General features: G+C 54.9%; 4 protein-coding genes and 1 long non-coding RNA gene across 9 annotated transcripts; 2 read left to right on the top strand and 3 right to left on the bottom strand.

Moving 5' to 3' along the window:
- Positions 1-2,016: 2,016 nt before the first annotated feature.
- Positions 2,017-17,686, bottom strand: PGLYRP2 (peptidoglycan recognition protein 2). Its single transcript, XM_067544594.1, has 6 exons — positions 17,638-17,686; positions 13,332-13,457; positions 8,445-9,359; positions 6,506-6,716; positions 2,815-3,109; positions 2,017-2,251 (listed from the first exon to the last, which is right to left on the bottom strand). Exons 2-6 carry the CDS (start codon positions 13,399-13,401, stop codon positions 2,249-2,251), a joined length of 1,494 nt encoding a protein of 497 aa, XP_067400695.1. The 5' UTR covers positions 13,402-13,457; positions 17,638-17,686; the 3' UTR covers positions 2,017-2,248.
- Positions 17,687-43,974: 26,288 nt separating this feature from the next.
- LOC137150637 (cytochrome P450 4F4-like) lies at positions 43,975-46,532 on the top strand. The gene is made up of 5 exons (XM_067544600.1): positions 43,975-44,042; positions 44,601-44,734; positions 44,860-44,924; positions 45,692-45,774; positions 46,160-46,532. Exons 1-5 carry the CDS (start codon positions 44,011-44,013, stop codon positions 46,335-46,337), a joined length of 492 nt encoding a protein of 163 aa, XP_067400701.1. The 5' UTR covers positions 43,975-44,010; the 3' UTR covers positions 46,338-46,532.
- A 1,551-nt stretch (positions 46,533-48,083) lies between these two features.
- LOC137150638 (uncharacterized) lies at positions 48,084-51,789 on the bottom strand. The gene is made up of 3 exons (XR_010919042.1): positions 51,558-51,789; positions 50,312-50,820; positions 48,084-48,146 (listed from the first exon to the last, which is right to left on the bottom strand). It is a non-coding gene; the product is annotated as an uncharacterized lncRNA (long non-coding RNA).
- A 103-nt stretch (positions 51,790-51,892) lies between these two features.
- On the top strand, positions 51,893-68,145 carry LOC137150635 (zinc finger protein 135-like). Of its 5 annotated transcripts, none has more exons than XM_067544598.1 (3): positions 51,893-52,031; positions 64,808-64,909; positions 65,335-68,145. In XM_067544598.1, the coding sequence occupies exons 2-3, from the start codon at positions 64,831-64,833 to the stop codon at positions 66,693-66,695; spliced, it is 1,440 nt and encodes a 479-aa protein (XP_067400699.1). In that variant the 5' UTR covers positions 51,893-52,031; positions 64,808-64,830; the 3' UTR covers positions 66,696-68,145. The 5 variants fall into 5 exon arrangements, with proteins under 5 accessions (XP_067400699.1, XP_067400698.1, XP_067400697.1 ...); XM_067544597.1 differs by having other exon boundaries at positions 64,685-64,909; XM_067544596.1 differs by lacking the exon at positions 51,893-52,031 and adding an exon at positions 55,887-55,978 and having other exon boundaries at positions 64,685-64,909.
- Positions 68,146-69,655: 1,510 nt separating this feature from the next.
- On the bottom strand, positions 69,656-136,361 carry PNPLA6 (patatin like phospholipase domain containing 6). The gene is made up of 37 exons (XM_067544586.1): positions 136,280-136,361; positions 108,955-109,042; positions 108,171-108,239; positions 105,310-105,397; positions 104,755-104,837; positions 102,844-102,941; positions 102,303-102,443; positions 100,829-100,988; positions 100,382-100,462; positions 99,632-99,760; positions 99,459-99,539; positions 98,346-98,496; positions 97,887-97,970; positions 97,401-97,507; positions 96,742-96,933; positions 96,052-96,129; positions 94,218-94,423; positions 93,720-93,851; positions 92,965-93,088; positions 92,217-92,330; positions 87,856-87,931; positions 87,289-87,429; positions 87,141-87,204; positions 85,690-85,858; positions 84,293-84,475; positions 83,816-83,934; positions 83,296-83,452; positions 82,422-82,538; positions 82,178-82,247; positions 78,302-78,421; positions 77,637-77,753; positions 73,967-74,115; positions 73,243-73,395; positions 72,865-72,981; positions 72,189-72,285; positions 71,886-71,986; positions 69,656-71,068 (listed from the first exon to the last, which is right to left on the bottom strand). The coding sequence occupies exons 2-37, from the start codon at positions 108,991-108,993 to the stop codon at positions 70,994-70,996; spliced, it is 4,182 nt and encodes a 1,393-aa protein (XP_067400687.1). The 5' UTR covers positions 108,994-109,042; positions 136,280-136,361; the 3' UTR covers positions 69,656-70,993.
- Between the last annotated feature and the right edge of the window lie 2,864 nt (positions 136,362-139,225).

Here is a 139,225-nt window from a genome sequence, read left to right as displayed (position 1 = left end):
TTTGTTCTATAAAGGAGGGTTAGGTGATGCCAAGGGCAGCCCTCTGCACCACAGCCAGCCTATCCTGTGGCTCGTAAATTGCAGCAAGAGTTTTACTGCTGGAGACTCAAGTCAGAGCTTAGGCAGGGAGAGTACAAGTACATTGCCCCAACTCACCGTTCTCCTAACCTGCATCTGAAAGGTGGCGTGTAAGGTAACATCCACAAAGTGGTGACACGCTGGCCATTAACGTCATTGCGTGAAGTGTGTACGGGCGGTGTACAAAGAACTACAGATGGGTGCTGCAAATACATTCTGAAAATGTGTTTGGCAGGCAGTGCGTTAGCCCAGCCCATCCTAGCCAGAGGAACCTCCTTGGCTTGGTCTCCAATGTAAATTGAGCAAGGTGAGGCCAGAAACAATGGAATAAAGTTCTACGTAAGGTAAAAAAGCCATCAAGCTCACCAGTCGGGGAGATGAGCATGTAATGATCACGAGGGGGAAGGAGGCTGCCACCCTGGGAAGGCTTCCTGGCTCTTGGAACTGACACAACAGACTTTGGGAAACAGAAGTAGGAACAGAAAGTCATTTGGGCATCCATCAGGTGGGGGAGACAAGAGGCCAGAGCTCTTAGAATCTGAGAGGAGGATCTGGGAACTGACTCAAGATGAGAACCTGCTAGACCAGTGGTTCTTAACCTTTCCAAACTACTGTACCCCTGAAGCCTGAGTCCCACCCCCACGGGGCTGAGGCATGTAACTTAGTTTCATGGCGCCCCTGTGGCTCCAGGCAATTGCCTTTCTTGCCACCCCCAATACCAGCTCTGCACTTGCGACCCCTCTAAACCCCCAGGTTGAGAAACACTGTGCTAGACAAAGTTTAACTTGCTGAAGTTGTTTTAGTCACTAGACAACGTGGTTTGTGAGCTTTCCTGTCTCTTTCACTCGGACTTGAAATCACTGAAACCTCTGGGCTTTGTTAATAAACGTGTCCTGGTTTTATTACAAACCATCTCAGTGCTGTGCATGAAAGCGAAGTGTGAGTCCAGCAAACCTAACGGGCTCTCTACGGGCAGCAAACATAATAATGTCTGTGAGCGTCCCAGTGAGAGGCACTGGGCAGCGCACGGAGACGTCTCTGGGGAATGCAGGAGCTGAGTCACTCATTGCTACCTGCAAGGCCAGGCTTGGACTGGCAGAGTCCTGAAGAGTTTGCTGGCAAGGCAGACAGGATGGGAGACAGGGAGCTGAACACAATTTAGCAGCAGCCAAGCTCACTCTTGCAGAGGCAAAGCGGCAACACAGTTCTTCTGGGTGACCTGAGCAAGATGTCACACAAGCCACCCCCCACCATACTGAAAACGTGCACATGCACGCACGCACACACATGCACACGCACACACATGCACACGCGCACGCACACAACACTGAAAACATGCACGCACACACATGCACACGCGCATGCACACAACACTGAAAACATGCACGCGCACACACACACACACACACAACACTGAAAACATGCACACACAGAGGACTCTGAAAACTTATATGCACACACACTCACTGCATGCCCACTGCTCTGTGCCAGTGCTCCACCTCATCTAGGAGGGTCCCCTCTTGTTCTCTTTAAGACGTGTCCCCCCCCTCCCCAGCCTGGCTGTCCCATGGACCTCAGCTCCAGACCCTCACACGTCAGCCCAGACTGTCACGGTTCCTGGAGCCTGCTGGGCAGCCAGTGACCCACAGGCCATCAGCCCCGTTTGAGGGATTACAGTCCTGAGGGGTAGGGACACAAGTCTGAGCCAGGATTCCTGACTTCTGTTCTTTATTTAATCCACCCCTGCCCTGCTGGGTGACCATGGGCAAGGCACATCCCTGCTCAGTGCCTCAGTTTCCCTACCTCAGGTTCAATGGAGATGTGAGGGTTAATGAGGGGGCCCTTGGGAGGCACTTTGCTCTGCTCAGCAGGTGATGGTGCTGTCAAAGGGGAGCCAGGCTGCAGTGATACCGGACCGCGTTTCCATGACCAGCTTTATTGGAGTGGGCTTGTCAGTACAGGAGCAGAGCATCACGTTGTAACTACCAGGACTCAGCCCAAGTGAACAGCTCACGAGGCCCCAGACAGGACGGTCTCCGGTGAGCCGCCCTCCTGGGCACAGGTTGCTGCAGCCTGCTCCCTGGGCTGGTCTGAACGTCTGGTCTCGAGTGCTGCTGGGACGGGTCCTGAGCAGGTCATTACCTGGCTCATGTCCCATGGCCGGGAGCGTTCACTGCAAAAGCAAAGAGAGAAAACAGGGGTTTGATCCCAGAGTGTCCAGGAAACACCTGATTCCTTCTAGCCTCCCCCACCCCCAACACGCTGAGCTCCCGACAACCTGCCCAGAAGAGCCAGCTCCCCGGAAACCCCGCCCAGCGCAGCCAGATCGTGCCATTTCACCATCCCCGGCCGACGGCAGATGGAGACGGCCAATCTCAGCTGCCGGTTAGAAAGAAAAAGCAGCATCTGGCCTGGTGGTTGGAGAGTAAAGCAGGAAACTGCGACCCCAGACAAGCGGCTCAGGTACCAGATGGTGAAGAGCTGGAACCCGGCATCGATCAGCTTGAGACATCTCATGTTGTCTGAGCCAGTCTTGTGACTTTGGGGGCTGGACTCAAGAGCACCCAGGGCGGGCGACACCTGCTGGGAGGCCCTGTTGCTGGGGTGGAGGGAGCAAAAGATTGGCCCTGGCTCTGAACCCTTCCAAGCGTCTTCACACACCCACAGCCCCATGAGCAGAGTGCCCCAGTGGAAAGGGAGTGCTGGTGAGCGTTCAGCGAGCGGGAAAGCTCTCACCTTGAAGCCATGCCAGGACTGGATCTCCTGGAAGAGTGCGTTCCCTGGGCACTCAGTATGCACCATCTGCCGGTGCCCGTGCACGGTGTAGTTGGCCCGGATCTTGGCACCCCTCACCGCGCACTGCAGGAAGTTGTCGCGCACCAGTGTGAGGGCAAAGGTGTCCGGCAGCGTGTGCATGTAGTCCCCGATGAAACTCAAGCCGTAGCCTTTACTGTTGTAGCCTCTGGTGTGGGCGCCTACCCAGTGCCAACCCCGGCCCTGGTACATGTACCCGTCTGACCCGACCACGAAGCTGCAGCAGGGGAAGAGCAGGCAGGAAGCTGTTTCCCTGGAGTTTGGATCTGGGTTTTCAGTTCAGCACATCACAGAGACATGGGCTGCCTGCCAAACAGGGGGGGCCAGTCCAACCCAGGGAGGACGGAGGGGGTTCCCCATGTCCTCCTTGGTGCCCATGGGGCTGAGGGGAGGCAGCTTTAATTTGCAGCCAGGCCTTTATAGGGGTTGCACTGATTCAGTTTACCAAGCTGTGCCCCCTCCTGGCCATTTTCTGGGTGATCCTGGCCTGCACAGGTCACCGACATCACTCCCTTCAGCAGGGCTCCCCCAGGACTTCAGCCTGAACCACTCTCTGGGGTGATGCCCTGTGGGGCCAGAGCAGGTCTGGCTGTTTGCATGAGCATGGCAGTCCCTGGGGCAGAGCCATGTCCTGGGCATTTTCCTGTCCTTGGGGCCTCACAATAGAGCTGAAGACCACAGGGGACCATTTCATTCCTCCGTATAAGCCAGACCAGAGAGGTTCAGCCCTTACCCCTGCCTGGAGCCCAGTAACTTGTGTTTGGCTAATGCCTCCAGGCTGGTTGGGAGCCATCGGGAGATGGAGACTCCACCACTGCTCCGGGAGTGTGTACCAGTGGTTACTCCCCCTCCCTGGGACCTGATTTCTAGTTCCAATTTGTCTGGCTTTAGCTTCCAGCCGCTGGGTCTGATTCTGCCGTTCTTGGCTAGAGCCCGATAGTGCCCAATGTTCTCTGCCAGGGAGGTCGTATACATGGAAGCAAGTCGCCTTCTGGCTTTTGCAACAAGTTAAACTGATCGAGCTCGTCAAGTCTCTGACTGTCAGGCCCGTTCTCCAGCCACAAACAGCAGTTTTGTGGCTTTTTTCTGCACTCTCTCTCATCCTTTTTAAACTGTAGACACCAGAAGGGGGCACTGTGAGCCTGTATTGGTCTCCCCAGTGCCATATACAGAGGGAAAATCACCCCCTCCCCTCCCGCCTGCTTACTCCTCCTGTTACAAGGGTTGCATTCGACCCCTTTTTTGTGCCACAGCGTTGCACTGGAGAGCTCATGTTGAGCTGATTGTCCCCTGTGACTGCAAAATGCTTTTTGGCCCCTGCTTCCCAGGCTACAGGCCCCCATGGTGTGGTGTGACCTTGGCACTAGACCGGATACCTTTGCACGCGCCTGTATTAAAATGCATTTTGTTTGCGTGGCCCAGGTAACCAGGCAAATCAGATGGCTGCTCTGTCCTCATTATTATTTCCTGCCCTGCTAATCTTTTATCAGCAGCCATTTTATATTTACTTCCAGGTCATTGATGAAAATGTTGAATAGCTTCGGGCCCAGAACTAATCCCTATGAAACCCCACTGGAAACACTAACATTTAATAATGATTCCCCATTAACACCTAGGTTTGAGCTGTCAGTCAGCTGGTTCCTGATTCATTTAACATTTGCGCTATTAACACTGTCTAGTGCTCATTTGTAATCCGAATGCCATGTAGTACTGAGATAAATGCCTGTCAAAAGTCTGTTACATCTGCATAGTTACCTTTGTCAACTGAACTTATAATGTTCTCAAAGGATGAAATCAGGTTTGTTTGACAAGACCTATTTTCGATGTAACCATGTTGACTGGCATTAGTTATATTCTTATTGTTTAATTCTTTATCAAGTGAATCTTGTATCAGGTTTTTTTCCTTATTATGCCTAGGGTTGATGTCAGGATAACTGGCCTGTAGTTACCCAGATCACCTTGCTTACCCTTTTTTAATATTGGCACATTAGCACTCTTCCAGCCTTCTGGAATTTCCCCAGTGTTCCATGATTTATAAAAAATGGATACCAGTGGGCTGGAGATCTCCTCAGCCAACTCTTTTAGAATTCTTGGATGCAAATGAGCATGGTTTGCCTATTTAAAATATTTTTTACCCTAGTGGCTGTTGCCTAAAATCCTTCTTCATCATCCTCATATGATACAAGATCATCCTGCTTGTTTCCAAATACAGAACAGAAATCATAGAATATTAGAGTTGGAAGGGACCCCAGGAGGTCATCTAGTCCAACCCCCTGCTCAGAGCAGGACTAACTTCAGCTAAATCATCCCAGCCAGGGCTTTGTCAAGCCGCAGCTTAAACACCTCTAAAGATGGAGATTCCACCACCTCCCTAGGTAACCCATTCCAGTGCTTCACCACCCTCCTAGTGAAAAACTTTTTCCTAATATCCAACCTAAACCTCCCCCACCGCAACTTGAGACCATTGCTCCTTGTTCTGTCATCTACTACCATTGAGAACAGCCTAGCTCCATCCTCACTTCAGGTAGTTGAAGGCTGCTTTCAAATCCCCCCTCATTCTTCTCTTCTGCAGATTAATATAAATATGAATTTAATACTTATGCCTTATCTGCATCGTTGTGAACAACTTTATCTACGTCTAATAATGAACCTATATTATTGCTGGGATTTCTTTCATTCCTAATATACTTTTAAAACTTATTATTGTTCTTAGCCGTGCCAGCCATGGATTTTTCTCTGGAGTCTTTAGCTTCCCCTATCAATTTCATAATCCTTTCATAATTTCTAATTTATACCGATTGCCATCTAGTTCTCTTTTTTCCATTTGTTACATGCTGCTTTTTTATTTCTAATTGTTGCTAGGATGGGCTTTTAGCCAAAGTTGCCCTCTTTTCTGATTGTGAATTCATCCCAATTTTCAATCACATTTTTTTCTGTCCAAATGTTTCCTCCCCCCGTTTCACTGATCCTCTCCCTCAGCTTGGGGAAACTAGTCCTGTCGAAGCACCAAGACTGTATGTTGCAGTGTGGGCAGCCCCTGGGGTTAGAGTCCTACCTCAGGGCGTCCCCTGTACTCTCATGTGGGGGGCTGTGTTTGTGCCATAGGAGGCTAGTGGAGCAGAGGGTGGTTCTAGGATAGGGACGGGCATCCAGAGGAGGGGGAAGGATGCTAAGAACCAGGGAGGGGATGGAAAGGGAGAAGTGAGGCAGGGAGGTATGGCACCCAATGCCCTTGCCAGGGTGGAATGAAAGTGGCTCACCTATGTGTCATAGCCCCTATTCCTCTAGCAGGCAAAGGAGAGTTGCCTTTAGGTCAAGGAGTCAAAGCCTGCACTGCCTGGGGCCAAGGTCCCCAGTGATCACAGTTTGCATTGTGGCCAGGACTGAGGTCGCTAGCCGGCCCAGGATCTGCTGCAGGGCTGGGTGGGAGGCCTGGAGCAGAGCCAGGACACAGCAGATGCTGCACATCATCAGCACTGCATTTCAGAGGCCCCCAGGCTCCAACCGGCAAAGCCCCTCGCCCTAGGCTTTGCCATGCGATGTCCAGTCCCAAACCACCCGCTGGGCACTAGCTGAGCTCAGTGCATTGTGGGAAGGCCAGGCTCCTGCTCACCTGTAACCGATGTCATCCCAGCCACGGTCGTCCTGGTGGAACTGCTGCATGGCCCTCATGGCAGCGGCACACTCAGGGAAGGATCGGCAGGGCTCGCTGGGCGAGCTGGTGTGGTGGATGTACACGAAGCTCAGGGGCAGTCTGAGCTGGGTGGGAGTCCCCTTGTAGGGCCTGGCCTCCCACATGCAGCGGGGGATGATAGCTGGGCATTCTGGAGGCAAACACACGCAGCAGGGTGAGACATGGGCCCCCGAACCCAAGCGCTTCAGGCACCTGCGTGAGGGGAACGGCTGAGTGCACTGGGAGCCCACAATTCCCTCTGTATCTCATAAGCCCCCCACTCCCGCATGCCTCAGTTTCCCCCATGACACAGTTATGTGATACTGCCCCCTGCCATCCCCGGGACACTGTGGGGCAGAGGAAGGGAACACGCTGCCGGGAGGGGAAGGCGTCCTCGCAGGGCTGCCTGGAAAACGTGTTCCACCAGCAATGTCAAACTAAATGAAAAGAATTAATTCCTGTCCACCAGTTTGGGGGCTTTTTTCTCCACAAGTTTTCAACAAAATGGTTTGAAACAAACATTTATTGCCAGGTTCCCCTCCACCCTCCGTCAAGAAAAGGGAACAAGGGGGAATCCAGCCCCAAATGTTTACGTTTCTAACCATTGTGCTGGAAAATTTCAAAAGATCAGAATTTCCCCCTGAAGATTTACAGAGTTTAAAAAAATAAAACCAAACCATGAAAAACAGCTGGTCTGAAATTCCTGGCCCCGGAACGGTGGCTGTGGGGTGGCAGTGAAGGGCAGTGCTGCCCAGCCACACAAAGCTGCCAGGCACAAGCACCCCACATGGCGATGGCAGCTGTGTGACACTCAGCCGGCCCCAGCAGAGAGCTGCAGAAGTGCATCGAAGGCTGGCTGAGTGTCTGGGAACCGGCGCCCCCAGTGGATGACCCAAGCCAAGAATAGGGCTTGATGGAACTGTTCCACTAGCTGCATGGGCTGGTGCAGAGGGTCACAGGTTCAATGCCCCCCAAGTGTGCGTGTGTGTGGTGGTTGGGGGGCTCTGTGTGTACAGGTGGCCCCAGCCGGAAGGGTATCAGGTTCTATCCTTGAGTTCCCCAGTCTTTCACTTCTCCCTACCCCAGTCCCACTCGCCCCCTGCTGCAGGGCCCCCCACCCACTTGTGTCCCCAGTCTTTGTGTCTTGTTCACCTGCAACCCCAGCTCTGGCACAGCTGAGCTATAACATTAGCACCCAGCATTCGTGCCGCACCGCCCCTTCACTCATCGAGGGAGCATTATCCCTGTGCCCCTGGTAGGGAAACTGAGGCATGGGCCTTGCCTGAGGCTACCCAGCAGACCATGGGGAAAGCTATGACTAGCGCCCAGGAATCCTGGCTCCTAACCCTGTGTGGCACTCCTAGAAGAGTGAGTGCAATAAACAACTCTGCTGGCTGATTCTGATCCTGATCCTGCCCTCCCCGGCACCAGATGCTGCTGCACAAGGTCCCTGAGCCACAGGGCCCAGTCCATCAGGGCTTTTCCTTTGCAAAGTTCCTCCCCAGACAGAGAGAGCTCGGCCTGGGTAAGGATTGCAGGATTTGGCCCTTCACCAGCACCATGTGGTGCTTTAAATCACTTTCCAAAATAACAGGCCATGAGCCACAGGATTCAAATGGGAGAGGCGCCCAGATGCAGAACGGGACCCAAGCCCCAGAGCTGCACCATCTCCTGCACTGGGCAGAACCCAAAGCCCAGATCTGGGGTTCCAGAATCCAGATCTGATTCAGAACTTCCCCCAATCCGGGGAGCTGGGATTCAGCAGGTTGGCCCTATGAGCCACACGTAGGCCGGTGTCTGCGCCGGGCTCCTCTCAAGAATCCTGTAGCGCTGTTAGCATAGCCTGCCCCTGAGTGAGTGGAGAAAAATAAGCACCTACCCAGGTAGGCCTCTGTAAACTCCTGAACCGCCTGGCTCGCAATGGCCAGCAGCTCCTCATTTCCAACCCCACTGAACAGGGGAGCCGTCTGGGGCAGCGCCCGCAGCAGCAGGAGGGAGCGCGCCACCTGCTCCTCCAGCTCCCCGGCCTTGGTGAGCTGCACAAAGTTCTTCCGCCTGAAGTTGCTCCTGGCCTGATCATCCCCGGCCAGGCCGCCCCCAGAGTAGTACTGTCTCAACAGAGTGCCCAGCGGGGCTGCGGGTGCAGCTTGCCCTGCCAGGTGAGCCCCCAGGATCACCCCATCCAGTGCCCCATTGACAAAGGCATCAGTGAGGTGTGAGGGGCGACCCAAGAGGGTGAAGTTTTGTGGCTCATACACGCTGTCCCAGCAGCCATTCGGCCCCATGGGCACCTGACTCTCATTGGCCTGGGCCAGGAGAAAGGCCATACCCAGGTCCTTGGCGATGGTCACTGCGTAGAGGACATCTATAGTCAGGGGCGGCTCCGGATATGTCTGGTTTGGGGGCTCAGTCCTAGCTAACAAAGGCTCCAAAGCCACAGGGGGCAGCGGCATCTCCCGCAGCCCCTTCAGCCCGGCTTCGATCCCAGCCATCAACGGGCTCACAGCCACTGTGGTGCCGTCCGGGAGCAGCACCACCCCCTGCTCAGCCGAGGAGGCCTGGACTTGGTGCTTCATGAGGCGCGTGAAGAAGGATCTCTGCTCCTGGCTCAGGAAGGGCAGATCTGGGGGCACGGCGGGCGCCTCCCCCAACAGGAGCTGGTCGAACTCGCTGTCACAGCAGCCCAGGCCCCTGGCCAGCTCCGTCACGGTCAGGTTGAGGTTTCCATCCAGGTAGTGGGATTCCAGCATTTCCACAACTTGGATCATGGAGTTCATGTGCAACGGGAGGGAGCCTGGGAGGAGAAGAGCAGGAGAGATGGTCAGATCCCTGCCTGGCCACTGCGCAGCTCATGGGGTTAAGGGATAAAGGGATACAACATGCAGCCCAAGTTGGGCAGTTCGGCCCCCCACAGGGGAAAACGGGCAAGTTTGCCTGGTACCCGGCACTCAGAGCCTGGATCTGCACAGAAATAGCTGGTGCTGCTGGTAAGAAGGAAATGGCAGCTTTATTGAGGGCTTGTCCACACGGCGCTGCAGTCCAGACGGGGGTGGGTGAATGCTCTGACGTCTTATGCTCCAACTGCCCCATGTACTAAACGGTACCTACTTCCCAACAATCTAGACCCGTTTAAAGAGGGCTACGTTAACGCACGTTCAGTATCTTTTAGTTCATACCAGCAGCGTCTACATGGGGCAGTTAGAGCCCTGCATGTTGGAGTGCTCTGCAAAACACGCGCCCGTAGGGTGGACTGCAGCACATGTGAAGAAGCCCTGGGTGTAATGTGGGTTCAAACCCATAACATGCTGAACAGCCCCTATTAAACTAAGAGACACCCCACTGCAGAGACTGGAAACCCTATAAAACCATCTCGCCCCAGGGTGTCTCCGCTTTTAGAGATGGAATCAAAAAGAAAATGAAACTGTGAGGCTGGATTAAAGACATTAACAGAGCGCTGTCAGTTTGGAGAGGGTTGACATGAGGCAATAATGGTTTGATCAGTGGGGGGGGCTACAAATGAAGTAACCCAAACCTGAATATTGGCAGGCTGATTTGGCAGTACCATGGGCACAATAAATTGCTGTGTCAATGGAGGTGGCCACCAGAGATGCCCAGAGTTTCAACAGCCTCATGTGATTGGTGCCACAAATATACCAGACAGCACAACTTGGAGACCACCGGAGAGCTCTTTGCTTTTGCTGTAGCAAACTGTCTTGCAAATACAAAACTGTCTTGCAAATACAAACGATTGGCTCAAGGATAAGCTCTGTTGAAATTGCAAGAAAATTGGGGCACACACAGGAGATGGGCTGGTCAGTGCAAAACATGCTACCCTAGCTAGTGTAAGGGGTTTATTAGCCCCTTACTGAAACTTAGGGGGTCTTTTTGGTTGGCATCTCTCCAGGAAGCAGAACCCTGAAACAGACACAGCCCCCAGGGCCAGAGGACAGAGGCCAACTCAGGTCAGCCTGATTGACAGGGCGGGCAGGCCAATGAGGGAACCAGGAGGGTGGGGGCCGTCCCATCCTCCCTGTGAGCTGGAGCTGCCTGCCTGGACAGAGAGCAGCAGGGCAGAGTTAAGGACAAAGCAGCTGGCGGCTGGGAGGCCAGAGAAGAAGCACAGGGAGTTGAGCTGAGCTGAGCTGACCCACAGCAGCAGAGCCAGAGGGGCACCCAGAGAGCCGAGCCAAGCAGAGCAGAGTGCAGCTGCACCGAGGCAGAGCAGGGGCTGGGGCTGGGGCTGGGGCTGGGGCTGGAGCTGTCCGGAGCTGGGTGCGGTGAGCAGCTGGGGAGAGCGAGGAGGACCCTGGGCAGGGCCTGGCGCAGGGAGACGCTATCAGCCCAGAGGCCTTGCAGGCCAGACTCAGGGGGATTGTGACCCCGACAGGGGGCGGATGCTGGGGAGAGGGGCCCTGCCCTCTAGAGCCTGCCAGAGCAAGTGTCTGACTCTGCATCCCTGCAGTGCGGCCAGGCCTGGGCAGGAGCCTGCGACGTGTGACACAGACTGTGAACCTCCCTGACACCCCAGAGGCGCTGTGTGTGGTGCCCCCGTGCCAGGGGCAGTGTTAGGTTAAAGGAAAACACCCTTCTCCTCTTTTCTTAGTTCTTTATTTGACTTTTGATTGCTGTTTGTGTAATAAATTGTGTTGCTTTGTATTGTATGCACTGATCAGTGGGGCAGGGAAGCGCCCAGTGCAGAGTTAGTACCCTGGAGTGGGGACACCCTAGCCCCTGCCCTAAGGGACCATGGCAAGATTGGTGGTTGAGCCCCAGGAATCCTGGGCCCAGCCTTGTTGGGGTTACAGGGACCCCACCACACGGGAGAGTGGAAGGGGAGCCCTCGAGGTCAGGTGGGCCTCTGGGTAAAGAGAGTGGGAGTGAGGACTCAGATCCTTTTGCTAGCCAGCTCTACCAGGGTAGTGTCTGAGCCAGGAAAGTTCCCTACAATAGCGGGTCCCTTCCCCCGCTTACACTAGCAAGGGCAGTACCAGACGATTTCCAACTCAGCTTCCGCTGGCAATGTAGCATGCACAGAACCTCCACGAGTGATTCATTTGGAGGACAATACCGAAAGTGTTAGTTGGATTCCCTTACAATGGGATGGCGTTTGTCGCATGACGTGTATTATGGGCAGGAATAGCTGGGTCATTCTTTCTGCCATGCCCTTCCACGCTAACGGGGGAGGAGTATATAGTGCACAGGAATTGGGTAATGTCCCTTTAAGGGTTTGGGCGCTCTCTACTGGCATCCCTGTGCTGTTGCAGAAGCCGTGGAGAGTCCTGCCCTGCAGACCTGGCCTGGCCGGGCTGCCTGTGTTTGTACCTCATTGACAGAGACACGCGGCTCTGTGGGATCCAGCTAGGCCGGCCCAGGCTGCTGGCTGGGCAGAGAGCAAAGACAAGCCGCTGCCTAAAGATATAGGCTGTTCTGTAAAATAGTCTGACACACATAACCCTCAGTCAGAGCCCCCCCTCTACTGCTGCCCAGCTGGCATCCCCTCACCTGAGATCCCACTCACCGAAAGAGACTGGGGAGGATACCCCCCCGCCCCTCCGCCAGGCCCCCCCACGTCCTCTTTTTCCCATTTAGCTCCTTTTGAGCATTAGACAGCAGGCTGCTGCTTGTCACTTTCACTCTGTGCCCCTCTGGTCACTCTCCCCTTGCTGGGGCCCCTGGTTGGTTGGGAATTTTGGGGGGAAACAGGAGAGGAGCAAGTGAGAAAAAGATGATTGACTCTGTGTTGCTTTCGGCAAGTCCCTCAGGGTCCATCTGCACTGGCGCTAGGGGTGCAGCTCCCAGCTGGGGGACATGTCCCCACGCTAACGCTGACCCAGCTAGTGTGCTGGACACAGGACAGCTGCAGCAGGGCTTAGCTGCCCCCAGGTCAATCCCATCGGTCACCCTAGGTATGAACTGGGGGCAGCTAGTCCACTTGCTGCCTGTGCCACTGCAGCTACCCGGCTCTTTGTAGCACACTAGCTTGCTCAGCGCTCGCACCAGGACGTCTGCTCCTCCAGCTCCAGCGTAGATGTGCGCTTAGCCTCCTGAGAGCTGAAGTTTTACTTGAAGGTCCAGCTTCTGCAGCCATGAGAATCTCAGCTGTCAGTGTACAAAGGGAAGTTTCTCGCTCTCCTGGCAAGAGAGAAAAGCCTGGAAAAGTGACCCCAGAGGCTCCAGACCAGAACACAAAGAACCAACACCCAGAATTTATTGTTTTCTTCTAAATCTCGTGATTTTGGGAGGTCGGACTCAAGATTTCTGAACATGTGGGTGGCTGTGCGGATCCACCTGCAGCTTTCCCAGGCCAGACATTGCAACTGGGGGTACATGAGAGCCTAGGGGAGAAACTGACTAGAAATGGACTAGAAGCAAAGTGAAATGGACAGAATCCTGGCCCAGGCCCCATGTGTCCCCAAGGCCCCTTGCTCGCCCTTCGCCCCGAGGGAAGATCAGGGAAGGATTTCACTCACCAGTCACATAAACGCTCCCAGGGTCGGTGGCATTCTCAGGGCTGCTCTAAGCTACAGTGAAACTGACCTATTTGGTTCTAGTGCGGGAACTGAATGAAATGCAGGAGGCACATGAGATTCCCTGGCCCTTCCCTGGTGACCTGGGCTGGTATCAGAGAGGAAAGCTGTGGTTTTATCTCCTCCTGGGTCCCTTTCAGCCTCTGACCTTACCTGAGCCGCTCTGCTAGCTCATGGTAGGCCCCATGGTGCGGCCCCACAAGTCTCCCCACCTCAGAGCACCTCGGCTTTGCTCCTACCTTTGCCGGGCTCCAGCCAGGTGCAGAGGCCCAGCAGCACAGCGAGGAACGGTCGCTTTGTCGGGCACATCTTCTCCCAGGCAGCGCTAGTCTCCCGGTCGCAGACGGAGCGAGCGGCACGGCTCCCTGCAGGGACGCAGCAAAAATCAATGGCCGGGTGTCAAAGTCTCCATCCTGGGCTGCTGGGCCCCGGGGGCGGGCAGAGGGCAGCACTGTGCACTCCAAGACTTTGCCTCTTCACCTTGGAGCTGGACTTTGCCCTCTTCACCTTCAAGGGCAGGGCGGCTCAGCCTCGCCACTGACTCTGCCACATCCCCGCCCCCTACAAACACAGGCAAGCCCTGGGCAGCGATCCCCCACTCCCAGAACCCCCCCGAGGGACGGCCCTGGGCACCAGCACCCAGCTGGCCTGCAGCTCCAGCGCTGCAGCACCCCCTCCTGGCTGCCCCCAGCCTTGCCCATCCTGTGCAGGGTGCACGGCCCTCAAGCACCCTCGCAACCGCCCAGCCCGTCCCTTCCCCCCTCGCTCCTGGCCCCCTCCTGTCCCTCCACCCCCCCGGCTCCTGGTCCCCTCCTGTCCCTCCACTCCTTCTCTTCCTGCTCCTCTGGAGGCCCCAAGCCAGCTGGCTGCACACCCGGAATAACTTGGGAGGCAGGAAGGCACCAGGGCCTGCAGTGAGCCCCACTTGGGATCCAGGGGCAGAAAGCTGTGTGTGAGTATGTAAAGGTGAGTGTGTGCGCGTGCGTAGGGTGTGTGTGAGCGACAGCCCCATGCCAGGCTGCCTTGGAGAGAGCAGCCAGCAGCCAGAGGCTGCCAGCCCCGGGGCTGACGGGCGGCTAGAGGCAATGGGGGGTGAGAGCTCACGACTGGATCTGACTGGAAACGCACAGAGGTGGGCCCGTGAGGGAACCGGGACTCCTAGAATGACGGCACCAAGAGGCGGGGGTGCGCCCTGGGTGGCACCTGTGAGCGGGTCCCAGATATGCTGCTCACCCAGGTGAGCAGGGCAGGGCAGGGCTGCCGCTGGGCGCTGCCGTTCACCAGGTCTCTTGCCCTGGCCACCTGCCCTCTGCACGCGGCTGCTGCCAGGCTAGGGGTGGCTGACCTGGGTGCGCAGCAGCGGCAGTTGGGTTTGCTTTGCCCTTGGAGGCAGTCAGCTCAGCCCTAGTGTAGACGTGTCCCCGTGAGGGGGCCTGGCCTGGGTGAGGAAGGGCTGAGCCCACACTCACTGCAGGGGGAATGGCCTGGGGGCTGGGTGACTGTCTGGGGAGGGTAACACTGGATGCCCCCTCGTCTCTGTGCTGGGCATGAGGGAGGCGAGGAGCTGCTGAGGGGAGCTCTGATCTCGCCATGGCCTGGTGTGAAGGGGTTGGCGTTGGCTGCCCAGGGGCTGGCAGGGCCTTCCCCGCCAGTGCTGACCCTGCCATGGGATGGTGCTGAAAGCCTGCCCACGGGTTGGGGAGGGCAGGAGACGTGACAGTGACGAAGTTCTAGGGAACAAGGCCCTCACGAAGGCTGAGGCAGGTGTTGCGGATTTCCCCCCAAACTGCACCGTGCAGCCTGGGGGCTCACAGTAGAGTTCAAGGCCAGGAGGGCCTCGGGGATCATCTGGACTGAGCCCGGCCCAGCACAGGCCACAGACCTGCCCCAACAGCCCGGTTTGAATAGCTCTTACAGCAACAGCCAGTTTTGATTTAACAGTCCCCAGCGATGGGGAACCCCGTGGCCACGGGTCAGTTATGCCAGGTTAATTACAGCACAGGCTGTGCCAGGCTGTGCTAGTGTTAATTGTAGCATAAGCTGTGCCAGGGTTAATTACAGCACCGGCTGTGCCAGGCTATGCCAGGATTAATTGCAGCACAGGCTGTGCCAGGTTATGCCAGGATTAATTACAGCACCGGCTGTGCCAGGGTTAACTAAAGCATAGGGGCCCTCTGTCTAGATTGGGTTTAATGGCACCTTCAGCTTCTCACATGTTCCCTGCTCATGGTGTCACAGGGGCAGAGCTGTGGACACGGATGGAACATTTCCAGCCTGTCCTGTTGCCCTGCTTGTATCTTTAACTGCAGCTGAATCTCCCAGGTCTAGAACAGCTGGCTGGGGATAATCAGGTAGTTCTTGTCCTGGGCTTCACCCTGAAATCCTGCTACGAGTGCTGAGCCCTCACTGAGTTCTGGGGATGGGGCGTGGGCCAGGGCCCCATTTGCCCCAGAGAGCCTCAACTGGGGGCAGCAGGCCACACCCAGGGTGAACCCCACCCTGGGCTATTCCGCTCCCGCCTCACACTGGTGACTAGAGGCTGGGCTGGAAGGACATGCTGAGTTACATGGCTCTGGGCGGGCGCTGGCCGATTCTCAGGGAGGCGGGAGGGACCGAGGGGCATGGCAGCTCCTGGAGAGAAATGGGCAGGGCCAGCCAGGGCAGCCCAGTGCACAGCTCCTGCCCGGGCAGCCAGTCCAGCAGCCTGGCTCTCACCCTGCCTGACAGCTGGGGCTCACACCGGGCCCCCTGCTCAGGGGCACTGGACCCACCGGCCAGGCCGAGGCTGGCACATGAGAAAGCAAACAGAGACTCGGTCCCTGTGGAGTCGGGAGTTGGGTGGGGTGAAGTCTCTGAGGATGGGGGGCTTGGACCCTGGGCACAGATGGGGGCCCTGAAACCTCAATGCAGGGGGGAGGGGTGTTGCCTCAATGCAGAGGAAAGGGTGGCCTGGAGCCTTAGCTCAGCAGAGACAGAGGTGGCAGGACAGACACCGGGATTGAGGGGCCCGGCAGAGCACCCAGAGCAGTGATGGGGGAGCCCCGGGCTGGGCTAGCAGGGGCTGTGGGTCGAGGCAGGTGTGCTCAGAGTGTTCAGAGCTGCCCTTTACTTCCCCTTCTCTGTGCTCTGCCTGCTCCCAGGATGCAGCGGGCCCTGCACTGAACTTTTGCCCGGCAGCGCAGGCTGAGCTGGTTCTCTTTGCTGTAAGGCTGTTGGCTGGGCAGAGGGGAAGTGCTGGCCCAGCCCCAGCGCACCACCCACCTCTGTCACCCAGCACCCTTAGCCCCGGATCAACCCTGCCTGGTCAGACGGGTTTGGCCTCCCTGCTGGGCGGGAACAGGGAATGCAGAAGGAGCTGCAGATAGGGCGGGGGAGGGTGGAGCAGCACCGGTTGCTGCCCCCATTGCTCAGCCAGGGAAGGACGCCCACCGTGCACTCGGCCTGTTTACACTGCAGCTGGGAGGTGCTTCGGCAGAGGGCTGGCCCAGCGACCCGGGTGCATGCACAGGGGGCTGGTGGGTTTGTGCTTGGGGGGCCGGCTAGGCCAAGCCACCGAGTGAGCCACCACGGCCAGGCTGCTGTTGCTAGTGCGCGAGCGTGGGCAGAACTACTGCGTGTCCGCTGCCCCCCAGCTGCTGTGTCGCTAGACCTGGAGGGTGGAGCGGGCACCAGGGGAAACCCCCAGCCTGGAGGCCCCCGCTCTGCATTCCCTGCAGAGGAAGCGGCCCAGCCCCTCGGCTCGTGCCTCTGCCCCCGGGCTCAGCAATGGCTCTCGAGGGCACCGGGGGACGAGGCGTCTCTGGGAGCTGGCGGCCGGGGGTCAGACGTAGTCTTCACTCTATGGCACTCGCAGGCCTGGGTCAGCAGCGGCAACCCCAGTTGCGGGTTGTGGGGAGGGTGGGGAGCTGAGTCCAGAGAGGGGAAATGACTCCGTCCAGGCTGCCCAAGGACAGGGGTGCCATTTGGGGAAGGCGGGGGGGAGGGGCACCCTGCCCCCCGGAGTTTCGTACTATGAGCCAGGAGCAATCCCGCCCCCCACACCTCACTGGCCGGGAGTTGCTCCCCCCTCCCAGGGGCTGGTGGCCAAGCCAGGAATGGAGCCCAGGTCTTCTGGCCAGGGACGATTCTCAGCCTTCATGTAGCTCCTGACGTGGCCAAGGCACCCGGAGATTAGCCAAGGAACCTGCATGGCCCCGGGCAGAGGATCCTCCTCCCCTGTCTGACCTGCACAGCACAGCAGAGCTGAGCTAGACGCGGGGGCGGTTCACCCCACAAAGCCGAAAGCTCAGAACTGCAGCCGGCCGGCCCCCGTCCCACCAGACCACGCTGTGAGGAGAGCGTCCAGCAGCGGGCGAGGCTGTTGGGGTGGGGGACGGTCCTGGCACTGTACCAAGCCATGGGGACCCCTGTGTGTGGCTCTGTGCTCAGACCTGGGCTCCAGCACCAGGAGGCTTCACTGCCCCAGCTTCGCTCAGTGCCCAGAAGAGTCTGAGATGGGCAGGAGAAGAGGAGACTCGATCCAGCCTTGTAATGAGCAGCACTTACCTGCGGCTCAGCTCTCATGGGCCCCGTCTCCCTGGAGCTGGGCACTGTCCGCTCAGCTGCCCCCTGCGTTCATGGGCAGTCGGAGGCTCTTATATAGCCTGTGATTAGCTGGGATTGCATGCAAACTCTGCAATGACTTCACTGCAGTGACATGGTGCCTGTTCACTGCCCAGCTGTGTCATCTTAGTCCTGGGGGAACTAGCTGCTCCCTGCCCCAGCTGGGACTTCCCCAGGGATTCCTGAACCGCTGCCCTCCCTGATCTGCCAAAGGAGGAGCTCTGCTGCGCCCTCAGCCCCGCTCCTTCCCCAGGAATTCCCCTGGGCTCTCTGTTGTAGAAATGCCCTTGGCATAGCTGCCTCTTGGCCCTGCCCCCATGGACCGAGGATCACATCCGCCCTGGGCGCGAGGCTGTCACTTCTCCCTGTGGCTGTGAAAGGCACGGGGCCAGCAGGCAGCGGGGCCCTGGAGAGATCTGGCTTTGCTTGGTTTCTTTGTTCCAGCAGAGTGAGTCAAAGTGAGAGCAGCGTGTGCACCCGGGTGTGTGTGCAGATACACCAGACAGGCAGCTGTGAGTGAGGGCCTAAGTGTATGTGCATAAATGTGTGCTCACATGCAAGTGTGTGCTAGTCCAGGGCTGGCACCTTCCTGCCCCTGTATTTCCATGGCACTTTCCTGCTCCTGGATTTCCCACTCTGTGGTTCACCAAGGGCACCTGCTCTGGGATTCCCCAGCTCTCACCTTTCCTGGACAGAAACCCCCTTCTCTCTGCCTCCTGATGGGGAGTTTTCCTGCTCCCACCTCCCTGCCTGCACAGTGAGCTCCCCAGCAAATCAGACTGCGTCAGCAGGCCTGCTTAGCCTCTCCTCACAAACGACAAACAGCTCACTGGCCACAGGTCCAAGATGTCACCCAGCCCTTCCTAAGCAAACACACAGATTCTGAAGGTGAAAGCATTACAGAGAAAACATATTAAAAGCAATCGAAGAACCTACACACATGCTAATGAGCTTACCAGCAATCACCCCCTCCCCCATCTCCAGGAAGAGCTGTGGTCCGTAGCGGTTGGTGACAAGGGGGAATTTTTTGTAATATTTTTATGAGTCCTCTGTGTACCTCAGTTTCCCTTATATTTTGCACTGATATCCAATGGGCTGAGGGACGGGGGAAAAGGCTACATTTGCTCTCAAGGCAGATGAAGCGACATGGGGTGTGTATTGCCTCCTGGCTGGATGGAAGGAAGCGTTGTTAAAGAGCTGGGTGAAACTGACCCAGATCAACAAGGAGGCCAGAGAGACAATGCCGGCTCCAATGACTCAGGTGTTTCCTTGCCTCTCGGCAGGGAAACTGAGCAAGGACCCCAGCCAGGTGGACAGAGCTGATACTGGGGACTATGAAGAGTTAAAAAGGCTGTGCTGCTTAAATTGGAATTGACACCTGAGGTTTAAGGAAAAGGTTTTGAGGTATGCAAAAGACCCACGGTGTGACCTATTTGGAAGCCAACACCCTGATGGGAGAATATCACCGCAAATAGGGTAAGGGTGTGGGTGTCACTACCCTGGAGGATCTGTGTAACCTGGTTGGGGTGGAACAACTCTCTGAGACCTGCCCTCACAAGCTGAAAAGGTGGTTGGTGGCCAGGAAGCCCCAGGATCTGCGTAGTGCAGGCCGGTTGATGGATGAGTTAGTGGGCAGCCGGTCCAGGTATGAAAAAAGACCCAAAGGGACTGGCTTAAGCATGGGTCCTGGGAAAGGAAACCATGGAGGCTCCTCAGAAGTGGCATTCAGGGAAACCCAAAGTGGGAGGAGTGGCCGATGTGGGTAGATCTCATCCAAGGGATTTCAGAGCCCTGAGGTGTGATGTTTGCAGGAAAACAGGGCAGAATGCCCGGGGATGATGAAAGCAGGTTTGCCCAGGACAGAGGGGCCAGTGTTCTCCGTCCAACCAGGAAGGCAGCCTGAGTTCAGGCTCCGGGAGCGAAATGTGACTGAACGTTCAGAGGAAAGCAGTCACACAGCCAGCTCCTCGGGAACCCTGGGTGGTGACAGACTTAAGGCAACTCACCTAGTCTCATTTGCATCAAAGATGGGACAGGGAGGCACCTCCATTGGCCTTTAGAGCGGAGAACAGAGGTTCCAAGGCAGGGACCGCACTGAACTCTGGGACCAGAGAAGCAGGGAGCACTGCATGATGGGAGATCTCTGCTCCAGATGCTAATTGACCCATGCCTGAACACACCCAGCTCAGCAGTTATCAGACCAGTTCTAGTCAGGAATCCTTTATTAGTATCCAAAATACTGAATCTGCCTGACTGCCCTGTGAGCTCCCTTGGAGTAACATTGCCCATAGCCAGGAACAATCAGTTCCTATTGTGCAGCCTAAACAAAACAACCCTGGTATACTCCCTTGAGCCATCGTTTACCCATAAACAAATCTAGTGTGCTCCCTTGAACCAGTGTTGTTTTCCTACAAAAACCCCTCCCATGCTCAAGTTTCTGTTCTGGTGCTTGGCTCCAAACGCTGCACCAGTTCCACTGGGACTTCACCTTTTTCTGACTGAAATACCTTCACTGATCATGTTGGGGGCTCTGCCTGTCTCAAGCACTCCGGACACTAAGCTGAACAGCCTGTCTCCTGGGAACCTTTGGCCGATTCAAGCTGCACTGAGTGGTGAGACCCCAACTCTCCCTCTCTCTCACTCTTTGGTTAGGCCCACATTTTCCCTTTCAACCCAATTTGATGAGATCTCTCTCTCTCTCTGTCTCTCTCTTACTCCAGGTGCAACTTTCTAACCCTGACTTTTGTAATCAACCTTGGGCTAGATTTCCCCAACACCTCAACTGAAACCATGTAATTTTGTAACTGTTTGACTCTCCTTGTATGGCTATTACTACTAGTATCATACGTTTTATATGCCTGGCAATAAAACAACTTTTATGGTCAAGCTGGTTGCCAGACTCTCTCTGAACTTTGTTTACTCTCTCATGTTCTCGGTGTCCCTATTTGCTCTGCAGCAACACTCCTCTTACTGAAGCCAAAGATCCCTGTAACGCCCACAAATCCTGTGGGGTCTGCTCATCAAAGGAGTTACCAAGCGTGACATAAGATTGGGGGGGGGGGATGCTGAGTCCGTGGCGTATGAGGGTGTCAGCATGAAGGCACCGGCTGACCCTGCCGGCTCAGACGTGCTTTGTTAATGTGTGTGTGCGTATGTGTGTTCGACTGATTCTGGGGCTGGAGGAACCCAGCCATGTTGAACTAAGCCCTGCAGGGTAGCTCCATTGGGAGGCAGGGACTTGCAGAAGGAAGAACTAGAACTCCATATAGGAACACAAGTGACACAAGCAGCATGTTGATACAATTACAGTGACCCCAGAACGTAACCCTAATAAATGAGCCCACCCCAAGGTGATGAGCATATCTGGCAAGAACTCCAGGCACCAGTACACATGTCCTGCTGTACTCTCCTGGGCTCAGACACATCTGACCCCCAATGGGAATGGAAGGTGGTGGCTAATGGAAAGACATTCATAGGGATCTCTTTTCAAACCATGTGTGGTGCAACCCTCTCATATGTTGAAGAGCTGTGAGACCTGGGTGAAGGTCCCAGCTGTGATGCCATTTGCGCTGCCTGTGGCTCAATTCCCTGTGCAGACACAGGAAGGCTCGGGGTGGCTGGTAGTTGGGGTATCCCAGAATATCAGAGTTACCAACCTTCTTTGTCACTCTAAGGCCTTGTCTATGCTACACTACAGAGTTTTGTCACAGCAATGATCAAAAAGCGCTATAATTAGAATCATAGAATATTAGAGTTGGAAGGACCTCAGAGGTCATCTAGTCCAACCCCCTGCTCAAAGCAGGACTAACCTCAGCTATATCATCCCAGCCAGGGCTTTCTCAAGCCTCAGCTTAAAAACCTCTAAACATGGAGATTCCACCACCTCCCTAGGTAACCTATTCCAGTGCTTCACCACTCTCCTAGTGAAAAACTTTTTCCTAATGTCCAACCTAGACCTCCCCAACTGCAACTTGAGACCATTGCTCCTTGTTCTGTCATCTGCCACCACCAAGAACAGCCTAGCCCCATACTCCCTGAAACCCCTTTTCAGGTAGTTAAAAGCCGCTATCAAATCCCCCCTCATTCTTCTCTTTTGCAAACTAAACAAGCCCAGTTTCCTTAGCCTCTCCTCATAAGTCCTGTGCTCCAGCCCCCTAATCATTTTGTTGCCCTCCACTGTACTCTCTCCAACTTGTCTACATCCTTTTTGTAGTGGGGGGCCCAAAACTGTACACAATACTCTAAATGCGGCCTCACCAATGCCGAATAGAGGGGAATAATCACTTCCTGTGACCTGCTGGCAATGCTCCTCCTAATGCAGCCCAATATGCTATTAGCCTTCTTGACAGCCAGGGCACACTGCTGACTCATATCCAGCTTTTTATCCACTGTTACCCCCAGGTCCTTTTCTGCAGAGCTGCTGCCTAGCTCGTCGGTCCCCAGTCTGTAGCTGTGCATGGGGACCTTCCTAAGTGGAGGACTCTGCACTTTTCTTTGTTGAACCTCATTAGATTTCTTTTAGCCGAATCCTCCAGTTTGTTTAGGTCACTCTGTATCCTATCCCTACCTTCCAGGGTATCTACCACTCCCCCCAACTTAGTGTCATCCACAAACTTGCTGAGGGTGAAATGTACCCCATCCTCCAGATCATTAATGAAGATGTTGAACAAAACCGGCCCCAGGACGGACCCCTGGGGCACTCCGCTTGTGACTGGTTGCCAGCTAGACATGGAGCCATTGATCACTACTCGTTGAGCCCTATGCTCTAGCCAGTTCTCTATCCATTTTATAGTCCATTCATCCAACCCATACTTCTTTAACTTGCTGATAAGAATACTGTGAGAGACAGTATCAAAAGCTTTGCTAAAGTCAAGGTATATCACATCTACCACCTTCCCCACATCCACAGAGCCAGCCACCGCTTCATAGAAAGCAATCAGGTTGGTCAGGCATGACTTTCTCTTGGTGAATCCATGTTGACTGTTCCTGATCACCTTCCTCTCTTCCAAGTGCCTTAAAATGGATTCCTTAAGGACCTGCGCCATGATTTTTCCAGGGATTGAAGTGAGGGTGACCAGTCTGTAGTTCCCTGGATTCTCTTTCCTCCCTTTTTTGAAGATGGGCACTATATTTGCTTTTTTCCAGTCCTCAGGGACCTCCCCCTGTTGCCATGAGTTTTCAAAGATAATAGCCAATGGCTCTGAAATCACCTCAGCCAACTCCCTCAGCACCCTCGGGTGCATTGCATCCGGCCCCATGGACTTGTGTATGTCCAATCCTTCTAAATAGTCTTGGACCTGTTCCTTCAGCACTGCGGGATGTTCGCCTCCTTCCCATTCTGTGCTGCCCAGTACAGTAGTCTGGGAGCTGATCTTGTCTGTGAAGACAGAGGCAAAAAAGGCATTGAGTACCTCAGCTTTCTCCACATCCTCTGTTCACACAGCACTCATTCTGTCGCCAAAGCACATCCACAGTTGGTGCTCTGGCATCAACAGTGAGAGCAATGCACTGTGTGCACGTACCCCATTGTGCAACTCGCCACCTTCTGCAACTGGGAGTTGGGGAAGGCGAAGAGGATTGCAGTGCATTATACATGTGGGCTCAACGTCCCATGATGCAATGTTTTCTGGTGCATCATTCCATGAGTTTCTGACTTCATTTCATGGCATTTTTCAACCACCCCTGTTTACTGTATGCCCGCCATCTCTGTTTGAAAAGATGGATCCTTGCACTTCTCTCCACTGTTGTGGTCAGTGTTCTGAACACATTGTGGATGGTCATGCAGTATATCATGAGCTCCCAATCTGAACAGGAATCCAAGGCATCTAACCTGCTGTGTGCCATGGAAAGAAACAATGACGGATTACTTTTGGCATACATCGCTTTGGGTATGTGAAACAAGCACTGAGTGGTGGAATTGCATTGTTATGCAGGTCTGGGAAGAAGATCAGTGTCTGTACAAAGCCACCTTCATGAAACTGTGTGTGGAGCTCACCTGCAGTGCAAGGACACCAAAATGAGAGCTGCCATCTTGATGGAGAAGTGCATGGCAATTCCAGACTGCTACCAGTCAGTCGCGAGTCAGTTTGGATTCAGGAAGTCCATTGTTGGGGCTGCGTTATTGCAAGTGTGTAGGACCATTCATCGCATTCTGCTACGGAGGACTGTGACTCTTGGAAATGTGCATAAAATAGTGGATGGCTTTGTGGCAATAGGATTCTGTAACTATGGTGGGGCGATAGATGGCTGCATATCCCAATTTTGACCCCAGACCATCTTGTGATGGAGTACATCAATAGAAAGGGGTAGGTCTATATGGTACTGCAGGTGCTTGTGGATCACAGTGGGCGTTTCACTGACATCAACGCTGGGTGATCAGGGAAGGTGCATGACATATGCAGCTTCAGGAACACTGGCCTTTACAGAAAGTTGTAAGGAGGAACTTTCTTTCCAGACCAGAAGTTTCCAGTGGAGGATGTTGAAATGCCCATAGTGATCCCAGGAGATCCAGCCTACCCCTTACTGCCATGGTTCATGAAGCCTTATATGGGCAACCTGAATAGCAGCAAGGAGCACTTCAATAACAGGTTAAGCATGTGCTGAATGACATTTGGCAGATTAAAAGCTCACTGGTGATGCCTTTATGGCAGATTCGATCTAAATGAGGGAACTGTTCCCACGGTTATTGCTGCCTGCTGTGTGCTCCATAGTATTTGTGAAGCTAATGGTGAAAACTTTCTCCTTGGGTGGAACACAGAGGCGTATCGCCTAGCGGTTGACTTTGAGCAACCAGATGTCAGGGCTATTAGAGGGGCACAATGGGGGAAGGTGATCGGGGGGGGGAGGGGGGTCATTCAAATCAGGGAAGCCTTGAGGAACCATTTTGACAATGAGCACCAGTGAGGTGTCTTTGTAAACAGCGCAGTGCCATCCTCTGACTGCTAGTCAGCTTGCACAAACATTTGGATGATTCCTAATCGTGATTTGTACTCTGCAAGTCATCCAATTGCTACTGTATATTAATTTCAGCAGTAACTGCCGTGTGTAGCAGTCAAATAAAGATTGATTATATTTCAGAGAGAATGTCTTAATTAAATAACAATTAACAACACACAAAATGCTGGACTGGAATGGAGAAATCAGGGAGGGACAGTGTGGGCTCTCACAACTGTGTGGAACTCCATCTATCATTTTGGAAGCTGTCTGAAGGGGTGGAGTGAATGGGTACCGAGATGGGTTGAGAGGTTGGAAGGAATGTGTATGTGGAGTTTGGTGAGGACATGGAAAGCAGTTCTGTATTGGCTGCAGGAGGGCATAGGGGGGCAAGCATGTATGAATTCAGTCTGCAGCATTATTAGGGACTTTAACAGATCCATTTGCGCCTCCATGGCTTCTATCATCTGCTTTTGACCTGCTAACACTTGCTCCTGGTTCTCCCTCTCCTCCTGCCTATCTGTTTTGTGATTTTCATTTAGACTTGGTCTCCATGCCCTGTGTTCTTTTTTTTTTTCTGTCTCTGAGGATTGGAACAGTTCTTGCAACATGTTCTCTTTGCTCCTCTGTGGTCACTTTCTTATCAAGCAGAGACATTCCACTGATGTGTTGGGGTTACTCCTCAAGGCCACATCTATAGAAGCATAAGAAACAATGAACAGAAGCGATTGTTAGTGCCCTAACAGCATTGATTTATTACAGTAAAATACACACCTTTTTCACTGGCCCTGGCAGGCACACAGCTTGGTGAATGCCCTGAACATGGTGAGTTCTGCCCTTAAGGGGTGGGATCTCAAGATGTGGTAAAGGGTCTCGCTGGTTATTAAGGAGATCACTGCAGGTAGGCTGGGACAAAATTGTAAATTCTGACCCCATTTTCCACAGGTGGGGGGTCATAGAAGCCGATATCTCATTACTTAGAGTAGCAGGGATGCTAGGGTGCATCTCCTCCAGGAGAGCATGTTCAGAGCGGGTTCCTTTGCTGCTTGCCTGGGTGTTGCTTTGGTCCCTGTACAAGTGATTGCTGATTGGTGTGGGAAAGTTTCCTACAAGAGGAGAAGAAACAAAGCAGATCTGCCAAGGAATCTCAGGCAGAGGCTTGATGAGTATCTCCAGGAAAGTTACCTAGAAATCTCTCTGGAGGATTCCCATGAAACCTTGGTGTGCATTAACACGCTTTTCCACTGCACTGCTTAGCTGTACAGGGGAATGGGAAGCACATGCAAACACAGCTACTCTTGTACATTTCTATCCCTTCAATCAGCTGTAGAATATAACAAAGCAAAGGATAGCTGTACCTCATGTAGCCAAGCAGCATCAACTCAAAAAGATCACTCACTAGATCTCCCCTCTCCTGCATCCTGCATGCCAGAGCTGAAGTGCTGAGACTAGCTCAAACCCTCCAGGACTGAGAAGAGGTGCTGGCTCCCCATGGCACTAAACAACCTTGTACCCTGCTCTGCATCATCCTCCAACTCGACTTCCTCATTCATGACCTCCTCCTCAGTGTTGAATCTGGTGTCTGCTGTCTCCGCCCAGTAGAGGTATCGATGGGTCTCTTGGTGGTGGATGGAGGTGGGCTCACCGCCAAGGATGGCTTCCAACTCCTTATAGAAGCGGCAGGTCTTTGGCTCTGCACCAGAGCGGCCATTTGACTCCCTGGCCTTCTGGTACCCCTGCTGCAGCTCCTTGATTTTTGCACAGCACTGTAGTGTGACCCATTCTTAGACCTTCTCTGCCATGCCACAAGCAACCTGACCATAGGTATCCAAGTTCTTATGTCTGCAGCGGTGCTGGGACTGCACAGCCTCCTCTCCCCATGTGCTCAGCAGATCCAACAGCTCCGGTGTGCTCCAAAGCAGGAGAGCATTTGGTACGTGGAGCCGTCATGGTCAGTTGGGAAGATGTGATGTGAGCTCTCCACTCCAACCAAGCAGGAGGTGGAATTTCAAAAATTCCTGGAACTTTAAAGGGGGAAGGGCAGATGGCTGCAGGGTAGAAGAATTCGAACTGCTGACCAGAGTGGTCAGGATGGGCATTGTGGGACACCTCCTGGAGGCCATTTACCATGACAGAACCAAACACGTGTTTACATTGCCGCTAAAAGTTTGGCACAAAAAACTTTACGCCTCTCATCGAGGTGGTTTCATTTAGTCGCCAAATCACTGGTGTTGGGTAGGTAGAGGGACGTGGTGGGGGGGCATTGCAGTGTCTACACCACCGCTGTTTTGGTGCAAAAAGCTGACTTTGGTTGACAAAACTCCAATATAGACCAGGCCTAAGACAAAATTCAGTCCCCATTTCTGTACCAGCCAAAGAGTTGAACCAAGTGAATAGGAAGGCTCAGGTGTGAGTGAAAATGCAAATAACTTTGCTAGCAGGGAGGAGGTTTTTTTCCTCCTTGTTTGCAACACTAGGGAAAAACTGGTAAACTCAGGACACCAAGTTCCTGTCGAAACCAGACACCTGGGTCCAGTGGTGCAGAGGAAGTGCCCCACACCGTGGAGCTGTGAGTCACGCTGGCTCAGGAGTAACTTCCCTGAAACCTGATGCTGTGAAGTGACCCAGGGAGCTAGCTCTTGGTCTGCCCTCACTGGGGCAGCAGAAGCTGGGCTCAGCCCTGTGGTATGTGACCTGTACTGGTGGAAGAAGTGGCTGGGTCCTGTGTGGGAAAGAGCTTTCCATGTAGGGTTTCAAAAACTATACATAAAATATCAGGTGAATCTTCACAGAGCGGGATAGTTGAAGTTCAAAAATGACTGGATTAACCTGCCACAGGGTCTTAAAAGGGTCAAGGAACTGAAAGTCCAGCTTGCAGGCAGCTCTGTCTGTGTGGAGCTGTGCCACGGAGAGCCAATTGGCCTTGCTGTTGATGCTGGTCAACATACTGTTTATGGTCTTCTCTTCCTTTTTCTAGGTGATCCTTTACTTCTAATTGGGCCCAATTACTCTGCTGTATAGGGTTGAGGTGGCTGGGTTGGGAGAGGCATGAGTAATTGTGGGTGGAATTGGGGTGGTGCCCATAATTGGTAAAAGAGGTGCTTTGACCTGTTAACGTGTGGTCTGTTCTGTTGTATGCAAACTCTGTGTAAGGGGGATGTGAAGACCAGTCAATCTGGTGACGATACAGCTCAAGAATTTGTTTGGCCATTGGTAAGTGGAGGAAAGACATATGCAGACCCTGGGCAGGCACAGGGCCTCATGTCAGAATGAGGCCGTGAGCTGAGACCCCCGATGGGAGGTGATGTGCTCCAGAAGGCCGAGGAGGCAGACGACATGGCTAATCCATCCCTTCACTAGAGAGAGGCCTGGGCAAGGGCTGAAGGGGTCATTTTAGTAAAGTCACTGGTCCACTACTGTCAAACCTGTGGTCAATTTGTTAAACTCCGACAATTCAGTTTATGGCGACGGCCACCCAGGACTGAGAAAGTGTGTCCCGGGCTGGAGGGGACCACAGGGCTTGTGGCCTGTCACAGACCTTGCAGGGCACTGAATGACTGGAGCGTCGGGCACATCCAGGGCCACCCCAAGGAATGAGATGTTAGTCAGTGCTCTTGCAGCAGTCCAATGTCCTAACGCTGGCAGAGTGGTAGGGCTGCAACTCTTACAGGTCCAGGGGGATCATGGACACGGTCCCTCCCGTATGTGACCCTTCCTCTGGTTGCTTGTTGATCAGATCTAGTTCACTGGGCGCAATTCCTGCGTCTGCCCTGATGAGGGGCTGCACTGAGAGAGTAGCTGGGTTTGAGCCTAGGCTTGGTTCTGGGTGGTACAGGAGCTTGGGGACAAGGCGGCAGCCTGGCCAGTTTCGGGGACAACTTGTGACAATGAAGCAGATTGGGAGGAACTGAAAGGCCTGCCACAGCTGCCATTGCTGTATGGCTCTAGCCCTACATAGCGATTGCACATTGTTATCAGCACCTGGAGCGAGTGGCAAGCACCCTCCGAGTCCTGCCGCCATTCTGCAAGGGCGCCTTTTATCCCCTGTTCCCCCCCCCCCCCGACCTCCCCACCACTCCCTGCCCCCACCTGTCCCCACAGTGCTCCCTGCCCCCATCTGTCCCTCCCCCCACCTGTCTCTGCCCCTCCTCCCCAGTGCTCCCACCTCCCACCTGTCTCTTTCCCCGCCACTCTCTGCCCCCTCCTTTTCCTCCCCTGCTGCTCCCTGCGCCACCTGTCCCTCCTCCCAGTGCTCTCTGCCCCCTCCAGTCCCTCCCCACCACTCCCTGCCCCCACCTGTCCCTCTTCCCAGTGCTAGCTGCACCCACCTGTCCCTCCTCCCACTGCTCCCTGTCCCCTCCTGTCCCTCTGCCCCCTCTCTTCCTGCTGCTCTGAACTGGAGGTCTCAGGCCAGCTGGCTGCACACCCGGAATAACTTGGGAGGCAGGAAGGCGCCAGGGCCTGCAGTGAGCCCTACTTGGAATCCAGGGGGCAGAAAGAGGTGTGTGTGTAAAGTGTGTGTGTGTGAGTGTGTGCACATGTAGGGGTGTGTGTGTGTGTGTGTGTGTGTGTGTGTGTGTGTGTGTGCCTGAGCGACAGCCCTATGCCAGGCTGCCTTGGAGAGAGCATCCAGCAGCCAGAGGCTGCCAGCCCTGGGGCTGACGGGCGGCTAGAGGCAATGGGGGGTGAGAGCTCACGACTGGATCTGACTGGAAACACACAGAGGTGGCCCGTGGGGGAGCCGGGACTCCTAGAATGACGGCACCAAGAGGCGGGGGTGTGCCCTGGGTGGCACCTGTGAGCGGGTCCCAAATGTGCTGCTCACCCAGGTGGGCAGGGCAGGGCTGGGTGCTGCCGTTCACCAGCTCTGGAAGGACATGCTGAGTTACATGGCTCTGGGCGGGCGCTGGCCGATTCTCAGGGAGGCGGGAGGGACCGAGGGGCATGGCAGCTCCTGGAGAGAAATGGGCAGGGCCAGCCAGGGCAGCCCAGTGCACAGCTCCTGCCCGCCGGCAGCCAGTCCAGCAGCCTGGCTTTCACCCTGCCTGACAGCTGGGGCTCACACCGGGCCCCCTGCTCAGGGGCACTGGACCCACCGGCCAGGCCAAGGCTGGCACATGAAAAAGCAAACAGAGACTCGGTCCCTGTGGAGTTGGGAGGTGGGTGGGGTGAAGTCTCTGAGGATGGGGGGCTTGGACCCTGGGCACAGATGGGGGCCCTGAAACCTCAGTGCAGGGGGGAGGGGTGTTGCCTCAATGCAGAGGAAAGGGTGGCCTGGAGCCTTAGCACAGCAGGGGCAGAGGTGGCAGGACAGACACTGGGATTGAGGGGCCCGGCAGAGCACCCAGAGCAGTGATGGGGGAGCCCTGGGCTGGGCTAGCAGGGGCTGTGGGTCGAGGCAGGTGTGCTCAGAGTGTTCAGAGCTGCCCTTTACTTCCCCTTCTCTGTGCTCTGCCTGCTCCCAGGATGCAGCGGGCCCTGCACTGAACTTTTGCCCGGCAGCGCAGGCTGAGCTGGTTCTCTTTGCTGTAAGGCTGTTGGCTGGGCAGAGGGGAAGTGCTGGCCCAGCCCCAGCGCACCACCCACTTCTGTCACCCAGCACCCTTAGCCCCGGATCAACCCTGCCTGGTCAGACGGGTTCGGCCTCCCTGCTGGGCGGGAACAGGGAATGCAGAAGGAGCTGCAGATAGAGCGGGTGGAGGGTGGAGTAGCACTGGTTGCTGCCCCCAATGCTTAGCCACGCAGTTCAGCCAGGGAAGGACGCCCACCGTGCACTCGGCCTGTTTACACTGCAGCTGGGAGGTGCTTCGGCAGAGGGCTGGCCCAGCGACCCGGGTGCATGCACAGGGGGCTGGTCGGTTTGTGCTTGGGGGGCCGGCTAGGCCAAGCCACCGAGCGAGCCACCATGGCCAGGCTGCTGTTGCTAGTGCGCGAGCGTGGGCAGAACTACTGCGTGTCCGCTGCCCCCCAGCTGCTGTGTCGCTAGACCTGGAGGGTGGAGCGGGCACCAGGGGAAACCCCCAGCCTGGAGGCCCCCGCTCTGCATTCCCTGCAGAGGAAGCGGCCCAGCCCCTCGGCTCGTGCCTCTGCCCCCGGGCTCAGCAATGGCTCTCGAGGGCACCGGGGGACGAGGCGTCTCTGGGAGCTGGCAGCCGGGGGTCAGACGTAGTCTTCACTCTATGGCACTCACAGGCCTGGGTCAGCAGCGGCAACCCCAGTTGCGGGTTGTGGGGAGGGTGGGGAGCTGAGTCCAGAGAGGGGAAATGACTCCGTCCAGGCTGCCCAAGGACAGGGGTGCCATTTGGGGAAGCGCCTGCCCCTGGAGTTTCGTACCACCAGCCAGGAGCAATCCCGCCACCCACACCTCACTGGCTGCCATAGAATTCCCCCGGCCTCTAGGGCCCAGTTTCCCTCCATCGCCTTCCATTCCTCAAGCCAGTGACCCTGCAAGAGCTCAACAGGCCTCCCCCGCTCTGGCAATTCCTCCCTGTCCCTGTAACGATGCTGAGGGTTCGTTAATGAGCACACTATTGACGGAGCAGGGAATAGAGCTTTAACAACACAGACAGGGCTGAGTCCTAGGTGTGCAGCTGGGCGCAGCCTGTTAGATCTGATGTAGGGCACATCTCCCAATTCACACAACACTGTCCCATGCTAGGGAGTGTCTTTAAATCACAATCTGCTACAAGCGTGTCTCGACAGTCCCCAAAGAAGGCCAGCAGCTTCCCCTGGCAGCTGAGCAGAGCTCTCCCTCTTCAGCCCCTCCCTGGAAGCCTGCCCGCTGTTACCAGATTTGCCCTTCTCCTTGGAGTATGCTCATTTATTAGGGTTACCTTCCTGGAAGGGGGGTGTGATTCTAGGGGTGTGATTCTACTAATGTACTGCTTGTGTTACTTGTGTGTTCATAGGGCTACAAGCCCCCTCCCAATGGAGGTATCCTGCAGGACCTAAGGTTTTCAGGGCTGGGTTCCTCCAGCACAACCCCCCACAGATACGCACACACACACATACACAGTTCAGCTCAACTTAGTGCGTCTGAGCAGACCGGGCTATCAGCACTCTCAGCTGACCCCTTATATGTCCCTGAACTCAGCAGGCTGGGTGACACCACACTCTCAGTGGCTACCCTTATATGCCCCTGTGCAACACACCAGAATAGAGCAGAATAGAACAGCACCTTTTTGGCTACTCCCCTTAATTGCCCCTTGGAATCAATCAGGCTGGGTCAAACAGCACTTGAGCTGCACCCTCATTTGCCCCTGGATCCCATAGGCTAGGCAGAGTAGCACTTCCTGGCTGTCCCCTTCATATACCCTTTTACACCACAATTGTTCTAGCAATAACCCCCTTGATGAGCAAACCCCATAGGATTTTTGGGCACTCCAGGGATCTTTGGCTTAGGTAAGAGAAGCGTTGCTACAGAGCAAAATAGGGACCAAGGACACAAAGGAAGAACATAAAGTTTGGAGAGAGAGAGAGAGAAAGTGGCAACCAGCTTGATTATAACAGTTATTTTATTGCTAGGTATATAAAACTTATGATAATACCATACAAGGAGAGAAAAACAATCAAACACTTACAATACTACACAATTACAATTGGGGTATTGGAGAAAGCTATCCCAGGTTTGATTACAAAAGTAGAAAGTTATACCTGACTAAGAGAGAGAGAGAGAGAGAGAGAGATCAGTTGTGTTGGGGGAAGGAGGAGGGGGTTGATCTCACCACTCCATGCAGTTCAGAGGTTCCCAGGAACAGGCTTGTCAGTTCAGGGTCTGGAGTGCTTTTAGTCTGGCAGAGCCCCCAACACGATCAGTCAGGAAGAGAAGACAGGTTACAGTGGAACTGATGCAAAGTTTGGATCCAAGCATCAGAACAGAGGTTTGAGCTTTGATAGGGGATTTGTAGATGCCAGGTTTGTTTATGGATAAACAATGTCTGGACAAAAAGAGCTGATCATTCCTGGAAGGGTGTCCTTTCTAGAGAGAGAGACCACAATGCAACCAGGTTTCAGTGTTTTGCATACCAATAACTAGAATGGTCTGATAACTGCGGAGCTGGGTGTGCACAGGTGTGAGTTCAGTTACATCGAGAGCAGAGATTTCCCAAAATGCAGTGCTTCCCTGCTTCAGCAATCCCAGAGTTCAGTGCGTGTTCCATCTTCGATGTAGATGAGGCTTCTGTTCTTCATTCATGTGCTAACTGAGATGCTTATGAGGCATGGGGAGTTGTCTCACCCTTGATGGGAGGGTTCCAAGTGTCTCTTGTATGAAGCATGGGGAGTTGTCTCACCCTTGATGGGAGGGTTTCAGTTGTGTCCCCTGCCTTTTCATATTGAAATGCCTTTGGTTTCTGGTTCAAGCAGTCTTTGGTTTCTGGTTCAAACATGGGCTGGTGGGGGGGTAATTCAGGTGAGTCAGAGAGAGAGAGAGTTGGGGTTTTGCGCCCTGGTTCCCCAAGAACACAGAGCTGCTAGGTAACACCGCCCCTGCTCCAGGTGTCTGGGTTTCGGGTGAGGGCCCCATTCCTCCTTCCTGGCTCCCCAGCCCCCTCTCCTGAGCTCAGATGTTACGCCCCCACCCCCCAGCAGGCCTAGCCAGGGTGCACCTGTCCAATCAGGGCAGAACTGAGGAGATCCTCTTCTTTACAGGGCTCAGTCACCCTGTGACATGGCCTTTCCTTAGCTGCCTAAATATGGGCTTAGGAGCCTGCATGATGCCCCCAGCAGCCAGGCATGGGAAGAGGCCCCCCTTACACCCTCGCTGCATCCCAGACATGAGGGGTGGGAGGAGGAGATGGGGCTGCGAGGCGCGGCCAGGAGCTAGTGGGGCTGTGCACAGCTGCAGGATGCGTGCAGAGCCCTGCCATGGTGTGAGGACAGGCCCAGAGACATGGAAAGCAGCTGGGAGGCGCCAGCTTGGAACAAAGAGGCTTTTTCAGAGCGTGGCCATGGATATGTGGCTTCTGTTAATCAAGAGACCCTGAGTCACAGCCCACCTGGAGGTCAGGGCAGTGGATTACCCCAAGAGGGGCAATACGTGCAGCCCGGGGTGGAGACAAATTCCTGGAGAGGCCGTGAGTCCCTGCCTCCCCTGACCTTGGAAACCAGAGTCACCACTGGGTTAAGTCCAGCTCTGCAGGGCGACAGGCCCATCCTGATTCTCCCAGCTGTTCCAGGGCTCCTTTCCTACCCGTCCCTAGGCTGCAGCCAAGAAGTCTGGCAGCTGTGGGGAATGTGGGTTCACCTCCCAGCAGTCGCATGAGAGGAGGTAGTGGCAGGATGGGATCCCTGTTTCAAACCCAAAAGTTTTGGGGTCGCAGAGGAGCAAGGAGGCACATGAAAACTTCCTCTGTGTCACCCGTGGTAACAGATTTTCTTCCTACATGAAAACTTCCTCTGTGCCCCTGCTGGTGTGAACTAATGGAGAGGACGGATGGGGCGGGGTTCACGCTGCTCTGCACTGGTTTATGAAAACTCTGTGGTTTGGCTAGAGGGGTGTGTTCTGTATCAATCTTGACCTTATCTGGCAGAATCCCTAGCAGGGGCTGCAGGAATGGGCCGGGCATGTATCAATGACATTTGTGTTTTTAGCCAAACCTGGCAGGAACCTAGGTGAGGAGTGGGCTCAATCTTCCCTACAGCTCTGAAAACAGGAGGCCTGGAGCCCAAGGGCTCCATCTCTGAATAGCTGAGCCATAGGGCTCTCCCCTTGCAAACAGTGGAGGCCTCAGGCCCAGCACAATAAAAAGGGGGGGCCTTCCAGTGTGACTGCAAACCGGCTGGGGGGCACAGAGCACCCTGGAAATCCAGGACACTGACATTTTTAAACTTGTAACTTGCATTCATTGCCAGTTACTTCCCATTTTTCCATCCTTTATATTCTGATTTTTGTATGTATGTTTTATTGCTGCTGCCTCATCTCCCTTGACCCCAGATGGGTTTTTGCCCAGTGTAACTTTGTCTGTGTCTGTGGAATCATAACCTTTTGGCCATCAAGAAGATTCTCCCCAAACAATTCCCAGTTTTCATTAACATTTCCCACTGTACATTTCTGATCCTAGTCACTTATGCCAGCAGTTGCTTTAAGCTTTGGGAAGTTGGCCCTTTCTTGTTCCAAGTAAACATGGCACTGGTTGGTGCCATATTCTGTTTGCACAAAATAAATGCAGCCAGATCATGATCACTGGTGCCCTGGCAACTGCTAATGACTAGCTCAGCGACGAACTGTTCTTTGTCCATCAGAATGAGATCTGATATTGAGTTACTTCATGTTGGGTGCAGGACGTCCGTGTTAGGAAATTATCTATTAGTTTTAGATAAAACACCCAAGAAAGTTTTGTTACTAGCCAAAGGAAATGTGCAGCAAATGTTTCCCAGGTTGAAGTCACCCATGGTAACATGGTTTTTCTTCCGACATACGATGGACAGACGCTTAAAGAAGCAACACATCGAGTTCCCCTATGTTGGGTGCAGGACTCTTTATCAGGAAATTATTGCCTATTACTTTTAGAAACGCCAGGAAAGTTTTGTTCCTGGCTGCAGGAAATGTCCAGCAGAGAGCCCCCCAGGTTAAAGTCACCCATCGTAATACGGTTTTAGGAGCAGTTTGTATTGTTAGTGAGATCGGGTGGTCTGTAGCAGATGCTCACCAGCACCCTCTGTGGCATTCTGCTCAGGACACCCAGAACTTTGAGTCCCTCTGCCTCAAAGTGAGAGCTTTGCTGGAGATTTAGACTGACATACCAGCCCCCCTGACATACCAGCCCCCCTGACATACCAGTCTGTCCACCTCCCCAGCAAACTCCTCAAGACCCTGCTTGTTTTTACCTTACCATGCAGGTAACAATCAATGAGCCCCAGCTCCCAAGTTCCCCAGAGATGTCTCCCTGTGGTGTCCGGTCCCTCTCACTGTGACACTCTCAGAAATTCAATTTGCTGCCTCGAAAGATACAGTGTGAATACCAGCCTGGTTGGTTAGCTGCAGCTCACACATCACTTTCATACACAGCACTGAGAAGGTTTTGTAGTAAAACAAGAATAAGTTTATTAACAAAGACAGAGATTTAAGTGATACTAAGCAAGAGAAAAAGGGACAGGCCAGGTTACAAACACAGCAAAATAAAACAAACTTTCTAGTGACTAAAACTTAATCTTAGCAAGTTACAGTCTTTGCTTAAGCAGTATCTTCCATCTAGTTAGCAGCAATTCTGATCTCCTGTGTTTAAGAAAGATGGATTCAAACTGGAACAGGTGCAGAAAAGGGCTACTAGGCTGATCCAAGGACTCATGTGAGGAGACTCATAGAGCTTGGCATGCTTAGCCTAACCAAATGAAGGCTGAGGGGAGATATGATGGCTCTCTATAAATACATCAGAGAGATAAATACCAGGGAGGGAGAAGAGTTATTTAAGTTAAAAGCCAATGTGGACACCAGAACAAATGGATATAAACTGGCCATCAACAAGTTTAGGCTTGAAATTAGGTGAAGATTTCTAACCATCAGAGGACTGAAGTCCTGGAACAGCCTTCCAAGGGGAGCCGTGGGAGCAAAAAACCCAACTGACTTCCAGACTGAGCTGGATAAGTTTATGGAGAGAATGGGATGATGGGACAGCCTACAATAGGATGTGGCCCATTGGCGACTGCCAGTAGCAAAACTCCCCAATGGCTGGAGACGGGACACTAGGTGGGGGCGGTGGGTTCTGAGTTACTCCAGAGAATTTTTTCCCAGGTATCTGGCTGGTGAGTCTTGCCCACATGCTTAGGGTATAACTGATCACCATATTTGGGGTTGGGAAGGAATTTTTCCCCCATATCAGATTGGCAGAGACCTTGGGGGGTTTTCACCTTCCTTGGCAGCATGGGGTTGGATCACTTTCAGGTTTAAACTAGAGTAAATTGTGGAGTCTCTGTCACTTGACGTCTTTAAACCATGATTTGAAGACTTCATTACCTTAGCCAGGGGTTAGGCGTCTATTACCAGAGTGGGTGGGCGAGGTTCTGTGACCTGCAACGTGCAGGAGGTCAGACTAGATGATCATGATGGTCCCTTCTGACCTTAAAGTCTATGAGCATCTACAGACCTCCGGGCTAGGAGACCCAACAGTCACAGAGTCAAAGGGTGCTGAACCCTAAGTGATGGGTAACTAAAATACCTTTTTGCTTCCCTTATATTACCCAAAGGCCAGTGTCTCTGCCTCAAGAGCCAGGAAATCTTCCTGGGGTGCAGACTCTGTCCCCTTGGTGTGATCACTAACTTGTCTCCTCCACGCGTTAGCTTAATGGCTGTGTTTACCTTATATGTAAATGTACTTTCATTGTCCTCTGCCTGCAATCAAGCAGGTCAGATGAGCAAATCCAACTCCCTTGTCTAGGGCAGGCTGGGTTTATTCACTGAGCAGCCGGTCAAGAGAAGCACGGCCCCTAGTTGGTTGCTCCAGCACTTGCACCAGGAAATTGTCTGCGACACTATCCAAAAACTTCCTGGATTGTTTGTGCTCTGCTGTATTGCTCTTCCAGCAGATGTCAGGGTGATTGAAGTCCGCCATGAGAATCAGGTCCTGTGAACTGGAACTTTCCCTAGTTGAGTAAAGAAAGCCTCATCTACTTCATCCTCGTGGTCTATAACAGACACCCACCACGACATCAGGCTTATTGTTCTTGCTTCTAAGCTTAACCCAGAGACACTCAACTGACTTATCTCCAGTTTCATACTGGAGCTCAGAGCAATCATAGTGCTCTCTTACCTACAGTGCAACTCCTCCACCCTTTCTCTCTTGCCTGTCCTTCCTGAACAGTTTATACCCATCCATGACAGTGCTCCAGTCGTGTGAGTTACCCCATCAAGTCTCAGTTATTCCAATCATGTCGTAGTTTCTTGACTGTGCTTCTGTGTTCAAAGCAAGTGATTTATTCTGTGCCGTAATTGGTGCCATTTTGCTAATGGAGGTAAGTTGGTGAAAGGATAACGGTACATGATCTGTGTGGCACTGTTAACATCCTGCCTGTTTAGCTTTAAAATAGGTTTGAGAGAAATCTGGATTACTGTTTGTTTACATAGTGAACTTCACTTTCAGATCCACACATCAGGGCTCGCCTTCCTCTTGGCACATTGACAGTGGGGGTAACACAGGCTGCATGTGTCAGATGTGTAGGCTGCAGAAAGGCTGTTCATAAAGTGTTGGTGTATGTCAGGTGATCCTAAGTGTCTTATCCCTGTTCAGTGACTCTCCCCGGAGGTAATGTGGGCAAGTGGATCAAGCACTCATGTGGTACTTAGGAGACTTGGATTCTGTTCCTGTCTCTGCCATTAACCTGCTGTGTGACTCTGGGTAAGTCCTAGCTCCCTGTGCCTCGGTTTCCCTATCTGTAAAAGGAGAAATGACCTAGTGTATGAAAAGTTCCAGAGGGGTAGCCGTGTTAGTCTGTATACAGCAAAAACAACGAGAGTCCTGTAGCACTTTAAAGACTAACAAATTTCTGCGGGCATAAGCATCTGATGCATCTGACGAAGTGGGTTGCAGCCCACGAAAGCTTATGCCCGCAGGAATTTGTTAGTCTTTAAGGTGCTACAGGACTCTCGTTGTTTCTAGTGTATGAAGTGATTTGAGACCTGCTGATGAAAGGCACTAGGATAAGAGCTATTTATTATTATATAGCTCAACCATTAAAACACGAAATAAGTTTTAAAAGTCCCTCCAGCTTTGTGGGGTACTTCCTCTGTCTTCTTAAAATCATGAATAAATAAATATTCCTTAGCTACCCTATACTGTTTTCAGTTATTCTCTATAAAAGCCCTGGAAACAAATCCAGACTCTCACATAGTTTGCTGGAAGTTCAGGTTGCTTTCAGACATCACACAACCCAATGAGATCAGGACTATGTGAACCAGGATGTGAATTGTGACACGTATGTGCTACATCTTCACTGCTAAAAGCAGGGATGTTTTTACACGACGATAGCGCTGTAAAGTGGATTAACCATTGGAACCGACTCCCGGGGGCAGTGGTGGATTCTCCGTCTCTTGATATTTCCAAGCCAGGCGGGAGGCCTTTCTGGAAGATGCTTTAGTCAAAGACATATTACTGGGCTCAGTGCAGGGGTAAGTGGTGACATGTAAAGGCTCTGCTAGACAACAGGTCAGACTGGCTGATCTAACGGTCCCTTCTGGCTTTCTACGCTATGAATCTATTCACTGACAAAACGTAGTACACAGAGTTAAGGCTGCCCGGAGGGCTCTCATCCTCTTCCAGAATTTCGAGTTCAGCAAAACTCAAACCTATGAAAACCAGGAAATGCAAAGTTTAAGGTACATGCCCGACAACCTTAACTCTGCCCCGCTGGAGCTGGAAGCCCCATGGGTGTTGTTGGGGACCCCTCAAGCCTGGTTGCATTGCCCTGCTGGGGGGGCTATTGGCTGGGTGGGGGGCTACTGGCTGGGGAGAGGGGGAAGCAAGGAGGGGTATTGGCATCTCACCAAGTATTTGCAGTGACACTCACACGATGTTGTCAAAACAGTCAGGTTTATTAATCAACTGAAACACCGCATTGGAAGTCCTTAGGTTAGCACAGAGAAATGAAGGTTAAAGCAGAGTCCATTCTGGTCGCCCAGTGCCCTGCCAAGCTGTAGTGAAGCCCTTGGTTCAAGTTCTGTGTGGCTGGAACCTGACAAAAGGGATCAGAAAGAGGTGAGAGCCCCAACTCCTTCTAGCAGACAACTCCTATGCCCACATGTAATCTCCTTGGAGTTTGGTAGGGAAGTGTTGCCTAGTGGTCAAGGCCTCAAGTGGCTGCTGCCCTGCGCTGCTGGAGCTGTGGGCTGCAGGTCTGCTCTCTTCCAGCTCTCTCTGCCTCCCAAATGAGCTGTTTCCCTCTCTTTTAAATTCTCCACCAGATGGAGCATATGCTGCAGGGGGCGGGCTGGCTGGGCCCCAACTAATCCCTTATTACCCAGTGTGGGGTTTGTACTCCCCATCACGCACCCTCCCCCTCAAGATGGAGCCGAGGGAGGTGGGGCCATCAGATTACTCCCCCCTTCCGTGGAGTAGAAGTCAGCATTCTGGCAGGCCTTGCCGGCTCGATGCTGGATTTGGAACGCATAGGGCTGGAGGGACAGATACGAGCACATCAGGTGGGATTTGTCTCCTTCAAGGTGTTTAGCCATCTTAATGGGGCATGGCCAGTGACAAGTTTGAATGGGTTTCCTAGAAAATAATATCGGAGCAAATCTACAGCCAATTTTACCGCCAGGCCCTCCTTCTCTAGGACAGAGTAGGCCTGTTCTCATAAGAACAGTTAGCAGATCAAATAGAGCACGGGGTGTTCCTCCCCCTTTATTTCCTGAGCTAAACAGTGTCCAGTGCCACTTCTGAAGCATCCATCTGCAAAATTAATTCCTTGGAGAAGTCTGGACTAAATAGGACCTGCTCCGTACAAAGGAGTTCTTTCAATTTTTGAAAGGCCTTTTCACAGGCCTTGGCCCAGTGTACTTTCTTGGGGCTGTCTTTCATGACCAGATCTGTGGGGGGGGGCTGCGACCATCGAAAACCCCAGTACAAACCAGCAGTAGTAGCCATCGAGTCCCAGAAAACTCCTGACCTGTTTTCTGTTGGCAGGGCATGGGGTTTCCTTGAGGGCCTGGACTTTATCTATAAGGGGCCAAACCTTGCCTTTCCCCAAAATGTATCCCAGGTATGTGGTTTCTTCTTTACCTTTTTTACATTTGGGAGGGTTTGCTGTTAGTCCAGCCTGCCATAGAGACCAGAGCACAGTCACAACTTGTGCCAGGTGTTCTTCCCAGGTTTGGCTGCAGATCACTACATCATCTAAATAGGCTGCGGCATACAAGGTATAGGATTGCAAAACCTGGTCCATAAGGCGCTGGAACGTTGCGGGTGCCCTGTGGAGTCCAAAGGGCATAGTTTGAAACTGGTAGAGGCCGAATGCAGTGGCAAAGGCAGTTTTTTCTTGCGAGTCCGGTGTGAGTGGGATCTGCCAACACCTCTTCGTTAAATCCAACGTAGTGATATATATACTGCACCTCACCCAATTGGTCTAGTAGTTCATCCACACAACATGGTCTGGACTTCCTGCTTTACAGCCTCATGTACCTTCTGGGGAAGTGGCTGGGGGTTCTCCTGGATGAGCTGTCCAGGTTCGGTCTGGATGTGGTGGTGCGTAAGGTGGATCCTTGGGAGGAAAACACCTTGGAGAAGGCTTTCGCGAGGCTCTGCACCTGGGTCCTTTGTTCAGAGCAAAGTTGTTCCCCTACCTGTACAGTATCTGGGGACCGGGCATAAGGCACTTGGGGCCCCAGTTCTGGTTCAGGGGGGTACAGGGTGATGAATAGGTTTTCTTGTTCTTTCGATGCCTTCAGCAGGTTAATGTGATAGATCTGGTGGGCTTCCATTTTTAGGGTTGTCTAGCCCCATAATTGACTTGCCAACTTGGCGCATAATTTCGGAGGGCCCCTCCCTTTGTTTAGACTCCATACTTGGGAGTAGAAGGAGAACCCAATCGCCTGGCCTGACGGTGTGTACCTGTGCTCTTTGTTATCGGAGCATTCCTGCATCTGTTGGGCAGCAAGGAGGTTTTCTTTAGCCAAAGTTCCAACAGTCTCAAGTCTCCTTCTGAGTCTCAACACGTATTGTAGGACATTCTCAGCTCTTGGCATTTGTCCTTCCCACATCTCCTGGACCAGGCTGAGGATTCCCCGGGATCATCTCCCATACAAGAGCTCAAAGGGGAGAACCCAGTATAGGACTGCGGCACTTCCTGAATGGCACACAGCAGGCAGGAGTGGGGGGATCAGCTGATCCCAATGACGCAGATCTTCTGGCACAAACATTTTCAGCATCTGCTTCAGGATTTGGTTGCAGCATTCAGCCAGGCTGTCCATCTGTGGGTGATAAACTGAGGTGTGGAGGGTCTTTATTTTCAGGAGATCACAGACTTATTTCGTCAAGCGGGGTATGAAGTTTGTGCCTTGATCCAGGAGAATCTCCTTGGGAACCCCTACTTGAGCAAGACTGTCAGTAGTTCATGGCACTGATGCTCCATAGGGGAATTGCCTCAGGTTAGCGAGTAGCATAATCAACAACCACCAATTGGTGTTTGTATCCGGCAGCATTTTTTTCAAGGGGACTAACAAAGATCTACCCCAATTAATTTGAAGGAGACATCAACAACTGGGAGAGGGACGAGGGAGGCTTTCACTCCACTTTTGGCTCGACTAGGTAGCATTCAGGGCAGGAGTTGCAAAAGTTTTTAACTACTTGATGTATGCCAGTCCAGAAGAAGTGGTCTAGGATCCGGGCCAGAGTTTTCTCTTGTCCCAGGTGGCCTGCGGAGGGGATGGCGTGGGCCAGTTGCGTGACTTCTTGTTGCTGCAGCTGAGGGACGAGGAGTTGTGATTGCATTTCCTTCATCCAATGTTTTTTTTTTCAGCTGATACAGGCGTTTCTCCTGGAGCTCAAAGTGGGGGTACAGTGCAGTCTGGTGGGGATCTACTATTTCGCCATTAACTACGGGAAGTTGTTCATATGCATGACTCAAGGTTTCATCTTCCCATAGCTGCAATTCAGATAAGGGCATTCCTGATAATGATGGCCCTGACGCCCACATGCAAAACAGGCCCCCATGGTTAGCCCTGGGGCTGCTGGTTGGGAGCCAGGCCTCTGGGGATGTCTTCCTGCAAGTGATTGGCCCTCTCACCCTTCCTGGCCTTTAGATGGGGAAGTCCCTTGGGTCCCCAGACTTTCTTTTCAGGTCAAGGTGGGAAGGCCTGGGGCTTCTCTTGGGCTCCCAGGGCCAGCTGGGCCCCTGATAGGCAGGGGCCTTCAGGAACACCCTGTCTACTTTCTGTCCCCTCTGGTTGGCTTCTCCCTTATGTCAAGGGGTCCCTCTAGTGTCAGGCAATGGCTCAGGTGAGGGAGCTCTAGAGGGGACAGATGAGCAGTGTCACCCCCATGCATCAGGGGCCTGGAGTTCCCAGCTGGTGCTGCCCGAGGGTCACAGGGAGCAAGGTACCGGGTGGGGGTCCCTCTCTGCCCCCAGGCGGCTCTCATGCTGCGCTGGCCTCTCTCTGCAGGCCACGACACCACTGCCAGCAGCCTTTCCTGGGTGCTCTATAACCTGGCGCATCACTCCGAGTACCAGGAGCGCTGCTGGGAGGAGATCAAGGACTTAATGCGGGACAAGGAGTCAGAGGAGATTGAATGGTGAGTGTGACCCGTCCCGGGCCCAGGGTAGCCAACTGATAATGCCAAGGTCAGGGCAGGCTGTAAAAAGGGAGCAGATTCTCCCAGCACTGGTGGGTGATACTGAAGCCAGACTTCCCAACCAGCCACAAACTGCACTTCTGAATCCCCACAGAAGCCAGTATACAAATACCACAGCCCCCTTTACTACATTTCAGCCTCTGCCTCCCAGTCAGCCACTAGGTCCAGTGAAGAGACCAATTATTTAAACTCTATACTCGTTACTAAAAAGGTTCCCTCTGACCCCAAAGGGTCAGCCACAGTACAAGTTCAATATAAGTTTGGATCTTACCTAAAATACCACACTGCCAGCCAATCCTTTGGTAACTAAAACTAAAGGTTTATTGTAAAAAGAAAGAAATAAACCATAAGAGAAATGGTAAAGGGTCAAAGCAAATCAGTTACATACAAATGATTGAAAGTCCATATACTTCAGGTTTCTAGACGAATTGTGGAGTTGCAGGCTTGTATAGTTCCTCTGGTGTGCTCCCAATCTCTGTGTGGGTCTCAGTCCTTTGTTTCACAGCTTCAGTTCAGTTGTAGATGAGCTGATCCAGAAGTAAGTTGGTACCTGAAGCTGAGTCCTGGCTGAAGACTGGTGACTGAAGACAAAATGGATTCCCAAGGCCTTTGCCTTATATACCTCTGGCCCCGGCCATGCGGTCTGTAGAGTTTTACAGGAACTAAAATGGAGTCCAGAGTCACATGGGCAAGTCCTGTGACTCATTAGGTGATGCTGGCTTCTTTCTGTGGGCCCCTTGCACCTGGGAATGTCTTCATGGGTCATTAAGCAGGCTATTGTTCTGCAGCCATCCTGTTTGAGTCGTTACTCAGACAGCACCATTTGAAACACAGATATATCAAATCTATCTATAACTTCCATTTCACACATTACACATGAACATAAGTATTATCATCTGACTTAGCATATTATAACTGTCCTAATGGTACCTGACATGGCATATCTCACATGAATTAATATGATTTTGACATATTGATGTCAAACAATATAACAAATGCTCTCCCCAGGCCACGACACCACAGCCAGTGGCCTCTCCTGGGTGCTCTATAACCTGGCGCATCACCAGAGTACCAGGAGCGCTGCCGGGAGGAGATCAAGGACTTAATGCGGGACAAGGAGTCAGAGGAGATTGAATGGTGGGACGGCTGCTCCAGCTGCAGTGCTGGCACCGTCTCCTCTCGGGCACTGACCCCCCCCTCCTCTCCCGCCACCTCCAGGGCCTGTCGGGCTTCCCCCGCATCCTTTAGTCTCAGCACAGCCCCCAGCCCACCTGTGTGTGTCAGTGCTGGGGTCCCTTCACCTCTGCCAGGCCCATGGAGCTGGAGGTTCCCCTGTAAGCTGGGCTCAGGCTGCTCCCCAGTGGCCCGGACCGAGGGCCCCATGGATCAGGGTGTCACGCACACACCTCTGACCCCCCTTGGTACTCGAGGGCCCGGCCACACACAGTGTGCATGCCCCTCTGCTGCTCCAGGTGTCACGCGTCCCCTCAGGCCCCCCCCTGCTTGGGTGTTGGGCATCCCCTCAGTGCCCTCCACTGTGTGAGGGCCCCACAGTTCTCGATGTCACGCGTCCCCCTCAGTGCCAGCTCCATGCAGGGTGTGCGTCTGTCCCAGCCCCAGTGCCTGGCTCATGGGCTCTCACTGGGCCCCTCATGCATCCAGCTGTGGGGCCATCGCTGAGCTCTGCTCTCACAGGGAGGACCTGTCCCAGATGCCCTTCTCCACCATGTGCATCAAGGAGAGTCTGCGCCTGCACCCGCCCGTCACTGCCGTGTCCCGGCGCTGCACCGAGGACGTCAGCATGCCTGACGGACGCGTCCTCCCAAAAGGTACCAGCTTCCTTCCCTGCCCCCCAGCCAGGGGCATGGCACCAGAGCTGGGCCCATATCCCCTGAGGCGCTCAACCCCTCTCCTTCTCCCCCTCCTCTCTAATGAGGCAGTTTCCTCTCTGCAGGGAACACCTGTCTGATCAGTATCTACGGGACGCATCACAACCCTGCTGTCTGGCCGGAGCCCGAGGTATCATTGCTCACCCTGTTCTGTCCTTTGGCTCTTGTTCCACCCCCTGGACACTTGCAGCGTGGCACTAGGGGGCGCTGTGCTGCAGGGAGATGGGTGGGGGCTGAGCAGGGGGCGCTCTCCCCTTGCAGTCACTGCTGACCAATGCCCCAGCATGGCACTAGGGGGCGCTGTGCTGCAGGGAGCGGGGTGGGGGCTCAGCAGGGGGCACTCTCCCCTTGCAGTCACTGCTGACCAATGCCCCAGCGTGGCACTAGGGGGCGCTGTGCTGCAGGGAGCAGGTTAGGGGCTCAGCAGGGGGCGCTCTCCCCTGGCAGTCACTGCTGACCAATGCCCCAGCGTGGCACTAGGGGGCGCTGTGCTGCAGGGAGCAGGTTAGGGGCTCAGCAGGGGGTGCTCTCCCCTGGCAGTCACTGCTGACCAATGCCCCAGTGTGGCACTAGGGGGCACTGATGCGCCACCAATGTAGCAGCTGCCCAGGGCCCCCCCCAGAACGGAAGCTTCCCCCCCCCCCCCCCGGTCGCCTAGAGGGCAGAGAGGGTCGCACCCCCATCCACACTGGGGCAGGGCTGGGCTCTGAGCACTGGGTGGAGGCAGGACCATCCCCACTGCTGGTGCACGGCCCCGTGGGCAGCTCGCTCTGGGGAGCCTCGTGCCCAGGCTGCACAGCGGGGAGGAGCCGCCTTTGCTCCCCCTTGGCTCAGGGACCCCGGCCCTGTGTCGTTCCCTCCCTGCTCCCCTCACACGCCCTGTGCTTGCTGCTCCAGATCTATGACCCGCACCGCTTCGACCCAGAGAGCTCCAAGAACCAGCACCCGCTGGCCTTCATGCCCTTCTCCACTGGACCCAGGTAACCTGCCGGCTGGGCTCCGAGACCCTCGCTGCACGAACTGCCCCCGCTGTCCCCCCGCCCCCAGGCTGCCCACCAGCTGGCGACCCCGTTGGTGCCCTCGCTGCAGTGAAGCATTGTGGGATACACAAGAGGCGCCTCTGTCTGGTCAGCCTGGGGTCAGCTGTTATTGCTGAGGATCTGTCCCTTGTCCCAGAGCGGAGCTGGGCTGCCCCCAGCATCTGTCTGTCCCCGCTCCCTGCAGGCAGTGGGTTCTGGGGTGTCTGTCCCTGCTCCCCTATCCCTGCCCTCATGTATGTGGTTTCCAGCCTCGTCCCGCAGGTGCCCTGATGCCTGCATGGCCCTGGCCGGGCGAAGGGCCTGACACACCTCGCTCTGCCCCCAGGAACTGCATCGGGCAGAACTTCGCCATGGCAGAGATGAAGGTGGTGCTGGCACTGACGCTGCTGCGCTTTGCCGTGTGGCTGGATGAGAACAGACCCGTGCGGCGCAAGCCCGAGCTGATCCTGCGCAGTGAGAACGGGCTGTGGCTGCAGCTGGAGCCCTTGGGGCCCCGCCGTTAGAGCCAGACCCCTGCACTGCGCTCCTAGGGCCCTTTCACTCCCACCCGCTGGGGGATCCAGCCTGCTCCACACAGCTCAGGGGCCTGGAGCTCAGGGGCCTGTCTAGATGAGCTGATGGAGAGCGTGGGGACGTCTACTCTGCAGCCCAGCCTGCTGCCCCCACTTATCCCAGGTAATCGGGGCAGGGGATGTCTAAGTGCCTTTGTTTCCGTGTAGTCAGCTGTTTGCAGCACAGGAATACCCAGCAATAAAAGCTCTCAATTGTATAGTGGTGCATCTGCAAAGTGTTCCCACACACCCCCTAGCAGTGACCAATATCTGGCCTTCAGCAGAAGACAAGAAACACCAATAATGCACTTGGCCAGTCAGTGGGGGTTGGGGACAATTCCCCTCTGACCCGTGGGGCAGCCAATGAGTGGGGCACAGTGTTGCCAGAGCCCTGCCACCATAAGAATAAAAATGCTTTAGACTAACTGGAAACGGTCGCTGATTCCACCTCGGCTGCACCTGCGCCCAGCTGCAGAGAGAGGGTGGGATTTGCTCATGGCCATGCAGTGAGTCCGGGGTCGAGCCAGGAATGGAACCCGATGTCCTGTCTGCCAGATGCCTGCTCTGACCGTTACCCACACGGCATCGGGGTCAGGGCATGTGAGGCCTTGGGGCTCTGTGACAGGGTGTACCCACTCGCACTGGCCAATCAAGGGTTAACCATGTACTTTGGACCCAGGAGGTCATGCCCCCTCCCCCTGGCTGAGCATGCGCCAGTGGAGGGAGTATAGAAAAGGCAGCAGCCCAGCTCATGTGGGGCTGACTGAGGAGGGGAGTTGGCCTGTGCTACAGGTTCCCGCCAGGGCCCCAGCTTAAGGAGGCCAAACATGCTGACTGCACTGCAGGACCCTGGTTGACTGCAGAGGATGAGGGAGCTGGGAAGCTGCTGCCACCCTTGGAGGGGCTACAGGACTTGGAACCAAGGGTAGGACGTGGCCCAGGGAACTTGTGCTGAACCTAAAGCCAGGAGCACTGGTTCCACAGGGCCTGGGCCCCCTAACCCTCCTGCACCTACTGCAGGGTGCGGTGACTGCTGAGGGACTGCCTTGTAGTGGGAATATGGAGCACTACCGCTCAGGACTATAAATGCTAGAGGGAGCCCAAGGGCTGTGCTCACTAACCCTCCTGCCCAGTGCTGATGGCTGGACAGACAGACAGACAGACAGCTCCAGCCTTTTGTGGGGGCTAAGGACTGACTGACTCCCCTGAATTGCCCTTGCTGCAGCACACAGCTGATTCGGGCATGTTACTGCAGCCCGACGCACAGCAAAGCACGGCCAGCTCTGAAACAGCCCCTGCAACCACACGCCTACGTCCTGGACTGGCAGGGGCTGGGCTCCCCTTTGCTGGAGTGCTGGCTGGGCCGGGCTGGTTCATGTTGCCCACCCCAGGCATTCCCAAACCCCAGGGAGCTAGGAGCACTGGAACACTAATAGATGTTGCGAGGGGTTATTTCTCGTCTGGGTTTCCACCGTCAGGGTCCCAGGGGCCCATTTCACACTTCATTTTTAAATGGAAGTTGAGAGTCTTTCAAAGCATTGGTCCCAGGCGTGAAGAAAACACTAAATATCTTGAGACGCACTAACCCTGGGAGTTGGCAGCACTGCACACTGGCCAGGCTCTCAGTGCTGGGGTCTGGGCAGCCCTGGCTAAGGGATGCGTTGCACATATGTGTCGCCAATGATTAATCACTACTGATGGCATCTGGCCCTCATATATTAGAAAAGCTCTTGACCCCTGTTCATCCCAAATCAGATGCACCTAAAAAGTAAAGACAGGAAGAAAATAGTTTGTGTCAGGAGATGCTTTGTCTAAGGACCGTGCAGCTAAGGTCAGGTGTTCCATGATTTAAAACTAAAAATGACTAAACAAGAGTATTGTTAATCACCTAGGCAAGAATTGCTCCGAATTTGGACGTGGGTAAAACCTCTTCCCCCTCTCATCCTCGCTAAAAGAATGCTAAGTTACCAAACAGGGTCTGTTGGAAAAAGATTCCAAGTGAGGATCGTTACCCTGCACCTGGCTTTTCTATGCAAAGTGGCTCAAGAAATGGGTGGTGAAGCTGCAAGTTAAATGAACTAGCCATGTGGTGGTTAAATTGGACAAGCTGTTACCCCAGAAATCCAAGACACAGGTTTCACCCCAAATTATAAACTCTACATTGTTTTCCTTGTAAAGCAGATATACCATGGATAATCTGTGTTTCACCCCAAATTAGAAACTGCACATTTGTTTGCTTTGTGAGTCAGAGCTGTAGCCTTCTCTATGTGGAAAATGTCTCTTGCTTTAAATAATGTGACATGCTTATGTCTGAGCAAAGAATGTATGGAGTATGTCCTTCCAATGTAAAAGATCATATGGGATTTTGTTGATTTTTCACTGTAAAAATTGTAGCACCCTAGAGGTAGTACGAATTGTTTAGCACAAGGAAAAAGAAATGTGAAAAGATATTAACCAAGGTATAACTTTGAAATATTAAGAGAAATCCCTTAAAAGCGGTGGGGGTTACCAACTGATAAAGGGAGCTAATAATGAAATACAGTCCTTGAAATTAATCAAACTTAAAAAGCTACTAACAGAAGGAAAAAGAAATTTGTTATACACCTTCGCCATCTATTGGATATCAATGGAAGGAGCATAGAAACTAAACTCAAATCTGAGCATCCCGCTTGTTAGGTGTCCAATAGCGGTCAGACGTGGGCCCTCTCCAATTAACCCTGAAACTAGGGTTATAAAATGAGAAGACCTGTGGGCAGGGGCAGTGACTGAACCCAAAACAAGAAGGGGCAAAATCCAAAGTGCAACTGATGCCCAGACCAGCGGTAAGGAAAGTTCTCCCCCACTCTGTCCCAGGGTTAAGAGGATAAGATGAAATGGTGAGATTTCATTTCAAAGTTTGCGTATCCCTTCCTATTCTTTAATATAAATAGCTGAAAGTCCCTTAGCTGAGTCTGCACTTGCTGATGAAACCACAAGTAACCACATTTTAGAGTCTAACCCCTTTATAAATCCAAGCAAATTAGCTTAAAAGAGATTGAAGACAATAACGCTAAGCAATGGCTTTTAATATTCTAAACTTGTTCCTTTTGGACCAGTCTAGTCAAAGAGAAGTAACCACACTCTTCAAAGTGCCTTAAAGACAAGTGCACCCTTGGAAGTGTGATAAACGTGTTAGGTATTAAAGCCGTGAGAACTGATGATCATAAGTAAAGGTAATAAGAAATCTTGGTAATTTGCATTGTTCCTTGATATAATTGTTGAGCCTCAAGTGTAGTCTGTGATAATTGCTTGTGAGACTGTGTTCTGTGGTGTGTGTGTTTAATACACGCAACTGGTTGTGTCTATGTTTGAGTAATGAACTGCTGATTTATACATTAATGTGGGTCTGGGTGAATTAACTGTTGGCTGGTTAAGAATAAGTAAGTCTCCTGACTTGAGAAAAGTTGACATGAAGAAAACTCTGCATTAAACTAGTCACAAGCCAACGCTCCCTGTTCTCAATTCACAGCTGTTCTCCTGTTAGACTCTATTATGTATTGGCAAACCTAGTTTGTTAGATTTCAGCTTTAAAAATCTAACTGACAACCTGGCAAATTCCTAAATGTGACCCCTCATCATGCTTACATGGGTCCTGGCACACTGGGCGAGACCAATTGTAAAAATCAGAGTCAATTACATTTTTACATTGCCCTCCCTGTCTCCGCTTCCCCGGTGCCCACCCCCCTCACTAATGGCTTGGAAAGAAGCTCTACTGAACAAGTTTGACCACCGAATTGGGAGCCTTTGAAACACCTCTGTGACCCATATTTTAGCCCTAGGCAGTCCCCTCCCCCACTCTCTGCGCATCTGGGGTGGGGGGCGGGCATAAGGACCCAGGTCTCACTACCTTGCTCTTCGTATCATCATCACACCCTTGTTCTCCTTACCTGCTGGGTGTGACAGCAGTGACGGCCAGGGTAACATCACCTGCAGCCTAGAGCCCTGAGCCGTGTCACCCAGCGCACCGGGACCGGCAGCTCCCGGCCATTTGAACCTGTTTGAAGGGAAGCCTTTGAAACAAACCAGCTGCTGAAAAATAAAACTGGAAAACCAGAAATTACATCACGTGTCACCATCGGAGCCATTTCTCAGCCATGTGGGGAGGAGCCTGGCCAGCTGCAGTTGTTGCTGCTGCCTGGGCAAAAGGGTGTGGGGGGCACACATTTTGCCAGTGGGTAAGTGGTTTGCACGCAGTTTGCTAGACAGCAGCAGGATACTGGGGCTCAGGAATCCTGGGTTCTGCTCCTGCTGCTGGGTGCAGGGTGGGGTCTAGTGATCATAGCGGGTGACTGGGTGTTGTAGGTCTGAGGCCTTGTTCTTGGGTTAAGCAGTAGCAGCCATATAAGGAGAGACAGCAGCCATCAGCTACGTAGCAGGTAGTCACATCTTCACTGTCCTGAAATTACAGCAAGACAATGTAATATCGGGCTGGTAAGAAGGTGCTACTGTCCTTATAATATCTACCAGCACAGCTAAATAAACACTTTACAAAATGTAAAGAAAATCTTGTTTGCTAGCGTTCTGTCTGGCAAGGAATCACTGATCAACAGTCGTGGTTATATAATCTACCCTTCTTATTGTTTTGTCTTTATGGTCCCCACTTCTCGATTGTTTATCTGAATGATTTCTGTCTGGTTCTTTGATTGTCTCTGTCTGTTGCATAACTAAGTGGGCACAATTTAAATCAGTTAAGGTAGTAGGAGATGATTGATTAAAGAATGGTTTCGTAATGGGCTAGGATTGGTGTTTTGTAGTACTTTCATTTAAAATGATTGGTTAAGGGACAGCTAAGCAGGACCCAAGTTTTAAGTCTATAAACTGAGGTCCAAAAGGAAGTTCTTTGGAATCTAACTCCAGGACACAGCCCAAGAATCAGAGCTGCCAGACCTCAATACCTGGGTGGTGAGGTAGGCCTGTTCTGCCCCTCCGCGGGTCCTGCACTCTTCTCGGCTACACTCGTGGTATAACTGGCTGGGAGCAAGCGGGGACCTGGCCCCACCCTCTGCCCCAGCCCCAACCCAGGGACCCTGTGAGGAGCAGCCTCAAACCGCTTCCCTGGGTTGCCTGTCCTTGGCCCCACTGCTCATGGTCTGCTTCCTGGAACCGGGACGAGGGTTTTTCCCCCTTCCTCACCGTGGGTCTCTCTGTCCCTGTGATCCTCCCCTGTTTGGTGAGGTCACCCCACCTCAACTCCTTTGCTCAGTTGTCTGAGCAGCCGGGTCCTCTTTCAGGCCTATGACCCCTGACCCTGCCCAGACGAGCTTCTTCTTAACTCTTGTACTTTGGGGTTGTGGTAGCAACAGCAATGCTCCAGGCTCTGTAGCAGCTCCTTAATTGGCCTCAGCTGGCCTAACTGGCTAATTGACTTGGAGCAACCCCAGCTGAATCACCCAGGGAACAAGGATTTGTTGATCCTGGGGCTATTATATATACCCTCCACTACTCTTCTGTAGCCAGTAGGTCTGGCCCTGTCACACCTGCCAACAATTTGCAATATGTTAGGATTGGTCAAAGAATTTTGGACCGGGGGAAGAGTGGCCCCAGGTGGGGAAAGTAGTTTCTGCCTGTGTACTGAAGATTTGTAGCCTGCTTGTACCATCTCTCAGGGTGAGACATTTCTAGATTTAAATCCTATTAGTGTGTAGAATTTAGACTGCAATCTTATGTTTATTATTTGGTAACTATTTCTAGTCTCTTTATGCTTACACTTATCACTTAAAATCTATTTTTCTGTAGTTAATAAACTTTAATGTTTAATGTTTTGTCTTAGCCAGTTTTTTTTGTTTTTTTTTGAGTGAAGTGTTTAGGCAGTCTCAGTTCAGATTAACAGGGGCAGGTGTATATTCTCCCCATGCTGGGAGGGGAGGGGATTTATTTATAAATTTGCACTGAACAAATCTTCGTTAAGTGCAAGATGGTATAATCTTGGGGTGCACTCCTGTAGTGAAGAGTTTGGGGGTTACTGGGTGTCACCTTGCTCTATGGGGGGTATATGAATGGCTCAGGCAGAATATTCATGTGACTCAGTTGGGTATGTGGCACCACCTGCTGTCATGTTGGGTGATAACAGGGTCTGGAGAGACTGTCTATGTATCATCAGCAGAAGCATAGTTGGAGGTCATCCCAGGCCAAAGGGTAAGGAGGCTCAGCGGTACCCCAGATTCAAGCTGCATCAGACTGCACATCTGTGACAGACACAAAGACTGGTGGAGTGGTAAATAATGATGAGGACAGAGCAGTCCTACAGAGGGAGCTGGATTCGAACAAAATCTGTTTAAATACATCTAGGAACAAGGAATGAAACCCATACGTACTGAATCGGGGACTGTGTCCTGGAAAACAGTGACCTGAAAGGATTTTGGGGTCATAGAATCATAGAAACGTAGGGCTGGAAGGGACCTCAAGAGGTCATCTAGTCCATTCCCCCATGCTGAGGCAGCACCAAGTAAACCTAGTAAATGTCCCTGGAGGGTGTTTATCCAACCTGTTCTTAAAAATCTTCAATAATGAGGATTTCACCACCTCCCTTTGTAACCCATTCCAGCATTTAATTATCTTTATAGTTAGAAAGCTTTTCCTAATATCAAATCTAAATCTTTCTTTCTACAGATTAAACCCATTACTTTTGTCCTACCTTCAGTGGACATGAAGAACAACTGGTCACCATCCTTAACATATTTGGTGACTTATCAGGTCCCCTCTCAGTCTTCTTTCCTCAAGATTAAACATGTCCAGTTTTTTAAACTTTTCCTCATTGGTCAGGTTTCTAAATCATTGGTCATTTTTGATGCTCTCCTCTGGATGATTTGTCCACATCTTCCCTAAAGTGTGACTCCAGAATTGGACACAGTACACTAGCTGAGGCCTCACCAGTGATGAGTAGAGCAGGACAGTTGCTTCCTGTGTCTTACATATGACACTCCCATTAATACACCCCAGAATGACATTTGCAACTGCATCATATTGTTGATTCATATTCAACCTGTGATCCTGTTGTTAGTGCTGTGGAGAGTTGTTCAGCTGCTGAGTGCTGCTGTTCTTGGAGCTCTGCTGTTAGGTGCATGAGCAGAGGATGCAGCCTGCTGATTCAGCAGACCTCGATGTTACTCATAAAGAAAGACCACCGGCTTGGTTCAGTGGCAAAGGCAGTCAGCCAGGTTTGTGGTTGACGAAGCCTGGTACTAGTGCCCTGGCTCAATGGTTACAGAGATATTAACATGTATGCCCGTGACAAGGTAGAGACTCAGTCAGGACACCAGGATCCTGTCCCCTTGGCCGATACAAAGATGCCCTTCCTATGACCTCTCCTTTTATACATTGATACAAACAAGTTACGTCTCACACGCCAGACATTATTAGTTATCACTCTTATCCTTGTACCTGCTAGTTCAAACACCACAATTTCATCCATTATCCTGTCATCCCATCCGTATCTTACGAGGGGTCAATGTGTTCTTGTACCATCTCTCAAGAACATGTTCACATACAGTAGAACCTCAGAGTTACGAACACCTCAGCAATGGAGGTTGTTCGTAACTCTGAACAAAACGTTACGGGTATTCTTTCAGAAGTTTACAACTGAACATTGACTTAATACAGCTTTGAAACTTTATTATGCGGAAGAAAAATGCTGCTTTTAACCATCTTAATTTAACTGAAACAAGCACAGAAAGTTTCCTTACCTTCTCAAATCTTTTTTTAAAACTTTCCCTTTATTTTTTTAGTACTGTCCAGTTTTGATTTTTTTTGTCTCTGCTGTGCTGCCTGATTGCATACTTCTGATGCATGGTGTGTGGTTGATCTGCCAGTTTGTAACTCTGGAGTTCATATCTCTGAGGTTCTACTGTAGTTACTTGAGAGATCTGTGTTTTTGTACCGTCCTCTCTGGTCAGGAATATGCTTTCTTGGTTCACTGACACCTGATGCGTTACTATTTTGTAAAAGCCAGGCCTACTCTGGTTCACAGCCTTTGGTTCATATGGGCTTCAGCAAGGCCTATAACTCCCACATCCTTTTCAGCAGTATTACTGCTGTGACCCTAGGCACCCCTGTATTCATACCCTACACACTACTACAATAATATTTGTACACAATATCCCTTGTGAGGTATCTATGAAAGCCAATAATATGCAGCTTATTAATAAATTTGTATAATGCATGCATTAATATTATATGTGAAATTATTAATTCCCTCTGTATGATGTTACTAAAGTGTGTTTGAACCAGACAACACTGGGGAGTGGATAAATAGAGCAATTTGCATAGTAGAACACACCAGAGGGGAAGAAACCAGCATGAATCTTTTCCATCAGACTACCTGGAACCTCTCCTCACAGCAGAGGCCCTTTTTGCCAAGAAGGCTAATGGCATATTGGGCTGCATTAGTAGGAGCATTGCCAGCAGATCGAGGGAAATGATTATTCCCCTCTATTCGGCACTGATGAGGCCACATTTGGAGTATTGTGTCCAGTTTTGGGCCCCCACTACAAAAAGGATGTGGACAAATTGGAGAGAGTCCAGTGGAGGGCAACTAAAATGATTAGGAGCTGGAGTACATGACTTATGAGGAGAGGCAGAGAGAACTAGGCTTGTTTAGTCTGCAAAAGAGAAGACTGAGGGGGAATTTGATAGCAGCCTTCAACTACCTGAAGGGGGGTTCCAGAGAGGATGGAGCTAGGCTGTTCTCACTGGTAGTAGATAACAGAACAAGGAGCAATGGTCTCAAGTTGCAGTGGGGGAGGTCAAGGTTGGATATTAGGAAAAACCTTTTCACTGGGAGGGTGGTGAAGCACTGCAATGGGTTACCATGGGAAACGGTGGAATCTCCATCCTAGTAAGTGTTTAAGGCCCAGTTTGACAAAGCCCTGGGCTGGTCCTGCTTTGAGCAGGGGTTGGACTAGATACCTCCTGAGGTCCCTTCCAAACCTAATCGTCTACGAGTCTATGATACTTTCAAAATATGTTAGTTAATTGAGCGATTGTCACTGTGGTGGTTACTTCTGATACCTGGTGCCACCTAGATTTAGCCATTCGTAAGAATTTGTTTGCTAAGACCCTATTTTGCACAGAAAGGAAGTTTCTTCATGAATTTCTGCATAATTTGGTGCTGTCTGTCTCCCCAGAAGGAGGCTTTTCTGCTCTGGATCCTAGCACAACCATCTACTGCACTACAACATATGTCACCAACTGTGGCCGGCAAACAAGTAATGGGCCTAAGGTGCCTGCTGGTGCCAGGCGTGAGGGTCACACGCCGTGTGTGTGTGGGGAGAGGAGTGCGGGGGGGTGTGTCACAGATCAGTTCTTGTCCCCTTTCCTTCTTCAGCCGGCTCAGCTGGGGCAGCAGGGCAGGGTCTGCGGGGCGGGGAGCTCCGCCGGCCCTGCGGCTGGATGCAGGGATCCCTCCCCTCCCCGTGCACTGCTGCGTTCGGCCGCTAGGCGTCCCCGCGCTACGCAGAGCCCCGGCTTGGCCCCTCCCTGGTAAACAGCCGAGGCCAGGCTGGAGCCGAGCGGGGTGGAGGCGGCGGCAGGCCGCTGGCTGGAGTCGGCCGGGCTCGGTAACGCTGGTTCCCGCGGCCCGGCGGGGCTCGGTGTGCTTGGCTCGGGTCGGGCTGCGCGCGGGTCCGGGAGCGGCCGAGCCCCTGCAGCGCGGGGTCGGGGTCGGGGTCGGAGGGGGGGCGGGGATGCGCAGCCCGGCGGCCTCCAGCCAGCTCCGGGCAGCCGGGGGCTTAGCGGGGGCGGGGGGCAGCTGCCGAGCCGGGACACTGCGGGGGGGGCCCAGCTGCAGCCTACGGGAAGTGCCCCCCCCCCCCCCCCAGCCAGCTCGGGGGCAGCTGGCCTGGTGTGCTGCTGGCGTGTGTGTTGGGTGGAGGGTGACACGATGCAGGAGTGTGTGTGTGTGTGGTGACCAGTGTCAGTGCAGGGCTTTCTTTGTGTGTGGGGGGGGAGGGGGAGTGACTGGTGTCAGTGCAGGGGTTTGTGTGGGCAGGCAGGTGACAGTGCAGGAATGTGTGTGGAGGTGTGTGTGACCAGTGTCAGTGCAGGGTTTGGGGTGTGTGTGGGGGAGGGGTGATCGGTGTCAGTGTGAGGGGTGGGAATGACCGATGTCTATTCAGGTGTGTGTGGGCAGGCGGGGGGTGACTGGTGTCAGTGTGTGTGTGGGAGGGTGATCCGTGTTAGTGCAGGGTTTGGTGTGTGGGGAGGAAGGGTGACCGGTGTCAGTGTATGTGTGTGTGTGTGTGTTGAGGGGGGTGATCCGTGTCAGTGCAGGGGATGGGAATGACCAATGTCTATTCAGGTGTGTGGCTGGGTGGGCGGGCGGGCAGGCAGGCAGGGGATGACCGGTGTCAGTGTGTGTGTGTGGGGGGGGTGATCCGTGTCAGTGCAGGGTTTGGTGTGTGATGAGGTGTGAGGGGGAGGGGTGATCCATGTCAGTGTGTGTGCGTGGGGGGGGTGTGATCTGTGTCAGTGCAGGGTTTGACGTGTGATGAGGTGTGGGGGGAGGGGTGATTGGTGTCAGTGCAGGGGGTGGGACTGACCGATGTCTATTCAGGTGTGTGGCTGGGTGGGCAGGCAGGCGGGGGATGACCGGTGTCAGCTGGGTGTGTGGCGTGACAGGTGTCTATGCAATGGGGAGTGGGGCCAGGGGGCTGCATCCAGTAAGCAGCTCAGCTCCATGAGCAGTTGGTGGTGGGACCATCTGGACAGATGTCCCCAAAGCACAGCCCCTCCGGGTCTCTGTTGTGGGTGGGTCCAGCCCCATGGACAGGGTAATAGTGTGTTTGTGTCTGACCCCTCAACTGTGGATGTGTGGGTCCTGACTGTCCTGCCCTGGGGGCCTGAGGCAGATGCCCCGCAGCACGATGCTGCCTCTTGCTGTCTCCTGGGCTGGGTGCAGTTTTTCCTTTTCACTCTGCTCTGAGGCACGATATGCTTTCTGATCATTTGGGGGATTCGTCCCCGCAGGTAGATAGCCACTGTCTCCTCCTCTGTCCTGTCGGCTACCTGGCTTCTCCTCTCTGAGCTCAGATGGGGCTCTGGGGCCCACAGCTCCCCCCACTCATCTGTGGTCAATGAACCTGGCTTTGGCCAGGGTCGGCTGTAGCTTTGCTCATGTCACGGCAGGGAGGTCTCTGCAGGTGTGGTGGTCCGGGTAGCCCAGTTTGGGACCAGGCTGGATTTGTTCACCCTGGTGACTCGGTGTCTAAGGGGCTGATCTGGGGGGAGTGTTTGCTTGCTGTGGGGCACTGGGCTGGAGAGAGACTCAAGGGAGGAGTGGCTTTAGCTCTGGATTGAATTGTTCATCCCCTAGTGCTATTAGTTATTACTAATAACAGTAACAGACAGCATGGATTTGTCAAGAACAAATCATGTCAAACCAACCTAATAGCTTTCTTTGACAGGGCAACAAGCCTTGTGGATAGGGGGAAGCGGTAGACGTGGTATATCTTGACCTTAGTAAGGCTTTTGATACTGTCTCACATGACCTTCTCATAAACAAACTAGGGAAATACAACCTAGGTGGAATTATTGTAAGGTGGGTGCATAACTAGTTGGAAAACTGTTCCCAGAGAGTAGTCATCAGTGGTTCACAGTCAAATTGGAAGGGCATATTGAGTGGGATCCCACAGGGATCGGTTCTGGGTCCGGTTCTGTTCAATATCTTCATCAGTGATGTGGATAATTGCATAGAGAGTACACTTATAAAGTTTGCAGATGATACTAAGCTGGGAGGAATTGCAAGTGCTTTGGAGGTTACGATTAAAATTCAAAATGATCTGGACAAACTGGAGAAATGGTCTGAGTGTAAATAGGATGAAATGTAATAGGGACAAATGCAAAGTTCTCCATTTAGGAAGGAACAATCAGTTGCACACACACAAAATGGGAAATGACTGCCTTGTAAGGAGTAGTGCAGGAAGGGATCTGGGGGTCATAGTGGAGCACAAGCTAAATATGAGTCAACTATGTAACACTATTGCAAAAAAAGCCAACATCGTTCTGGGATGAATTAGCAGGAGTGTTATAATCAAGACACGAGATGTAATTCTGCTCTACTCCATGCTGATTAGGCCTCAACAGGAGAATTGTGTCCAGTTCTGGGTGCTACGTTTGAGGAAAGATGTGGGCAAACTGCAGAAAGTCCAGAGAAGAGCAACAGGAGGAAGGGGGAAAAAAAAAAAAAAGAGAGAGAGAGAGAGAGAAGGTCTAAAAAACAAGAATTACAAGGGAAAATTGAAAAAATTGGATTTGTTTAGCTTGGAGAAGAGAAGACTGAGGGGGACATAACAGTTTTCAAGTACATAAGCAGTTGTTACAAGGATGAAGGAGAAAAATTGTTCTCTTTAACCTCTGAGGATAAGACCAGAGGAAATGGGCTTAAATTGCAGCAAGGGCGATTTAGGTTGAACATTAGGAAAAACTTCCTGTCAGGTTAGTTAATCATAGGAACATACGAATGGCCACAGTGAGTCAGACCAATGGTCTGTCTAGTCTAGTTATCTTGTCTTCCAACAGTGGCCAGTACCAGGTGCTTGAGACAGAATGAACAGGTAATCATCAAGTGATCCATCCCATCGCCCATTCCCAGCTTCTGGCACACAGCAATCTGTGCCCATCCTGGCTAATAGCCATTGATGGACCTATCCTCCATGAACTTAACCAGGTCTATTTTGAACCCCATTATAGTCTTTGCCTTCATAACATCCCTTGGCAAGGAGTTCCACAGGTTGACTGTGTGTTGTGTGAAGAAATACTTCCTTTTGTTTGTTTTAAACCTGATGCCTATTAATTTCATTTGGTGACCCCTAGTTCTTGTGTTGTTTAAAGCTTCTTTATTTACTTTTTCCATACCAGTCGTGATTTTATAGACCTCTATAATATCCCCCTTAGTCGTCTCTTTTCAAAACTGAAAAGTCCTAGTCTTTTTAATCTCTCCTCATATGGAAGCTTTTCATTTTTGTTGCCCTTTTCTGTACCTTGGGCGACCAGATCTGCATACAGTATTCAAAATGTGGGCGTACCATGGATTTATAAAGAGGCAATATTATATTTTCTGTCTTATCTATTCCTTTCCTAATGATTCGCAACATTCTGTTAGCTTTTTTGACTGCAGTTGTACATTCAGTGGATGTTTTCAGAGAACTATCCACAATGAGTCCAAGATCTCTTTCCTGAGTGGTAACAGCTAATTTAGACCCCATCATTTTATATGTATAGTTGAGATTGTTTTCCAATGTGCATTACTTTGCATTTATCAACATTTAATTTCATCTGCCATTTTGTTGCCCAGTCACCCAGTTTTGTGAGATCCCTTTGTAACTCTTGAAGTCGGCTTTGGACTTAACTATCTTCAGCAGTTTTGTGTCATCTGCAAATTTTGCCACCTCACTGTTTGCCCCTTTTTCCAGATCATTTATGAATATGTTGAGCAGCACTGGTCCCAGAACAGACCCTTGGGGGACACCACTGCTTACCTCGCTCCATTCTGAAAACTGACCATTTATTACTACCCTGTGTTTCCTATATTTTAAGCAGTTACTGATCCAGGAGAGGATCTTCTCTCTTGTCCTATGACTGCTTACTTTGCTTAAGAGCCTTTGGTGAGGGATCTTATCAAATGCTTTCTGAAAATCTAAGTACCCTGTATCCCTGGGATGACCCTTGTCCACATCCTTGTTGACCCCCTCAGAGAATTCTAGTAGATTGGTGAGGTATGATTTCCCTTTACAAAAACCATGTTGACTCTTTCCCAACAAATCATGTTCATCTATGTGTCTGATAATTCTGTTCTTTACTTTAGTTTCAACTAATTTGCCTGGTACTGAAATTGGGTTTACCAGCCTTTAATTGCTGGGATTACCTCTGGACCCTTTTCAAAAAATTGACGTCACATTAGCTATCCTCCAGTCATCTGGTACAGAAGCTGATTTAAACGATAGATTACATAGCACAGTTAGTAGTTCTGCAATTTCACATTTAGAATTCTTGGGTGGATACCATCTGGTCCTGATGACTTATTACTGTTTAATTCAGTGGTTCCTTAACATTTTTGGTTTGAGGGCGACAGAAATCATTTTTACAACCCTGAAGGGCCACCAGTCTCTGCCAGCAGCCCCCCCACCCCACTGCAGCCAGACAGAAGGAATTCAGTGAGGAGGCTTCCTCCTCGTTGATCTTCCGTCCCCCTGGCTGCAGCAGGGAAACCACACGTGTCCTGTAGACCCAGATGCTCTCCACCTGGGTCCCTAGGCCGTGGCTCCCTTCTTCAGCCAGGGAGACGGGAGATCAGTGCTCCCCTCCCTCTGGCTCCAGCAGGGACCCCAGCCTGTAGGGACCCAGGCAGAGCGCTTTGCTTTCTGCTGGAGCCGGAGGAGCACTGATCTCCCCTTCCTCTGGCTCCAGCAGGGACCCCAGAGCCGAGGGACCCAGGTAGACGCTTTGCCATGCTCCCTGCTACAGCTGGGGGAGGGGAGCGCTGATCTCCTGTCCCCTTGGATGCAGCAAGGAGCCTGCACTGGTCTTGTAGCCCCACAGCAACGCGCCCCGCCTGGGTCCTTAGGCAGCAGCTCCCTTCTGCAGCCAGCAGGAGGGGAGAGGCATGGCCTGCGGGTCACAGGTTTAATTTATCAGTTTGTTCCTAGACCACCTCTAATGACACTTCAATCTAGGATTGTTCTTCAGATTGGTCACCTAAAAAGAACGGCTCAGCTTTGGGAATCTCCCTCACATCCTCAGTCGTGAAGACCAATGCAAAGAATTTAGTTTTTCCGCAATAATCTTATCTTCCTTGAGTGCTTCTTTAGCATCTCAATCGTCCAGTGGTCCCACTGGTGGTTTAGCAGCTTCCTGCTTCTGATGTACTTAAACAAATGGTTGCTGTTACTTTTTGAGTCTTTGGCTAGCTGTTCTTCAAATGCTTTTTTGGCCTTCCTAATTATATTTTTACACTTCACTTGCCAGAGTTTATGCTCCTTTCTATCTTCCTCAATAGGATTTAACTTCCACTTTTTGAAGGATGCCTTTTTGCCTCTAATTGCTTCTTTTACTTTGTTGTTTAGCCATGGTGGTACTTTTTTTCTCCTCTTCCTATGTTTTTTAATTTGGGCTATACATTTAAATTGAGTCTCTATTAAGGTGTCTTTAAAAGGTTTCCAGGCAGCTTGCAGGAATTTCACTTTTGGCACTGTACCTTTTAATTTCTATTTAACTAACTTCCTCATTTTTGGGTAGTTCCCCTTTCTGAAATTAAATACTACCATGGTGGGCTACTTTGGTGTTTTCCCCCTCAAAGGATGTTAAGCTTTATTATGTTATGGTCGCTATTACCAAGTGGTTCAGCTATATTCACCTCTTGGACCAGATCCTGTCACTAGGACTAAATCAATCAAGAATTGCCTCTCCCCTTGTGGGTTCCAGGATTAGCCGCTCCAAGAAGCAGTCATTTAAGGTGTCAAGAATTTTTATCTCTGCATCCCATCCTGAGATGACATGTACCCAGTCAATATGAGGATAGTTGAGATCCTCCATTATGATTAAGTTTTTTTATTTTCATAGCCTCTCTAATCTCCCTGAGCATTTCACAAGCACAGTCACCATCCTGGCCAGGCTGTAGGTAGTGTACCCTGCTGATTTCTTCTTCTTATTCAAGAATGGAATTCCTAGTCATAAAGATTCTATGGCACAGTTTGGCTCGTTTAAAACTTTTACTTCATTTGACTCTTATGATTTCTTCCACATATAGTGCCACTCTTCCACCTGTATGACCTGTTTGGTACTTCTGATATATTTTGTACCCTGGTATTACTATGTCCCATTGATTATCTTCATTCCACCAAGTTTCTGCGATGCCTGTTATACTATATCAATATCCTTATTTAATACAAGACACTCACGTTCACCTATCTTAGTATTTAGACTTCTGGCATTTGTATATAACCACTTAAAAATTGACATTTTTTAGCTGGCTGCCATTATGTGATGTAAGTGAATGGGACTCTTTCTCATCAGATCCTACCCATGTTTTATCCTCTTCCATCCTCTCCTCCTTACTAGGATATAGAGAATCTGCATTAATAGATCCTCTCCTGTCAAAACCACATGCTCTTCCGCACCTGTCAGCTTTCCCCTAGCCCTTAATTTAAAAACTGCTCTGCGACCTTTTGAATGTTATGTGCCAGCAATCCGGTTCCATTCTGGTGTAGGTGGAGCCCGTCCTTCCTGTCTAGGCTCCCCTTTTCCCAAAAGGTTCCCCGGTTCCTAATAAATCTAAACCTCTCCTCCCTACATCTTTGTCTCCTGCAGTTCTGCCTATCTAACTGGCCCCGCGTGTGGAACTGGAAGCATTTCAGGGAATGCTACCGTGGAAGTCCTGGACTTCAGTCTCTTACCTAGCAGCCTAAATTTGGCCTCCAGGACCTCTCTCCTATCCTTCCTTGTGTCATTGGTACCTACATGTACTGTGGCCACCGGCTCCTCCCCAGCACTGCACGTAAGTCTAGAGGTCTTGAGAGATCCGCAACCTTTGCCCCCGGCAGGCAAGTCACCATTCGTTCTCCAGGTCATTGCAAACCCAGCAACCTGTATTACTAGTGATCGAATCCCTCATCACGATTACCTGTCCTTTCCTAATGACTGGGTACCCTCCCCGGAGAGGTATCCTCAGTGCGAGAGGAGACCATGACATCATCTGGAAGGAGAGTCGCAACTATGGGATCATTTCCCTCTGTTCCAGTTTGATGTTCTCCTTCCCTGAGACTTTCCTCCTCAGCAGCACAGAGGCTGTCAGACCAGGGTGGGACCGTTCGACTGTGTCCTGGAAAGTCTCATCTGTGTCCCACTGTCTCCCTTAGCTCCTCCAGTCCAGCCACCCTGGTTTCCAAAGCCCGTACGTGGTCTGTGGGGGCCAGGAGCTCCTTGCACTGAATGCGCACACACGCCATAGGCCCTAGGGGCAGGAGATCATACATGCTGCATTCAGTGCAATAAAGTGGATAGCCCCACTCTGTTGCTGGACTTCGCCTGCATTCTCCTCTTACGCCTGCAGCGCTTTCCTTTATTGTTGTTGGGGAGTGGGGGAGTATTGGTTTTAGTCTACAGAATGTTCATGAAGTGTATCTGCCACCCACACTCTCCCCCTCCCTCTCTAAACTCCCTCGCTAAACTCCGTTAGTTGCCCCTGGTCGCTTAGGAGTGGGTTTTTTAAACCCTGCTTCTCCGAGTAGCCTGCCCCCTAATTATATTTTTACACTTCACTTGCCAGAGTTTATGCTCCTTTTTATTTTCCTCAATAGAATTTAATTTCCACTTTTGAAAGGCTCGCACGGGAATAAATTGCCGAGGGAGGTTGTGGAATCTCCGTCGCTGGAGATGGTTAAGAGCAGGTTAGACAAACCCTTGTCAGGGAAGGTTTAGACGGTGCCTGGTCCTGCCTTGAGTGCAGGTGGCTGGACTAGAGGACTGCGGCAGAATCTGACTTGCTCTTTGGCTGCGGCAGCGCTCCGAGCCCATTGGAGATCCAGCCTAGAGCGCTGGGCACTGCGCAGGCACAGAATAAAGATGCTCCTTGTGCTTATCTGCATGTGGAATGGCCGGGGCGCTGCCGATGTCAGTGCAAGGGTGGGGGCAGGCTGTAGGGCAGGAGGGGTTCCTAGTCCGTGTGAGGGCGCTTTCCTCCCTAGCTTGAGTTGGGTGGGGAGATGTTGTCAAATGTCTCCAGCAGGAGCATGCTCAGGGGCTGCATCTCCGTCCTGGGGGTTCTTTGTGGCTGGTCCCTGGCTGGGTTTGCTCTGAGGCACAGGCCCGTGGAGCCGACGGTGAGCCGAGGCTGTGGAATTGGTCTGGGGCTCTTTCAGGAAGGCCGTGGTCTGTTTCCACTGCAGGGCCGGGACGCACAGTGTGCTCTGGAAAGTGCAGGAGTCTCTGCCCCCTTGTGACCTAGGTGATCCCTGGCTCTCTGCCCCATGCAGTGGGGTCCCAGTTGGTGCTGGTGGCTCCTGGGATGTGGGCTGAGGTAACGGTCGCTGCCGTGGCTTGCCCCTTTGCACGGAGCTGGAGCTCACCACACAGGGTGGGGGGGCGTGTTAGCCAGGCCAGCTGTTTCCCACCAGTCCCGTTTGGAGGTTCAGTGCTGGTGATGCACGGAGCCAATTTGGTTCAAGTCTGAAGCTGGCAGAGTGAGAAGCTGTGGGGGCACCCTGGCCCATGGGGTCGTCTCACTGCCACTCTGATCATTTATGTCTGAATTGACCCTCTTGTGTTTCCAGGGGCATTTCCTGACTGTCCTGCCCAGGGCAGCCCAGAGCAGCAGAGGAACGCCATGCCATGTGGCCTGTGACCAGTGCCAGGCGGGTATTTACTCAGATCCCACCTACTGTCTTCTCTCCCAGAAGGGCCCCGATCCCAGTGCTGGATGGAGCAAGGGGAAGAGCTGCAAGCCCCAGATCTCGGCAAAGGCAAGGACAACAAGAGCCAGCCAGGCCCCCAAATAGGTGAGGGATAAATAAGTCCAGCTGAGACCCCCACCCGGCCACCGCTGCGAGCCCTCCTGGCCCAGCACCTCAGGGGTTGCCACCACCCTCTCCCTGATCTGTGTGCACCACCCCATCACCTGTCGCTCCCATCGCTGTAGCACTGACCCCCAGGCTGGGAGAAGGCAGCAGTCGCTCAGGGCTGCCAGAGAGCAACGTCTTGGCTCTCACTGAAAAAGCAAATAAAATTTCCAGCCCTCATGGATGCAAAGAACGGCTTGTGAAGGTGAGCTTGAGGTGCTGACGCCTGCCTGAGTCTGCAGCAGCCTGAGCTGCCTTCGTCAGAAACTGCCTCCAGGGAGGGGCGGGACCACGGGGCTGTTTGCCATAGCTGGGCCCTGTCGTGGGGGGATGGCTTGTGCCTGATTCCCCCTTTGTTCTTGCAGGTGAGGGGCTGGCGAACCCGGCTGGGGCAGAGGAGGCTGCACAGGGAAGGGACAGCACCAGCGCAGATGTGGAGCTGGCAGAGGGAGCATGGAACCCTCCTGCGGGGGCAGAGGAGGCTGCGCCAGAAGTGAGCACTGATGCAGGGCCGGCGCGGCGCAGAGACCCCGCACTCAGGTGGCCCTTTAAATGCAGCGAGTGCGGGAAGAGCTTCCGGCAGAGTGCCACACTGATGAGGCACCAGCTCCTGCACATGGGCGAGCGGCCCTACGTCTGCACCACCTGCAGCAAAGGGTTTTGCGACCGCGCGGCACTGGCCACGCACCAACGGGTGCACACGGGTGAGCGGCCCTTCCCCTGTCTGGCATGCGGCAAGGCCTTTGCCGGCAGCTCCGCGTTGCTGGTGCATCAGCGAGTACACACGGGCGAGCGGCCCTACCGCTGTGGGGAATGCGGGCAGAGCTTCCGGCAGAGCGCCCACCTGGCACAACACCAGCAGGGCGCCCACGCCAGCCAGCGCCCCCATGCCTGCCCCCACTGCGGCAAGTGCTTCGGGCTGCGCTCCACGCTGGCGCGGCACCTGCAGACACACAGTGCCGAACGCCCCTACGCCTGCCCTGACTGCCCCCGCCGCTTCCGCCAGCGGGCGCACCTGCTGCGGCACCAGCTGGCGCACACGGGCGAACGCCCCTTTCCCTGCCCGGTCTGTGGCAAAGCCTTTGCTCTGAGCGCCACGCTGCTGCGGCACCAGCTGGTGCACACAGGCGAACGCCCCTACCGCTGTGGGGAGTGCGGGCGCAGCTATACGCAGAGCTCCTACCTGCGCCAGCACCAGCGCAGCGCCCACGCCGGCCAGCGCCCCCATGCCTGCCCTGACTGCGGCTGCGCCTTTGCTGACCGTGCCAACCTCCTGCGGCACCAGCGGGGCCACGCAGGCGCCAGGCCCCACGCCTGCGCTGAGTGTGGGCGGTGCTTTGCCCAGCTGGCACACCTGCGGGAGCACAGCCGCACCCATAGCGGGGAGCAGCCATTCCACTGCGGCCAGTGTGGCCAGGCCTTTGGGCACCGCTCGGCCCTGGCTGTGCACCAGCGCACACACAGCAGGGAGCGCCCCTACCCCTGCGCCCAGTGTGGGTGCCACTTTGCCCAGCTGGCCAGCCTGGTGGAGCACTGCCGGCGACACACGGGTGAAAAACCACATGAGTGTCCCCACTGCGGACGCCGCTTCCGCCACCGCTCGGCCCTGCTCCGCCACCAGCGCTCCCACACTGGGGCGCGCCCCTTCCGCTGTGGGCAGTGCGGGCGCGGCTACACCCGCAGCTCCAACCTCCTGCTGCACCAGCGGGTGCATGCTGCCGAGTGACATCCCCTCCCCCAGGCCGGGACGCCACTGGCCCTGGCCTGCTCCTGCCCACTGCCCAGGCCTGTGTTCCCAGCAGGTCCTTCCCTGTCCAGGTGCTGAGTGAGAGTGAAGCAGCTGCCAGCAGCCACAGCTTATCCAGCCCCAGGGGCCAGACATGGGGGCAGAGCGGGGCTCGGGGGCTGGGCCTATGCAGTGTCTGCGGCCCGGGTTCCTCCCCTTTTGCTCCAGGACCCTGGGCCCTGCCGTTTGGCCCAGCCAAGCCAAGACTCACCCTGTGCATGGCTGCCTGGTCCTGTAGCTGCCCAGCTGTGCATGGGGGGAGAGGCGGAAGGGAAGCAGGTGGGCCCCAGCCCTTGATGCAGGCTCATGGGAAGCAGGGCGGGGGCGGGGGAGAGGGGTGGCCACTTCAAATTACTTTTCTAAAATGTCTGATTACAAAATGAAAATAAAGCTGTGACATTCCCAGGGGCTGTGTTGTGTCTGCAGTGGAGCCGGGCCCCATCATCTGCGCTGCCCCAAGCGCCCTGGGGGGATGCCAGCTGGGCACAGGACCCTGGTGTTGCTGTGGTTTCATGCTGCGGCAGCCTGGCTCCATGGTGAAGTGTCGCACTTTGGAGGCGTTCATTGCCACGACCGTGTGTGCGAACGTGTGCGGGGCTGCCTCCCTGGCCTGCGCCGGTCGCTCTGAGGGGGGTCGGCTGCTCCCCACCTCAGTGGGGCATGTGCCCCTTGGCAGTGTCGGTAACTGTTTCACTTCCCAGCCGGTTTGCACTGCGGCAGGGGTTTCTGCTCAGCACCCAGGCCCAAAGCACGGCCCCTATCTCCTCCCCTGCTCCTGCTGCCCCCGCCCCCCCAACCTTCTCCGGCGGCTGGGTGGGCTGCATCAGTTCACTTCTACTGCGCTGTGAGACACCACAGACAGCTGAATATGGAAAACACTGGTCTGCACCGGCCCTTGCACCATGCAGGGAAACACCAGCCTGGATGTGTCTAAAACTGCTGCCAAAGGGGGTCCAGTGGGCCCGGGCCTTGCTTTGTCCTACAGCCCCAAATCAACTTTAAGCCTCTCTGCCACGTGTGGGGGTGCAGCGCTGCGTGGCAGAGCCTGCCTGGTGCCAGCGATGAGCGGGGGGAGATGGCCCCAGGCCAGGGTGTTTGTGCCCGGCTCGGGGGTAGCAATGGCTCTTGGCTTTGCTTGGAGTCTCAGCTGTAGCTACCTTGACCTGCCCAGTCCCTGCCTGGCAGCAGGCGGAGGGGCCCCAGTGCTGCTGCATGCGACTGGAGGATTGGTCGGGGCAGCAGGCACCAGCTGTAGCGTCAACCCTCGCAGCACCAGTTCTTGTGGCAGGGCCCCTGTGCTGCACGCATGCCTTGGCCCTGGATTTAGGGTGCCCTGCTGAGGGGGGTCCCTCTGCTAAGGGGTAGTGCCTGGGAGGCATGGTCCCTGGGGGTTGCAGTAAGCAAGGGGAGGATACCCTGCACTTTGGGGCTCAGGGCAGTGCGGAGCTCTGCCATGGAGTGGAGGCTTCATGGGGTCCCCAGAGCAAAGGCCGGGGGCCAGCTCCTGGACTCCCGCTGGGACCTGGGGGGCTTCCTCCTGCAAGCCAGCATGGGCTGCATCTCCTGGGCGGCTGGAGGCGGCACTGGAGCAGCTAGCTGGAGGGAGGCCTGTAGGGCAGGTGGGAGGTGGTGCTGCAAAGGCGCGGGGGCACCAGTGCAGTTAACCATGGACAGGAACTGGGGGGGCAGCTGGCCAGAGAGCCAGGCCGAGCAGCAGATGGAGTTACGGGGCCTGCTTGGCACCACTTCTCCTTGCTGCTACTAGAACAAGTTTAATTGCTGACGCTGGGGCCCCTGGTCCTTGGGTTGGAAAGTGCCAGTGACAGCATGGCCAGCTGGTCTCAGGGACGAGCCCGTGCCAGGATGCACCCTGAACTGCAGCCGGTCCTAGACCAGGATGGCCCATGGCTAGAGCTGGCACCCAGGGCCAGACCCACCCCTAGGCTCCTGGTGGAATACTGGGAATGCAGCCCTGACTGCTGGGGCTGCCCCCCTGCAGTGCTGGGGGGAGGAGGGGGCAGATTCACCTTCCTAGCTGCTGACTCCAGGCTCCAGGGCCCAAGGCTGCAGCCAGGTGGGCACAGCAAGAGGGAAGGAGTCCTGCCTGGCCTGGATCGTCTGGGGCCTGATCCTGCACTGCTGAGGGTGGTGGGCCATGGGGACAGCAGGCCAGAGGAAGGAGGAGAGCTCTGAGCCTGCCTTAGAGAGCACAGGAGCTGCCTAGGCCCCAGTGCAGCATGGAGGACAGGTGGAGCAGCTGTGACCTCACCAGGCTCCTCCCCCTGCACTGGGCCCAGCCCTGCCCCCATGCTAGGGCTGGGCACCGTGGAGGGGGCTGCACCTACCTTGGGCAGGTCAGGATGCCCGGCACGGGGATGATAAGCCAACCCCTGCCCCAGCAGTAAGGGCAGCACTTGCTGGCCCTTTGCTTTCTTCTGCAGGAGCCAGCCAGGCTGGAAGCTGTGGGGACCCAGGCCCAGGTGTGTTACTCCCCCACTCCTCCCTGGGAGGGGGCAGCCCCCCCAGGTCCCGCTGGCTGGTTGCGAGCTGGCCGAGAGGGACCATCAGCCTCAGCGAGTGGAAGCATTTATTGCGGCAGGATGGGCAGGCTCCACCCCGTCCCCGAGCAGCCACAAGCAGGTTTCTTTTAAATAAAAATTAAAAAAAAAACCCAAACAGCAAAATTCCAATGGCCAGGCCCCCACGCGCCAGTCCCCTCATCCCCCCTCCCCCCAGCGGCACCCACCCACCGCAATAATGTAACAAAAATAAATAAATCTAGCACTACATTGCCCCCCCTTCCCTTGGCCTCAGCCAGGCTGAGCAGCGTGTGAGGGCTTCATGACAGTGATGGGGGGCTCTCGTGTGAGGGGGCACGTGCAGCATTGGCAGGAGGTGCCCTCAGCACCACCCTGGGCACAGCCAGGCCTGGAGGGGCGGGGGTGGGGAGCAGGTGACGGGGTGTATCCCGGCCTCGAGCCCAGGATTTGCTTCCCTGGGGAAAGGGTCAGCCCTGGGAACAGCAGCCTGGCGTGGTGGCGTTATACGCAGCCAGGGACCCAGGCTCCAGCCCAAAGCACCCACTGGCCCCTGCCAGGCCTAGCCCCTTGGCCATGGGACCCCTGGCTCTGCTGCAGGTCAGGCAAGGGGGGGGGAGGAGAGGGGCTGTAGCAGGCCCTGCTGACCTGTGACCCTGAGTGCATGGCAGCAGGGCAAATGCCCTCCCCCCATGGCCCCAGACCCCTGCTGGGGCAGGACACCCAGTCCCTCTCTGGGGGTGGCAGGGCAGGGCAAGGAAGGGGCAGCAGCCCCAGGAGAGTCACTGAGAGGCATGTCCCAGGGCAGCAAGGGGCGGGGGGAAGGGAGGAGGGAATGACACTGCCCCTATGCCTAGTGCATAGGCGAGGAAGAGGTGAGGGCAGTGTTCTCGTCCAAGCACTCAGCCTGCCCCCCTGGGCTGGACTCAGGGCAGTGTTCAGGCTGCCGGGAGAAGAGAAGTTGGCAGAAGCCAGGGCTGGACCTCAAAGGGCTTGTGGGCATCTAGCGCCCCGCACTGGCTCCCCTCCCGGGAGCAGCCTCCTCCCCCCTGAGGGGATGATGGAGCAGCACATGGGCAGCAGCTGAGCCCTGACCCCCAGGAGGGAGGGTGCAGGCACTGGGAAAGGGGGCCTGGGCCCTGGCTTCCAGCTGCAGGCTGTGGCCTTCCCTGAAGTGGGCAGAGGGCAGGGGAGAGAGCACAGGATTCCAGGGAGTAGCAAGGAGGGGCCATGGACTCTCGGGTGGGTGTGGGGAGGGAGCTTGCGTAGGCATCCCCCAGACTCCTGCCCTCCCCCTTGCCATCCTCCCTCCGCGCAGAGGCTGCTGCCCAGGGCCCTGCTGTCCAAGGCAAGCAGTATGGGCCCTACAGTCGATACAGTAGGTAGGGGGTGGCTGCAGGCTGCAGCAGGGCTGGCCCCATTCCAGCACTGGCTGGTAGCGGGTGCTGGACCCAATGGTCACAGCTGCACCCTGAGGTGAGCCTGAGCCAGGCCCCACTGCCTGCTAGAAGATGAAGGAGGAGCCCTGGCCGTTAACTGAGCAGAGCCATGCTGGCTTCAGGGCTCCGGCCGTAGATGCAGACCAGTGGGATCCAGCGCAGAGGGGCTCCGGTGCCCCGGCCACACACACGCTTCAGTTGCCCAGTGCCAGCCCTGGGCCAGCGGGCTCCATCTGTCCTGTCCGGGAGTAGGCAGCTAGGTTCACACCTGGGGCGGGGACGGAGGGGAGGGCTCCTGGGAGGGGCAGCTGCGGTGCCGCAGACTCTTCTCCTCGTCCTGGAGGGAGAAGACACCATGTGATGGCACAGGGAGGGGCCCTGGGGAGAGAATGGGCCCAGCCAGCCATCAAGGGGCAGGCGGGGCCAGCAAGGCTGCTGCCATGGGCTTTCGCCCCCAAGCCAGTGAGCTCATGGCCAGAAAGGACCAATAGGCTCTAGGGTTAATTGGGAACTCAGGGCTGAGTGCAACCCCAGGCTGAGTAGAGAGCACACACCCCCCCACGTCCAGTCCGGAGTGAGACCCCATGCGCTGGAATCTCTCCCCCACCGCCGGAGAGCTGTCCCGAAGGCAGTTGCCCTCCTGCCTTGCTGACGCTTAAGCCCTGTGCAGCAAGAGCCGGGCAGTGGGTCAGGACGCAGCCCCCCTCCTCCCGAACACCCCAGGGTCACCTAGGGCAACCTCTGGATCCAGACAAGCCCCGTGTCAAGTATGGGGTAGGGGTCTCCCTATCTAGGAGGGGAAGGTCCATGCCCCACCCCATCCCACAGGAGCTGGCATGGCGAGTGTGAACGGGAGCCCTTCCCTCAGAGGGGTAGGGGAGTGCAGAGAGCACCCCCCTGGGGAGCCCACTCTGTGTGTGCAGGGGATGGGGCATGGAGGCAGAGGGCTGATCTCAGGGGCTGGGGAATCCCACCTTTGCTCCCTGGCAGCAGCATCTGGGACCAACGTCTTCTACAGCTGCCAGAGCCGTGGCACAGACAGAGCCCCCCAGATGCCAGCTGCCCCACCTGGAAGAGGCAGGGGAAGGGGCCCAGGAAAAATGGCTGGGTCCAGCACCCCCACCCCCAGGGAGCCGAGGCCAGAGCTCAAATACCTCATTGTGGCTCCATTCAGCTGGTGCTAGCAGTTCCTCCTCTCCCCGTGCAGGGTCCAGCCCTTCCTCCTCATACTCCGTCAGGTAGTCAGACTCCTCACCTGAGAGGGGAGCACACATGGGGCTGTCACTTGCTCCTGGCCCAGCCCTGGTGCCCTTCACTCCTGACCCGCAGCCCCCCCTTCTATCCCAGCCCTAGTCCCCCCGCCCCCAGCCCTGCTGTTCCCCATATGACTTGCATGCACGTCCAGCCCTGGCATGAAGCGAGATGGGCCAAGCATCGCAGCCCCTGCTCCCACTCACCGTCCGCGTAGCCGTCAGACAGGTAGCTCTTGGCCGGCTCGATGCGAGACACGATCTCGGCCAGATCAGTGAACCCCGCACTGGGGCAAGTCAGCACCTGGGGAGTCCGAGGCAGATTAGTGATGGCCCTGCCAGGCAGCACCGGGGCTGGGACCACAGGCGCACAGGGAAGAAATGCTGTCTGGGCTGAGCTGGAGAGCGGGCAGCTTGGGGAGGGCTCCAGTGGGGGAGGATAAGGAGTGGGAGGCATCATGGCAGACAGCAGGTCAATTCCTGGGTCAAGCTCTCACCCCATGGAGGTGGCTCTGAGTCCAGCCCAGAGGGGGTCCTTCATTTAGTCAAGGAGTCAGGGCTCCTGCTTGGCCCAGACACGAAGGGACCAGAGTCTCTGCTGGAACTGGGGTCTGCTCTGACAAGGGAGGGTGCTACCTTGCCAAGCCTCCCCCCTCCTCCCCTGGGAGCTTCTAGCCTTACCCTGGGGGGCCCCAGGGCTGAGCTGGTTCCACCTGCCCCTGCCCCGGGCGTTGGCGCTGCGCCATGTGGCAGCCTCAGCCAGGATCCTGTAGGAACCTCTGCCTGGCACACAAGGGAGCTAAGTGGCTGGCGTGTGAAGAGGCCACACGCTGTAGCTGCCCATCCCTCACCCACATGCACCCCACTGCTGCCCCTCACTCACATCCATGCGCTTGCTTTCGTAGAAGTCGGCCGAGCGCCGGTCCTTCACCATCTTCTCAATGATGTCACCGCGGCTCCAGCCACTGAAAACCACCTTACCATGTTGGTAGCCCACGTCCTGTACGAGACGGATGGACGGGGTGAGGGGCCCACTTCTCCCAGCCGGCTGCAGAGAGGCGGCCAGGCCAGGCTGTGCCTACTGGAGCTCTGAGCGAGATGTGGATTTGCTCTAGGAGACTCCCTGACGCAGCCGGGCATAAGATTTGCAACCCACCCCCCAAAGCAGGGCTTCTCCCTCCCGCAACTGGACACAGCTCCCAGCTCAGATCGGGGCCCCCTCATCCCCAGCCAAGCGCAGCCCGGGGCCATCTGGACTTACATATATCTCGTCGAACTTGCCGAAGTCCATGGTTTTGAAGCGGTCGATGGGCGGGCGAATGTATTCGCAATAGGAGCTCGACTTTACCACCTCCAGCTGGCGCACACACGACACGTAGGCCAGACGTGACTGGATCTCCGCCATGTCGGGCACCTTTGTGGGGGTGGGGGGAGAACAGGGTTAGCTCCACCTGAAAAAGGAGGGACCTGAGGGGGGGAGGGGGAAATCAGCCCCATCTGGGACAGCAGGGGACACAGCATCCTAGGGCAGGGGACCTCTCCTCCCCACAGCTGAGTGGCTGGAGCCAGAGCCCGCAGCTGCTAACGGGGCATCAGGAGTGACTGTGCCCAGCCAGCCTGAGGGAAGCCACCTGGCTGCCAAGGCAGCCCACATGCTTGAGCAAAAGCAGGCCTGGGGCTTCTGCTCCTGGGAGGCAGGGGCTGTGGTGGAAGGGCCTCTGCCAGCACCTGGGGCTGTCACTGCCCTTAGGGGAGGCAGAGGGAGGGCAGCAGCAGGAAGCACTGGGAGGATGAGAGAAAAAGAGCCCCAGCCCTGGGTGGGTGAGACCCAAGGCCCCCCACCTGCAGCACGGGACAGGGGTGTGGCCCAGAAGGCCGGGCTGACCTGCCTGTAGGCCTCAGGAGAGACACTGGACAGGTTCCCTCCTCGGGGGGAGGGAGGGGGGCTCTCAGGCAGAGAAGCCCCAGGACAGGGCAGGCCTCACCTTGACCTTCTGGGCCCAGGGATTGAGGCGTTTCCAGAGCAGCCACCAGCCGGAGAGGCTGTCGCCGTAGTTGCATAGGTCAGTCTCGTCCTGGCTGCCCACGTCGATGGCGACCACCGTCTTGGCACCCATGTTCCGGGCGATGTCGGCTAGTGACAAAGACAGCATGTCAGGGCTGCAGCCCAGCGGACGTACCCGTAGCATTCCTGGCTCCCCATGCTCCTGATTGTCGCCCTAGTGCCGTGGCGGGTGGGAAATCACAGCAGGGGCCCCCGCACCCCTCAAACACACAGCTGGGGAGCAGAGCAGAACCCCACTGACGAGCAGGAGTTGGGGAGCAAAGCTAGGTTTGCAGCAACAGCTTTTCTCTCCTCCTCCCCATTTGTGCAGGAGGTGCGAGCAGCATGAGAGAGAGGATAGATGGGGGTGGCTCCGCAGCACCAGGGGCACATTCCCACCATCACTGCCCAGCTGGCCAGGAGGGAAGCTTCCTGGAGCAGGGCTCATAGCCAGATCTTCCCCATCCTCCCTCTGAATTTCTCTGCGTGAAGTGACTCTCCAGGGCAGGTCCAACTTCCTCTGCCTTCCCCATGCTGGCTCTGCCCTGCCTGGGAACTCCCCCTCCATGGCACATTCAGAGGGCACTAGGAACCAACAACAGAGTCTTGCACTTAGGACAGAAGAATCCCATGCACAGCTACAGACTGGGGACCAATGGACTAGGCAGCAGTTCTGCAGAAAAGGATTTGGGCATTACAGTGGACAAGAAGCTGGATATGAGTCAGCAGTGTGCCCTTACTGCCAAGAAGGCTAACAGCATATTGGGCTGCATGAGTACGAGCATTGCCAGCAGATGAAGGAAAGTGATTGTTCCCCTCTATTCAGAACTGGTGAGGCTGCATCTGGCATAGTGTGTCCAGTTTTGGGCCCCCAACTACAGAAAGAATGTGGACAAATTGGAGAGAGTCCAGCAGAGGGCAAGGAAAATGATTAGAGGGCTGGAGCACAAGACTTATGAGGCGAGGCGAAGGGAACTGCACTTGTTTAGTCTGCAGAAGAGAAGAGTGAGGGGCATTTGATAGCAGCCTTCAACTACCTGAAGGGGGGTACCAAGGAGGATGGAGCTAGGCTGTTCTTAGAGGCAGAAGACAGAACAAGGAGCAATGGTCTTAAGTTGCAGTGGGGGAGGTCTAGGTTGGATATTAGGAAAACCTTTTTCACTAGGAGGGTGGTGAAGCACTGGAATGGGTTACCTAGGGAGGTGGTGGAATCTCCATCTTTAGAGGTTTTTAAGGTGTGGCTTGACAAAGCCCGGCTGGGATGATTTAGCTGAGGTAAGTCCTTATTTGAGCAGGGGTTGGACTAAATGACCTCCTGAGATCCCTTTCAACCCTAATCTATGAACTCATCCCATACAGGGACCTCTGGCCAGAGAGCCCCTCCCTGCCCCAGAAAGGCTGCAACAGGACTGTCCCATCCTGAACTCTGGCCTCCCAGCTTAGACAGGGACAGCCCATCATGGCCCTGGGCAGGACCCAGTGCAGCTCCAGGGGTAGGGCTCAGCTGGTGGAGCAGTGTGTTAATGGCTTTCTGTCAAAGACCAGCTGAAGGCTTCACTCTTCTGTCAGGCTACATGAACGGAGCAATTAAGCCCCTTTATGTTGTTTGAGATAACTGGAAACAGAAACCATCGCCCAAGGCCCTGGGTTGAGCATATCCCAAGGGCAACCAGAAGCTGAGCTGTGTGGGGTGAAGGCTTCCTTGTAAGTTTTTGTAATATTTTTACAGAAAGTGTGTAACTCAGTTTCCTCATTGTGTAATGCTATGCACTGGGTGTGAAGGGGTTAATCTCCCTGCAGGGACAGGGCTGTGAGGGCTGGGGTGTGGATGTTATTCAGGCAGCAGTGGGGTGGTGGGAATGAACTATCGGAAACTGTCCCCAGGGGTAAAGTTGCCTCAAAGACACACGGACTGGGACTGTTAAAGATGGAGCTGAGGGGAGCAGAACAAGTGAGCACAGCAGGACAGCAGCTGAAACAAAGGGAGCAGTTGTGTGGATGTGTGTGCGCGGGGGTATTAAGATGGCTGCTGCCCCGCAGAAAGATGTGGAGTGCAGGAGGCTGGGAGCAGAGGATGCTGCCACCACAGGCTCTGAGCTAAGCCAACCCTGGCCCCCACTGCCCTGGGGGCTAGGTGACTAATAAACATGGCTTGCTCTGAGCAGGCTGTTCTGTGGCCCTGCCAATCCTGGCTGGCTTCATCGCTGCCAAAGGGGTGAGTCTCTCCCATGGGGACTCACTGGGAAGCCACGGCGTGGCGCAGGGCAGCTGGAGCATCTGAGTCCTGAGGCACTAGCAGAGAGTGGAGGCCTGCGGCCTAGCACAACACTGGGACCACTCCAAGGATGGGGGCAGCCAGGCACCCCAGGACGAGGGGGCAGGGAGGAGGATGGGTAGGAGCTTGTGGGACGGGGGGCTGAGAGGGAGCAGAGAGAACTCTGGGGGCACAGGACAGGCAGGTTTGGAAATCACGAGTGAGGAACCTGCCTACTGCGCCATGGGGAGAAGGCTGTGGGCATTCTCTGTCCACACCCAGAATTGCTCCCACAGCACCCCCAGGCTGGCAGCAGCCATTTCCCCTTCAGAGGAGACCCAGTGGAAAGAAAAGCCCACTGGGGCTTAAGGGGGACAGGGACATTCCAGGGCCTCACAGGCCCACATACAGCCTCACTGAAGCTTGTAACCATGGGAACCGCCCTGCATGGAGCCCACCCAGCCCAGGCCTGGTTTCCCTCTGCTGAGCATCAGCAATAAGATTGATGCTAAGGGCCATGCAGCCAAACCCTGCCCCCCCCCCGGCCGCCCACTAGTGCTGGCAGCTTTTGGCTGTTGCACAAATTACAGGTGCTGATGCATGAGACGGAGCCCAGTGCGATTCCCCGCAGCTGCAAGGGGAACCTGGTTCCTTGGGACCTGAGGCTCTAGGCTATGCCACCTCAGACACAAGCCTCCCCAGTCAATGCATGGGCATCTGGGGCCCTGGAAAAGCTCAGTAGCTTCACAGGTCAACAGCTGAGCTGCGGTTACCGTTGGGGAGCAGCCAGGGGTTCTCCCCCAGTCTTGGCACTGACTTAAGCCCACCTCAGCTGGGCTGGGGCCCAGCATTGTGGTTCCCTCTCACAAGGGATTATGAGACCATCCAGCCCTCAGCCTGGCTCCAACGGGGAGGCAGCCAGAAGACCACCCCCGACCCCCAAGGCCCATTCCCCACTTGGGATGCCAGGGGCAGCAGACAGCAAGAACACAAAGCAGCCAGCGGGGAAGGGCTGAGCCTCCCCATGTAACCTGAACCTGGCCCAGCTAGCCGTAAGGCTGCACCAGCCCCACTGGAGCATGTGGGGAACCTCCCTCACGGAGCAGGATCCCCCCAGCAGGGGAGTTGCTGGTTTTAATAACATTCTTCCAACCCCACTGGATGGCAAGAGGCCCGGGACACCAGCTCAGCCCTGGAGAGGGCTCTAGTGCTGCGGAGAGACCCATGCGGGCAGCGATGGAGATGAGTGCCAAGGCACAGGCAGGCAACAGGGACAAAATGCTGGCAGAAGAGGTGCCTCGCCCAGGGCTTGCTTCGCAGTCTGCTAGCAGCGTCTCCAGCGGCAGCAGGTACTTGCCTGGCAGATTGTTGATGTAGCCACCGTCCATCAGTAAGTTGCCATCCTTGGGGTCACAGAGTGGCGGCAGGTACCCGGAAAGGGTCATGCTCGCTCGCACATACCGCCACAGCGAGCCTAACCGGCGGGAACAGATGCAGTCAGGAGACAGACGCTCGCAGGCCCTGAGTCCCGGGGCGGGGGACGGAGGGCACCCTTCGCCCAGGCTGGGGAATCTGCACAGCACGGGCATAGGGCTAGCCCTTGGAGCCAGCAAGAGACTAGCCAGCCTGACCAGAGCCTAGCCAGTGGGTCGAGGTCCATCCCCAGTCCACGCTCTGGAACAGGTGGAGCCTTGGATTGACTCCCAAAGGCCCCAGGAGAAACCAGGCTCCTGGCGTTGCCCCCACCATGAGGTGCAGATTTCTCAGCGTGAGCGGCACGTGTCTGGATAGGGTGCTGGGATCCAGTCTGTGCCCTCAAAGCCTGTCAGAACCAGCCCTCGGCTGGGAAGGACGAGCTGTGGCATGGAAGGAAGCAGAGGTTGCAGCCCCAATCGGGAGCAGCCATGGCATAGTGTGGTGTGCAGGTGCAGCCAAGAGCCACCTCGGCCCAGCCTCGCCCTTCCTTCCAAGCCACACACGTCGGCCCCGTGGCCCAGGGCCCGAGGAGCACATGATGCTGACCTGGGACATTGTTAACATAGCAGCCGTCCACAAGCAGGTGGCTGTCCTTGGGGTCGCAGAGAGGAGGCAGGTAGGGGGGGTAAGATGCACTGGCTCTGACGTAGCGCCACACACTGCCTGCTGGAGTGAGAGGAGACAGTCACAGGGGACGGGGACAGCACAAAGGGGAGAGAAGACAGGAAACGACATCATGACAGAAGCTTCAGAAATTCAGCTGCCCGGGGTGGTCTGTCCAAGGAGTCGGGCTGGGTGTGGGAACATGAGTGTCCCCCACCTCCCCAGGCTAGTACAGGGAAGGGCCCTTGTGACATGCCCAGAAACCCCCCTCCTCCCCACCAGAAGAGGGACCAGTTCCCTGGACACCCACGCCCCTCAGCCCAACCCAGCTCATGGTGGCTGCACTGACAACTGGGCCGGGCCATTCGACCTACCCCAGTGCTCTCCTGGCTCTCCCTGGCGTGGGGCAGTGCCAGGCCCTGGCCCAAAGAGTGGCTGCTGTGTGCTTGCTGGCAGAAGGCGTCCTGGTGACACGCACTAGGGTGTGCTGTGACCAGTGCTCAGAGGGGCTGCGGGACCCCGGCTGTGCGGGGTCTGAATTTGGTTTGCTGCCGGGGACTCTTTGCGTGACTCTGCGTCAGTCTGCAGCCTGCCCCCGGGCTGGGGGCTCTGCACTCCCTGTTGGAAGGACGTTCCAGCAGGGCCATGGTGCAGGGCTGACCAGAGGGTTGTTAACTGGGGATAGGCCTTCACTGGGCTACAAACACCCGGGCAAGACACTGGCTCCCACCCTGGGAACTGGTTTGTCGAGGGAAGGGTTGCCTGGCAACGTCCCTCTCCCCCCACCCCCCGGAGGATTCTGGTCACCGTTGGAGGCGCACCAGGGGCTGGAAGCAGCTTTACTGGGGAGACTTTGGCCATTTTTCAAAAGTTCAAGGTAAGGGAAGCTACTGAGGGAGCCAGATTTGGAAAGGGAACCCTGCCTACATGGTGCCCCAAGGGCTCCCTGGGCCAGGGGAGCAAGTGAGGGGTTCCGTGCTCAGGGCATGATGGTGTTTTCTATACGATCTGTACCCTCTGACTGTGTTTCTCATGGTGAAGTGAAGAGAAGAGTGCCTGTGGCAGACAGCTGTGCAGAGGGCCTGTGCACGCAGAGGAGTTGGGGGGGTGTTTAAGTTACGAGAAACTGAGTGGTCAGCCCTGAGCTCATGGGCTGGCAGTGCAGGATGTACGCACAGCACGCAGGAGGAGGGGCTAGGTAGAGGGGTGCACCCCAAGTGGGGGCTAGATGCTGGGAGCTTGAAGCACCTGGGGAGCCAGCAGGTAGCCCTCACAGCAGCCTGGTGGGGAGCTGGCAGGGTTTGTCGGGCTGGATCTGGGATAGGAGAAGTGCATCCATGCAATGACAAGAGCCAAAGGCAGTGGGGGTGGGCTGAGCTTCCCACTGGCACTAGGGTGCCAGTGCTCAGAGCTGGAACCCCGGCAGAGCACCCTCCTGTCGCCTTGGAGAAGCCCAGCCAGTGTGGCCAGAACCTCAGACAAAGGGTGAGTGGGGCAAGTCCAGGGCACAGATCATAGAATCATAGAGTTGGAAGGGACCTCAGGAGGTATCTAGTCCAACCCCCTGCTCAGAGCAGGACTAACCTCAGCTAAATCAGGACAGGACCATCCAGGGCCTGAGGCAGCAGCACAGGCTGGGTGCAGGGGGGCCAGGAGGACACTTAGTCACACCCTGAGATGGTCATGCAGGGAGGCCCCAGTCACCACAGGAGGCAGAACGGCCCGTTCCATGCGCCCCCCAGCCCCTGTGCTCCAGGAGAAGGGGCTTCAGCTGTTGCCTCTGGCTGCGAGCTGGGCCCCAGTGAGTAGGAGAGCAGGGTCCTGGTAGGGAGGGGGCCTTCTCCTGGCATCTCCGCAAGGAGAGAGCGCTCACAAACACACACAGACACGAAGCAGAGCCAGCTCCGGCCCTCCCCGGATCCTTCTCCTGCTGCTGTCCCCCAGGCTCAGTGAGTTAAGGGTGAAGGGGGGTTAGTTGGCATTAGGACAGACAAGCAGGTCGAGTGAGAGCCAGGCAGTTACAGCTGCCAGGGCGCCCCGTGGATGGAGCAATGTCCCAGGTGAGATCAGGCGCCTGTGACAGATGAGGACCAAGGGCAGAGACTGAATTTGAACTAGCAGCACTCCCCTGCCTGCCTCCTCCACAGCCCCCAACCACAGCCACCCGCATGCAAGGACAGAACGCTGCCCCTCATCTGCCCGAGCCCCACCACACACTCCCTTCCCCCTCCACCTACCTCTCCCAAAACCCCCAACCACCCCACCCGAGTGCAAGGACAGAACGTTGCCCCTCATCTGCCCCAGCCGCACCACATGCCCTCCAGCCTACCTCCACCAAGAGCCCCCAACCACCGTCACCGAGTGCAAGGACAGAACGCTGCCCCAGCCCCCCACTGACCCAGAGCAGCTCTTGCTGCTGCTGACACCAGCCAGCAGTGCAATGGGGGTGTCAGATGACAGGAGGGCTGCTCTGGGAAGCCAGAGGGAGCAGGTTAGTGCATCCCAGAGCCCCATCTTGGGTTCTCCCCACACAGTCAGGGGAGAGGGGTGTTACCAGGGGTTAGTGAGTAGCAGAAGTGTTACAAGCAGGGAATGGGGGGAGGGGTCAGAGAGCGACCAAGTGGGCAGCCGAGTGTGGGGATGGGCAGGGGGGTTCCCCATGTGCACACAGCAGGGTGTGGCATCTAGGGGCGGCCGGGGGTCCCATGTGCACACAGAGCAGGGCAGGGGATCCCCAGGCTGGGGAGGGGGACTTGCTGTGGTGCCCCAGCTCTGACCAGGAGCAGCATCAGCAGCTCTTGGGCCTGGGTTCTGTTGGGCCAGGCTGGCTCCTGCTGCCACAGGTCCTGCCTGCACTCAAGAGACAGGAATGGTGGCTGGCTGCGTGGAGGTTCTGGGCCCCGAGGACAGGCAATTAGGGGAACCAGCAGCTCCTGCCGCCTGGGGGCAGAGCCATGGGTGGGGGGAGCCCCATGGCCCTGGTGTTTGTCTCCAGTCAGGTCAAGCTGGGCACTCCTCCCAGCCCCTGGGAGAGCAGCAGAGGTTGCTGCCCCAGGACAGCGCTGCTGTGGAGGGAGAGGGGGTCCAGGAGCCTGGCTCTGCCTCTAGTACAGCCCTGACAACAGGGCCCTAGCACGCCCTGCGCCGCCAATGGCGGCTTCGGCCTGGCTTTCTTGCCAGGGTGGGGACAGACAAAGGGAGTCTCTCCTCTATTTCAGCCCACTGCTCCTAATTAGAGCCCTCCACTCTCCCTGAGGCAGGGCCAGCCCTTTCCTGTAACCTTGTTCTCTGCAGGGCAGGGGGAGGCGGGCAGAGGGGGCCTTGCCAGCTGTGGGGGCAAGGACAAGGACAGCCAAATGGCCATGCTCAGCCCAGTCATCCGCTGTAATGGGAGTTAGAGGAGGAAGACTGGCACAGCTGGGAAGCCCATGCCAGCAGACGGGGTAGGGTACAAGCCCTGATTCCTGGAGGTAGGGGGCGCTCTCTAGAGGGGGGCAATAACCTGCTCCCATCCTTAGAGAAATCTGCTCTGCCCAGGCACCGGCGCCGCTGAGCCCAGGCCTGGCACGGCCATGTGGACCCATCAAGCACGCACACAGCAGGGCTCTTTGGAGAGGGCCAGCTGGGCCTGGAGGGAGTGAGACAGGCCAGCGAGGCCCATCATGCGCACGCTGCGCTGCTGGCTTGAGGTGGGGGCAGGGAGGAGGAGACCTCCCCCTCACATGAGCAGGATGCTGCTGACTCGGGCCCGGGCAGTCAGGGCACCATGCACCTGGTGCTGCCTGGGACGTGCCGTGGGCACGGGGCACAGGCGCTTACCGTCCTTGTGGACCCGCATGGCCGAGGCCGTGATGTCTGTCGTCACATTGAAGTAGGGAAGCCACAGATCCTGCAGGGGCACAAGGGGCAAATCAGAGACATGTTACAGCCCAGCATGCTGCTATGGGGGCAGCACAAGACCCCCTGGCTGCCAGCAGGGGGCATCGCTCAGGGATGCACAGCCAGAGGCTGCGTTGAATGTTTGCGGCCGGGACTCCCTGCCCAGCTCCTGGGACCCACCTACCTCAATTTGCTTGTCCTTGAAGACCTTGTTGATGCTGGTGTTGAAGGCCGAGCCAGAGAACATAGAGGTGATGGGGTAGGTGAGGTCCAGGACCGTCTTGAACACAGAGTTCATGCTCTGCAGGAGGAGGGCAAGGCAAGGGGGTCACTGCGCGGGCGGCACGGCCCAGCACAGCCCGCGCTCTGAGTCCAGGATCACGGGGACGGGGGAGGAATCTCCAGGAGGCAGCAGCAAGCCAGAGTCCAACGGGAGACTCGCCTACTGCACGTGGCCCTGACGCGGGACGGTGCCCAGACACAGCCCCTCAGCTTGGCACTTACGGCGCTCCAGTTTTGGAATCACTGGGGGGGGGTGTCGCATGTCCCCCAGCCAAACTGAGCCCAGCCCCCAGGGCCAGCGAGCAGGATGGCTGGTTACAGGAGATACCGGGGGCCGTGATCCCCATCGGAACCCCTTGCCTACCCCCAGCCCCACAGCCTGCTACATATGCCACAGAGGCTGCTGCTCCCAGCAACACTGATGCTGAGGCACACCTGGGGGCGTTCTGCTTTGAGCCAAGTGGGGTCCCAGGGCCAAAGGGAGGAGAAAGTCCCACAGGCCTGCCTCCGAACTCACAGGGCAGAGCTGCTTAGCATGGGCAGGGGCAGCCTGGAGGGACCACAGGCCCCCTCAGGCAGACTGACCAGGCCCAGTGCACGCTGGGACCTCTGTACAGGACAGAAAGGCAGCTGCAGTCGGCTGGATCACTGGATGGCAGCTCCAGGAGGTGCTAGTTTGGGGAGTCCTCCTGCTCCCACCCTCCCACGTCTGGCCCTGCCCCACGGCACACCCCAGCCTGTCTCTGCCCTGCCCCACCGCAGGCCTTGCCCCTCACCTTGGCCCATTCTCGGGCTCGTTGCTTGGTGCGCACAGCACTGCGCTCCTCAGCGTACAGAGCACCGATGAAGGAGCCAATGGACGTGCCCCCGATCAGGTCGATGGGGATCCCGGCTTCCTCCATGGCCTTGAGCACCCCGATGTGGGAGCAACCCCTGTGGAAGGAGGGAGGTGTCAGAGCCAATAGCAGGCAGGGAGTCTGTCCTAGGGGCCATCACAGGCGAGGCTGTCTGCGAGGGTGCTCCCAGCATGCACTGCTCCAGGCTGGGGGATGGGCAGCAGGGTCCCTGTCCAAGCCCCACGCTCACAGCTTCGTGGGGAGGCAGCGTTCGTGTACCAGCAGGGACACGGGCTGGGAGCCAGGACCCCTCGGTTCTATCCCCAGATCCGTCCCCCTGCCCACTGTGAAGCTGGGGCTGTGGATTCCCACTGCCCCCCTTGGGGGCTGGTTTGCATCCTGGTGCAGAGGAGTGCCATGGGAATTCAGCGCTCCAGCCTGGCCATGCCTGAGCACCTACCTGGCACCTCCTCCTCCCAGCACCAAGGCAATGCTGTTGCCGGTCAGGACCCGCGCCAGGCGGGAGAAGTCACTGTGCCGGTCGGCATCCTTCTCAAAGACCTTCGCGTACATCTCCCTCTGCAGGGCCAGGAGCAAGAATCAGACAGTCTGCCACCCCCCGAAGCACCCCCATACAGCATGCATGCACCCCCCAGAGCCCACTCCCCCGCACAGCACCCTCCCACCCCCTTACAACAGGGAACCGCCTGGCCCCCACCCCAGAGAGGGGTCTGATGCCATCACACAGACTTATGCCAGGCTGGCATCAGATTCTGGCCCCAGGTTAACACCATGGAAGGCAGCAGAGGCACCATGGGGACCAGACTGGCCTGGGGGGGGTCTGTTCTGAGACAGCAGCTCTGTGCCTGCCCCATGGCCTTCCTTGGCACAAAGGATGGCACCGGCCCAAAGAGTGCTGGGGAGAAAGGGACAGTACCAGCTTGTGGGGACTCCGGCGGGAGAAGACGCGGCGTGGGCACTTGATGTGCAGGTGTCCTGAGCACCAGCTGCGCATGTTGAGCCACTCAACAGTACGGGAGGGGCTGGGCCCATCCTCCCGATGCAGCAGAATAAGCTGCTTCAGGGCCCGCACAGCCGTGTTCTCCAGCATCTGCTCCAGCTGCAGGGACAAAGCAGGGCCCCTGGGATGAGCCAGTTCCCCGGTGGGATGATCCCTGCCCAGCACAGCATGCACAGCCCCATCCCAATGCACAGATGCCTTCCCCACCCACAATGAGCCCTGCACAGCCCCCTCACTGGGCAATGCCCCCCTCCCCCCACCCCGACACAAGCCCCCCTATCCCAGCAGAGCCCATAGCTCTACTCAGGAAGAGCCTCCTGCCCCCGTATGATGGCATGCACAGCCCTTCTCATCAGGAGAGTCTGGAAGGAAGCTGCAGAAGGGACGTGAAACTGATCCTAGATTCCCAGACCAGAAGGGAGCAGTGATCATGGAGTGTGACCTCCTGCCTAACACCGGGCAGAGACCTGCCCCCAAGAATTCCTAGAGCTGCTCTTTTAGACAACATCCAATCTGGAGTTAAAAAATGGTGAGTGATGAAGAATGCACCTCGATCCTTGGTCAGCTGTGCCAATGGTTAATTACTCTCACTGTTTAAAGTTTGCACCTTATTTCCAGTCTGAATTTGTCTAGCTTCAACTACCAGCCACGGCATCACGTTAGACCTTTCTCAGCTAGATCGACAAGCCCAGAATCAAACATTGTTGCCCGTGCAGGACCAGTGATCAAGTCCCCCCGATAACCCTCTGTCAGTTAGAGCCCCTTGAGTCTCACTCTAGGGCAGGCTTTCATCATCCTCGTAGCTCTTCTCTGACCCCTCTCCAACTTGCCACCATCCTTCTGGACTCATGGGCACCAGAACTGGATGAGGGATTCTAGCAGCGGTCGCACCAGTGCCGGATACAAGTTAAGCCTCCCTGCTCCCAATCAAGATTCCCCTCTTTGCACATCCCAGGATCACACTAGCCCTTCTGGCCACCATGTTCCACTGGGAGCTCCAGCTGATTATCCACCACAACCCCCAAACCTTTCTCAGTCACTGCTTCCCAGGATAGAGCCCCCGTCCTGTAAACATGACCCACAGTCTTTGCTTCTCGATGTATCAATTTACACCAAGCCACATTACAACACAGGGTTGGTTGCTTGTGCCCAGCTCACCAAGTGAATCCAAACTGCTCTGTCTCATCGGAGAGCAAGGACGGGAGCCCCAGCTGCACTCCACAGGCCCGGGCAGCATCCCAGTCCATGCTAGCCCTCCTTGGGCTCGGGATACAGCATCCCCCTGGTCACAGTACACAGGGCCCCAGCCTCACCTTGCCCAGTGCTGGCTCCTGGTCCCCCAGCCCAACAATGAGGATGCAGTCGGCTTGGCGGATGCAGCGCACAGTCCAGGGTGTCAGCGTGCAGTCGGTCTGGTACAACACGATGCGGTGGATGTCCTCCTGCTGTGCCAGCCAGCCCGACAGCCGGTACTCCTGGATGCTGCCAGGGAGGGGATGTCAGTGGGCAGCGCCCAGCCCCGCCCTGTGCCTTCTCCCCATTGCTCCAACCCCCTGCTTCTGGCCCTCTTCCGAGTTCCCACCATGCAGCACCCCCCATTCCCTGATCCCAGGGGGAATCCCTTCTCCAAGCTCCCAGCATAGCTCCCCAGCTGCACGCTGTGACGAAGTGGGGGAGTGGTTTAGGATAGTTTGATGAAGGCTGTGTGCGCCTCAGTTTTCCCTATTTACTGCACTGTTACCAGTGGGGTGGGAGGAAGGGCTGTTTGCTCTCTGGCCAGGCCAAAGAACACAGGTGTGAATGGCTCCTACCTATCTGGGGCTTTATGTCCCACATCAGTGGGACTCTCCAGGAGACAATGGCAAATTCAATTGTCCAGACACGGATCCCTGGCAACCAACGACCCAGAGAGATATGGACTCCGCCACTGCTCAGCATCTCCCCAGCTCGGGAACAGAGGGAGACATTGAGTGTGGGCTGTGGGAAGCCTTTGGGCACACATCTAACTGGGACAAAGAGAGGTCAGAGGGCCAAGGCTTTGGGCTCTGTGCTGACCAGGATGGACTCTGCTGTGTCTTTCTTTTCTCTGCGCTAACCAAGGACTCCTGCGCTGCGTTCCAGTCAACTAATAAACGTATTTGTCTGACAGTGCTGGCTGAGTGTCCCTGCAGGTGCTGGGGGAGGAGGTGCACTGCTCCTGCGATCCTACAAGCCTCCCTAGGGATCGGCCTCGGTTGGACTCACTGAGTGGAGCTCAGGTGTGAAGGAGGGCTGCTGCCAGCCCAGTGGGGGCGGTGAAGCTGTGTGACTTGCCTGGAGGAAGAGTGAGACCCCTGGGGGATCAGGCTCACTGACGGGGGCCTCCCGGAGATTGTCCCAAAGCTGGGGCCAGAGCACTGATCCTATGGATCTGTGACACCACCCTCCCAACAGGGATCCCCTGCTGCCCCCCAGCTACCAGTAGGACACCTCGCCCCAAGCTCCTAATGAGCAGCCCCCCAGCTTCACCCCCCCGCCTGCTCCCAGTGGGGACACCCACCGCCTCCTCCCCATTGCTCCAGCCTGTCTCCTGCTGCACCCCTTTCCTGGAGAGGGCCTTGCTATCAGCCAGCTAGACCCACCCTCTGTGCCCCAATGGCACAAGCTCTATAGCACATCCCTGCAGGCCCCACGGGGAGAGGCCCTTCTATGGGGAGGTGGAGTTGCCCGGCAAGAGAGACCAGGGACTAGGAGCCAGCCCACTGCCACCCAGGCCAGTCCCTACCTGTCCAGTGCGGAGGCGCCCAGCCGGGCTCGGATGATGTCGCTGGTCAGGAGCAGGGTGGGACCTGGAAGAGTGAACGGGAGCGTCAGGCCAGGCCTGCGCCCCGAGCATGGCTGGGGGCAGAGCGAGGCCCTGGCCCCTCACTCACCTATGGCGTTGAGGGCATGCTCCAGCTCCAGCGTGAAGGCTGCCATGGGCACATCGTCGCACACTGGGAGCACAGCCACCGTTGACAGGTTACTGGCGGGGTTGGTCAGCTCCGAGCCGGGGGCCACACCGAGACCGGAGCCTGGGGGGCCAAAGGGGCAGGACAGACTGATTGCGGCGCCCGGAGGGCAAGACGCCCACCGAGCAACCAACCACAGGGCCTGGCCTGGAGCTCTGCCCCATGGTGCCCAGCGCGAGTGCGGAGTGTGTTACACCCCATGCCCACCCCAGCCAGGGAGCCTGGCTCCTCAGCCCCAGCCATAGCAGCTCCTGCTTCCAGTCCCCAGCAGCTCAGCCAGCTGCTCTTCAGGCCTTGGCTGCAGCTGGGGGTTGGGGGAAGCAGGGAAACGCCAACACCAAGCCACCCCCCCACAACATGATGGAGCCACAGCCTGAGCCCTGGCTAGGGACAGGGCCCCACATGGATGCTGTGGCCTCTGTAACCCCAACAGGCTGCACACCTGCTAGGGCAAGCTGCAATTACCCCCCTCCCACTGCCAGCCCCTACCTGGGAAAGGCCCACAGAGCTGCTGTAGGCTTCCGAGGATCTTCTGGCTCAGCAAGTGGATCAGACGGGTCACGACCTGTCAGGAAGAGCAGCCACCCTGCGTCAGAGAAGCGGGGACCTGGGACAAGCATGCAGCACATGGAGAAAGGGGCAGGGCTCGGTCCAGACAGTCCCTCCGGAATTCCAGGGAGGCTCGTGTCTGCCAGCCAACCCCTCAGGGCCCACACGTGGGCGGAAAATGAGTGCCGGGGAGCAGGGCTCAGGTGCCTGCGAGGTTGGGACATGGCACGGGGTGCAGTCTGCCCTGGAGGGGACAGGTGTGAAGCTCTTCCTGCACCCCCGGTGGCTGGTCCCAGAACCACATGCTACTCCCTTGCACTGTGGGACTAAGGAAGGCGATGACCCAGGGAACAGAAGACTGGTGCCCCGCTGCCATGATAAACACTAGAGCTCTCCCTTAATCAGCACAGAGGTCAGACACAGCAGCAGGCTGGCAAACCCAGCACGGGCTGGGCCAAGACACCCTCTGCCCCCTCATGCTTGGAGTCAAGTCACCATGCAGGGGTGACAGCTGAGCAGGTCTACCCCAGATGCCATCCAGGGGATAGCCAGAACTAGAGAACACAGTGAGATTCAGAAACTGTGACCCCCCCCTCCCTCATGAGGGGCATGGCTGCTGCTCCCCTGTGGCCTGGACAGAGGGAATGGCCCCATCCTGCTGTAGAGATAGCCACGCTCAGGCCCTCCATGACCAGTCATCACCCCTGAGAGGGCTTCAACATGGCCCTAGCCTGAGCTCGCTGGGATGCTGGACACGAACATGTTTAGCCAAATCTGGGAACTCGGCGATCGGAAGGGACCATCACCACCTAGCCTGGCCTCCTGCACATTGCAGGTCACAGAACCTCACCCAGCCACTCCTATAAAAATCCCTATCCTCCAGCTGAGTTACTGAAGTCCTCAATCATGGTTTAAAGATCTCAAGTTACAGCGAATCCACCATTTACACTAGTTTAAACCTGTGCCCCACGCTGCAGAGGAAGATGAAAAGCTCCCAGGGTCTCTGCCAATCTGACCCAGGCGAAAATTCCTTCCTGACCCCAAATCGGGCTCAGTTAGACTCTGAGCATGTGGGCAAGACCCAGCAGCCAGACTCCTGGGAAAGAAATGTCTGGAGTAACTCAGAGCCCTCCTCATCTGTGTCCATCACCGGCCATTGGAGAGATTTGTGCCAGCAGTTGCAGATCAGCTACATGCCATTGCAGGCTGTCCCATCAGCCCAACCCCTCCAGAAATTTACCAAGCTCTATCTAGATGCCAGTTGGGATTTTTGCCCCCACGGCTCCCCTTGGGAGGCTGTTCCAGGACTTCACTCCTCTGAAGGTTAGAAACCTTTGCCGAATTTCAAATCTAAACTTCTTGATGGCCAGTTTACATCCATTTATTCTTGTGTCCACATTGGCCCTTAACTTAAGTAACTCCTCCCCCTCCCTGGTATTTATCCCTCTGATGTATTTATAGTGAGCAATCATATCTCCCCTGAGCCTTCTCTTGGTTAGGCTAAACAAGCCAAGTTCTTTGAATCTCCTCTCAGAAGGTAAGTTTTCCATTCCTTGCATCATTCTAATAGTTCTTCCAGCACCTGTTCCAGTTTGAATTCATTTTTTTTAAAACATGGGAGACCAGAACTGCACACAGTATTCCAGATGAGATCTCACCGCACCTTGTACAATGGTACTTCCCTGTCTCTGCTGGAAATATCTTGTCGATGCATCCTAGGACTGCATTAGCCTTTTTCACAGCCACATCACATTGGCGACTCAGTCATCCTGTGATCAACCAATACACCCATGTCTTTCTCTTCCACTGTTGCTTCCAACAGATATGCCCCTGGATTTTAGCAAAAATTCTTGTCCCTAAGTGCATGATCTTGCACTTTCCACTATTAAATTCAATACTATTTCTATTACTCCAGCTTTCAAAGTCATCCAGATCTTCTTGTATGATATTCCAGTCCTCCTCCATATTAATATCTCCCAACTTTGTATCATCTGCAAACATTATTGGCACACTCCCACTTTTTGTGCCAAGGTCAGTAATAAAAGTGTTAAATAAGATTCATCCCAAGACCAATCCCGAGGGAACTCCACTAGTAACCTGCCTCTAGCCTGACAGGTCACCTTTCAGCATGACACATTATAGTCTCCCCTTTAACCAGTTCCTTAGCCACCTTTCAATTCTCATATTAATCCCCATCTTCTCCAACTTAACTAATTATTTTCCATGCGGAACTGTATCAAATGCCTTCCTGAAATCCAGGTAGATTAGCTTACTGTAGTGCCTTTTATAAAAAAAAAAAAAAGACAAAAAGATATCCTTCTCAGGTTGGTCTGGTACAATCTACCTTTTATAAAACCATGTTTTATTTTATCCCAATTACCATTAACCTCAATGTCCTTAACTACTTTCTCTTCCAAAATTTGTTCTAAGACCTTGCATACAACTGAGGTCAAACTAAGAGGCCTGTAGTTACCTGGATCACTTCCCCTCCTCTTTCTTAAAAATAAGTACTATAGTAGTAATTTTCCAGTCAGAGTACAACCCCTGAGTTTACAGTTTTCAGAGGAGTAGCTGTGTTAGTCTGTATACAGCAAAAACAATGAGAGTCCTACAGCACCTTAAAGACAAACACATTTCTGTGGGCATAAGCTTTCGTGGGCTGCAACCCACTTCGTCAGATGCATGAAAAACACGAAAGCTTATGCCTGCAGAAATGTGTTAGTCTTTAAGGTGCTACTGGACTCTCGGTTTTGAGTTTACAGATTAATTAAAAATCCTTGCTATTGGGTTTGCAATATCACGTGCCAGTTCCTTTAACATTCTTGGACAGAGATTATCTGCCGCCTGATTAGTCTCATTAAGCGGTTTGACTTCCACCTCAGATGTGGTAATTCTACTTCCCTATCCTCATTTCCATTAGCCACTCTGCTGCTATCCTTAAACTTCTCATTCCCTTATTAAAAACGGAGGCAAATCATTTGTTTAGGTGTTGGGCCATGTCTCGATTATCTTTAATCTCCACCCCATCTGCAGCGCTTAGCGGGCCCACTTCTTTCCTGGTTTGCTTTTTAATTTAGATGGCGATAGAACCTTTTACAGTTGGTTTTAATTGTCTTTGCATGTCCAGCTCTGCTTGACTTTTGGCAGCTCTCACGTTATCCCTACCCTTCCTGACCTCCAGGAGGCAGCTTTCCATGCTGATCCCTCCCATCTTCCATTCCGTGGAGGCTTTCTGCTTTCTCTGAATCACCTGTCTGAGACGCCTGCTCACCCAGCTTGGTCTGCAACCCTTCCCAATGAATTGTTCCCCCTTGCCTGGGATGGAGGCTTCCAATAGCTTAAGTCAAAGTTGCAGAAACTAATTGCAAGCGTTCTCCACATTCAGATCCTTGAGTCCTTCAGCCCAGCCACTTCCCTAACTAACCAATTCTCTTCCTTTTTTAGTTTGTCTTTAGAAACCAAGGACCCTCGCCGCAGATCTGGTTTTGTTTAACTTCCAGTTAGTTTACGCTGAAGTTGCTCATGCTCACTTGAGCCAAGGTTGTCTCCTACAACCAGCTCCTCTGAGTTCTTCGCTACTCACCAGTACCACATTGAGAACACCATCCTCTCTTGGTGCTTCGGCAAGTATTTGGTGAAGCAATCTCTCAGCTATCCCACCCAGGAAAATCTGGGCCCTACTATTATTAGTTGCACTCGTCCTCCAGTCTATAGTGGGGAAGTTAAAGTCTCCCATAATCACACAATTCCCAGCAGTATTTATTTCATTACAAACACGAAAGAGGTCTCTATCCAGATCCAAATCGGATCCTGGGGCACACCCCAAGCACTAGCTCAGGGAACCTCTGGTAGCTTCTTCCCCAAAGTGATTTGGGCCCCAACAGACTCTGTCTCATCAGTTCCATCACCTCGAATTTCTTCACCGTCTACCTCCTCATTAACATACAATGCGACTCCACCGCCTTTGCCTCTCGTCTGTCCTTCCTGGACAGCACATCCCCTTCATCCCCTGGCAGACAGCACACCTTCTGTTCTCCGGACCAGCTCTGGTGACAGGCCTGTCTGTTCTTCAGAGTAGGGAGTCCCCAATCACATAGACCTGCCTCTTCGTGGTGTTGGTGTGATTCTCCAGCCTTCCTCCTGAGCAGCTTTCACCCCAAGAGGGCAGGGCTCCTGCCTCACCACAGCCATCCTCCACCCCACCACAGCCCACCCTTGTCCCGAGTGCAGCGGGGCCAATGGAGGCACTGAGATGGGCTGTTTCATGCAAGGAGGGGTGGCGCCCACCCTGCCCCTGGTACCTGGGGGTATCTGCGCTTAATGTTGTTCAGCGTGCCCTCAGGCAGCTTGGCCAGCTCTGTGTCTCTCACGGCATGGACAGTGGTGGCTCGGGGCTGTCGGGTCAGGGCTTCCACCTAGAGCAGAGCACACAGGCCAAGTTAGAGACCAGGGAGGGAAGCCCTTCGCCCTCCCAGCCAAGGGCTGCCTGGCACTACAGGGATGTCTCACAATCATCTTAAACAGATGGGGAAACTGAGGCACATGGTGAGGTACAGAACCCAGGAGTCCTGTCTCTGTTCAAGCCCACTAGCCCTCCCTGAGCGGAGAAGAGAATCCAGGGGTCCTGATGCCCATCCCCACCCTCCTCACTTGACCCAGGAGACCGCTCTGCCAGTCCACAATACTAAGCTGAGCCATGTCCCAGGAGCAGCCCGTGCCCAGCTGGAGACCGCAGGTGGGAGCACAAGGGACAGTCACTGGCTGGAGGTGGATGCCACTTGCTGGCAGCAGAGGGTGATGGCCTGCTGAGCATCGAAGCCAGGAGGGTCTGGAGAAGCAGGGAATGGACCCTGTAGCATCTGCTCATCACCATTGCAAACCTAAGGGGACCTGCCTATCCACCCACCAATTAGCGGCAGCCCACCCATCACCCCAGCACTGTCTGCAGAGCCTGGCCCCATCTCCGTGGCAGGAGAGCAAAGAGCAGCAACAGGGCCTGGTCAGGGGGTGACACCCCCCACTCCAACAGTGTCCTGGGAGGAAGCTCACCACTCCAATGAGGTCACCACGGCCGTACTCCCCGACCAGCTCCTTCTTGCCGCTACCTTTCTGGATGACAGAGCGCAGGCGCCCGTTCAGCACGATGTAGGTGCAGTCCGACTTGTCGCCCTGCCTGGGGAGCACATGCAGCAAGCGGTGAGTCCGCCCGCCCCAGGAAGAGCGCCCCCTACAGCCTGGGCTGGGAGCGCATGCAGAGAGTAGGGAGTCTGCCCGCCCCAGGGAAAGCGCCCCCTATGGCCTGGGCTGGGAGCACATGCAGCAAGCGGTGAGTCCGCCCACACCAGGGAGAGCGCCCCCTACGGCCTGGGCTGGGAGCACATGCAGCAAGCAGGGAGTCTGCCCAACCCAGCTGGCACCTGCCCTGAGCAGGGAGCCCCCATCCATAGAGCACCTGGGCTCCTCTCAATTCAACACCTGCAGCCAGGAAACGGTTGAAGTCAGGTCAGCCCGGGTGAAAACCTGAGTCCCATAGAGGGTTCATGGGCACCTGGGCAGTTCTCACCTGGCTGCTCTGGAAGCAGCACAGCTGCTGGCCTGGGCAGCGCCTGCCCAGAGCGCCGGGATGCCTGCATCATTCATGCTGCAGGAGGGGCAAAGGAAGGGGACTGCCCACTAGTGGGGCATGGAAGCGATTAAACACGGCAGGGAGAGTTGGTCCCAGCTGCACCCTGGGCCAGGTGGAGAAGCTGGGGTTCTCCCGTAATCAGGGTCTCCCAGTACATCCCTGTACAGGCCTCACTCACCTGTACAAGGCCCGCCCAGCCTCCACTGCCATCCAGTCGATGGCAAAGTCCATCTGGCGCACGAACGGGGACATGCGGGCGGCCACGGTATGGGCGACACTCAGCACCACACTGGGCTGCTCCCGCATGATCCTGGGGAGAGAGCGGGTGGCTCGTAAGGGCACAGGTGGCCCTTTGCTGCCATGGAGAGCTGCTGGCTGCAGCTGCCCCAGACCTGAGTCTGCCCACCTCCTCCGAAACACAGCCAGCCAAGAAAACATGGCACCAGAGTAGGCCACAGCCCGCAATGTGAGAATCCAGCCCCACGCAACGGGTGTCTGATTAGAGGCCTGGCGCCTTTCCCCTCTAGGGGACGCTGGCCCCAATCCAGCCCCAGGACAGGGCTGCCAGCCTGGGCAGAAGTGGGATGGCAGGTGGGCAGAGCCTGCCCGGTGGCACTGGGAGGAGCTGCCCAGAGCCCCACCCCACAGGGAGAGGAGGGGGAAGGGGGACACTGACTCGTAGAAGTCCGACTTGGAGATCTTGAGGAAGGTGCAGTCGCGGTTGGCCTTGATGGTGAAGATGAGGGGCTCCCCTGTGAGCACCGCCAGCTGGCCCACCATCTCCCCAGGCTGCGTCAGGAACAGGCACACATCCTCCGCTTTGTCGATCATGCGCTGGTAGATGTGCAGGCAGCCCCACAGCACGAAGTGAAGGCTGACGTCCTATGCAGGGGGCCAGGAGTGGGGGAGAGGAAAGAGGAATGTCAGCTCTGGTGCCAAGAGGACAGGCAGGACTGCCCCAGGGTGAGCGCCCACAGACAGGCTCCCTGGGGTCATGGGGGACAGCCTGCAGCACCCACAGAGTCTGAGCCCTCTGGGGCCTCCGCACTAACCAGAGCCCTGCATAAATTCCACCCCCAGCTCCACGGCAGCCAACCTCTCCTCCCCACCCGGCAGGGCCCAGTCCTGCTGTGCAGGGGTTTAACGTTCCCTAGGCTGGCTCCCAGCACCCGGATGTGCACTTGGCGCTGGGGGCTGCCGTCCCCGCTGGGAGGAGGAGGGGCGCACAGGGAAGAAGCCTCATCTAGGCTCTGGCCAGGGCACTGTAAGGAGCTAATGGGGGGGTGGGTGCTCGGGGCAGGGCACTGGGGGCAATGGCGTCTGGCTCAGTTTGGTAGGAGCCGCAGGGAAGGCTCCCACGCCCCATGGGGAGAGGGCAGAGAGGGTCTGGGGGAATTGCACTCCAGTGCCCTTCCTGCCGAGTCCCTCCTTGCGGAGGTCAGAGGCCGAGGGGGACGCTGGCAGACAGGTGCCAGCTGATGCCAAGGCCCAGGGTTAGAGCGGACGTTGAGCTGATCAGAGTGCATTTCGACTGGCTGCAATGCTCGGCGGAAGCTGCGTGTGCTGAGCTCATGTCTCACATCTGGAGCCCACGGCAGAACATCACGAGCGTTTGCAGCCTCAGCCTTGAGCTGCACAACTCCCCCCACGGGGAAGCAGCATTAACTAGCGGGAAGTGCCGGGGCTGCCTGCACAAAGGCCCACTGAGCCATCGGGAACGGCAACGGACAAAGACTTCCTTGTTCCCCCTCCCCCGCCAGGCACCGACACTTGCTCCGTCAGGTTGAACTCTGGGGAACAGGAATAAAAACGCCAGGCAAGATTCCTTGTCGTTAGCAAGGGGGCTCCGAGCAGCTTAGGCTGGGTTAGCCGTAAAGGACGTAGACAGCTTGCACATTGCAGCAGCCTGAGACCTTACTGGGCCACATCTGGGTTTGTCTGGTTACCGGATTTAACCCTCTCAATAACGCGTTGCTTTCTCCTAGTTAACAAATCTTGAATTGGCTACAAGTGTCGTCTTTGGTGAGAGCTCGGAGGTACAACGGACCCGGGGTAAGCGACTGGTCCTCTGGGACGGAGAGTAACCGGACTCCTGTTGTGGGTTTTGGTCTGTCACAAAGGCAGGCATGCGGGGGAGCGAGACAGGTCGGCGGGTCTGTGACAGTTATGGGGCTGGAGCAGTTCCTTTGGTTCATGAAATCTCTTTCGAGAGCACACAGCCAGTTTGAGGTTTGTGCCCTGGTTTGCAACAATCTGCCCAGAGGCTGGCACTCACCTTCGTGAGCCACTCCAGACAGCCCCACTGCCCTGCCCCTTGTGCAGTCATCAGCACCAGTGCAGAGTGGGCGAGATGCCCCCACCCCCAGCAGGCAGTATGTCTCGCCCGCTCCGCGCCGGGGCGGCTGCAGGGAAGGGGGACCAGGCCCCAGCTTCCACAAAACAATGGCAGCACCAGCGCAGAGCACCTGCTACTGTGGTGTCCTCCTGGGCTGCCGGGCACCGACACCTACCTGGTCCCCCTGGCGGGCGATGACCGTCCCGGCCTTGGCGTGGTGCAGCAGCACCCGGTTGTTGAGAAGGGAGGGATCCTGTGGGGAGAGCAGCCGTGAGGGACCCGGCAGAGCACACTGCAACGGGGCGGCCAGGGAGGGGCTGCCAGGCAGCGCTGGCAGTACTGCCCTGGTACTCCTGCTCCCAGCTTCGTGCCTGCTGCCTCGACCAGGCGCTGCACAGAGCTGCCCCCCCATGGGAGAGGCTTCGGGAGTCCCAGGTTCCCCCCAGACCAATGCTGGGGCCTGCCCTCCAGTCCTTCCCAAACCCTGTGCTGGCCAGATGGCTTAGCCAGCCCCTCCAGGGCTTAGGAGCTCCCAGCACGGACAGGACAGCCCAGTCCTCCCCTCTGGGAGCCAGCTCTCCATCCTGCCCTGGGCCTCCTCCCCCAGAGGCTGAGAGGTACGGAGCCAGGACACACCAGCTCAGCTCCTCCACAGAGCCTGTGCACAGGATCCCCCCCCAGGGCCGACTGGCCATGGCCTGGCTGACCCATGGCTCTGGAGGTGGGAGAACAGACTGCATGAGGGCCCCCTACCCCAGGTGCAGCTGGAGCTTCCCTGCTGTCCTCCAGGCAGAGCCTAGGGAGTTACCCTGCCCTGCCCCCTCTTCCCTGGGGATCCCCCCTGCACCCCTTCCTGTCCCTTCACCTCGATCTTCATGAGCTTCACCAGCTCCTGCTTGGCAGCCTCGAAGATGGCACTGGTCTGGCGGCCCTGGTAAGGCCCAAAGGGGCAGGCGCCGCCGGCCGAGTCGTCCTCGCAGTAGTTGTAGTGGTAGGTTCCGGACGGCAGCTCCTCCACCATCACTGCCCTGCACTCCTTGGGCTCATGGGAGACAGACTGGAGCGACGAGGGAGGACAGCTCAGTGCTGCAGGGACGCCCTGCCACAGCCACTGCCCAGACCCCAGCGGGCCCCTCTCCATCCCTTGCAGTGACTCAGTCCTGTCCGGGCCTTTGCCAGCTGCCACCCCCCTCACTGCTGCCCTGTGCCCGGATGCCCAACCCCCCACACTGGGATGCGGGCACCCCCAAGGAAAGCTGCCCTGGGGGGCAGCACCCAGGCTGTTTTTACTCCCCACAGAAGTGTGCGCCTGCTGCAGGCTGCCCAACTCTGTACTGCCCTGGGCAAGAGAATGGGATGGAGCAGGCTCAGGCCATAGGCTGCCCTCCCTCCGCCACAGGCACTGTGCCCTCACACCCCTTTGTGCAGCGCCTCTGCCCCAGGCCAGGCCCCAGTGGGCACTTTGTGATGGGGAGGGAGTGCCCCAGCTCTGCCACAGTCAGAGAAGCGTGTGCCAGGACCTACCCGGGAGAAGGAGGCCATGGCGCCCGTGCTCTCCTCCTGCAGAGACACAGAGATCCTGCCGCGCTCGTAGGCCATGTCGAAGTCTGAGCGGGGGCCCTTCTGGAGGCCTGCACAGGAGAGAGGCCAGGGCAGCCCTCACCGCAGGGCCAGAGTGCTCGCCCCTGCCCCCGGGGCACCAGCACAGAGGGCTCTGCCCAGACCAGGCTGCTCAGTGCTTAGCCCAGCGCTCCTCCTCTGACCCCCGGCCTTCCTCCATTGCTATGCCCCAGGACTCCCATTCCTGGCAGCACGTCTCAGACCCCTTCGCCTGCCCCGGCCATTGGCACCGGCAGACGCTGGGCTCTCTCCAGCTGGTCCCAACCCCCAGAGTGCCAGAGCCTGCATCCCGCAGTCTAACCCCACCCCCCACAGCTCAATGGGGGCAGCAACTTCAGCTGACAATGGCCAGGCAGCAGCCAACCCCACAGCAAGGGGAATGCCACATACCTGAGATATCAACTGGCATGGAGATGCAGCGGCTCAGCAGTGGCGCAGCAGAGGGCTCCAGGGACCCCAGCTTCAGCTGATCAGCTGTGGGAGTGACAGACACGCCCCGTTACCCTGGTACAGAGAGCACCCAGTGCCCAGCGCATCCCCTGCCCTGGGTCTGGCCCTGCAGCCAGGTCATCTTCAGGGGCTTGGACCAGAGTCACTGCACGACTGTTGTCTGTTGTGGCATATAGAGGGCGGTGACTAGTTCCACGCAAGGGGAGTGCCAGGGGCAGGCAGCGCAGCGTGCCCCCTCGAGCCCCCCACCCCAATCCCTGCAGCACAGCACCTCCCACTGAGTCCCTCTGCAGCACCCTGGGCTTCTTCCTCCCTTGTCCGGTCTGTGCCCAGCTCGGGGGGAAGGGGGGGCGGCGGCACAGCTGCAGGGTTCCCCTACCTGAGCTGGGCGACCCTTACCCAGGTCCTTGGGGCTGGCATCTGGCTGCCTCCCAGCACTCTCCTTGTGGTCATCGATGGAGGAGACGCTGATGACACGCTTGCTGTGTCTGACGGGGCTGGTACGCGATGCGTGGCTGGGCTGGGGGAAGAGCCGCAGCGGCTGCATCTCCTGCCACAGACACAGCCAGCATCAGCAGCAGGCCAGGCTGGGCAGTGCCAGCCTGGGGACCAGCCACACACCACAGCTCCAGGCCAGGAGGGGCCCTTCAGAGCATCTTGTCTGACCTCCTGCATCACACAGACTGCAACAACTCCTGCAGCGAGTCCTGCCCCTGCCCCAGAGCAGAGCTGGGGGACAGACAGCAGGACAGGGAGGGGGACAGCTTGGCTGATGGCCGAAGAGGGGACCATGCTCCCCGCCAGCAGCCACTTGTTTGGAGGTGACCCGTGTCCCCAGAGCCATGTAATGTGGGAAGGACCAGATGTGCCACTCTGGCCAGGGAGGGTGCAGAGCCTGGCTCAGCCTGGAGCACCACGTGCTGCCACCACATGACAGGACCCAGCAAAGCCCTGCTCCCGGCTGCTGGGGACCTGACTCCCTGACAGCTGGGCCGCAGGGCAGTGACCCATCTGAACACTGGGCTGGCTCCTCCGGCATCAGGGGACGGACCCTGCTTTTCCCAGAGGCCTTGGCTCCATCGGGAGCTGGGTGGGAACGCTGCTCCAGCAGCCAGGGTGGACGGCAGAGCAGGGCTGTGCCACAGGGATGGTGCAGGATTCGCCACCTCCCCAGAGAAACCAGGCCTGGAGTTAAGGCCTCTTGCAGTGACTCACGGCCAGCAGGGGGCACCCTACATGCCCTGAGCCGTCCCTGCTGCACAGGGATCCCCCCACATGCAGACACAGGGGGCTTTGCTCAGGGTTCTCGCGCTCTGTCCCCTCCCCAGCCCCAGCCGGGTGCCAGCCTCCAGCCCCGCCAGTGGGACCTGGGTTTGGACTGGCCCAGACTGCAATGGGCAGGAGGCAGGGGGATGGGCTGCATGCAGGTTCTGGTGCAAGGAGCAAGACCCACCATGCCACGGGGGGTGGAGCTGGGTGTGGGGAGCTCAGGGGGCAGGACCGCTCACTCACATGGCTGAAGAGCTCGTTGGTCAGCCCCAGGTAGTTGTGCAGGGCCAGGAAGGTGACTCGCTGCAGCCGCACCATGATGATCTGGAATTGAAGGGGGGAATCTGAGCATGGGGCACCAGGCCAGTGGCAGGAGGGGGGGTGGGACGTGGGACGCGGGCTGAGGCTGCACTCACCTGAACCACCCGCACCAGGCTCTCCGGGTACTTTTCAAAGACAGCAGAGAAGGCCTCGACTGGCAGCCGTAGCACTGTGGAGTCCTCGCCCGCCCGTGCAGACACCGTCCGGTACGGCCGCTGATGCCCCTGTGTGAGAACCGGGTGCCCATGGGTCTCTGCACCAGGGCTGGGGCACCCCCCTCCTTCTCCTGCAAGTCGAGTAGCCTACCAGCGGGGGCACCGCCAAGGACAGCCAGGGATCCAGGGGCTACCCCATGGCTTCCGGTCGAGGGGGCCAGAGGGCAGCCCACAGCCACATTCACACCCACCCAGCAGGCAGGACTGGAGCAGCCAGCCAAGGTCCAGACCCAGGCCCTGCGGCATTGCCAGGCCCTGCGGAGGGAAGAATAATCTCCTCTAGACCTCGGGTGGGGCAAGATGGCAAGCCCAGGGCAGGGCAATGGCGGCATCTCACTACCTGGGACCCAGGCTGCAAACCCACCACAGGGGATGGGGGGGCCCAATGGGCTCAGCACAAACACACCCCACATCGCCCCACCCGGATTTGTCCTCCCATTAGTCTCCTAGGAGAGCAGAGGATGCAGGCTGGGCTTGCGGGGCACACACGGAACTGGGGGGAGCCCCAGGCTGGGCAGCAGGGGGCTGCAGGTCACTCAAAGAGCTGAACTATTCACTGCAGCACCAGGGGGCGGGAATGGCGGGATGGGGCCAGCTGGCCAACACGGGGTGAAGAGGCAGGGCTGGTACCGTGATGACGTCCAGAATACTGAGCAGACTGTGCACGCTGTCCCCGGGGAACACCTCCTTCACCAGGGTCTCCTTCCCGTCCTGCAACACAGCCACACCCTCCTTAGGGAGCCATCACCCACCCGCCTCATCCCCGCCACCCAGAACTTGCTTGGCACTGGGGCTGGGGCTTTCTGCTCCATGAGTTGCTCCCCAGAAGGGAGCAGCCCTAAGGAAGCCTCTATGCCAACAGCCACAGCGATCCCGACGGGCAGGGCTGCTTGGCAGCGGGCCTCTGCCCAGCACCAGATTCCCCCATTGCCTCCCATGTGCCCCTCTGCCCCAAGGTGCCCCCAGTTGCCAGGGACCAGCCTGCTAAAAGGTGCAGAGGGCTGGGGCCACAGATGGCTTGGGGGAGGAGGGGCGTGGGTGGCTGCGGGGGCAGGTGGGCTGGGACATGCCCCTCACCTGCTCACTCAGGAACAGCTCCAACTTGCCATCCTGCAAGACATAGATGCTGGTGTCAGGCTGGCCGGGCCGGAAGACGTACTCGCCCTGCTGGAACTGCTGGAAGATCATGTGCTTGCAGAGCTCCAGGAACAGCGGCTTCTCAAAATGGCCGAGCACCCTGCAAGGAAGGGCGGGTCACGGCAGGAATCTCAGGGCAGGGACTTGGAGATCAGGACAGCAGCCCAAGCTCCTGCATCCCGTGGGCCAGAGTCCAAACCCTGCGTGCTGCCCCATGTGCCTATCCGGGCGAGAGCCCTGCACAGAGAGATGCCAACAGGAGGCAAGCCCCGAACTGTGCCAGTCCGGCGAGGCTCCTGTATCTGAGGCCCTGAGTCTGATGCTCTGCCCCTGCGCCACGGCTCTCCCGGCGCCCGAGGATCCTGTGCCCTGCCTGCCAGCCCCTGCTCCGAACAGCTGGACTCCCAGCGTTCCCATCCCCTCCAGCGCCCCCACGCCAGCCCCTGGGGAGAATGGCCAGGGGTGGAGCCCGGCGCACAGGCAGGGGCAGGCAGCTCCCTTCAAGCACCCCACAGACCCACCCAGGAGAGAGCTCGTCTCCGTCCCCTGCCTGGGAGTGAGGGTCCCAGGGCAAGGGCTCCCCCAGGAGCCCAGCCAGGCCCTGGGTCATCTGGCTGGAATCCCAGCACGCTGGGCTCTGCCAGTCGTGTGCACACATGGGGGAGCAGGAGCAGCCCTGGAGTCTCCATTGCCACTACCCTGCTCCAGGACCCCAGCGCCCACAGACTGCTGCTGACGCAGCGGAGTTCTGTGCCCGATCCCAAACACAGCCTGGCTGACGCAACAGACCCACAGCGACACTGCACCGACCCTGCCAGGACTAACGCTGTGCTGGGTGCCACCACGAGCCCGCAAGGGCAGCGCCCAGCATTTGTTCTCAGCCGGCAGCCCCTGGGGAGCACTGGCTCTGTATCAGCCAAGAGGGAAGAGTGCCTCCTGCTGGAGAACCAGGCCACCATTCCTGCAGCTCGAGCGCTCGGCAGCTCTCCCTTGGCAGACCCAGCGCAGCTTAGACCAGTGGTTCTCAACCTGTGGGCCCCCGACCCCTGGGGGTCCACAGACTGTGTCTGAGGGGACCACGAAAGACAGACTGAAAGCTGAATTCTGTTCCGTCAGCTATCTACACAGACAAGAGATCTCCAAAGGGGCGCACCTCCATTCTAACTATTGGGGTACACCAATGAAAAGAGAGCGAGACCCACTGGACTAGACGACCTGACAGGCCCAGAGCTGCCGCTTGTCCAGGTTTTTCCAGGACCATCCCTTTTTTGAGGCAGCCGTACCGGGAAATCAGTCAGAGGGTGCTCAGGACACGGCCAGCCGGCCAGGCTCAGGATCCTCCCAGCTCAAGCCTGCTCACAGGGAGGGCAAACGTGGCTGTGGCTGACCTGGGCCCGGCACCCAGCGCACTCACCGGACATTCTTCAGCATGTACAGCACCTCGGAGGGCAGGTGGGAGTTGGCCACGTCAAACTCAGTCAGATCCGCTTCCAGCACGGAGGGCGGCGGCTCCTTCAGCTGCAGGATGGGCAGCTCCTTCTTGATGCGCAGGATCCTGGGCACGGGGCAGACGGGAGGGGATAGACAGGGCCAAGCAGAGAGCCGCCCGCATGGGCAGATTCCCCTCCCCCCCGGGCAAGAGAATCTGCAGCCAGGAGGCAGGACTCCTTCCTGAGCCGGTGCATGCCCACCTGCCAGGAGCCTGCAGCCCAAGGGCCCCACCCAGGGTGTCAAGCAGCACCATGACGCAGGTGCCATCAGCTGCCCTGGGGGGGGTTCTCCAGGCCAGGGTCTGGGCTGGGCTGCAGCTGCTTTGCAGAGCAAGGAGAGGTGAGTGAGTGCACACCACACACTCCTGCAGCAGGGCAGGGAACCCGGGTGCCACCCCATCCCCATGGCAGGGCTGGGCCCGCACCAGTCGGCTCACACCCTGCAGGGGGAGGGAGGCAGCTTACTTTTTGGCAATGTTCAACATCTTGAGCTTCTTCTTCATGCGGGGCCGGGAGGTGCTGGAGATGGTCGTGTCCACAAGGGAGGAGGTGGACTGGGACACCTGCAGAGACAGCCCAGGTGAGCCATGAGCCATGCCCGCGGACAGCGCCCGCTGGAGCCAGTTGCCTGGGCGAGGGGAGTCAGCACTCAGCCAGCTATAGGCTGCCAGCAAGCCAGGCACGAGACACTGCAGCTAGCCCAGCCAGACCCCACGATCCCTGGCACCATGTGCCTGGCTCTGTGCCCGCAATGGGGAGTCCTTATGGAACTGGCCTTCTCTGCAAGTCACCCCACCAGCACCAGTCCTCCAAACTTGTGGGGAACAGCTGAGCTCCTGGTGCCTGCTTCCCTGTCCCCCTGAATCCTCACAGCCAGGTGAGTCCCCCCACCCCACCCCACCCCCAGTGCTTGGCCTGGGCCTGAGGCCTCAGGGAAGCCCAGCCCCCTGCTGCCCCACCCCAAGCCACTCAGCGATCAGCACAGTGGGGGGCCGCTTAACAGGGCTCCTCCTCACGAGGCAGGGTCCTGCTCACATCTCCGGGATTAGTGACCCCACAGGACCCTCCCTAGACCCAGGCTCTGGCAGAGCGAGTGGCCACTGTACACCAGCTCCTGGTAATCTGACCCAGCTGGGGCTGCAGCATCTCCTCCCAAGGAGCCCCTCTCCCTCCACTGCTCCTAGCTGGAGTTCAGCCCCCCCGGCTTCCTGCAGAGAGAACCAGCCCCAGGAGACCCGCTCCTGCACCCCAAACCACCTCAAAGACCCCCACCCCCAACCTAGGCCAGCACTGCCCCCCACCTCACCTCCCAGGTAGGGGTGAAGCAGGTGGGGGGAGCAGGGAGAAGAGGGGCTGGCAGAGGGGCTAGTGTGATGTTAGTGCTTTGCAAACATCCTCTCCACCTTGCAGCAGGGGCCTGGATGGGTCCTGATCACCAGCCAGATTGTCCCCTCGGGCCAGGCTTCTGGGGCCTGGCATGCTGAGCTGCCCCTCCCTCCGAGCAGGGCACAGCCCTGGCTGCCTGGGCAGACAGCCACGTTCCCTGCCCCGCCTACTGCTGTTGCTTAGTGCAGCGTGACAAAGGCAGGAATCCTCCACTGTGTCTATCAGCTGTCTGCATCCTCCTGCACCTAGCTCCTTGGAGCAGAGATGGCTCCTACAGCAGCTGGGCTCCAGGGAGGCCTGGCGTTGGTCAGCCTGAACTCGCTCTTCACGTCTGCATCTCTGTGCCAGGCTCGGCTCTCTCACAGCCTGTGTGCCAGCTGACTAACAGACCCTCCCCTTGCCTTGAAAGCCTGTCTGGAGTCGCACCGCTCCTCCCTGAGAGCACGGTGCCGAAGGGCCTCCCGCAGGAGCATGGCTCAGCTGGACATGCTGCAGGAAGCCCCCGAGAGACAGGGAGGGCTGGCCCAGTTTTGGTCCTTGGGGCCCATCACACTGAAGGGGTCACTCCCAGGGGACTGATTACAGGCGGGGGCATAGACCAGACCCTGTGAATCTGTGACATGGATGCTGGAGCCCAGGCCCACCTGCCAGAGGTCTTCTCCTCAGCGTGGGCTGGGGGACCATGCCATGGGGCCAGCTCACTGGGGCACAGGCCAAGGCCAGGGCTCAGCACTTTGTGGCAGGACAATCTCTGCCGCTCAGCGCCGCTGGCCGCGAGCCACCACCCTGTCCAGCACTAGTCTCTCAGCAGGAAGCTGAAATACCCTCAAGATGCCCTTCAGCTGGGCCCCGGCAGGGACTGGAGCACCACACCTGAGCTGGCAGAGCCATCAGCCCTTGCACTGCCAGCACCCACTGGCACCCCCCTGACTGCACAGCCCAGGCTGGGCCGGTGCATGAGGCAGCTCTGCCCCCACCCCAGCACCGCACCTTGCGCATGATCTTGCGTCCGTAGAACAGCACTTTGTCCCGCTTGCGGAACCGGTACTTGGGCATCTCTTGAGCCTGCACCTCTGGGGGGAGGGGAGGACATGAAAGGTTATCGGTGCAAGAAGCCTGCCTCCCTCCCCCATCAATCTGACTCCCTGCTCGTGCTCCTCATTGCAACCCACCTCCCGGCCCAGGGAGGGGTGCAGAGGCCTCAGGGGTACAGATGGCAGAGTTCTGCCCTGCCCCCCAACTCCAGCTCCCGGAAGCTGGGCTGCCACCAAAGAATCCCAGGAGCTTTATGCCCTTCCCAGCCAGTCTCTGGATGCCCCTCATGATCCCTTTGCATGTGGGAAAACTGAGGCACAGGGAAGTGAAGGGACTCACCCAGGCAGTGAGTCGGGGACAGAACCCAGGAGTCCTGGCTGCCAGCCCCCTGCTCTAGCCACTAAGGTCTCCCTGCCTATACGGCATGCAGACACTGAGCCCGAGACGGGCAGCACAGTGCCCGAGACCTGGCTGGGAAAGGCTTTGCTGCCTGCAGGGGTAGGCACTTACTCTTGAGACGCAGCCTGCGGACCAGCACCAGGATCAGGGTGGCGATGAGCAGCATGGAAACACCAACACCGATCATGACACCCAGCACCTATGGGAAGAGGCACGTTCCAGACAGGACACGGGTGGGCCCAAGACAGCAGCAGCCACTCCCCAGGGCACTGCTTGGGGCAGGCCAGAGGAGCCCCAGCCCTGTGGGGTGGTTGTGCAGATGTAGAAATTCAGGCAATGTTTTTATGAGCCATGTGTGTGCCTCAGTTTCCCTGTGGGCTTTGTCCTGCTACGCAGCGCGTGAAAGGGAAGGCCAGAGGGGTTGGACTCAGTGAGCCACGTGCTTGCAGAAGCAGGATCAGTCGCATGAACTGAACTGTCCTACTGTCACGGATTCACAGGGTCAGGGCTAGGCCCCAGCCTCGGAACACCCTCCGGGAGAGGAACCCCTTCCATGGGCCAGCCCCCCAAGGGGGCCTCATTCTTCTTGGATTTGATGCGTGGGGAGCATGTGCCCCCGATTCCCAGATTTTTTCCAGGGTTCACACCAGAACCTTTACATTGTGCTGTAGCCCCTCCCCGCCAAATTACACGGCTCCTTGGCCTGGCAGACTTTGAGGAGGTCTCAGTGCAACGTGGATGGTCTCCACGGCTGGCTCAGGGGGCAGTAGAGCAGTGATCAGCTTGCCCTGTGCCAGCAGTGTCTCTGCGAGGGTCGCACATTGCTGGGAGCGAGGCAGGGAGCTCCCCTTACCGCACGGGGGAGGCCTGGCCTTTAACCTGCAGCTGTGTGGACATGGGTGCGCAGGGGCCCAGCTGCCTGGGCTACGCTCACAGTCCATCACAGAGCTGGGAATGGAGCCGGATGGGGCTGGGATCCTGCAGGGAAAGGCCAGGCGGGGCCAGGAGCCTGTGGCCAAAGGTGGGGCTGGCTGGGGGCCAGGAGCTGGCTCTGAGCTGGGAAGCTGCTCTGCTTTGCACTGCAGAAGGCGCAGCGAGTGACTGCCATGCTGCAGCCCACCAGGCTGTATGGCATGTCCCCCCCCCCCCCTCACATTGCCTCTGCTGCCGGGTTCACACGTTCCCTCCCCAAATCAACAGTTATGTGTCACTTCTGCTCTTCCTCCAGGGCAGCCTCACCCCCTCCTGAGACTGGGCCTCTGAGCTTCACAGCAGGAGCTCTGCCCAGCAAGTCCAGCTGAGACAGACGCTGCCTGCGAGACCTGTCCACTTCCTGGGGAAACGCACCAGTGACACTCACACAGAGTTGTCATCACTCAGCTGGAGCCCAGCCTGGGAAGTGCCTAGCACACCAGCACAGTCTGGCCTGGTCAGCCCAGAGCAATGCACCAGCCAGGATGGAGTCAATGCCATTTGCCACCTGTCTGAAGAGAGCTGTTTCCCCCCCGCCCTCCCCTAGTCCTTTGGTCTCGAGCTGGGGCCTCGCTCAGCTCCCATGTGGAGAGGTGAGGAAATCCTCCTCCCTCTGGGGCAGTGGTCACAAGGTGTCAGTGCCCTGGTGACTGGGGTTTCTCGTGGTCTTCTCAGATTTTCCACTGATATGGCTCAGCCTCGGCTAGTCCTTTCTAACGACCCCTTCTGTCTGCTCAGACAGCTAGGCCATCCACCCAGCCCTCCCCCTGTATCTCTGTCTGCCCAGAGAGCAAACAATCCTTTTCCCCCACTGAGTAGCCGTGCAAAATATAGGGGAAAGTGAGGCAAACAGGACTCAAAAACATTATTAAAAATTCCCATTCCGTCACACCTACGAGCCCTGCAGTGGAGCATCCCGGAGAAACGTTGGGAGCCCCAGGGACTGGGATGTTCATAGTTAAGCCAAGGCAGGCTGGGTTCAAGGACGGATACAGGGACGCAGCCTGACTGGAGACCAAGGGAGGGCGGGGGAACAGATAGCCCTGCAGGGTGCTTCTGGGAGCAGAGACTCCAAATGCAGGGAGCATGAGGCTGGAGCTTGCCCTGGCTCCCACCAGGACAGACTCAGTCCTATGCTCACCTGTCTCAGGCTAACCTAAGGATCCCCAACACCACATTGCAGGTGACTAGTGACTAGCACCCTCTCTGGAAAGGCTGCGCAGTGTCGCTGCTGGTACTGGCTGACTGACATGCAGCGATCCCCGGGGTGAGAACACCCCCAAACATGAGGTCACTGTGAACAGCAGGGAGCGCTGCAGCCCAAGTGCCCAGACCCAGAGTGCTGCGGCCATGTGGCCTGCCCTGCTGAGACAATGCGACCCCTTGGGATCTGGTGCACGACAGGCTCCCCCCAGGAAGCGATGCAAAGGGCAGGGCACAGCACAGACCATGGGTCCCAGCATGCAGTGCGGCACCATGAGCCAAGCACCTGGACTACATGGGTCACAGGACAGGGAGGGAAGCCGCACTGCAGAGCGCCAGGGGCTGTATGTCGGCCACAGTGGCTGGGCAGGCCGCTCCATCAGCAATGCTAGTAGGGAAATCCTTTCCCAGCCTGCCACACCCCCCACCCACTCTGTCAGAGGGACGGATTGGGGGGAGTCATCACACACACCATTATAGGAATTGCAAGGCAGCAGATTCCCCACAGCTCAAATCTTTCTTGCCCAGCCTCTCTCCTGGCCCAAGGCCAGTGTCTGACCCCATTGGCCCCTCCACTCATCAGCCAAGACTCACCCGGGATGGTTGGGCACCAAAGTACCAGAGCCTCCCATTGCACCAGGAGCTGGGCTGCTTTGGCTCAGGTGCCATGGGCTATGCCAGCTAGCCAGCACTCCCACTTCTCCCGGGAGAGACCACGACCCTGCTCCACTTCCCCAGAAACGCACCCCCTCTGGGAGACACCATGCCCTGGCCATACCCTCAGCTGCCCTCCTCACCATGCTGGTCTGCAGCTGATCCTCCACAAAGAGCTTAATGTTGGGCAGCACGGCTGTGAGCGCTGCATCCTGTGTGGAAGAGACACAGACAAAGCCTCAGTGCCACCAGGCGGGTTGATGCTGCCATCAGAGCCCGTGGGTCCAGCCCCATGGCTGTGCTACCCAGAATCTGGGCACAAGGGCCTGTCTATAGCACCTTCCATCCCAACATGCTTTGCTGAATGTGCAGTGCATGCACGGACCACTGGTCCACCACTGAAATGCAGCCACCTCTGGGGTGAGGCTGACAGCTATTCAAGAGGCACACACCAGTACATCGAAGTGGAAGGCGAGCTCCAGCCGTCCCAGGACACTGCCCATCTACCCCAGACACAGAGGGGCACTGGGCTCTGGAGAGGCTCCTGCCAGACTCAATACCACATCTGGGGAGAAGACATCCAGAGCCAGCTCGGACGGGGTGGTGGAAAGAGGGCTGGGAACGTGACCTGGATGCTGAAGTTAACAGTCCCAGCTCAGCAGGGAGGGGCACCTGCTGGGGGAAGCAGGGGTCCTGGAAAGGATCTGACTGGGATGCCAGCCAAGGTGCCCTGCATAGGGACGTGGTCCCAGCCCCCATGAGATGGCGCTGGTAGGGTGGGTCTCTTCAGGCCCTTCTCCCGATAGTGAACAGAGCCAGCAGGGGGTGCGCTCTGCACATAGGGGGAATGATGGGTTGGGAGGCTGGGACTGCTGAGCTGCAGAGGATAATAGTCGGGGGCCCCGCCGAGAACGGGACAGCACCTACCTCCTGCTCGTCCTGCGGCTCGGACTCACTCTGCCCCATTTCTGCTGCTGACCCCGACCCCGGCCCCAGGCCCGACCCATAAAGGTGCCTGAGAACAAACAGAGACGTTTATGCTGCAGCCTTTGGGTGAAGCCAGGGTCGGTCACACACTGCTCCTGTGACCCCCCAGCACCCTAGATCTCCTTACCCACCCTCCCACCAGCTTCCCTTCCTCGCAGGGTGCCTCCCCCCCAAGACAGCATCCTCCCAGCCAGCTGGTCACCTCTGCAGGCTGGGAGCACAGGGACGCATGGGGCTGGCCTTCCCTCCCTGACCCTCATTTACTGCCTCTGACCAGTGCTGCAGATACACCTGGGGAACAGCTGGTCCTGGAGGACTCCCCACCACTGCTAGCCCCACTGCTGGGTGTAGGAGGGCTGAAGCTTAACATCATCTCCCAGAGGAGCCCATGGTGCCCCTGCCCCATCTCAGGGCAGGCTAGACCCTCTGCATCCGCCTGCCAAGCCACCTCCTCGTCTACCCCCAGATGGACCAGAGCTGCTTTCCCCAAGGCACCAGGACTCAGGCTCTGAGTACCTGCCAGCCAGTGCGGGGGGATGGAGGAGAGCGTCCCAGCTCACACTGTAGTCAGGGCAGGCCTGGGCACTGGGGGTCGGGATCTGGTGCATGACAGGGTCCCCCCAGGAAGCGATGGAAAGGGCAGGGCACAGCACAGACCATGGACACAGCAGAGGCAGGAAAGCATGTCAGGACAGAATGGCAGCAATGTGCCAGGCAGCCAGTGCCAAGGGGCAGGGGCCAGCTGGTGTGAGCGCTTCAGGAGTCAGACGTCGGGTTTTCAGCCTGTGTAACTGAAGCTGTCGGAGCCGATTAACGCGAGTCCCTCGCCCCCTTCCACTCGCAAGAGATTACGCAAGGACCTTCAGCCCCAACGCACTTCCTCTACAGCCCACGGAGGGGAAGTTGGAGCAGAGCCACAACTGCAGGGCCCGGCAGGGCCCACACTCCCCCCGGTTCGGGATTGGGGCTGCACGGCCATGGGCACCGTACAGACCCAGCCCTGAGGACAGTACCCATGTCCCTGTGCCCCAAGCTCTGAGAGGGGGCACGGCCCTGACAGCTGCTCCAGCCCCACGTTGGGAAGCGTCTCCAGAGCTGCTGCTGAGTTTAGACTAGGCTGTGCTCAACCCACGCCGCAGAGCTGATCCTCCTCCCACCAGCTTGGTCCCTGCCCCGTCCTCTCTGCTGACTCTGGGAAAGTCCTGCCAGCCACAGCATTTTAACACAAAGCCACAGGAAGCCCCCATACTGTTAGTTAGCAGCTAGTTACACCCCGCCCTGTCCTCCAGCCTTAGCAGCTTCCCCACAGCGCAGTGGCTGCATGAGGCCAGGGGTTCGGCAGGATCTGGAAAGGCGCAACCCCCAGGTTAAACAGAGCTTCAGAGCCAGGACAGAACCAGCGGTCCCTGCAGAGACCAAGCCCTGCTCTGCCCTCACTGCCGAGAGGGGCTCTAACCCAGGCACCCCCTCGCCGCACAGTCACCCCAGTCCCCGCCAAGGAGTCGCTTCCTTTTCCCAACCCAGCAGACCCAGGTCTCATCAAGTTCTACCCCCTCCTCCTCTTCCTCCACACCCCTCCCCCGGGCTGGGCTCCATTTCCCCAGTGACTGCACTCAGTTACCCCTTGGCCTCTGGGGCTTCCTCCAGCCCCTCATCCCACCCTTGCCCTCAGACACTTTGCCCACGGACACCCCACCCTTACCAGGGGTAGCTCCTGCTGCCGGACTCGGAGGCCCACATACCCTTCATCACCACGGCCAGCCTCTCGCCCAAGCGTTCTGCTCCTTGGCCTGGGTCAGCTGTGGGCAAGGCCGAGAGCCCTGCCCTGCCCGAGCTGGGGCCATGCCAGCATCTCTGCATCCCTCCTGCCATGTCACGGCCCATCCCCTGCTCCAGCTGGGGCAATGCCCCCGTGTCGAGTGCCCTGCTCTGGGGGGTCTTCCACCTCTGGCAGCTCCTGGACCCAGCCCCGTTGCTCCTACTTCAGGCTGACAAAACTGGCCTGGCTGCATTTCTCCCTCAGGCCTCTCCCCATAAGCCACTCACTGTCCTGTTCCCTCATTTGTGGTTTGGGCCCAGCCTCAGCCCAGGAAGTGTCTGAACAATGGGAGCAGGGAGAGCCCTGAGTGTTCCCATTCCCCTTTCCATGCCCTTAGCCACTGGGCAGCATGTGGACAGGGTAAGGTGGGGCCATCACAGGGTGACGGCACATGGTAGAAGGACTGAGGCCTTATTCTTGGGCTAAGCAGTAGAAACTGCTAGGAAAGACAGCAGCCATCAGCTACTTGGCACATAGTCTTCACATTCCTGAAATGACAGCAAGACAATGTAATATTGGGCTGTTAAGAAGGTGCCGCTGTCCTGATAGCACCCACCAGCACCAGCTAAAGAAACGTGTGTAAGGAAAACCTTGTTAATGGCATTCTATCCGGCAAAAGAATCACTTGTCAGTAGCTGTGGCTGTACATGCCTAATTGTTTTGTCTTTATGGTACCCACTTTTCTATTGTTTTCCTGTCTGGTTCTTTGGTTGAGTTAAATATTTCACACCTCGTTATGAAACAATCAAAGGGGTCAGGTCTGATTGGTTACAGAATTATTTTGCAATATAATTGATTAAGGTATAGCTAAGCAGGATTCAAGTTTCACTATAAAAATGGGTCCAAAAGGGAGAGCACAGCTGGAAGAAAAGGGGAACAAAGAATAAGAAGAAAAGACACAGCCCAAAATCAGAGCTGCTAGAATCCTTTGCACGACTATGACATGTAACAACCAGAACTCAGATGAGACTGACCTTGCCTGGCCAACAGCAAAGGTCCGCCTGCCTGACCAGGATTGGTGAGCACAGCATTGGACGCTTAGCGTGTGTGCTATGTTCAGTAATTGTTAATAAACAGAGGTTAAGGTTATTACTGTGTAAGACTCTCCCACTGGTAAAAGATTTTGCAGACCCGCAGTAATATACACCCAGAGCCCTACAAATTGGGTACAGGTGACTCTGAGCCCTACAGTGTGAATTGTGTAAGGGTAGGTGGCCTTTCCCTCAGAACCCTACAGACTGGGAAAAGGTGGGGCTGCCTAAATTGACTGGGTTACACCTGTAGCCCTACGGACTGGGAAAAGGTGGGGTGCCTTTGTGTGTGAGTAACAGACTGGTGGAGATGTCAGGCAAACTAAGATCATTTGGACCAAACAGAGAGAGCCTCACCCAGTGAATAATAGTAGAAAAGTAATAGCAGCAGAACCCACCCTCCTTGCTAACTGGGGAGCAGAATGGGGTCCATGCCCCAGGAACAAGATTCTTTCCAGGGGAGAGGTGCCATTGTGTCTGCTTCCAAGGGGTTTGAAGCATTCTGTAAGTGCTTGAAACCCAAGCCAAAGAGAAAGGTTATAAAAGCAGCAGTGGAGTGGGTATTGTGGAAAGCTGTCACCAATCTCTCCAGCTTGGTGGCACGTCAGGAAAAGCAACTGGAGCATTATAAATTTGAACTGGATATAGTTAAGGACAGTTTGGCTCAGTATAAAGCATCCCAATGTGCTAGTGCAGCTTCAGCATTACAGAATGCAACAGCTTTACAGGTGAAAGCAGGAGAGTATGAACAACTGAAAATGAAAGTAGAAAACCTGAATGGGGAAATATTTATTTACATTGCAAATGAAGTCAGGGGAGGCTTAGGCCGCTATCAGAACAGTGTTACAAGATCAGACACAGGCAAACAGCGAATACTGTTTGCAGACAGCAAATAGAGAAACAGAAAAACAAGTTGGGCACCCTGGCAGTAGTAAGAGGAGCAGTAGGTATGAGCACTGGGGATACAGACATCTGGGATAATACTTGGAATGAGAATAGTTGGATCAATCCTGAATGGAAAGATCCTGGACGGTCATACTCCCCTGCTGCCTTTCCTGAAGGGCCCTATGCTATTCCCCTGAACACAAGGAATTGCAGGATTTGAAATTAAAGGCACAACAATCCAATCCTGCAGCTCCAGTTACCACTAGGGTGATAACAAAAACAGAACCTAACCCAGATGACCAACAGCACCCAAGGGAAACAAGGCACAATATTACAAAGATTTCTGATTTTACCCCAGACCAGGTACGGGCGGCTGCTCAGTCTCCCGTAGAGAGGGATGTGCGTCTGGACTGGATGGCGAAGGTGTGGTGAGAGCTGAGTGGAGGCTGGCAGATTAGGAGGTTTTAGCCCAGCCCTGTATTAGTGCTTCTGATTGGGCAGTAATACAGAGTGCTGAGGGGTGGTTAGACGTGAACAATGTTGCCGCTACCGGGTGAGACTGGGTGAAGGAAGTAATGAAGGTGGTGAGATCAGCCCGACAACTGGGAAAGCTGTTCTGTGTAACAGAACAGGGCCCCATGAGTCCTCAGAACGCGTCTCATTGAAAAGGAGATACTGGCCACGGCTGCCAGCTGCCAGCGTTGTGCCAACGGTATTTGCCTCCCCCCTCCCCCAGTTTCAATACATTAGCTTTTGAGACGGCATTGTTAGATGGTTTGAACTCAAAAATGAAAGTGAATTTAGGGTTCTTAGATCCAGCTCGGGGATACCCAGAGTTAAAACAGGTCATTTTTTGAGCAGCTGTAGTTTTGTGAGACATGGACAAGCAGGAAAAGGAAACAAGGACAAGAAAATGGAACCGGTCCAGGCAATAATCTTTGCCAACTATGGGCCCCGTTGACCAAGGAAAGCCAGGGAAAGAAGAGTCCGATGCACAAAGATATGCTAGAGAAAGAGGATGGGGAGGAGTTGCAGGCAGCCAGGAAGCAGAAATGGGAAATGAATATCTGACGCAAAGCAAAGGGCATATGGAGGGATTGAGGGTGATAGCGTGGAGGAAACTCATCAAGGCAGGAGAATCAAAAGAGAAATGGGATAAGAAGCCCACAAGTGAGTTACTGCAGAGGGTTGCCCAGTTACAGGCGCAAGAGGAACTGGCTAATGGAGCTCCGGTCACTCCCATATTGGATTCGGGAACACCAGAGGCAACCCAGTAGGGGTGCCTGTCTCCACAGACTCCTCCTGAAGTAGTAGCCCAACTCCATTATAACAAATGGGGGTGTCCCATTGTAGGGGGCAACAATGGGGAGGTTAGGGAAACAAAACATGCCCCACTATGTTAATTGACACCAGTGCATCAGTATGTGGGATGTGTGCTTGGGGACAGTGGATACAACTAGTATCATATATAGGGGAGACAGTGGAGACATTTATCACAAGACTAATCCTGACCGATGCAGGGAATCAGGAGTCATGAGTGAAATATTGCGTTCAGAAGCGGGATCAGGCTGGGAATGGGGGTCAAGGGGATGGAATATCGGGACTGCCTTACCTTAACGAGGGGAGACTCGTGGATTTATCTAACGGGTTCCTATGGGCAAATAACAGCCAGCAGGAATGTCCACTCCCTTCATTCATGCTAGGCACAGGTGTGCAGCCGTAAAGGCCCAACCTGATTGCTTTCTATGAAGCGGTGACTGGCTCTGTGGACGTGGGGAAAGTGGTGGACGTGATATACCTTGACTTTAGCCAAGCTTTTGATATGGTCTCTCACAGTATTCTTATCAGCAAGTTGAAGAAGTATGGGTTGGATGAATGGACTATAAAATGGATAGAGAGCTGGCTAGAGCATAGGGCTCAATGAGTAGTGATCAATGGCTCCATGTCTAGCTGGCAGCCGGTCACAAGCAGAGTGCCCCAGGGGTCGGTGCTGGGGCTGGTTTTGTTCAACATCTTCATTAATGATCTGGAGGATGGGGTAGATTGCACCCTCAGCAAGTTTGCGGATGACACTAAGCTAGGGGGAGTGGTAGATACCCTGGAAGGTAGGGATAGGATACAGAAGGACCTAAACAAACTGGAGGATTGGGCCAAAAGAAATCTGATAAGGTTCAACAAGGACAAGTGCAGAGTCCTGCACTTTGGACGGAAGAATCCCATACACAGCTACAGACTGGGGACCAACGAGCTAGGCAGCAGTTCTGCAGAAAAGGACCTGGGGGTTACAGTAGATAAGAAGCTGGATATGAGTCAGCAGTGTGCCCTGGTTGTCAAGGAGGGTGGTGAAGCACTGAAATGGGTTACCTAGGGAGGTGGTGGAATCTCCATCTTTAGAGGTTTTTAAATTGCGGCTTGACAAAACCCTCGCTGGGATTATTTAGCTGAGGTTAGTCTTGCTTTGAGCAGGGGGTTGGACTAGATGACCTCCTGAGGTCCCTTCGAACTCTATGATTCTAAGGTGGGCAAGCAAAGGAAGAAGACGCATGGTGAAAAAGGTTCCCAGCATATGGGCTGAAAATAAATTGGACAGTGGGAAAATTGATGCTGAGGTTTTAATCCATGGACCTGACCCCCCTCCACAGTGTCACTAGAAGTATCCCCAGGAGGCAGAGGATGGAATAAAATCTACCATTGAAAGTCTGTTATTGTGCAAATGGCTGGTACCAGTATGCCCCGGTCTGGCCTGTACTGAAAGGGGACGGGAAGGCCTGGAAAAGGACAGCGGATTTTAGAGCATTAAACACAGGAATCCCTGCCACTGCTCTAGTGGTGGCTAAGCACCAAGAAGTTGTTGCTGCACTAGCAGCAGCACAGTGCTTCTCAACAACAGACTTAGCAAATGCTGTATTTGCCATTCTGTTACACCCTGCGTCTTGATACAAATTTGGTTTTACTTACAGGAGACAACAGTTCTGTTTCACAAGGGCTCCTCCCACAATTTGTCACTCCCATGTGGTTAAGATGTGGGAAAAATTGGCACCTGAAGACCAACAGTTGATGATATATTGGGGCATGGGAACAATAGGAAGGAGGTTGGTACAGTCACTGAGCATGTGCTACAAATCATCCAAGAAACAGGAGTCCAGGCTAGCAGAACCAAGGCTCAATTGGTACAGCAAGAAGTAAAATATCCAGGGGTTATACTGGGAAAGGAGGGATGAACGCCAGATGCACAACGGGTGGAACTAATTAGAAAACTTTCTGCCCCCACTGATGTGACACCCTTAAGAGCCCTTCTGGGAACCCTAAACTGTGAGAGATTTTATTGAAATGTATGCTGACAAGAGTCACCCACTGTATTGTCTCCTAAAGAAAGGGTGACAATGGGAGTGGGAGCCTGATCAAACAAAGGCATTAATGACCCTGAAACATGATTTGGCCCAGGTCCCAGCCCTTGTGTATCCACAGGTGGAAGAACCATTTATCCTGCAACTGGCTAGTACTGATGTAGCACTGGGAGCAGCACCATTACAGAAACAAAGTACAGGGAAGTTACAACTTGTGACTTTGGATCACTAAACACTTAATTTACACGGAGCAAAATTTTACCCCCTGTGAGAAAGAGTGCTTGGCCTTAGTGTGGGCCTTGCAGCACTGGGAATGTATAATTGGAGAATCCACTCCTAGTACAAACAATACATTCCCCATTGAAATACAGAGTATCAGGAAAAGCGCAAGAAGGGCAGGTTTCTAATCCGAGGTTGGCACAATGGACTCGGGCCCTTGTAAACTGAGGGATAACTAGAAAAGGGAAAGGTACTATCCCCTGTGCCATATGGCCTTGTAGTGCAAGGGCTGGAGCATGACTGTCCCTTCCCAGAGTACAAAAAGTTGGAGTGGCCAGTGAAATCAGAACTCACTCTAAAGTTAGCTCAGGAGAAAAATGCAGAGATATGGTTTGTGGACATGCAGAGACATGGTTTGTCATCCATCTGCCATCCCAATCAGGAAGTTTGAGAAGTGTGCTGCTTGCCTGGAGCTAGAATTCAAGATGTGATGGGAAATCTGCTGAGAGACTCATCAAGCCCTCAGACCTCTAGCCCTTCCTACTTCTCCACGTAGGCACCAACGACACGGACAAGAATGATCTTGAGCAGATCACTGCAGACTACACGGCTCTGGGAAGAAGGATAAAGGAGTTTAAGGCACAAGTGGTGTTCTCCTCCCTCCTCCCTGTTGAAGGTAAAGACCCAGGTAGGGACCATCGAATTGCAGAAGTCAATGCGTTGTTATGCAGGTGGCATCAGAGAGAGGGCTTTGGATTCTTCGGCCAAGGGGTGCAGCTCCAGGAAGGATTTCTAGGAAGAGATGGGTTCCACCTAACGAAGAAAGGGGAGAGCATTTTCACAGACAGGCTGGCTAACTTAGTGAGGAGAACTTTAAAACAGGTTCACCAGGGGATGGAGATCTAAGCCGGAGGCAAGTCGGGAAGTGGGACACCAGAAGGAAGCAGAAGGAGGAGGGTGCAACAGGGGACACCTCCTGATTCATACTGAGAAAGTAGGGCAATTGGCTAGTTATCTTAGGTGCCTGTACACGAACTTAAGAAGCCTGGGAAACAAGCAGGAGGAATTGGAAGTCCTGGCACAGTCAAAGAACTATGATGTGACTGGAATAACCGAGACTTGGTGGGATAACTCACATGACTGGAGCACTGTCATGGATGGATAAAATGTTCAGGAAGGACAGGTAGGGAAGAAAAGGTGGAGGAGTTTCACTGTATGTAAGAGAGCAGTATGACTATTCAGAGCTCCAGTATGAAACTAGAAAAAAGCCTGTTGAGTCTCTGAGTTAAATTTAGAGATGACAGCAACAAAGGTGATGTCATCATGGGCATCTGTTATAGACCACCAGACCAGGAGGATGGAGGTAGACGAGACTTTCTTCAGATAGCTAACAAAAGTTTCCAGATCACTAGTTCTCATGGGGGACTTTGATCACCCTGACATCTGTTGGGAGAGCAGAGCAATACAGCAGAGCACAGACAATCCAAGAAGTTTTTGGAGAGGGTTGGGGAAAACTTCCTGCCGCAAGTGCTAGAGGAACCAACTAGGGGCCGTGCTCCTTTTGACCTGCTGCTCACAAACAGGGAAGAATTGGTAGGGGGAGTTGGTGGAAACCAGGCAGCAGTGACCATGAGATTATAGAGTTCAGGATCCTGATAAAAGGAAGAAAAGAGCAGCAGAATGCAGCCCCTGGACTTCAGAAAGGCAGACTGACTCCATCAGGGAGCTGATGGGCAGGATCCCTGGGGGGTTAATATGAGGGGGAAAGGAGTTCAAGAGAGCTGGCTGTATTTTAAAGAAACCTTATTGAGGGCACAGGAACAAACCATCCCGACGTGCAGAAAGAATAGCAGAAACATGGCAGGTGACCAGCTTGGCTTAACAAAGAAATCCTTCATGAGCTTAAACACAAAAAGGAAGCTTACAAGAAGTGGAAGCTTGGACAGATGACTAGAGAGGAATATAAAAATACTGCTCGAGCATGCAGGAGTGAAATCAGGAAGCCCAAAGCACAAATTGGAGTTGCAGCTAGCAAGAGATGTGAAGGATAACAAAAAGGGTTTCTACAGGTATGTTAGCAGCAAGAAGGTGGTCAGGGAAAGTGTGGGCCCCTTATAGAATGGGGGAGGCAACGTAGTGACAGGTGATGTGGGAAAAGCTGAAGTTCTCAATGCTTTTTTTGCCTCGGTCATCACAGACAAGGTCAGCTTCCAGACTACTGCTCTGGGCAGCACAGACTGGGGAGGAGGTGAGTAGCCCTCAGTGGTGAAGGAATAGGTTCAGGACTATTTAGAAAAGCTGGACGTGCACAAGTCCACAAGGACGGATGCAATACATCTGAGGGGGCTGAAGGAGTTGGCTGATCTCACTGCAGAGCCATTGGCCATTATCTTTGAAAACTCATGGTCCCGGATGATTGGAGAAAGGCAAATCTAGTGCCCATCTTCAAAAAAAGGAAGGAGGAGGATCCAGGGAACTACAGACGAGTCAGCCTCACCTCAATCACTGGAAAAATCATGGAGCAGGTCCTCAAGGAATCCATTTTGAGGCACTTGGGAGAGAGGAAGGTGATCAGGAACAGTCAGCATGGATTTGCCAAGGGCAAGTCATGCCTTACCAATCTGATTGGTTTTGTGGATGTGGGGAAAGCAGAAGATGTGATATACCTTGACTTTAGCAAGGCTTTTGATACGATCTCCCACAGTATTCTTGCCAGCAAGTTAAAGACATATGGGTTGGATGAATGGACTATAAGGTGGATAGAAAGCTGGCTAGATCATCGGGCTCAAAGGGTAGTGATCAACGGCTTGATGTCTAGTTGACAGCTGGTAACAGGTGGAGTGCCCCAGTGCTTGGTCCTGGGGCCAATTTTGTTCAGCATCTTCATTAATGATCTGGAAAATGGGGTGGATTGCACCGTCAGCAAATTTGCAGAGGACACTAAACTGGGGGAGTGGTAGATACCCTGGAGGGTAGGAATGGACTCAAATTGACCTAGACAAATTGGAGGATTGGGTCAAAATAAATCTGATGAGGTTTAACAAGGACAAGTGCAGAGTCCTGCACTTAGGATGGAAGAATCCCATGCACAACTACAGACCGGGGACCGACTGGCTAGGCAGCAGTTCTGCAGAAAAGGACCTGGGGGTTACAGAGGACAAGAAGCTGGATATGAGTCAACAGTGTGCCCTTATTCCAAGAAGATGAACATCATATTGGGCTGCATTAGTAGAAGCATTGCCAGCAGATTGAGGGAAGTGATTATTCCCCTCTATACTCCACGTGGCCCTCACCAATGCCAAATTGTGTCCAGTTTTGGGCCTCCCGCTACAGAAAGGATGTGGATAAATTGGAGAGAGTCAAGTGGAGGACAACTAAAATGATTACGGGCCGGGGCATATAACATATGAGGAGAGACGGAGGGAACTAGGCTTGTTTAGTCTTCAGAAGAGAAGAGTAAGGGGGGATTTGACAGTGGCCTTCAAGTACCTGAAGAGGGGTTCCAGGGAAGATGGAGCTAGGTTGTTCTCAGGGGTGGCAGAACAAGGAGCAATGGTCTCAAGTTGCAGTGAAGGAGGTCTAGGTTGAACATTAGAAAAAACTTCTTCATTAGGAGGGTGGCGAAGCACTGCAATAGGTTACCTAGTGAAGTGGTGGAATCTCCATCCTTAGAGATTTTTAAGGTACAGCTTGACAAAGCCTTGGCTGGGATGGTTTAGTTAGGTTTGGTGCTGCTTTAAGGAGGGGGTTGGACTAGAATGTTCTCCTGTGGTCCCATCCAACCCTAATATTCTAAGATTCTATAACTGCTCTAGTTTTTATAGTGCCAGGAGAGCTAAAGGGACCAGTAAAGTCACACTTGGCCCAAGCTGCAGAGGTGGTGGCAGTACTAACCATATTACAGGTGGAGAATCAGGAACGTACCCTGGCAACATTTACTGGTTCAGACTGGGTGTACAGGGCAGTAGTGGGGTGCCTACCCATTTGGGCAGCTAGGGACATGTACGCAGGAGATGGAAAGCCAGTGGCTCATGGGCAATATTGGGAGCAAGCAGCAGTTTCAATAAAGGGTAGAAAGGGGGATACTTAAGTAACAAATGTGAAAGCACCTCAGAAGCCAGGAGATGAAGAAGGATTTTGGAACAGGGCAGATGTGTTAACCAAACAAGGGGCCCTGTTAACACAAGGCGAGGAAGAGGAGTTAATCAATGTTTTAACCAGAGCACGAAAACAAGTAACAAGCCCAGAGACATTGGATCTGCAAGCCCTACAGGAAGGGGATGAAAAAAATTGAACAATTACTGAAGTCAGGAACAATCAGAGGAAAATGACACATACATAAAGACCTCGAAGGGGTAGTGTGGGTCACTGAGCATAGCTTGGACTGTGGGGAACAGCCTAAAGTGCCTAAGAAACTCAGAACTGAATTGATTCAATATGTGCATGAGCAAGGGGTAGACAAAACTGTGGAAAGAGTCAAAGATACTGGGTGGTGGGCCTACCTTACGGGAAGATATAAAGCAGTGGTGTAATAATTGTTTGCAATGTGCTCTGATCAATGCAGACTCACAGGTACTAAAAGGTCCCATTGCTCCCAAAGGATTGAAGGTCCAAGTCTGTTATGACTATATTGGACCTCTCTCAGTTACCCCAAGGAATAACAATACTTGTTTGGTAATTGTGGATCCCTTTACAAAATGGATAGAAGCCATCCCAACAAAAATTAACAGCTTTGACTACAGCCCAGCACTTGTTTAGTGTAGTGTTTAGCTGGTGGGGCTGCCCAAGGAAATTGATTCAGATCAAGGGCCACACTTCATTGGGGAAACTATGGAGGAACTGTGTAAAATATTAGTCATTAAGCAAAGGTTACATATTGTGGATCACCCCCAATCCTCAAGACAAGTGGAACGGACGAACCCCATTCTGAAAGATGCTTTAAGAAAAATGAAAAAAGAAAATGGAAAAGATTGGGATGAAAAACTGCCCATGATTCTAATGGCTCTAAGGTAAGTCTCAGCGAGTCATGGTTATGTTCCCGTCATTGCTACAAAGGGAGTAACAATGGTGGCTAGATGTAGATATTCCAGATGGGTGGCAACCCAAAGTGCTAATGACTAGCGGATCCAGTCCCTTGTGGAAGTATTAATGGAAATCCACAACGAAATAGCAGAACTGGGTCTAAATGGAAAAAAAGGATGGAAAAAAGGCTGGCTGGGCAAAAAAAGCCAGTTGAATGGGAGGTTGGAGATCAGGTGCTGTATTGAAAATTTGCAGAACAAGATCATTCTTTGGGAATAAAATGGGAAGGCCCAGTAAACATTGCAGAGAAGGCCAGCCAACAATATACCGGGTGGAAATCTGGTCAAAGAAATTAAACAAGCCATGGCTAAAACAGTTTTGTTCTTCACAGCTTAAGCCATGGAAAATCCAGGTTGTCTTTAATGACTGGATACTCTAATACTATGCTAGGAAATTGTACAGGGCCTAAAGCCACACTATATAATACTAACTGGCTTAAGCTCGTATAGAAACAAGAAAGGGTCATTCTTTTTAAGATTCCTGAATTCATCCCAAAATGTGGAAGAGTAAAAGTAATGGGGTTTGCTTGGCAGCCAGGAGGGGACATTAAATCCCATTAACATCCTAATGTCAATGAGCCTCACCTGCTCCAGATCTGGGACTCAAGGCCTGGCACACTGACTATTCCCTCAGAGCAACATCAGCAAGTTTCAGGAAATTGACAAACACACACCGACAGGTGGACATCCGGGATATAGGGGAAGAGGACCCTCAGAATGGACTAAAGAAACACAGGGCAGCGAATGTACTAAGAAACAACCCAAAATGCAATGACAGTACTAGTGCCTAACTCATCTTCATAGTATCCCTGCCCACCTAGGTGTAATATAGATAGATATATTGCAAAATATCGGCATGAAATTAAATGTTGAAATAATTGCTACTGAATCTGGTAGGCAAAAAAAAAAAAAAAAAAAATCAAGACGACATCCATTAAATGGACCACATGTGGTAAAACGGGATCATAGGGAACAAGTTATTATACCTCCAATACAATCTCAAAAGCAAATTGAGCTGATCTCACTGGGTTAAATGTGTCCAAATTCGTACCTAAATGTGCCCCATATGTGCAAACTCTCCATAAGGGGTGAGGAGCATGGTTAAAATTATGGTATATCAAAAAATCCATAAAGAAAAGGACTGCCAGGGCTATATTGGAAATTGTTTCGGGTGGAAATGGGTTAAGAGTTGGAATACTGGATGCTGCTAACAGAGAGTATTGGCAAACAAAGTTATGTTACTGCTGAAATACGGGACTTGGGAAAGCCCATCAGTGCATCCTTGTCAAAATTAGGAATGGGGCAACAATTATTTTCTGAAATACTGCCAGTGTGGCAAGAGCAAGGGGGAAAGGATCTGTTACTCTTAGCAGGAACTATGGATACAAGATAAGAAAATATGTCCTTAGCACTAAAGGAAATAAAATCAGCAATTGGTCATTCAAATAATCCAGGAAGGCATACAAGAAAATTTGCCTTTGGAAATAAAAAAAATTGTCAAAAAATGTTACAGAAGGGGAAAAACAATTAATGGCATGGTGGAATTGTTAAACTTTATACTGATTAAAGACCAAATGGTTCTTAGAGCATATGTAATAACTGTACACCCCAGTCTCACTATTGACATATATCCAGTAGTATCTGTAGGAATCCAACTAAAAAGATTTGATTATGTATTCTGTTGGTCATCATTCCTGGGCATATTAAGAACATCAACAATGGAAAATTATTGACATGTTTCAGTGTGTGGCCCATGAAAATTTGGGATGTGTTTGTGTGAGGATCAAAATCTACAAGAAAGAGATGAATGTTTGTATGTTAAAAGACAAAGATACCCAAAGATGTATGTTTAATATAGTCACTGAACAAAACTCAGCTGTTGTGTTTGCAGGCAGCGGATGGGTTTGTGTTAGAAGTCATTGTCCAATATTAGTAGTAGATGATAGTGAATTATATTTTATGATGACTTATTTAGTTAACAGATGTTTTTGCATTACCAAGATTAAAAGTTGTGATTTTGAATACTGTGTACCTATATGGACTGTACCTGAAAGTTTAAACCACAGTTGTATCACGATGTAATGCCTGTAACATTAGGCATGTTGGTCCATCCTATGTTACATACACAGTTACAATATATTGCACAGAGAGGAGAACAAATACATATTGAAGTACAACATGATTATACAGAAATCACTCAAGTGCTACAAACTGTCGCAGATGCAAGACATCACTCTTGGTGGGAAACGTTATTAGGGTGGCTGCCTTCTGTAACTGGTATGCTAAATATAATGGTTCACCCCATTGCAGTGACCATTGGAATCCAATTGGCTTTATTAGTAAGCATAATAGCTTTGGCTTGCTGGACGAAGAGAACTGTTCAGAGAATACAGGAAGCCAGCATGCAAAGTCAATAAGACCCTTGTTAATTATACCCAGGAGGCAAGCCCAAGCTCAACAGGTCTGAATATTGGTCTCCTGTAATAGTAATGACTGGTTTGGTTAAAGCGTCTTTTAGGAAGGGACTGTAAGGTCTGAGGCATTATTTTTTGGCTAAGCTTAGACCTTTTTCTTGGGCTAAGCAGTAGCAGCCATATTAGGAGAGACAGCAGCCGTAAGCTAAGTAGCAGGTAGTCACATTTTCACATTCCTGAAATTACATCAAGACAATTTAATAGCGGGCTGTTAAGAAAGTGCTACTGTCCTAATAGTACCTACCAGCACCAGATAAAGAAACAGATCTTAAGATGATGTGACAGGATCAGACTAGATGGCTACTGGAGAGTGCTAGAATATATATCTCAATATATCAGCCCCAGGCTCAGCAAGTCCCTTGCCCCTAGTAGCTGATCAGGGGTTACGCCAGGTTAATTAACACACCTGGTGTCAACCAAGGCCCTGCCCGGGACTTGTTAAAAGCCTCCCCTGAGGATAAAGGGTGTGGCTAGAGCTGGGAGTGAGACGAGCTACCAGAGAGTGTGTGAGTAGGCAAGACGCTGTCAGAAACCAGGAGGGCTTAGGAGAAGGAGCAGAACGCTGGCAGAAGAGAACCCTGCAGGTACAAAGACTGGAGAGGGAAAACCCTGCCAGAAGAGGGCAAAGAACCTTTCCCAGGCCTAGAGGCCTGAAGGAAAAGACTCTGCAGAAGGGGAAGATAGAACTGGACATTTGGTTTGGCACCACCATGCCCAGTGGGGCTGTCAGGGGTCAAGGGCCTCCCCTGGCAAGAGGAGGGTCCCTGTCCGAGCAGGGTACGGACATTAAGTCGAGGGGCATGGGGAAGTAACCCAGGGAAGCTAGCAGCTTTCCTGAAGCCACAGCATGAGGCTGCTACTTGCAGGGTCCCTGGGTTGGGGTCTGGAGTCGAGGGTGGGACTGGGCCCCCCCAGCCCCTACCAGCTGTTCACTGGAGGGGCAAGAGTCCCAGTGAAAAGGCAAGGGTCTCTGCGAACCAGAGACAGGATTGGGATCCAGCAGGGAGTGGCTATCTTAGAGAGGCTGTATTACCCTTCCCCACCACTAGAAGGTGGAAAAACACTAAGGGGTGAAGCAGTTCCCTGACCTACCACTAGAAGGAAGCTCTGGACCCACCGAGGTAGAGGAAGAGCTTTGTCACAATCGATGTTGGCAGGGGGCGTGTGTTTTGTTTTTGGTGGGGTTTTTTTTGTCCCATTCACCATAATGGATGACGTGGTGAGGGCACTAATACAGGCCATGGCGGCCCAACAAGAGGCCACCAGGGCCCAGATGACTGCCCAGCAGGAATCAATGCAGGTGCAAGAAGAGACTAATCAATTGATAATGACTCAGGCAGCCCAGTACCAAGCCCTCCTGCAAGAGGTGAGGGACCAGCTAAAGACCCTGACTGCCACAGCCTGCAGGTTCAATGGAACGCAAGCCTGGAGGGCCACCAGCTACCTACCAAAGATGAGTGTGAAAGATGATGTGGAGGCATACCTTCTAACTGTTGAGAGGACTGCACTGCATGAGGTCTGGCACCAGGACCAGCATTCTCGCCCCTTTTCTGTGTGGGGAAGCCCAGAAGGCCTACCATGATATCCACTGAGGCTTCACAGTCCACTGAACCCACAGTTGAAAGCAGCAATCCTGGCCCGATCAGGAGTAACAGTGGCCATGAGAGCCCAGGGATGTCATGAGTGGAGGTACCAAGAAAACACACCCCCGAGGTCTCAATTGTTTGACCTTGCCCACTTTGCGCAGAAGTGGCTGCAACTGGAGGTCGATAGTCCAGAAGAAATCCTGGAGGTCCTGGTTGTCAACTGATACATGAGGGGACTACGCCCAGACCTCCGTGCATGGGTGGGCCAGAACGACCCCTCCTCCTACGATGAGGTAGTTGCACTGGTAGAGAGGCAGCTGGTGGCCAGGGGGCTCTCCCGACCACCCAGGGAAGACTCACTCTGAGTCAAGCCACTGACCTCGATCCCTGCAGTTTGAACAACTGAGAACCTGGGAAAGATTAGGGGAAAGAAGAAAGAAGCCCAGGGCCAGCCAGAGGCTGCGAAGGGATGGGGTGACCTAAGCAGAGTGGACTACAGAGTCCTTAGCCCAAAGAATAGAGGGCTTCTTAGGGCCACGTACCAGTGCTATGTGTGCGGGGAGTTGGGGTATATAGCAGCCCAGTGCCCTAAAGCCAAGGAGCCCGTGCAATGTAATTTAGGAAGCTGGGCAGCCCCCTGCACCCTGATCCACCTTGTAGGGGTTGCGATGACCCCACATAAATATGAGGCCAGTGAGGCTGAATGGGGTGCAAACCACGGCACTTGTGGACTCGGGAGTGCTATTACACTAGTCTCGGGGAAGTCAGTTGATGAAAGCCAAATGCATGGGGGTTACCTGCATCCATGTGGGGCTGTTAGCTATTGCCCCACCATTCCAGTAAAAGTCAGGGTTCAGGGAAATGTCACCAAGGTCACTGCGGGGGTAGTCCCTAAGCTCCTATACCCTGTCCTCATAGGAAGGGATTTCTCGGGGTTTGGAAGCCTACTCTCACCAGAGGGGTTGGAAGACAAGCGGGATCCTGAGGTACATGAATCCTCCTCAGTGGAAAGTCCCCCACCCACTGTTCTCTGAGATAGTGCAGGATCTGTACCCCATTCCTGGGAAAACCAGAAAAACCAAGCGGGAAAAGAGGGCCCGCTAAGGCTTTAAGTACCCGGATTCTGACCCAGGACCAGAAGGTTGCCCTCATAGGCAGGCAGATGTGGGCAGCACATAGGGGGACCGCCCAGGGAGAAGGACCTCAGGCTGATCCCAGGCCTGACCCCATTGAATGAGGGGGGGAGGGGGAAACTGACCCGCACACTTGAGCTCAAACAGCTCAGTCCTGTGAGGGAGAGTTTTGGGCGAGACCAGGCAGAGGACCCGATATACGATAATGCCAGGAGAGTGGCTGTGGAAATAGATGAGGTGCCCATGAAACAGAAAGTCTGGGGATTGGGGCCCTACCTCATAATCAAGAGGGATATAGTGTACCAGGTCACACAGACACAGGGGAAGGAGGTGCAGCAGCTCCTGGTGTCACAAAAGCATTAGAAGACAGTGTTGAGCCTAGCCCACAGTCACCTCTTTGTGGGGGACACCTAAGAGTGGAAAAAACTCTGGCACGGGTCCTATGGAGGTTCTTCTGGCCGGGAGTACATGAGGAGGTCTAGTGCTATTGTGCCTCTTGCCCTGAGTGCCAGCTACACAGCCCCCGTCCACACTTATGGGTTCCTCTGCCAATTATCAAGGTCTCTTTTGAGCGGATAGCTATGCACCTGATGGGGCCCCTGGAGAAGATGGCCCGAGGCCACCAACATACTTGTTGTCCTGGACTATGCCACCAATACCTGGAGGCTGTTCCCCTACAGAACATGACCTCTAAGATGATAGCAACAGAGCTAGTAAAGATCTTTGCCAGAGTAGGGCTACCTAAGGAGATCATGATGGATCAACGGACCCCCTTCATGTCGGAGCTAATAAAGGACTTGTGCTCTGCATCATATACAGGCCCTGTGGACTTCTGTCTATCACACACAGACTAATGGCCTGGTGGAGAGGTTCAACAGGCCCTCAACACTATGATAAGAAAAGTAGTGAGTTGGGACAGGAAAGACTGGGATACCCTGTTGCCTTACCTCATGTTCACCATCTGGGAGGTGCCTCAGGCCTCCACTGGGTTTTCCCCCTTTGAGTTATTATATGGGCAACACCCCTGGGGCATATTAGACATTGCCAGGGAGATTTGGGAGGAAGAACCAAACCTGGGAAAAAACATAACTGACCACATACTGCAGTCAAGTCACTGCCAAGTAGCCAAATAGCCGAGTCACTCCCATTGTATGAGAACACTTGAGAAGACACAAGAGGCCCAGCAGACCTACTATAATTGCTGAGCGAAGGTTTGACAGTTCCAGCCTGGAGATCGAGTAATGGTACTGGTACTCACAGCCGAGAGAAAGCTCTTGGCCCAATGGCAGAGGCCTTACGAAGTAGTCGAACCCGTGGGAGAAGTAAATTTCAAGGTGCAACAGCCGGATCACTGGAAACAAGAGCAGGTCTACCACGTCAACCTCCTGAAGCCTTGGCAGGACCAAGAGGCATGTGAGGTCACCCTAGAGACTCTGCCTCAGGAAAACAACCCACACAAGCAGGTGAAGATATTCCCTGACCTAACGCCAGACCAAAAGGCTGATGTGACTGAGATGGTCAATCAAAATCGAGATGTGTTCTCAACAAAGCCGGGCCGAACAACAGAGGCCTAACTTCACATCATCACAAACCCCGGGGCCAAGGTAACAATAAGACCCTACAGAGTTCCAGAGGCAAAGAGAGAGAGGAAATCAAGGCTGAGGTAAAGGAAATGTTAGTCATTGAAGAGTCCCACAGCCAATGGTCCAGCCTGATTGTGCTAGTGCCTAAACCCGACGGCACCACGAGGTTTTTGTAATGACTTTCACCATCTGAATGAGATTTCCAAATCTGATGTGTACCCTATACCATGCATAGATGACTTAGATCTCTTCTGCACAGGGGAGCAGTTGTCTGCTAGACATTTCCTGGGCTTCTTCCTCGGTGAAGAGGAAGCCCAGTGCTGCGATGTAGTCGGTGTCGGCGGAGCACTCTGCACCGACCCAATGGTCGGTGCCGAAAGGGAGCGGGACAGTTCCAATGCTGGTCTCAGTGCCTCCTCCATTAACAAGGCCGGATATCTTGGTCCTTTTGAGTTCTTGGGCTGAACGCCTTGCAGATGCAGCACTTGTCCTTTCAATGAGACTCCCCAAGACACTTTAAGCAGTCTTCGTGGTAGTCGCTAATTGGGAAGGCCTTCCCCCAGGATTTACAAGGCTTAAAGCCCAGAGATTGGGGTATACCCCGACACTAGGTGGAGGTCCCTAACGGGACTACCTTATCAACTACAACTACAGTAACTAAGAACAATCTAAACTACTACTTAACAAACAAAGGCTACAGCTAAGAGGCACTCACCAAGGCAAGCAAGAACTCAGTTCCAGTATCGGTCAGTGGTGGAAAGAAGGAACTGAGGGGGCATAGGGCTGGCAGCACCTCATATACCGCCGTATGTGCGAAGGGCTCCAGGGGGTGCCAGAGCCGGCCTTACGGGATCTGCTAACGGGAAAAATGTTCTGGTAACCATGTAAAGGGCGCGCACGCACCTACTATGGAATGGACATGAGCAAGCACTCAAAGAACTGGACATTTGGTTCCGCACTACCACGCCCAGTGGGGCTGTGAGGGGTCAAGAGCCTCCCCTGGCAAGGAGGCCAAGAAGGGTCCCTGTCCGAGCAGGGTACGGACATTAAGTCGAGGGGCACGGGGCAGTAACCCAGGGAAGCTAGCAGCTTTCCTGAAGTCACAACACGAGGCTGCTACTTGCAGGGTCCCTGGGTTGGGGCCTGTAGTCGAGGGTGGGACTGGGCCATTCACTGTAAGGGCAAGAGTCCCAGGGAAAAGGCAAGGGTCTTTGAGAACTAGAGACAAGACTGGGACCCAGCAGGCAGCGGCCCTCTTAGAGAGGCTGTATTACCCTCCCCCACCACTAGAGGGTGGAAAAACACTAAGGGGTGAAGCAGTTCCCTGACCTACCACTAAAGGAAGTGCTGGACCCCCCAACGTAGAAGAAGAGCTTTGTCACAATGCTTAAAGCAAACTGTGTTTGATAACGTTCTGTCTGACAAGGAATCACTGATCAACAGTTGTGGTTATAAAATCTACCCTTCTTATTGTTTTGTCTTTATGTACCCACTTCTCCATTGTTTATCTGAATGATTTCTGTCTGTTGCATAACTAAGCGTGATCAATTAAGGTGGTCAGGTCTGATTGGTTAAAGAATTATTGTAGTAAAATGATTGGTTACAGTGTAGCTAAGCAGGACTCAAGTTTCACTATAAAACTGGGGTCCACGAGGAAGAGCTGCTGGAAGAAAAGGGGAACAAGAAAAATAAGAAGGAAAAACCTGAAGAAGAAAGAATTCATCCCCAAGACACAGCCCAAGATCAGAGCTGCTAGAATCCTCTGCACGACCGTGACATGCAGCAACCAGAGAACCCAGATGAGACTGACCTTGCCTGGCCAGCAGGGAAAGTCCGCCTGCCTGATCAGGAGTGGTGAGCACAGCATCGTACGCTTAGCGTGTGTACTATGTTTGGTCATTGTTAATAGATAGAGGTTAAGGTTATTATGGTGTAAGACTCACTCACTGGTAAAAGATCCTGCAAACCCACAGTAGCATACACCCAGAGCCCTACAAATTGGGAAAGGGTGTGAGTACTTACATTAATTGGGCTGGTTTCACCCAAGCCCTACAGTGTGAATTTGGTACAGGTAGGTGCCTTCCCCCTGGAGCCCTTTGGACTGGGAAAGGGTGGGGTGCCCTAGTGTGTGAAAGTAACAATTTCAGGATTCATTCTCCACATCACAACGTGGGGACCCCCCTTGTGGGGCTCAAATAGCAGAACTAACTTTGCTCAAACATTAAAATAAAGCCATTCACCCCCTCAAGCGAAGGCCATGCCCAAGGCGACAGCGTGAAGGAGGTTCAAGACAGAGTCCCAGTGTTACCACAGCACTGGTATGGCAGTCAGTAGCAGCTCCAGGCCCATTGCTGCCCTCACCCTGCAGCCCCCTCAGAGCCCTGGGAGAGGCTGCAGATAATTAGGATGAGGGGTGGGCTCAGCGAGCAGCTGCCCCATCCACACAGGCTCACAGACCAGCCTGTAACACTGTTGATAGCCACCCACAGCACCAAAGGGGTTGGACCCAAGGGACACAAATCCCTGCCAGAACAGCCGTCTCCTCCCACCCCAAAGCTTTGGTGTGGAAAGAAAGGCTGCCTGAGAGGCCCTTTCGGCAGGGACTCCAGGAGCTGCCACTAGTTCTCCTGAGAGGCAGTGACCCTGGCTGTGCTCAGGAGAGGCTCAGCCCTGTTCCCAGGTCCCAGCTGTGCCGTCACGAGTGTGAGATTGGTGAGAAAGGAGCACACAAGGGGCACAGCCCATGCCTGCAGACAGTCTGATCAAAGTCAGACATTTCCACGTGCAGCATCAGTTGAAAGCCAACTCAGGAGTGATGAAGTGGGAATTTTCCATAATATTTTTATTAATCCTATGCACGCCTCAATTTTCCTCTGTACTTCACACTGATAGCCAGAGGGTCCAGAAGGGTTAAAATGCTCCTGGGGCAAAGCAGGAGACATGAGGTACTTGGAATTTCAGAAAGCCTTTGACAAGGTCCCTCACCAAAGGCTCTTAAGCAAAGTAAGCAGTCATGGGATAACAGAGAAGGTCCTCTCTTGGACCAGTCACTGGGTAAAAGACAGGGAAAGTATAGAAACAAATGGTCAGTTTTCAGAATGGAGAGAGGTAAACAGATCCAGAAATGATCTGGGAAAAGGGGTAAACAGTGAAGTGGCAAAATTTGCAGAAGATGTGAAATTATTCAAGATAGTTAAGTCCAAAGCAGACTGCGAAGAGTTACAAAGGGATCTCACAAAACTGGGTGACTGGGCAGCAAAATGGCAAATAAAATTCAATGTTGATAAATGCGAAGTAATGCACATTTACAAACATAATCCCAACCATACACAGAAAATGATGGGGGTCTACATTAGCTGTTACCACTCAAGGAAGAGCTCATGGAGTCACAGTGCATAGTTTTCTAAAAACATCCCCTCAGTGTGCAGTGGAAGTCAAAAAAGCTAACAATGTTAGGAGCCATTGGGAAAGGGATAGACAATAGGACAGAAAATATCATAATGCCACTATATAAATCTGTAGTACACCCACACCTTGTATACTGCATGCAGTTCTGATCATCCTCTCTCAAAAAAGATCTATTAGAATTGGAAAAGGTACAGAGAAGGGCAACAAAAAATTATGGAACAGTTTCCATGTGAGGCTAGATTAATAAAACCTTTCAGCTTGGAAAAATAGGCAACTAAGAGGGGATATGATAAAGATCTATAAAATCACAAATGGTGTGGAGAAAGTGAATAAGGAAATGTTATTTACCCTTCACATAACAGAAGAACCAGGGGTCACCCAGTGAAGTTAATAGGCAGCAGGTTAAAACGAACACAAGAAGCCCAGTCAAACACAGTCAACCTGTTGAACTCATTGCCAGGGGATGTTGCAAAGGCCAAAAGTTCAAAAACAAACTAGCTAAGTTCATGGAGGATGGGTCCATCAATGGCTATTAGCCAAGACAGTCAGGGAGGCATGTGCTGGGTACCCCTAAACTATCGAGTGACAGATGCTGAGATGGGATGATGGGACAGATCACTTGAAATTGCCCTGTTCCGTTCATTCCCTCGGAAGCACCTGGCCCTGGCCACGGTCAGAAGACAGGACACTGGGCTGACCCTGTGTGGTCTTTCTTCGCACGTGTTGAATCATGCTGTCTGGAGTGGAATGAATGGCCCATTAAGGACTGGCCAAAATGGAGCCACAGCAATGGAGGGATCAATGAAAAGACAAGGGGAGCCCCAAAGCCGGGGCATTCCCACCTAGCCACCAAGAAGGGGATTTCCCCCACCTCGCAGGGTCCCAGTGAGCCCAGACTGTAGCCTGAGCATCTACACTGCAATTCTATAGCCGCTCAGTGTGAGCCCCATGAGCATGAGTCAGCTGAGCTGGGCCAGTCGTGGGTTTTTCACTGCAGCATAGACTCAGCCTGGCATTCCCTTCACCCCTCCCACGGAGCTGCTCCCAGAGCTCAGTGCAGTGTCTGCCAGCTGCAGAGCACCCAGCCTCCTGGACCTGCCTCTGCTGCTGTCTAGGACCACAGGAACTGCCAGATGGGATCAAAACCAGGTTCCCTCTTGCCCAGTGGCTGGTGTGAGCCCCACGGCAATGGCATCCCATAGATCACGGCTGGCCTGGAGCTGCAGGCGGGTCAGGGCCATGGTCCAGGTCTTTGCTTGGATTAAAGGCTGTGTCTGCTCACGACATATAGCTGACAAGTGCAGTGTGAAACAGAGACTGCACGTGGGGAGCAGCTGCCTGCCTGTGAGGAGAGCAGCTCAGGTGCCCCTGCAGAGATGGCAATGCCTTTTGGGAGGCAGCAAGGCCTCACCTTGCTCCTGTGCACAGGGTTTGTGCCTTTGGCTGCAAGAGTGAACCCTCCTCCCTAGGCTCCGAGAGTGGACGACAGCTACATGCAAAGGAAGACGTTCCAGAGGGCCGATGGCCTTAGTCAGAGCTGGGGCCGGCAGAGGAGGGAAATCAACTGCCCAATGAAGCAGGCCCCGCACTGGGCCAATCAGCTGCAGGGCAACTGCAAGATGGATGCTGGCTGCACCCCTGGAGAGGCTGACAGCGTGGCATGCTGCCATGGAGAGGGAGGGGGAGCTGGGAACAGACAGATTTCTGAAGGCATGAGATCTCTCTTTAGCTGTAGTTGGGGCCCCAGGCTGGCATTGCCCAGATGAGCTGGTATCCAGCTTGGTGCTTATTCTGCTATTTTCTCTTTTCAATGCTGTGCCAAGTAAACTTTGCCCCGGTGACTGGCACCAGCAGGACAGGCACTGCCAACTGCTTCCCACTAGGAAGCAACATCTGATCCTACAGCAGCAGCGGAGCAGCAAATGCAGCGGCAGCACTGCTCAAAGGCAGGGCTCCTGCTGAGAGATGCCGCAGGGTGGCTGGCAGGGGGAGTGCCAGGCATGGCTCTCACGTAGCAAAGGAGACAGCATGCCCACACCGGCTGTCAGCAGCAGCCCTAATACCCAGGCTATGCTGTCGCCTGGCTGTCTGTGCATTGGCATCACTGCACTTGCACTAAGACACAAGGTATCTGGCCAAGCTGGGCTCCTGACACACAGCTGCACCCGGGTTAGCCACGGGGCTGCATGAGTGCCCACCCCCCGCAAGGCTCCCTGCCCTTGACCCACAGCAGAGCTAGGCAGCTGCATTGTCGTGACACTGGCACTCAGGCAGCTCACCAATAGAGTGGGCATCTACTATGAATACTCAGAGATGCCACATCTACCACAAAATCCAGTTACTCAACCCCAGCGTCCCTACTGGGGTCATGACCGGCCCCATGTGACAGACGGGGCCAACTCAGCTGAGGTCACCCCGTGAGTCAGCTGGTGCTGCAGAGCCCCGTTTGCTGGGCATTGTCACATTAGATTAGAGTTTTAATCGCATCACACACACATCGCGAGCCCAGCCTCTCCAGCAAGTGCAGAAGTGGTTGCAGCTCTGCCAGGCCTGGCCCCAAGCAACACTCTGAAGGTGGAGAGTTAGCAGTGGGCACAGGTGGGCAGCCCCTCTAGAGCCTCACCTCTCAGGCCCTAGCCTTCAATCTCCCCACCATTAGTCAGGGAAACAGCTGCACCTCCTAGGCTCCGGGAAGCCTGGCCTGTCATGCACACTGCCCCTACAGAGACAGGTGAACAGCCAGGCCTTCATTGGAACCACGTAGGTCAAACCAGATAACACACAGGGGGCTGGAGGAACATGATCTGCTGGTGTGCAGGGGATCAGGACTCCAGGTTCCATTCCCAGCTCTGCCACCAACTCCCTCTGTGACCTTGGGAGTCATTTGACTTCTTGGTGTCTCAGTTTCACAATTTACAAAACACGCCTAATGCAAATCTCCTAGGGGAGTGCGCTTAGAGGGCCAGCTTCCATGTAGGAGAAGGGGAGAGACACAGCGAGAGGGCCAGGGGTTCTAGTTCTCTGCAACAGAATCACTGGGCACAGCAGGGCCTAGCGCTCCCCCAGGCCTGCAGGATGGGGCACATGCTGGTGCATTTGAAAGCCAACAATGACTGGGAGCCATGGGGCTCAGAAAAGAACACAGATCTCACAGACCAGCTTCTAGCTGGCCAGGCCGTTCCCTCATTCTCAGAGCACTAGCCAAGCTCGCTCTGACACCCAGGGCTAGGAGAGCAGCATCAATGCCAGCAGACTCCAAGCTCACAGAGCCAGAGTTCAGCTGCAGGCCCAGGGGATGCTTGGGAGAATAACTGCCCCACAGATCAACACAACTCATCTCTTTCAGGCACAGCAGGGCTGATGAGTCACCCCCATGTCCACTCTAGGACGGACACCCTCACCCCTTTTATGGACCAGCTGGCTCCTCCTGGGATGGGAGGGGCTGTCAATCATGCTGCCCTGTGACAGTGAGCTCTGGCATGAGGATGGGGGAACAGAAGCACCCCACCCCTGGCAATCAATGCTCTGGCTTGTGCCCAGACCAGCAGGGACTAAGAGGCCAGGTTGGCAGGGGCCTTGTCCTTCTGCCAGAACCCAACAGGAGGCAGATGATGAACTGCTCTGCCCTTGGGAGGGGGTCACTGAGCCTAGGCAAGAATCCTTCCTGAGGGGGATTTATCCATGCCATGGAGCTGTTCGACAGTCACACTGAGCCAGGCCCCAAGGAGAGGTCTGGGGGGTGTTCTGCTATACGGCTAATAAGGGCAGCAGCCCAGGGAGGACTGGTCATGGTGGAGAGAGAGATGGGGCCGTTCTGCGTGGCAGCGCTTGCTCCATACAGGCCACGTGCAGAGCTAACCTGGGAGGCAGTGACCCTTGGACTCCTGCTGGTGCACCAATGTTGCAGTGCCAGCCCCACCTGCTGGTCAGCCGACCAAAGTCCCACCGCAGCCTACTTCCCCAGCTGCCCCACCCAGTGCGTCCCACCCCCACCCGCCCAGCGACTCTCCTAACAGCAGCACCAGGAGCAACCTACCTCCTCCCAGCACCCCCCAACCCAGTGCCAGCAGCTACCCCTGGCACTACCCAAGCAAAACTATCCCTAAGCCTCAAGCCACCCATTGCCTATGCCCCAGGCCACTGCCCCTAATCCATAGCAGCTGCCACCCAACCCCACCAACAGGCCCTCCATCAGCCACCCAGCCTCACTGGGCCCCAAACCAGCCGGTGCCATCGGAACCCACCACACCCGCTCTCCCAGTCAGCCAGCACTTCATCGCACCTGCAAGCGCCCTGGCCTCTCAGTGACCCAGCCTATGGACCCAGACAAACCACTGCTTAACACCCCCCACAGGTGCACACAGCTACTCAGCCCTACGAGCCCTCCAACCAGACCCACTGCTAGCCACACACCCAGCCCCTCAGACCAACTCCACCAGCCAGGTACTGCCCCACCAAACTAGGCACCCCACCCCCTGCCCGTCACGCACTGGCACCCAGCCTTGCTGCATCCTCCCCACACCCCACTGATGCCACCAACCCCCCAGCCCAGCCAACCACGGACTGCCCTCTGCCCCCACTGCCCCCTTTCTGCACCACCCCACTACAGTCCCTCCCCCACGCCCAGACCCCACCCCACTACAGTCCCTCCCCCACGCCCAGACCGCCAGCCATACTCCAGCAGCAGCGTCGCACTCACCCCGCACCGCTGGCCCCGCTGCCGCTGCAACCTCCTGCCCAGCTTCGGGCCCCGCCGCAGCTGGGTCATGGTCCCTTTAAACGCTCTCTGCTTCGCTCGCTGCTGCCCGCCCAGCACCCACGGCGCTGTTATACGTCATCGACAGCGCGACGGTAGCGCGGATATCGCCATCTTAAGAGAGGCAAAGGAACAGATGCCTCTCGGAATATGGCCGCAGACGTGACAGCCAGGGCCGCCCCGCGGCGCAGTTAGATGACGTTTGACAACGTTGAACGCGACACGACGGCTCGCTCGCTCCCCGCCTCCATGTTGAAAGAGGCTGCTGAGGCGAGGCGAGCGGCGCCCTTCGAGCAGGCTTCGGGAGCAGTAGGTGGCAGACCCTGGGCGAGGCCTCGCGCTCCGCTCCAGCAGGAGTCGGCTTGCGCGCGCCGCAGGCCCAGCTCTGATTGGGGAGCACCAGCTCCCAGGGGCATCGCCCCGCCGCCCTGGCGGCTCCTGGGGCTCAGCTGGGGGGGCGGAACTTGGAGAGGACGTGCGTGGCGGGGGTGAAAGCCTGGCTGGCTGCTAGGGGGAGGGCTAGCACGTGTGAAAAATCAGGCTAGGTGCATGGGGGTGTGTGTGGGGGTAATAGGCGGGAGCCCCACACACTGGGCCTGTCCCTATAAAATCAGGCTCTGCTCACCTGCGGAGGGCCCCGGGCTGCAGTAGCAGGGAGGCCTCGCTGCTGGTGGGCACGGCTGGTGCCTGCCCACTTTGGCTCTCCCTGAAGACAGCAGCAGGTAGCTTTGAGGGCAGCTCAAAGGCAAACCCGGCTAGTCTGTCACGCTTTCCAGGCCAAAGGGACACCTGGGATCTTGACTGACCTCCCAGATGGCACAAGCTGGAGAACTCCTGCAAAGGAATTCCTAGTCACTGTTTAAGAAAAACCCCCAGTCTTGAAATAATTGCCCCTGACAGAGAATCCCCCACAGTGCCTGGGAAGTTGTTCTAATGCTTAATTACTCTCACCGTGAAAAAATTACACTTCCTGTGCAGTCTGAATGTGTCTAGCTTCACATTCCAGCCATTCTAGCATGTTCTACTGTTAGACTTAAGAGCACCTTATGAAGTAGTTGTTCCCCATGTAGGTGCATATAGACTGTAATCAAGTTACCCCTTCATTGTCTTTATTAAGCTAAATAGATAGACTCAGGTAGCTCAATCTATAGCATGCATGTTTTCTAATCCTTTAATCATTCTTGCAGTTCTTCTCTACCCTCTCTCCAATTTATTAGCATTCTTCTTGTAGACACCAGAACTGGACACACCATTCCAGCAGCAGACACACCAGTGCCAAATCCAGACATAAAATAACTGCTCTACTCCTAGTAAGAGGCCCGTTTATGCATCCCAGGATTGCATTAGCCCTTTTGGCCAGATCAGCAAACTGGGAGCTCACATTCAGCTGATTATCCACCATGACCTGCAACTCCGGAGTTGCTATCCTGGTTGTTGCGAGGGAGGTGTCTTGTCATGAACTGTTTTGTTTCCAGAGCTTGCTCCATACAGGGGTCATGACCTGCTCTAAAGCCAGCCCCCCTCAACAAGCCTCCACACCTCTCAGCTGATATTCTCATGTGGGGCAGGGGAATCTATTAGACAAGCTTTGTGTGATCTAGAAGCTGATACTTTTAAAATGGGTTTTTATTGTTTGAGGGACACAAACTGAAGTCACTTTGGTGACAGGCTTTTTTCATGCATCATACACCGCCAGCTTATTGTAATAACAATGACGCAGGCTGGTTGTAAACATCTCCTGGACAGCAGATACCACTTTGTTACTGTCAGAGGCTGTGGGCAGTACAATTGGCCACTGCACAGCAGGGCACCACTGACCTTACCTAGCCACCCTCATGCTTTTACATTATGTAACATGAGGGTAAGGGGAAGAGAAAGGAAAAGTGCTTTAGGTTTAAAAAAAAAAATTCTCCCTGAAGCCAAAGTGGGTGCAGTTTGCCCTTGAGAAGCAAGGTGCCTGCAGGCCCCTTCTCAAAGATTATCTTTATTTATCAATTGCCAGTAATGATCCATAGACTAAAAATATATCAGTATTATATACACAAATCTCACAGCATTAGTGTTGCCTCTGCTGGCGGGTCACGCACCGCCGAGAGCAGGTGTGCCAAGTGCTGCTTTAGCTTTCACAGCTCAATCCAAAGAGAAGCATCTTGCCAAGAGTGAGAGAGGTTCAGGGGCAGGTGCAGCCTTGCACATGTGAAGGCTTCAGCCACTGGACGCAGCTTGTGTAGTAGTAATGGTTGCATTACAATAGCAGCCCAACAGCCCTATCTGGCTTTAGAGCTTAGTGTGCTGGCAGCTTTACAGCCCCTGCAGAACAGCCTGCTTGCCCAGAGACTGCACATGCCTGTGGCCCAGGCAAAATGCTGGTCCCACACCACCAGGAAAGCTGGTGAAAGGTCAGTGGTAGCTGACAATCCAAGACACAGGTGCTCAAGTATGATATAGCTTCATGTGCTTTGTACTGATGTATCAACGAAAAGGTCCATTTCCAACCCAGCATAGCCTCCTCCACCAACATGCACACATCCCTCTTCAAAAATCATCAGCCTGGCCCCTCATCTCTTAAGGTTTTTCACACACCTGCTAGTCTCTAAGCCTTTAGGCTTCTCTCCATAACCAGGATGGCTAGAAACTCTCTTTAAAACAAAAGCTGAAATTCCCCTGACAGCACATGATGTTGGGAGGTTAAAAGAAAAAAAAAGTTGCACCAAATATTGCAAGACTCGCACTAAGATCCCGAGTCAGCAGCACTGCCAATCTGTATAGAAAAGGGCTGCACAAGCAGCCGGAGGACAGAGGCAGGCAGCAGCAGGAAGCCAAGATCATTTTCTGCAGCTAAAGCATACAAGAAAGATGCCTCCTCCTCATCATCTTCCCCCAGCACCA

The sequence above is a fragment of the Emydura macquarii genome, unplaced genomic scaffold, assembly GCF_026122565.2.
Source record: "Emydura macquarii macquarii isolate MOO-44397 ecotype Brisbane River unplaced genomic scaffold, CSIRO-AGI_Emac_v2 contig_1002, whole genome shotgun sequence".
Taxonomy (NCBI): domain Eukaryota; kingdom Metazoa; phylum Chordata; order Testudines; family Chelidae; genus Emydura; species Emydura macquarii.
The sequence above is the reverse complement of the archived record's forward strand: the minus strand, read 5'-3'. Positions and strand labels throughout refer to the sequence as shown.

What these genes read in the sequence shown, in the direction of transcription:
- PNPLA6 (XM_067544586.1), bottom strand. Translation starts at nt 108,993, where the DNA reads ATGGGGCAGAGTGAGTCCGAGCCGCAGGACGAGCAGGAG. An exon ending in ATCAGCTGCAGACCAGCATG is followed by an intron (nt 105,398 to 108,170) that starts GTGAGGAGGGCA and finishes CTCTTCCCATAG; the next exon opens with GTGCTGGGTGTCATGATCGG. An exon ending in TCGCCCGCCAGGGGGACCAG is followed by an intron (nt 94,424 to 96,051) that starts GTAGGTGTCGGT and finishes CCCCCTGCATAG; the next exon opens with GACGTCAGCCTTCACTTCGT.
- LOC137150635 (XM_067544598.1), top strand. Translation starts at nt 64,831, where the DNA reads ATGGAGCAAGGGGAAGAGCTGCAAGCCCCAGATCTCGGCAAAGGCAAG. An exon ending in CCAGCCAGGCCCCCAAATAG is followed by an intron (nt 64,910 to 65,334) that starts GTGAGGGATAAA and finishes TTGTTCTTGCAG; the next exon opens with GTGAGGGGCTGGCGAACCCG.
- LOC137150637 (XM_067544600.1), top strand. Translation starts at nt 44,011, where the DNA reads ATGCGGGACAAGGAGTCAGAGGAGATTGAATG. An exon ending in CGGACGCGTCCTCCCAAAAG is followed by an intron (nt 44,735 to 44,859) that starts GTACCAGCTTCC and finishes TCCTCTCTGCAG; the next exon opens with GGAACACCTGTCTGATCAGT. An exon ending in CTGTCTGGCCGGAGCCCGAG is followed by an intron (nt 44,925 to 45,691) that starts GTATCATTGCTC and finishes TTGCTGCTCCAG; the next exon opens with ATCTATGACCCGCACCGCTT.
- PGLYRP2 (XM_067544594.1), bottom strand. Translation starts at nt 13,401, where the DNA reads ATGTGCCCGACAAAGCGACCGTTCCTCGCTGTGCTGCTGGGCCTCTGC. An exon ending in GTTTACAGAGGCCTACCTGG is followed by an intron (nt 6,717 to 8,444) that starts GTAGGTGCTTAT and finishes GTTTGCCTCCAG; the next exon opens with AATGCCCAGCTATCATCCCC. An exon ending in TGGGATGACATCGGTTACAG is followed by an intron (nt 3,110 to 6,505) that starts GTGAGCAGGAGC and finishes CCCCTGCTGCAG; the next exon opens with CTTCGTGGTCGGGTCAGACG.